Source organism: Glycine soja, chromosome 7 (genome assembly GCF_004193775.1).
Source record: "Glycine soja cultivar W05 chromosome 7, ASM419377v2, whole genome shotgun sequence".
Lineage (NCBI taxonomy): Eukaryota > Viridiplantae > Streptophyta > Magnoliopsida > Fabales > Fabaceae > Glycine > Glycine soja.
In genome coordinates, this window is record NC_041008.1 from 14,891,749 (window position 1) to 15,017,297 (window position 125,549).

The window sequence follows — 125,549 nt, forward strand, 5'->3', positions numbered from 1 at the left end:
TGTAATTACTAATAGACCTACTTTACTTAGGTTGATAGGCCTATCGACTTTTTTTTACTTAGGTTGATAGGCTTTCAAATAAGTTTTCAAGTCTGATCATATCTTAAAAAAGGCATGCAACAAATAATAAGTTAAACTTTAGCTTTATCTTAGTGAAGGCCAAAAAAGGCTTTATATGTTATCACCCCAAAAAATTACATAATAAAATTAGAAAAGTGAAAGATTTATCATTTTTTCTAATAATCATTTTCTATATTTAGAAGTATCGTGCAATAACAAATGATATTTTCTTATTTAAGTTAAATAAAAAATATATTAAGTTCATAAAATTAAAGTTACTTAAACTTTTGTCTAATAGAAAAAAGATTAATTAAGCTTTTATTCCTTAATTTTTTTTAAATTTTGATTTTTAATCCTTTAGTAAAAGTTTAACTAGATAAAGTTTCTGCATTTTTTTCTTTAAAATTTTTAGTAACTAAACTAAAGCTTGATCAAACTCTCTAAAGTTTTAAAAAATTCAATTTTTAGTCTCTGTTTGAATCATATTATTTTAATTTGTTTCAACTAAAATTTTAAAAAGTTTAAGAATTTTAACCCGTTAAATTTTTGTTCAACAACTAAAATCTTAACAAAAAAACGTTAAAAACTTTAACTAATCAAAATTTTATTGTAAGACTAAAAATCAAATTTCCAAAAGGTCTAGGAAGTAAAAATTAAGTTAACTTATAAAAAATTCTAAAAGAAGGTGAATTTAATTACTAAACCTTTTCTTTTTCACACACATACATGCACATCATTTGATAAAAGAGTATATATATTTCTATTATTAATCCTTATATAAAAAAAATCTTATTAAGTGCATGTCGTAGATAGGACCTAAAAGTCTAGTTTGCTGTAATGAAAGTAAATAAAAATGACTATTTTTCCATTTTTCCTCCTCTAGAGATCGTACGAAACAAAGCCAGAAGAGCTTATCCCTCTTGCTCCCTACACATGAGCTTGAATTCTCACTGTGTGGCACCATTGCCTATCTTTCATGCATATATAGCTGTAGCAGGTTAGGGCTCAGTTAGCCACCCATCATTCTCTGCCCCCTTTAAGGTCGACACTTGGTGGGACCCACCCCCATTTTTGATGTCATTTAGGCATGCAATCTAATTATATATGTTATGTTGCAGGTGTTGTAGAGCAAAGAGTACGTGATATATATATTCAATTCCAGACACAACATGCATTTCTTTAGCTCTACATATCTTATCAATGTTGTTTTCTTTTCTCTCTACATACATATATAACTCCCTTTCCATTTATTTATTTCCAAAAATATTTGTGATACGATAAGATTGAAACACTATATTAACATACTTATTTAAATAAGTTTTTTTTATATATATCTTGGACCTCTCTTTCTGATTTATATATGCAATAATTTCTTATCTAAGATACGGTTTCTGATAGGAAAAAAAAAATGTCAACTCGAGCTACTTATTAGTGCAATCTTATATGCAATCGCTTCATGTCGTTAGAAAAAGTAAGTCAAGCAATTAAAGGGCGATATATTTACTCCCAATGAATTGAATTTGAAAATGGAAAAGACACTTTAGGTCCACTAAACACCCCAAAATTAATATAAAAAAATAATAAATGGGAGACCAGATCCAATTCAATCGACAAGTGTTTTTGTTTTTCATATTATTTTTCCCGGCTCGCACGGACAATGGGAGCATTGACATATGTTTCATAAATGCATTTGTGTATAACTGAGGGTAGATATATTTGGAAATAAATGGGATTTTATTAGTTGGAGGGAGAGGAAGAATTGATCTTCTTTCTTATTATCTTTAATTTAAAAAGTAACTAGTTTGATACCGCGATGTATGATTTGCTTTCAAAATGAATGTAAAGATAAAAAATACTTGAGAATTAAAAATGTAAAAAAGAGAGTAAATTTTGTATTATTAATAATCAAATCTAAGAATAAGAAAAACTGTTCTGAATAAATATTTTATATATGAAAATGAATTCTCGGAAACTTCTTTAGACAACATTAATTGTAAAATTTTCAGACATGATCTCATGATTTTCTTTCAATTTTTTTTTATAACTATATAATAAAAAATAAAGTATTGTTTAACAATGTCATGTTTCCAAAAAATGTTCACAACGTATGCAGGTATAATCACTCAGTAGTTGATTTAGTCAATAGACTCAATACACATTTAATAAGATAAAAAAAAAATATATTATAAAAAGTAAAAGAACCGATTTAAATTTGAAACAAATTTAAAAGTATAAATTCACAAAGGTTTGCCTTTTGTAAACATTAGATTCGATATAGTGAAAAGAATATTTTTTAAAAATACGAAAATAAATCACTCGAACAATGAATGTCAAATTGTCTCATCACTAATTGTTAACTTATAAATAACTTGTCTGATCCAAATATGCATTATAATTACCTAATATACAAAATATGAAAAGTAATTAGAAAAAGTATAATGTGTATAATTTTTAAAAATATGAAGTTGATCGTAATATATTAGTTTAAAATTTATAATTGCGATTGCGTTAATAATAATAATTAATAATAATCAAATGAAAGATAAAAAAAAGGAGGAAAAATTGCACGAGAACATGACAAATATATTACAAGGTCTAGTCCTAAAAAGTTACAATGATATCTATTTGAAAAGAAATAATACATTTTTAAAGGAAAAAAAAGAAATAATATATCAGACCTTTCATAAATGTATTTACTATTATATTTATTGATAAATATATTATTTACATTGATTTCTAATTGATAAGATTTATTTTTCTGTGAATAGATAAAAAATGTATAATTTATTTGTTAATCATAACTTAATATTTTAATGTTGACTTAATTTTGCACATTAAGTTAACATTATATATGAATTGTGTTAATGTTTATATTAAAATATTTCATATTTTAAATAACTACCATATCAATCATAATAAAATACTTTTTATATGTTTATTTAATTTTATTTATTTTAAAATATTATATCCACAATTGATATATTATTGTTTTCCAATTTTTGTTTTTTTAAAATTGTATTTAATTTATCTTCATGTCTATATTACTTTTATGCAAATCATTATTTAGTATATTTTAAATACCTTTTTAATACCTTTGTAAATAATAATATATTACTAACAATTAATGTAAAAATATGTTCTTGGTTCTTCTATTTTCAGCTTGGCAAAATTTAGTTTTAGTATAAGTCTCTTTCCTTTAATACAAATGGTCTATTTTAATGATTAAATCCAGAAGTTTTACAAGTTGAGAATCAAAATGATTGACTTGCAAGTATAAGAACTAAAATCAAATTTGATGGAAAGTAGATAGACCAACAATACATTTCATCCGATTAGTAATATATTACCTGAATATACGTGATCAGTAATATATAGTTAGAAATATAACATTGTTATAAAACACCAAGCTTAGTCCTATTTTAGGCAGGAAATTTAATATACTTTAAAACCATTCTTTTATATATAAAGATAAATATAAGTCAATCTCTCTTTTTTTTTTCTTTTTTTGTTTGAGAGAAACGTTTTCTCTATATTTTGGAAATTAAAATCACCTAAAATATCTCATTGAATTATTTATAAAAAATTTCGTGCATGAATTAGATGTCTCAATAAAATCTTAAATATGCAATTACCTTAAATATTCTGAGTTTTATCATTTATAATTATTTTATATCATGCTCGAACATTATTATCTCCAACGGGAAGATTCTTATATCTAGAAAAAAAATATTCATGAAAATTATTGTTTCACATTCATTTTTTTACTATGGTTAATTATTTGTTTGCATTAAAAAAAATATTGTTTTATCTCCTAAAACTTATCGGTGCATAGCACATAATTTTTTCCTTCCGGTTTTTTTCTCCCATTTCATACCAATTTTCTATATCTTTTAATCTTTAATATTGATGTGAAAAAATATTTTTATATTTAAATCACAGTTTAAAATATATTTATGGAAATAATTCAATTTGAAAAAAAAAATCATCAAATAAAATAATATACAGATTGATTGATTAGTGATCAGTGATACTAGCAGTATATTAATATATGTATGAATTTGCAATAGATTTTGCAAATTATATCAAGACATGCAAACATGAAGAAAATAAGTTAAATATTTGGTACATTTAATTTTTGAAATCGCATGCATCAACTAATTGCTTTTATTTTCGGTGAATCCCTTTCTCTCTTAACTCAAAAAATGAACAATTCTATCAGAACTTTAATATTTTTATTTTTTTAGCATTCAGTAAAAAAAGAAGCAAAATTTCCCATGAATGAAAAAAATAAAACTTACCAAGAATTGAACAAAATGAGATCAAAATCATTTTAAAAAATTGATTTATTGTTAATTGCCAGATTTTTAAAATTTAAAATTAAAATGATTTATCTTTTTTTATTTTTTACTCTCCTTTAGTTTTGTTAAAGGAAAACTTTAAAGGAAAATCACATATCATATATTGATCACATCTCTCCTACTTTACGCAACATTTTAGCTGATGATGCAAGGAGTATGGCTTTTTGATGAGGTTCGCAGTGTTATAGCATTTTGTTTCTTTCCCTGTATATAAAAAAAATGATAAAGAGTAATTCACTAGATAATAAAAAAATGGTGTAGCATAAAATAATATAAATAAAAGTTAAAAATATTAAATCAATATAGAATAAAGGAAAATTCTAGCCCACCAAAAAAAAGGAAATGTTGAGTCAAATGTAATGTACCAGCAATCTTTAAAACGAAAAATAATAAAATTAAAAAAGCAAGTGTTACCAGAATATGAATAGGATATGAACGTTAATTGGATAGGATGAGATCACATTAGTTTTTACATGTTAACAAAAAAAATCATTAGATCTTACAATGCATCCAATAAAATGCAAGACATTTTTCTCTTTTTTCTAAAAAAAAGAAGCAAGTACAATTAAAGAAGAGAATAGGAACACATAAGAAAATCTATAAATTATACACACAAGGAAGAAATAAAAATGTGTAACAAAAAACAATTCAGTGTGCTTAAGGTTTGAATTCTCATCTAGACATCTATATTTATATTAAAAATTTGATGAAAATATATTTTATTAAGAGTAAAAAATATTTTTTATTTATTATTATAGTAAAAAATCAAAATAGTTAAGATTTAATGAAAAAATTAAATCAATGATTAAATCTGTATTTATTATTTACTAAATTTTAATATATTGATTTTGATGTAGATAAACATTTATATAATAATAATAACAATAATAATAATATGAGAATTTATATAAACAATAATAATAAATTAAATAATTAAACGTAATTAAAAATTTAGTATTTAGTGTTTAGTTTCTTTATACATAATTATCATAAATACACATTTAAATGTTGATACTATTTTTAATTAAATAAATGATATATATCGATATAATTTACATGATTTAAAATATTCTCATTCTTTTTTATTGTAATTTTAAACTATGAAAAAAAAACGTGAAATATCCTTTTATCAAAACGTGACCGTGTATAAACAAATATACTCAACAACTGTATTTTATATAATATATAGATATAGATGTGACAAAATATATATATATATATATATATATATATATATATATATATATATATATATAAAGATATTATTGAATGTTTGTGTAAATCAACATTGACGGTTAATCAAACTCATTAATTCTATATTTTTTTATCATTAATTCTATATCTTTTTAATTTGGAAGAAGCGAGAAAGTTATTTGCTAAAAGTGTTTCTTTATGTATTGTAAAAAAAGTAGCTAGGATCACAACAAGAAATTTATTAAATATAGATTAGAGATGAAAATATTTAGATATCAAATTGATTGATTTAGAGATTAATGATAGGGATAAATAATGTATGCCGAAAATCTAATACATATGTTATTAATTTTAATAAAAAATTATTCTTTATTTTATTATCATATTTATTATTTTATTAAATTATTAATCTGATAAGTCTTTAATTAAAACTAGAGGCTTGTTATCAATAGAAATTATAATAATGAGAAACAAGTTCTTTATAATTTTAATTTAAATTGTTTTAAGATTATTGTGAATATGACATCAATAATCCAGATAAATTTATATATTTGTAAGGGTCTTTATTGGATAAAGATTAATAGATCTCATTTATTAAATTGTATATATAGATAGATGATGCATTTGTGGATGTGATCATTGAATTGACTTAATGGAGAATTCCTAATAGTTAATATTATATTTAATATGATAGTTTCCTTTGACATGATATTATTATAGTAATTAATAAGTTATTTGTTATATTTTAATTTTGGATACCTAATGCCTTAGGGTACTAGTTGAATGAATATTGAATATGATTAAATATTTGTATAATTAATGATTAAATAAAAAGAAATCCATCAACTCTAAGTAATAATTTTGAGCTTTATGATAGAATTAAGACCTTGGTAAGAGTAATTGAATGAAAGAATAAAAAAGTTTTGTTAAGTCATTCATTGATTAAATGTGTTACTTTTGAGTTTCACAATAATATTATACTCTAGAGTTAACCTTGAGCGATAAATGATAGAAGAAAATATTACATTATTCTTCTATTGATTCTTGAGAGTAAAGAATATTACTTTATGCTATCCGGGACGTTAAGTGTTGTTAGATGCCTACCTTGATTAGTAAATTAATTATAATTAATTTACTACCAGTTTAGTATTGAATCTACGAGGTCATCCACAAATTACGTTTTCAATCTTTACAAAAGAAAATAATTTATTTGATAATTAAATTAGAGAATTTAATTTAATCAAATAAATATTTTAGTGAAATATTATTATATTTTTTGCTAGCACCAAGAATATAATTAATATAAAAAGAGTATTATTTTATAAATGTGGGAGTTGTCCATACAACAATAATAATATTCTATTGCTACATATCAGGATCAGATTATCTGATTAATTATCATAATTGGTGTTGTGATTAATTGTAAATTATCTTGTCTTATATTAGGAAGTTTCTTAAAAGAAAAAAAATATGAGATGACTTTTATTTTTACAAAGGGAGAGAGATCTTAAATTATTTTAAATAAAATCTTTCCTTTTTATTTAAAAAAAAAGTTCAAATCCATTTAATTTTAACATTATAGATAGAAATATCTACATGAGCCAAAATGCACTAGACACAACCTATAAAAGTTCAAATCTAGTTTTAGACCTGAAAGAATAGAAAAATAATTTGTTATTTAGAATTTCACTAATCAAAGAGTTGATGACAAATATTGATCTTGATGTGAAAATACACTAGAATTTTTATACTATTGAAGAAAATTTTTCTTGTTTCAAGAACACATATCCAAATACACAAACTTATTTTTTCTTTATTATTGTTATATATTTTTTAATACAAAATTGATGATAATTTTCCCGTATAAGTGTTAGGAATACTTGAGTGTAACTATCAACTAATATAGAAGCTGAAAAGTGTTTATCTCTAAATCAGTCTCTATTGTAAAAAAAGTTGAAATGTAATTAGAGACTAAAAATTTTGTGGCTAATGGTCATAAAAAAATTATTTATCTATTTAGAGACAATGTTTTAGTCTCTGGTTGAGATATAATTAAAAACTAATTTGTAAGTCACTATTAATCTATTTTAGAGATAAATGAAATGTAAGATATTATTCAAATAAAAGAATATTTTACGCTGAACTGCTAATCGTCATCGTATAAAACAGGTTCAGTGTTTTCAGTCAAAGAACATGAACCTGAGAGCGTTTTCTCTGGTGGGGATGCCTGTGGCGGTTGGGCTTGCGTTCTGGCTCGAGGTTGGTTTCTGTGGGCCCTGGCTGGGCCTGTTGTCGGCCCAGGTTTGTTGCGCGGGCCTAATGTTGTATATGATTGGGACCGCCGATTGGGAGTACCAGGCCTGTCGGGCCCAGTTACTCACGGCCCTTGATCAAGGATCCGACGGCCACAAACAACCGTTGCTAGCCGCTGTGGACAAGAACAACAACTCTTGATAAAAAAAATTTATGATGATTGTTGATTGACGGTGTAATATTCTTTTCTTTTTTATAATAATTCTTATATTTATTAAATGGAATTAATTTGTGAAATACAGTTATTGTTATTCTTCTTTTATTCACTGCTAATTTTTTTAACCAAATGAAATGGGAGCTGAGCTGGGTACAATTTATTTAAATTGTTATGGATAAGGAAATGATGATTCTGTCATTGTCAACATCTATTTATATACATACCCTTTATATTTTGTTTCTTATATCGTAAATGCAAATGCGTACTATGTATGTGTCTGCTGTGCTGAGACTAACGGATATATGGATCAATGCCTTATTAGCCAAACTGAGTGAAGCCTCCAACTGTTTGAAATATTGTAGTTCTTGTTTTATGGCTCTCTTTTTTTCTCTCAGAATAAATATCATATCTATCTATTTATTTATGCATCTGTTTTATTTTCATATCTATTTTCATATCTACCACTTTTTAAAATGTTATTTAGTACTATGAAATAAATTTGATTAAGACTATGCAATCATCAATAACAACAATAAAGGAGGTGTAGACATTTTGGAAGAGATAGAAGTAGAGGAGATATAAGTTATTGATGTGATTAAAGTTTAATGTGACAATAAGAGACATGAAAAAAAAATGGAGGGTGCTAATGGGGTATTGACATTATTGGAATGTCTAAATATTCTTATAAAAAATAAAAAATAATTCTTAAATATTTATATGTTATTTTACATTCATTAAGGTTAACAAACTTGAGAATTTACGTAAACTCATGAGAATTTTATAAACTCGACTCATGAACTCAACTTGTTAGAATCCACTTTATAGAAAAATAATAACAAAATATTTATAAATAATGCATCAATTAAATATTTCAACAATATAATAAAATAAAATAGTAAATCATAAATTTCATAATATTTAAATAACCAAGTCTAGTAATGCATCACTACGAGATAATAATTTACAAATGTTATGGTAGTTATAGAGCATTTCCATGGAGGGTTTGCTGTTATTAGAGGTGAAATTTTTTTTATTAAAGAACAACACACTAAATGGACATAAGTTAAATACTAAACAGAAAATAATCTAAAAGACTTATATTTTGATCTAATTTTGTTAAGTTACTGACTCTTTGACTTGATGGTGAACTTGAAAGTCTACTGAGTTTACTTAGATTTTATTGAGTCTACCTAGAGTTCACAAAAAAGAGAGTTTACAATGAGTCAACTCATAGGATACGTAGACTTGTAAACTGGTAAGAGTTAACCAGTTAATTCGAGAGTTTGATAATCATATTTATACTTACATAGAGAAAGAAATATCCTTTAAAAAAATGGAGTAATAGATTGCAGTGATAGAGATATAATAAATATTTATTGTGACATAAGAGAAAAATAGATAAAAATCATATATATCAATGGGATAAAAATATAAATTTAATCTTTATGCATGTAAAATAATTTTACATGATCATTTAATCATAAATTACAGTTTAAATTATTTTAAGATAATTATTTTAAAAGTTAACAAATATATGATACATGATGAATTATATTTGAATAATTGTGTAAAACTTTTTATATTATCATCACTTTTTTTTTCTAAAACTATTTGAGTGTCTAAAGGTCATTAACCTTTTAAAATTTGAAGAATTTAAGGCGTACGGGTGTTAAAAAATGCTGCCCAAACATACTACATTTTTTTTTCTCATTTTACCCTTATCTATTGTTGTAAGTGTACAGTACCCTTTCAAGAATGTTCATTTATTCTATCCTTTGCTATCCACTTATCATTAAGGGATTCATTAATGACACTTCTTTTAAACATAGGTTATTTTATTGAAATGCTGCCGAATACCCTATCTTATTATTAAAAAGTTCAATTAATTTTTTTAATTTTTAAAAATAATTCAATTAGGTTATTTTATTTTTATAAGTTTCAATCATATTCTTTATTTATTTATTTTAAAAAAATAGGTTCTATTTTATCTCGTTTTTCTTTCATATGCTCCAAAAAAATTAAACAATAAGATCAAATTTAATTTTAAATTGAATTCATTTTAAAAAGTAAATTATATAATTGAAACTTTTAATAACAAAAGGACACATTTTTAATAATAAGAGGATGAAATTCAACTTTAAAATTAAATGACCAAAATAGCCTTTATTATCGGACTTTTGAATTTCGTATGTGCTCTGTTTTTGTTACTGTTTACTTTAGTTATACTTTAATCTGTGTTGTACTCTTGAAGTGGGTGCAACTATGTATTGTTAATTTATTGATTCAGTATTGTGCATGGGCAATTAAGAGTGCTGCAATTACGCACATGTTGAATAGAAATTGTGAAAAATAAGGTTGTTGTTGGTAAATTTCATTTTGATAAAAAAAAGAGGGAAAAATGTTGCAGAGACAAGAAACTAGAGCAGAAGTATAGGAGGTTAAAATATCTCCAAAACAGAAAAACCCTGATCCTACCGGAAATGTGACATAAAAAGTTCAATAAGCTACTCAAGATTAATCTTGATTACGAGTTCAGATGCTACAAGTGTTGTAACAGTTTTAAATGTATCACATGAGGACCAAATAACTCACTGCGGTCACTTACTTTTAGATGTTTGTTTGACTCTTGCATTATTTTGTGTCTCTAAATGCAGTGAAGAACCACCTTCTAAGATGGCTAGGGAAGGTGATATTTCTGGGGCTAAGATAGCTGAGATAATGGAAGCAATGGATTATTATGGTGTGCGCAAGAGATCGAGATAGGTATGGTATGTGTATGATCAGTTTTAGTCTCCATAATATATTATATTACCAGTATGTCTGATTGTCTCTAGGATAAGTTGGATTTGAAAGATAAATTGGTTGTTCATCTTCATTTCAGATTGCGAAGTATATTTTATTTCATTTCTTTTATTTTTTCTACATAAGCAAAGATCACTCTCAAAGAAGTTGTTGGCTTTTATTTTTTCTTAGTCTCCTAATATATTTTGTTAGCAGTTTGTCAGTTCATAAGCAAAGACTACCCTGAAAGAAGTTTATAACATTTCTTTAATGCTTTTAAAAAGAGAGTAGATTACAAGTTTTGGTCTTCAGCAATGGAATGGACATCAGAGGAAATACATTTGGCGTTATGGTTTTGGAAGAAAATTGAAGATTTTTTATTCATGCTTATTACATTTTTTGCTCAGAGCTGTTTGTAAGGAGTTTCCATTTTTTATATGCAGGGCAGCTTTGTTGCATTCTGATTTTTCCCCCTTATTCCTTTTTTTTCCATGAATTTTTTGTTTTACTTTTACATGATAGGTTTTCACTAGTTTAATTCTGCACCTCTTTCCTTGCATGCTTTTGGTCTTTTATTTTCTTATACATTAATACATATAATTAGCCACGATGTAGAGTGGCTGTAGATGAAAGTGTAAAAAAATAAGCATTGAGTTGCAAGTTATGTAACTATCTTCTGCTTTAAATTTTAATGTAACTTACATGACACCTTTGAAATATTCTGGATCAAAGAATAAACTTGACCCTAAGTTAACACGGATGCTGGGTGATGCCACGCTTCACTATGCATGTGGCCGTTATGACCAGGTACATTATTCTGTCACGTGACAATCCTTAGCTTCTGGCACTGGAATTTGCTAGTAGTTACTGTCACAGTTCTCTACGTTGAGGAAAAAATGATGGTTAAATAAGTCATTTTACTATATTCATTTCTTTTATGAGGATTGTTTTCTGGTATTAAGTACCTTAGGAGATAGGATAAATGATAATGTTTCTTTGTTTAGGCTCTTTGTGTCTTGAGGATATGATCATCTGATGCAACCTGGGGTATTAAATGCATGTGTTTGTTTGACATACCTTTTTGGATGCTTTTTTCTAATCAACCCTGTTTTTTTGCTCAAAATCTTCCTATTTTCTGATAATTGTTAAGAAATCTAACTTCATCAAATTGATGAAGTATTCACCCTCACTCATGATATCGTTGCCACTTGCCACTAGCAGAAACTCATTAGGTGGAAGTTGCATTCCTGTTTATTGAAACGCTTTCTAACATTACCCCTTTCTAATTATCTCAACTATGCTAGACGGCATAAGAGCAGGTTTAATTTTTCTGATTCTGAATGTTTTTTTGCTTCTGTTTAAGCTTGATATGTATTATACATTTTGCCACTGTTTTAGGCTTTTCATATTAGTTATGGATTGCTTTGCTCTGTTGGCTTTTTGCAGGCTAAAGCTGTGTTGCATGAAGTTATTAGGCTGGCACCAAAATTGCATGAGTCGTATCGCATCCTTGGACTTGTCTATACTTCACTCCAGGATTATGAAAGAGCTATGGCTTTTTACTTGATCGCTGCTCATTTGAATCCAAAAGATTAGTCTCTTTGGAAAATGATTTTTACCTGGTCCACGTGAGATGGCTTTTCAGTTTTGTTGCCACTGTTACTTTTTGTGAAGTTTTTTTTTTTTTTGACTCGGCAAATGTTAATTGTTAGTTTGTTTTTGTGAAGATATTATTCTGGAATAATTTGGCTGCATGAATTTGTACTCCTACTCTAATTGTGAAAGAGCATCAAATTGCATCAAGTAATGTATCCTTGAAAAAAATGACCCATGTATGAAGCAGTGTATTAATGGAGAATATGGTTCACAATTAACTTCATATTCTATTCCAAAATACCTCTCCACTTTATTTTTCTTCCTCATTGTCCTTGGAGTTTGTTACTGTTTCTAATTTTACTAAGTTTATGCATGCATTAATTTTAAACAGTGCTGTAAGAAATAGTTTAGTTACCGAGTTGAGAATCTTTTTCAAATGCAGAGAACAAGGTTATGTTGATCAAGCCGGTTATTGTCTTATGAAAGCAATAAAAGCAGATCCCAAAGATGTTACTTTTAGAGGTCATCTTGCAAGGCTTTTTGCTGAACTTGGACATTATCAAAGAGCTGCACTGAAAGCAGCAGCTAAAGTTGGTGTTTTGCTTTGAGACACATGAACATGCATTTAATTTTCTATGAATTCAATCCTTTGCTATAATTTTTTTGTTAATGATTATTTTCTTATGAAGATAATGGTTTGCCTTGTGATGCTTTGTAATGCATTTATCTGCATCTGCTTGTATGTCATATGGCCTGTATCTATATATTGTCATTTGTCACTCTTATCCAGGGGAGCAAACATCTTTGGCATGGTAAAGGGGTGCATTTAAAATATGATGTTTGAGAGAGTAAAATTCAAATATTTTATTTTACCAAAATGATTTATATGCAAAAGTAGAAGGTTTGAGGAACTGATAATATTTTATTCTGATTTAATTAAATATTTTGTGGTTGACTTTCAATATTGAATTGAATTTATTCTGCTTTCTATTAGTTCTACAAAAAATGTGGTCAAGTTGAATACTCTGTTCGTATTCTTGAAGACTATATGAAGAGTCAACCTGATGGAGCAAATGCAAGTGTAGTTGATCTGCTGGGTACCATATTGATGGAAACTAAGGCACATGATAGAGCTCTGCAGCATATTGAGCAGGCTCAAGCAGTAAATGCGAGGAAAGAATTGCCTTTGAATTTGAAAATTAAGGCCGGAATTTGCCATGCTCATCTTGGAAACATGGAGATGGCTCAGGTGTGTTGCATGCATACTGATAATTGAATTAACTGTGTTTGCCTTAACAATGGCCACTTTTAATTTTGCTTGAACCTCAGATATGTTTATTGGCATTCAATGATTATGAGTATTGAGTTGAGACTTTCTTAGTTATCTTTCATTTTGCCTCTTTCATTTTGTATGTTCTTTCTTGCGTCCTCATCAATTTATGGGTAACAGACATTGTTACCTATCCATCATAATATCTCCATCCGTGTAATATATCCCTTTTGAATTTTGGGTTTTGAATGAGGTTTTTAAGTGACTTTTTGCTGATTTCCAATGTTAAAGAAATTTTTTGTTTGTCTCTCTTTTTTTCTCCTTAATAAAAAAATAATTTAAATATGTTTTTAAACCTTTAAATTTTTATAATTATTTGTTTTAATCCTTTGTTCTTCAAATTTTTTAGAAAGTTACTTTTAGTCTCTTATTTTTTTTAATGATATCATAATTTGTGACGATTTTATAGTCAGAAATGTTTTTTTTTTCTTTCTTAATTTAATTTATTTAAAATAATTTGTAATAGTTTAAAACCACCAAAACAGGTAAAAAATCACAATTTTACATTCATGTTTTTATTTTTCTTCTTTAAAATCATTAAAATATATAAAAAACGATCATCAAATCATACAAGTAAAATATTTTGGTGGTTTAAAATCATATTTAAAAAAAATAAATGAAAAAATAAGTTTTGATAGTTAAAAACCTACAAAGTGTGAAACTATAAACACAATGAATAAAGAGGGACTAAAAATAACTTTTTGAAAATTTGATGAACTAATGAAAATATTTATTTTCTGAAGGACTAAAAAATATAATTACCTAAATTTAAAGGACTAAAAACATATCTAAACCTAAAAAAATTAGACTTGTGGTCCTCTTTTATATCATCTTTTTTCCTTTCTAACAAAATACCTTATTTTCTTAAAAAAAAAAAAAGTTCAGGCTCTTGGTCTTTGTACTCTTGTACAACTCTCTTCCCCCACCTCTTTTCCGAAGCATAGTATATCATTATTTTTGGTAACATTTTCTGTGTTTCTTATTAGCTTGATTGAATACTATGTTGGAGTGCAAGCAGATGTGTCTAGGACCTGCAATGGCAGTGTATGAATCTTTCTTCTGACTTTATGTTCATTAATTTGTATGTATTACCTAACATTTTCATTTGATTACCAGGTTCTCTTTAATGATTTGAAACCAGAGAAAGCAAGCAAGCATGTTGACTTGGTTACTGAGGCTGCAGACTCATTAGTGGGTCTTGAACATTATAATCCTGCATTGAATTATTATTTGATGTTGGAAGGAAATATTGAAAAAGAAAATGTACGGTAACTCCTTCCAATTTATAGCAATTATCTGTTTAATTTTATACCAGTAATTTGCTTGAGTAGTTGACTTTTTTTTCTTCTTATAATCTGATGAGCTGTATTCTTATTGCCCCCATCTATTAGGCACAAATACAAAATGTGGGTATGATACAACATGGGCATGGAATACAACAAATTTTAAAACTATTGGACAACACAGCTGTATTATAAACTTAATCTAAAGTTAACTTTAAAATAAAAAGTTAAATTACAAAAGAGAATTCATGTTTTAAAAATGAGCACAAGTTATTATAAACACAAAAAAATGCAAAAATTATCTGATTATTGTGCTGACGTCTAATCACTATTGGTATAAAAGTTTTAAAAATAAAAGTATAAAAATTATAAAAGTGCAATTAAAAGTATTTAAAGTTTTTGTGCAGTATCCAACATGGATGTGTATCTGACACAAATACAACACGACACAGCCACTATTTAGGCCACTTGAGGGTTGGTTAGAAATATGTATAAAAAAAACCATTCATGTGTCTTTACCTAGCAGCTTAAGCTTTTGGTATTGTTGGTTTGTGGCAATTTCCATTCACTTCTCCTCTCTAGCTTAATTAACACTATGTATAACTAAAAATTAAGTTCAGATGTTCTCTCTAAAACAATAGAAATGATGTTATGCGATATTCACAACTTGAATTAATGATGTTGGTGCACTTGATCAGTTAAGGGTTTATGTTGAAAATTTCCTTGATTTTGCATTTCTGTGACATTTTCAGATTTATTGTTTCATTTCTCATTTAGATTCTCTCCAAGCTGTTGAATCTGTTCTAAATTGCATGAGTGGAAAATAGAATACCTTGTGCTAAGAGTGATCAGATGGAGCATTAACTCCCCTGCCCCTGCAAAAAGAGTAAATGAGTAGTACTATACCTTGACAGTTGAAACTTAACCATTTATTTATTTTTCTGAAAAGGAAGAAAAATGTAATTTCGGCAACCTCTGCCTGAGCTTCAATATGCTACTCTCTTCTTATCCGTTAGATAATTTTATTTGATTGTGTTAGTTGTTTGGATGCCACTGGAGTTTCATGACAGTGGATAATCCAAGAGTTGCAATGACACTGGTTTCTAGGTTAAGAAGTCACTAGTGGCAAGTGGGTCATGTGCAAAACTGGCTTCTTAGGAGACTTTCTGACTGCTTTGATTTGGCGCAAAACTCGATTTATTTGTTTGTGGGTTCTCATCAGGAAAGAACTGTTAGATTTAACAGGTTGCAGACTTCTGGGAGTTGTCTATATCAAGCACATTTTAGGGGGTTCTAAGTGTTAGTTGTCAAAGTTATGGCATAGATTGATCGAATGTGCTTTGTTTGTTTTGTTCTATGCTTCTTACAAGCTGAAAGCTTGTGTGCTCTGTGGCTCAAGAGATAATGATTTGAAGTATTTATGATATTATGAATGTTTTATAGGCTTTTTGTTAGGGAAATGTACAAGGATCATTTAGTCACTCACTCCTCACATAAAAAGAGTTGACGGTCAATGTTATGTTAACACAACTATTGAGATCTATTTTAATAAATTTGTTTTGCTTCTCATTATTTTCTTCTTTGGAATTCGTGAATATCATGCTTTTGCTGTCTGTCATTTTCTGTCTAAGGGCTTGAAGGAAATGTTAGAGGAAATGTATTGCTTATCTGAATCAATTATCAAATGTAAATGTTTACTGTTTGCAATTTTATTTTATTTTACTTTGGCTCTTTTTTGTTTCATGATACTATTTATCCAGTTTAGAAATATATTTTCAGTGTATGCCTTTCATCATCTTCACTATGTTATCAGGATAATCTGATATTGAACTTCTTTCTTGCAGGATTTTCTATGTCTGAAAATTGCTAGGTGTTATATATCCTTGAAAGAAAGGTCACAAGCAATTCTCTTTCATTCCAAAGGCAAGGTTTTATTTTTAATAAGAATGGTATTTAGGTAAAAATAGTACTTTGTGAAAACCACTTCCCCAGTTCCCCCTTTTTTTTCAGTACATGAAATATTTTATCCATCATTCCTTCTGGTGCTGAAGCTTCTGAAATGAATGTTTTTGACAAAAGCTCCAAGTTTGGTTCCACACTTTTTTCTTGGGGGAGTAGGAGTTCTCTTAAGTATCATAATCAAGTCTGCCGGCTACAGTTCTCGAATGTATTTTGGTTTGCTTTGCTGGAGTCTTGAGTGATATCTTGCTTATTTAAGTTTGTAAACTTTTTGTCCATCATAACATACCAGGAGATGTTGTGTAACACCTCAGTATTTGTTTTTCTATATTAAATAAATATATGATGTATTGCAAAAATGTTTTTAATAAATAAATAAATAAATAAATATTATTGTAAGTTATTATTGTGGGAAAAAATAAAATGGGTTTATGTTAAAAAAAAGTTTTATTGGCTTGTGTTTTGAGTTAAGTTTTGAGCTTTGTCTCATTTTCCATAAGTTTTTGCTCTAACCCTTGGTTAATGCGTTCAGTCATCACCAATAGAGAACAAAACAATTTTTTTTCCAAAAAGCTTGAACCCGTAACCTCTTTTCTTTCTTTGGACTTTGGTGCCACCGAGAGCCAATGCGAGGATCGTCGCACGAAATCCCGTCGGAGTTGTGAGTTAGGATCGAAATGATTACCTCTTCTATATGTTTTTTTCTTGAGAAGTGAGATTATCTGATTCATTGATATGACTATGGTTGGGGTAGCATGGTTGGCTCTAAACTCCAATTTGTTATATATGTTTTTGATTTATCCCTAGACCATATTTCAAATTCAATTTAAGTTGTTTTAACTAGTCATTTGGCTTACGGATAAATCAAAAACATATATTTTTCTCTATTGGTGATGATTGAACGTATTAACCAAGGGTTAGAGAAAAACTTATGTGTCATGAGACAAAATCCAAAACATAACTCATATAACACATGCTAATAAAACTCTTTTATTTATTTATTTTTAGCATAAACCTATTTTATATTTTTTCCACGATAATAACTTAAAATAATATTCATTTATTTATCAAAACCATTTTTACAATATATCATATATTTATTTAATATAAGAAAACAAATATTAAAGTGTTATTACTCTTTCCTGTTTTAAGAAATTTCATCCTCAAAATTTACCTGAAGGGGACAAGTCTGAATAAAACTTCCTCATAATTTTCCAACTCCTATGTAGCACTATTCTCAGTGGCTCCTCCCCAAATGACTTTGATCATAGGAATTTTCTTTCCTCTTAGTTGCTTTCCCTTTGATCCTCAATCCTCAACGGGAAAACCTCAAAGGTTATTTTTTCCTTTACTTGAATATTATCCGATTCAATCACATGTGAATGATCATAGATATATTTTGAGTTGGGAAACATGAAAGACACTATGGAGATTTGAAAGAGATTGTGGCAAGACAGTTCTATAGGCAACCTCGCTGAGTCTCTCTAGGATTTGGTAAGGACCAATGAACAAGGAGTAAGTTTTCGTGACTTCAACACCCGACCAACCTTAGTCCAAGGAATGCCTTTAAAAAATATATGATCACCTTCCTGAAACTTAAGATTTTTTCTCCTCTTATTATGATAACTTTTCTTCCTACTCTAAGCTACTCTCATCCTTTCTTTGATTAACTTGACCTTTTTTAGTAGTCTGTCACATTACTTCAAGCCTAAGACAAGACTCTCATAAGCTTCTAGCCAACACAAGGATGTCCTACATCTCTTCCTATATAATGCTTCAAAGGGTGTCATCTCAATGTTGGAATGAAAGCTATTGTTATAGGTAAACTCTATCAAAGGCAAGAAACTATCCCAACTACCCCCTTGCTCTAACACACAAGATCTAAGAAAATCCTCTAAGGATTTGATGACTCTCTTGATTTGTTTATCAGTTTGAGGATGATAAGCTGAACTCAACCTAAGCTTAATTCCCAAGGCTTTATAAAAGCATTCCCAAAATCTAGAGATAAACCTAATGTTTCTATAAGAGACTATGCTAGAGGGCACACTATACAACCTAACAATTTGATTGATATATAGGGTGGTAAACCTCTCTAGGGGGTACCTCATGTTTATTGGGATAAAGTGAGCAGACTTGGTTAACCTGCTTGCTATAACCTAAATTGAATCTAACCCTCTAGGGGTTTTAGGAAAACTCATCACGAAATCCATGGGTATACTATCCCACCTCCACACGAAAACACTTAAAGGTTGCAAAAAACTTGGAGACTTTTGATGTTCTATCTTAGCTTTTTGACACACTATACAAGAATACACAAACTTATCTACCTTTTTCTTCATACCAGGCCACCAAAACATCTTCTTAAGGTCCTAATACATCTTGGTGGCACCAGGGTAAATACTCAAGCTACTCATATGGCCTTCCTCTAGGATCATCTTCCTAAGCTCGAGAATGCTAGGCACATAAATTCTGTCTTGGAGTCTCAAAACTCCATTAGCTCTCAAAATAAAACTACTTTGCTTATCTAGAGTTATGAACTCTAAGTGCACTAATAGGAAAGTGTTAGACTTCTGATAATCTCTAATCTCTTCTACCAATCCACTGACTACTTTCAACATACCCAACCTCACACTCTTAGGGGTAACCTCACAAACTAAGCTCATATCTCTAAACTGCTCTAAGAGGTCTAACTCCCTAACCATAAATGCAGATATAGACAAATATTTCCTACTCAAGGCATTAACCACTACATTGGCTTTACCTAGGTGGTAGCTAAGCTCAAAGTCATAGTCCTTAAGGAACTCCAACCATTTCCTCTGCCTCATATTCAACTCCTTATGGTCTAATAGGTACCTAAGACTCTTATGATCACTGCAAACTTCAAACCTAGAACCATACAGGTAATGCCTCCAAAGCTTGAGGGCAAATACCACGACTGCCAACTCCAAATCATGAGTGGGGTAATTCCTCTCATGAGTCTTCAACTACCTAGAAGCATAGGCTATTACTTGGCCCTTTTGCATAAGCACTCCACCTAAACCCATTTTACACGTATCACAAAACACTACGAAAACCTCACTTGGGTTAGGCAACACTAACACCGATGTTGATGTTAACCTATTCTTAAGGTCTTGGAAGCTACTCGCACACTGACTATCCCACAGAAAGGCTTAACCCTTATGAGTCAACTTGGTCAAAGGCATGACTAACTTAGAAAAACCTCTTATAGCAACCTACTAAACCTAGGAAACTCCTAATCTTAGAAACTGATTCCCATCTTTCTTTATTACTAGCAAAATTAGGTCTCCCTAGGGTGACACACTAGGTCTTAAATTATTTCCCTAGCAAGTCCTGTAATTATTTCTTGAGTTTAGCTAACTGTAAAGGAGACATTCTATAAGGTGTTACAAATATGGATATGGAAAACTCAATCTCATGCTTAGGTGGTAGACTAGTAACATCTACTGGGAACACTTCAGGAAAATCTCTCACTATAGGCATATCCTCACTACTACCTCATTCTCAAGTTTATGACTATCTATCATCATGTATACTCGGGGGTTCTCTTTCAAGGACACCTTTACTTGGTTGTTGGTGATTAATCTTGGATCCTTACCCTCACATGACTCTCCAAACACAATAGACTTATCAAAATAGTTCAACAAGACATGGTTGGAAGATAACTAGTCCATACCAAGAATCACATCCAATTGACTAAGAGGTAAACATATCAAGCTAACTGCAAACTACATATTGGCATCACAAGAAAATTTAAACAAACATCGAAAGTAGTAACAAGACTGTTAGGACTTTGGCAAGTGCACCAAATCGTGACAAGTAGTAAAGCTCGGAAGTCCGAGTATCGTGTCCACAGGGATTTTATTGCACTTTTCAATACCTCTCAATTTGTAAGTGGGAGTAAAGTAGTAAAGTAGAAATGAAAGTAGGAATAGTAAAGAGTGCTATTACTAAAATAAATGAGTAAAGGGAAAACAATTGATAGAAATGCCAAGACCAGACAAACCCAATTGGCCTACGATGCATGTAAGTATGATATTCATTATCAATGAAATGGTGTTAGTTCTACCCACATCTGTTGACTACTTGCCCCTGATGCCTCACGTTGGCAAGCCTATTTTAATTACCTATCTCCCAAATGCCTTTGTGAAGACTCAATAATTCAAATGCATTAAGATCAAATTCTAGATGTTGCTTAAATGCATGGGCAGTGAGTTATCATTCTATGCCTAGCAATGCTAACCCAATGATTCTTTTCTTTAGATGTTCTATTAGGTGTTACCCTTTCCCAAGCGATTAACCCCTAAAACTGATGCATGCATTGAATCTTAAATATTATTGAGAATTACCCTCTCCCGAGCGATTAAAACCCAAAAAGAGATTTAAGAATGAATGCAAGAATAAAAGAAAAGGAATAGAACAGAAAAACCTGGAATAAATTCTTTTGCATTGATAACTCTTGAAGCTCAGTGTACATCGTTGGCTTTTTAGGCCTGCCAGGCCCTAGCTAGGGGTTTAGCCACTCATGGCCATTGAGGGCTTACAACTGGGGATGAAAGAAAGGCTAGGCTAACAAAACAAAACAAAGCATATAGAGAAGGAAGAAAACTCAGGCTTGAGGTACTGAGAGTGATGCTCTGAGATGGGATGAAATTTCCTTGGGACTGTCTCTCTATTTATAGTGGCTGAAGTGGGCTTATGGGCCTTCGTAGTTGCGCTCAGCGCCACACCTCGCGCTTAGCGCGTTCAGATCGCGCGCTGGGCGCGCCATGCACGCTGGGCCTGTGCTTCTGTTGGATCGGGCGCTGGGCGCCTGTGCGTCTGTTGGATCGGGCGCTGGGCGCCTGGCTGGCTTAGCGCGCGTAACGGTTTCCGCCACGCTCAGCGCCTCCAGTTAGTTGCTCGCTTAGCGCCTCCTGCGCGCTTTCTTCTTTTTTTCTTCCTTTTGTGCCACTTTTGCTAAATGCAACCTTATTTTTCGTATCTGCAACCAGAAATTCAATTTAAATTAATTTTCTCAATTTTAATTACAAATAACTGCTAAATAATTAATTTTAAGCCAGAATTTGACTATTTAACTCCTATAAATTCACAATTATTTAGCAGTTATCAAAATCCCCCAAATTAAACTTTGCTTGTCCCCAAGCAAACCAAAAACAAAAATAAATTTTCAAACAAGTTCTGAGTGTTTCAACACTGTCAATGGCCTTAGTTCCTCCTTCTTCCAATGGTCCTTTCCGCATCTGTCAACATCTCAAAATGAAAGCATAAAACACACAAGTGGTTAGTCAGTCCTTTGGAATCCTGATCAAATCTGGCTTGCCTTACTTTCCTCACAAGGCTGGTGTATTCCTCTGCTCACAAGTGTATGGTTTAGTGTCTGCAATTTTCTAACAACCTGCAAGTAAGATTCCAAAGTTTTGCATTTCCTCTCAAGTATAGTTATCTTTAGTTACCTTCAGGTGGATCACTAAGGACTTTATTGGCTTGTATTGGGCTTGGCTCACAAAAATCATGGTTTTTCTTGAAAATTCAAATTAGGATTAAGAGAGCAAAAATTTCTAATACTTCCGATGCATTCTTCTTAACCCTTTTATTCCCCCCCAACACTTTTCTCTTGACACCTCTCTGCTCTTTGTTTCTGCCCTTTATTTTACTCATGATTTTTTTTTTTTTTCGGGCTTCTAGTTTATAAGAGGTGTCTTACTACATGCTGTACCATTGTCTTAGCTACCTATTTTCCAAAATCCCCCAAATTAAGACCTTTATAACCCATTTTTGCTCTCTTATCATCCTAAAGGGTAGGACTTATCTTTTTTTATTGGCTTAAGGGTTAATTCAGAATAAAATATAGGCTCAATCATGGGTGCAAGGAAAAAAAAAATGATGTCGGGTTGGCTTTTTGGCTAAGTAGCTAGATATAACACACATGGCCTTGATCATTTCCACCTTAAGTAACTATTCTAACAATCCAAGAGTGATGCAAAACCAGGAACTTAAAAACAGGCGTTTTCTCTCACAATTAAGTTCACACTCTCACCGGAATCAAAGCAAGTATACGGCATACCAGTTATGACCTTGTTCCATCAGACTATCCTTCCCACCTTGTGCTATTCATGTTCCACTTCCTGACCTGACTCGTGCTTCCAGAACCAATGTTTCCAAGGACTAGTGGCATCTCAAGTGTTTCAACCTTTCAGAACAAGCTCAAAAATTATGACCGCTCAAGTTATCATGCAATTATTATTCAGAAAACAAATGCTAAATCTCTCATATTATTACTACTACTTCTTTTTAATACCTAAACAGACCATAAGAACAAAACACAAAACAAAACATAAAACATAAAAGAGAAAACATCAAGAAAAATCAACTGCCTCCGCCCAAGTCTGCCCATGGGCCCCAGTCAGCAGTGGCTAAGTCAGCAATGAGGTCCTCATCGACTGCAGGATCCTCAGCGGCTCCAGAAGGCGCTTCCCCCCTGTCAGTGGAGGGCTGGTCTCCTGGCCAGGCGACTCGCTGACGATAAGCCTCTGGAGTGGTGAGCGGAGGGTCCATCTGTAGATGTAGGGACAGCCTATGCATGTTCTCCATGATGAGCTGCTGTCCAACGTGAAGGGACCTCAGCATCTGCCCATGCATGTCCATGGATGCTGAGGTGGAAGCAGGTGGATGTCGCGGTCGCTGGGATGGCTGAGACTGGGACTGGGTAGGAAGAGGGGCCTCGGAAGCTGATGCTGAAGCTCTGGTACGTGTGCGGCGAGGCCCAGGGAAAGTGATCGATGGGTCGGCGGGGTTCCAGCAGTTCTTCTTCACATATGCTAGGTTGATCGCAGGGCTGAGTGACTCAAAGATCAGGGTATCAGAAACCACCCCCTGAATGTCACACAACGCTGTAATCAACGCCGGGAACCCGAGCCTCGAGGTGCTGGACTGGGCAATCTGGCTGATCTGCTGTGATATAAAACTGCCCACATCCATGTCCATGCGGCTCACCAAACCGTAGATCAAGCGGGCCCTGTCAAGATTAACATCAGAAGTGTGAGAAGTGGGCGCAAGATCGTAATAAGAAAGGACACTCCATGTCTGAGCAAGTGTCGTCATGTCCTTCCTCAGGAGCTTCCAGGGGAGACCATCAGCATTAAGGACAAAGCGCCCCCCTGGAGTGCACAGTGTGGCCGCGATGGTGTCAGGATCGGGGTGAGTGCTGAGGTATCTGGTGTATGCTGTATACTCCTCCCCGTCCTCTAAAATAACCGGGGTGTCGAGGAAGTCGTTAATGGTGTCAGCATCAAAACGAACGACCTGTCCTCGCACCCTGCAGAATCGTGGACTGTGGTCCTCTGGATCATAAAGGTTCGAATAGAACTCTTTCACCAGAGCCACGTCAATCCGCTTCTCCGGAAGGTGAGTCAGCACCTGGTCCCATCTGCGCCTCCTGAGTTCCTGGAGGAACTCGTCAAACATCCCAGGTCCCAGTTCAACATTCCTCTCCGGAAGGATGTTCCGGAGCTGAATGTTGTCTTGGTACCTGTGCCAGGCAATCTCAGATGTGAAGCGGGAAGTGTCCCAGTTGGACGCTTCCCCTGGTGTGGGCACGGCACGACGCTTGCGAGAAGTCATCTGAAAAAGACAAAAACCACAAAAAATAGCAAACAGACTGCAGTTAGGAATTAGTGGGAGTGCAAAAAGTAAACAAGTTAGGGGTGAAATTAGTAAAGAAGGGGGTGCAGAAAGTAGACGGAGGGGGGGTGAAGTTAGAAGGAAGGGGGTGTGAAAAGCAAAGCAGAAGGGCTGTTGGACCCCGAGGCCCAGCCCCGCGCTTGGCGCGCCTCCTTGCAGCCGGATGCACGCGCTTAGCGCAGCTAGCGCGCGCTTAGCGCGTTCGATGAAGTTCATGAGCGCGCTTAGCGCGGCTGTGCTGGCTAAGCGCGGCGTAGTGATTGCCCTTGCGTTTCGTGGCGGCTGAGCGCGCTCCTCCTTTTTGCTCTTCCCCTTATTCATTCCGGCTAAGCCTATGTGCAAGGCTTAGCGGGATGATACCTGCAAGGAATTCCAGCAACAGTCCACAGTCATTACTTACCCTGGTCTTGAGAATCCGCGTGAAAAGCACACGAAAAGCAGGTCGTTGCCGGTGGAGGAAGAGAGAATGCAGAGAAGAAAAGAGGGAATAGGTGCTGAGGGCGTAAAGAAAAAGAAAAGAAAATGTGGGCTCTGAAAATAAAAACCCCTGGGGGCAACTGAGGGGTTGGGGGAGTTTCGAAAACTCCCCAGAATTTATGACATTCGCGCTTAGCGCGCCAGAGGGCGCTAAGCGCACCAAGGGAAAACGTCCCTTGGTTGCCCTTCAGCTTAAAAATTCGAATTTTAAATACTTACCTGGGCGCTTAGCGCGAGGTCTCGCGCTAAGCGCGGCTATTCGTGCAGCCCACTTGATTCTGCTATTGGCACCCTTGATTTTTCTATCTGTACCTGTGGGCCTTTGCTTTTCGTACCCCTGTTTGCTATTCTCACCTGTTGGGCTTTTTTTTTTTTTTTTTGAACAGAAAAACAAAATACTACAACTTTACACTAAATGTTGGGTTGCCTCCCAACCAGCGCTTAGTTTATTGTCCTTAGCTAGACAGTAGGCTCTCTCAAGGATCATTTAAATAGATAATGGTCGTCAATCGCTCTAATTGTCCTCCGTTATACGGCTTTAAGCGCTGGCCATTGACGATCCATTTCTTCTCGAAGCTTCCTTCTCTAGGATCCACCAATTCCACTGCTCCATGAGGTCTAACTTCTTTTATGATAAACGGCCCAGACCACTTGGATTTCAGCTTACCTGGAAACAGCCTTAGTCTTGAGTTAAAGAGCAATACCTGCTGTCCTGGCTGGAATTCTCTCCTCTGCAGCTTCTTATCATGATATGCCTTTGTTCTTTCCTTGTAAATTCTGGACGATTCATAGGCATTCAGTCTCATCTCTTCTAACTCCTGAAGCTGCAATTTCCTCTTTTCTCCGCATGCATTTTTGTCAAAGTTAAGCAATCGGAGAGCCCAATATGCTTTGTGCTCCAGCTCCACTGGTAAATGGCATGACTTCCCATACACTAGCTGGAACGGTGACAAGCCGATGGGGGTCTTGAACGCTGTCCTATAGGCCCAGAGAGTATCATCGAGCTTCAAGGCCCAATCCTTTCTGGATGATGCAACTGTCTTCTCAAGGATTCGCTTGAGCTCCCTGTTAGAGATTTCTGCTTGGCCATTCGTCTGAGGATGATAAGGTGTGGCCACCTTATGTCTGACATTATAGTGCTCCAGGACTTTCTTCAACTGATTGTTGCAGAAATGCGTTCCTCCATCACTGATCAAGGCTCGTGGGACTCCGAAGCGGGAGAAAATGTTCTTCTTTAGAAACTTGATTACAACCCTGGCATCGTCCTTCGGCGTAGCTATAGCCTCCACCCACTTGGAGACATAGTCAACTGCTACCAAGATGTAAATATTCCCGTATGATGAAGGTAGGGGTCCCATGAAGTCTATGCCCCAACAGTCAAAGATTTCCACCTCCATGATGTTCTGCAACGGCATCTCATTTCTCCGTGATATCCCCCCTGTTCTCTGGCATCTATCACAACAACGCACAAACTCGTAAGCATCTTTAAAAAGAGAGGGCCAGAAAAAACCTGATTGTAACACTTTTGCTGCTGTTCTGTCCCCGCTATGATGTCCGCCATATGATGAACTGTGACAGTGCCAAAGAATGCTTCGTGCTTCTTCCTTTGTGACACATCTTCTCAATACATTATCTGCCCCTGCTTTGAACAAGTGGGGGTCATCCCAAACATAGAAGCGTGCGTCGTGTAAGAACTTCTTCCTCTGATTCCAAGTGTACTCCTCTGGGATGACTCCCGTGGCTTTGTAATTTGCCATGTCTGCAAACCAAGGTCTGGTGGTAACCTGCAAAAGAAACTCATCAGGAAATTCATCTCTTACCTCAGGCTCTTCCTTAGTGACTTCTTCATTCTTTAACCGAGATAAGTGATCGGCTACCACATTCTCGGATCCTCTCTTATCCTGGATGATGATGTCAAATTCCTGCAATAAGAGGACCCATCTAATCAACCTTGGCTTCGAATCGGTCTTGGCGAGCAGGTGCTTGATGGCAGCATGATCTGTGAAAATGGTGACCTTCGATCCTATCAAGTATGATCTGAACTTCTCCAAGGCAAAGACAACAGCTAGCATTTCCTTCTCCGTGGTGGCATAGTTCAACTGTGCTTCATTCAGGACCCTGCTAGCATAATAAATAGCATGAAATACCTTATCGTGTCTCTGTCCAAGGACTGCTCCTATGGCATAATCACTGGCATCGCACATCAGCTCAAAGTCTTTACTCCAGTCAGGTGCAATCATCACAGGTGCAGTAGTAAGCTTGTCTTTCAGTGTCTGAAATGCTGCTGAACATTCGTCATCAAACTTGAAGGCCACATCTTTATTCAGCAGGTTGCTTAGGGGTCTAGCAATCTTTGAAAAATCCTTAATGAATCTCCTGTAGAACCCTGCATGCCCCAAAAAGCTTCGGACACCTTTAATATTCAATGGTGGTGGCAGCTTCTCTATAACCTCTATCTTTGCCCGGTCAACTTCAATCCCTCTAGCTGAGATCTTATGACCCAGGACTATGCCTTCTCGGACCATGAAGTGACACTTCTCCCAATTCAGGACTAGATTAGTCTCTACGCACCTCTGAAGTACCATCTCTAGGTTCCTCAAGCAACTGTCGAATGAGGATCCGAAAACCGAGAAGTCATCCATGAACACTTCGATGCTTTTCTCCACCATATCTGAAAAAATGGCCAGCATGCACCTCTGAAATGTGGCTGGTGCATTACATAACCCGAATGGCATCCTTCGATAAGCAAAGACGCCAAAAGGGCATGTGAAGGCCGTCTTCTCCTGGTCTCTAGGGTCCACCGCAATCTGATTATATCCTGAGTATCCATCCAAGAAACAATAATACGCCTGCCCTGCAAGTCTCTCCAGCATCTGATCCATGAACGGTAGAGGGAAGTGGTCCTTTCGGGTGGCCTCATTCAGCTTGCGATAGTCGATGCACATTCGCCAGCCCGTGACAGTCCTTGTTGGTATCAGGTCATTCTTCTCATTCCGCACCACTGTCATTCCACCTTTCTTGGGAACCACCTGTACTGGGCTTACCCAAGCACTGTCAGAGATGGGGTATATGAGTCCCGCCTCCAAGAGCTTGAGTACCTCCTTTCTGACCTCTTCCTTCATTGTCGGATTTAGCCTTCTCTGGGGTTGCCGGATTGGCTTGTAATCCTCTTCCATCATTATCCTGTGCATGCAATAAGCAGGGCTGATTCCCTTGAGATCCGATATATGCCATCCAATAGCTTCCCTGTGTCTCTTGAGGATACCCACTAACCTATTTTCTTCTTCTATTGTGAGTGCATTGCTGATTATGACAGGCTTGTCTTCCTCCAAGAACACATACTTTAGGTGATCTGGCAATATCTTCAACTCTACCTTCTTCTTCTCGGACGGAACTTTCTCTTCTAGCTTCTCAAACTTGGCTTCTCCCTCCGGAATACTGTCTTGTCGATCCAAGTCTTCCAAGCAAGCCTTCAGATCTTCCTCTTCTTCACTGGTCAGACAGTCCAAAGCATTAACCATTACTTTCTCCAGTGAAGACTGTGGTGTCTCGAGAATACTGACATCCTCCTTATCAATCTCTTCTACTCTGAAACACTTCCAACCTTCCTGTGGATACTTCATTGCTTTGAAGAGGTCGAAGGTGATCTTCTGGTTGTCAATACTCAGCTCCAAGTTCCCATTCCCCATATCCACCACACAGTTAGCAGTCAGCATGAATGGTCTGCCTAAAATGAGGGGAATGTCTGCGTCTTCTTCGATATCCATGATCACAAAGTCCACCGGGAAAGTAAAGTGGCGGACCTTGACTAGGACATCTTCTACCACCCCGTAAGGTCGTGTAATCGAACGGTCTGCTAGCTGAAGCGTCATCTTGGTAGGATCGATCTTCAGATTCCCAATTCTTTTGCACATTGACAAGGGCATCAGATTGATGCTTGCTCCTAAGTCAATGAGGGCCTTATTCACCGTCTCCTTCCCTATGGTGCATGGGATGGTAACACTTCCGGGGTCCTTAAACTTCTTGGGTAGTTTCCTCTGTATTATCGCGCTGCAGTTACCCCCTACCACAATGTTCTCATTGTCTATGTACTTCCCCTTCTTGGTGAGGATGTCCTTCATAAATTTGGAGTAGAGGGGCATCTGCTGTAAGGCTTCCCCGAATGGCATAGTGATCTCCAGCCCTTTGAATATTTCCAAGAAACGCTTGAAGTAGCGTTCCTTGTTCTTCTTGGTGGGCACCACAGGATATGGGAGATCTTGTGGTAGGGCTGGTGGTTCTTCTTTCCTGGCTTCCCGTGCTTTCTGGCTCTTTGTCTTAGGTGGTGATGCCACCTTCTCTTCTACTTCTGTCCTGTCCTCCTGTGTCTCTGTCTTATCTTCCTCTGTCTGGTCTTCTTCTGTCTGGTCTTCTTCCTCAACCTTACCTTCCTCTTGTGCTTTCCTCTGCCCTCGAGTTAGCACGGCCTTGCATTCTTCCTTAGGATTCTTCTCTGTGTTAGCCCCGAAAGTTCTAGTGGGCCTTTCAGCTTTATCTTGTGCCAATTGGCCCATTTGAACTTCCAGATTCCGAATGGCTGCATCCGTGCTCTTCTGATGGGACCGTGTCTCCTGGATGAATTGCAGCAAGAGCTCTTCTATGTTGGTGGGCTTGTCTTGTTGATTGGGGCCCTGGCTAGGATGCTGGTATGGCGGTTGGTATGGTTGCTGATTTCTCTGCTCCTTATACTGGTTTCCCTGATTCCTCCACCCTGAACCTTGCGTGAAGTTCCTACCCTGATTGAATCCTGGTGGTCCATGATTGAATCCTGCTCCCCCTTGGTGGAATCCAGATGAGTTCCCCTGGTTGTAACCCTGGTATCCGCGATTTGGTACGCCCATATAGTTTACTTCTCGAGAAGTATCCTGTTGGCTTACACACTGTCCAGGCTCATGGGTTCCTCCGCATGTGGGGCATCCTTCTACCTGCAAAACAGAAGAGTGGGAAGAACTTACCGCTTGTAACTGTTGAGGTAGTTTGCTGAGGGTTTCGGTAAGGGCTTCAATCTGCCTCGTCAACAGCTTATTCTGTGCCAATGTCGCGTCTTGCGTGCCAAGTTCCAAAAGGCTTCTTTTTGTAGGCACATAGCTTCGATCACGAAGGATTGCTTGATCACTGGCCGCCATGTTCTCGATGAGCTCCATTGCTTCCTCCGGAGTCTTCAACTTGATTTTTCCCCCTGCGGACGCGTCTAGTAGTTGTTTCGAGTGGGGTCGCAAGCCATCGATGAATATATTCAGTTGTACCGGCTCGCTGTATCCGTGTGTCGGTGTCTTTCGTAACAGCCCGTGGAAACGGTCTAGTGCTTCGCTGAGGGACTCATCCGGAAATTGGTGGAAGGAGGAAATCTCCATTTTCCCTTCGGCGGTCTTCGACTCTGGGAAGTATTTCTTTAAAAACTTTTCTACTACTTCTTCCCAGGTTCTTAAGCCGTTGCCTTTGAAGGAGTGCAACCATCGTTTTGCCTCTCCTGCTAGAGAAAAAGAGAAGAGGTTAAGGCGTACCGCATCTTCTGGAACTCCAGCGATCTTTACAGTGTTGCATATTTCAATGTATGAGGCAAGGTGAGCATATGGATTTTCGCTTGGAAGACCATGGAAGAGATTCCCTTGAATAAGCTGAATAAGGGAATGCGGGTAGGAGATATTTGCGGCTTGCACCTCCGGTCTTGCAATACTTGTGAAGAACTGAGGAGTGGCTGTGTTGGAGAAGTCTTCTAAGGTGACTCTTCGTGCCTGTTCCCCGTCCATTTCAGAGTGATGTGGAGAGAGAGGAGGTGATGTGTGACTGCTTCCTTCGGTGTCCTGTTCCCTTCTTCTTCTTGCAGCGTTGTTACGCCGACAAGTGGCTTCGATTTCCAAGTTGATAGGGACCACGTCTCCAGATGCAGTCCTAAGTCGCATAAAAACAAGAAGGCACTACCCGTGCAATTACAGAAGAAAGAAAGAAAGAATATAATAGAAGTAAAGAGAAAATACTGATAAAGTAAGCCAAGAAAAAGAAGAGTTGGGCTTACAAACTGATAAAGTATTAAGTGCGAAAACAAAATCCTCGGCAACGGCGCCAAAAACTTGTTAGGACTTTGGCAAGTGCACCAAATCGTGACAAGTAGTAAAGCTCGGAAGTCCGAGTATCGTGTCCACAGGGATTTTATTGCACTTTTCAATACCTCTCAATTTGTAAGTGGGAGTAAAGTAGTAAAGTAGAAATGAAAGTAGGAATAGTAAAGAGTGCTATTACTAAAATAAATGAGTAAAGGGAAAACAATTGATAGAAATGCCAAGATCAGACAAACCCAATTGGCCTACGATGCATGTAAGTATGATATTCATTATCAATGAAATGGTGTTAGTTCTACCCACATCTGTTGACTACTTGCCCCTGATGCCTCACGTTGGCAAGCCTATTTTAATTACCTATCTCCCAAATGCCTTTGTGAAGACTCAATAATTCAAATGCATTAAGATCAAATTCTAGATGTTGCTTAAATGCATGGGCAGTGAGTTATCATTCTATGCCTAGCAATGCTAACCCAATGATTCTTTTCTTTAGATGTTCTATTAGGTGTTACCCTTTCCCAAGCGATTAACCCCTAAAACTGATGCATGCATTGAATCTTAAATATTATTGAGAATTACCCTCTCCCGAGCGATTAAAACCCAAAAAGAGATTTAAGAATGAATGCAAGAATAAAAGAAAAGGAATAGAACAGAAAAACCTGGAATAAATTCTTTTGCATTGATAACTCTTGAAGCTCAGTGTACATCGTTGGCTTTTTAGGCCTGCCAGGCCCTAGCTAGGGGTTTAGCCACTCATGGCCATTGAGGGCTTACAACTGGGGATGAAAGAAAGGCTAGGCTAACAAAACAAAACAAAGCATATAGAGAAGGAAGAAAACTCAGGCTTGAGGTACTGAGAGTGATGCTCTGAGATGGGATGAAATTTCCTTGGGACTGCCTCTCTATTTATAGTGGCTGAAGTGGGCTTATGGGCCTTCGTAGTTGCGCTCAGCGCCACACCTCGCGCTTAGCGCGTTCAGATCGCGCGCTGGGCGCGCCATGCACGCTGGGCCTGTGCTTCTGTTGGATCGGGCGCTGGGCGCCTGTGCGTCTGTTGGATCGGGCGCTGGGCGCCTGGCTGGCTTAGCGCGCGTAACGGTTTCCGCCACGCTCAGCGCCTCCAGTTAGTTGCTCGCTTAGCGCCTCCTGCGCGCTGAGCGCCCCTATTGGATTGGGCCTGCTTCAGAATTTCTTCTTTTTTTCTTCCTTTTGTGCCACTTTTGCTAAATGCAACCTTATTTTTCGTATCTGCAACCAGAAATTCAATTTAAATTAATTTTCTCAATTTTAATTACAAATAACTGCTAAATAATTAATTTTAAGCCAGAATTTGACTATTTAACTCCTATAAATTCACAATTATTTAGCAGTTATCAAAGACCATTAGTTGGTGTGTCAACAACCAAATCAAACTTTAAAGAAGACACAAAAAAGTTCAACTTTTTAACACATGCATACGACACAAAAGAATGAGTTGCATTAGAATCAAAAAGCACAACCAAAAGAGTTCCACCTATGGAACATGTACCTTGGATTAGTTCATCGGACTCTGAGGCTTCATCACTACTAAGAGCAAAGACTCTTCCAATGACTTTTGGTTGATGGTCTGGGAACTGTGTCCTTCACTCCTCATCTCCTTCTTAGGACCAGGATAATCTCTTTCAATGTGCCCTTATTTTCCACACTGTCACCACTAGTAGGTTGATTGGTGGTGGTTTTCTGACTCTTGTAACTATGATTAGGCTGGTTGACGATAGTTGAATATGACTTTATACGGTTGAGAACACCAAACTTCTTATCCTTCATTAGATCCACATTCTTATAATGTGTAGTTCTTGACCTGCTATTCTCATCATAAATCCTACATTTATTCACCAGTGTGGAAAAACGTTGAATCTCCTAGTAGTTAATGGCTTGCTTGATCTCAATCAAGACCTAGTTAAGGTCTTGCACCATGCACAACTAACAATGACCGTTGGATCTCTAAACTAGAGGTAGTCCATAGCACGTGATATTTTTTCATAGTAAAATAAAAAAAAATAAACCGGTACAGCTTTTTCTAGTGCGCGGCGGAATGACAACAACTGCCTTTTATGATTTTCTATTGAATTTTAATTACAAAGTAAAAGATTAAATTATTTGTTTGTTTAATATAATTACTTTCAGAGAAAAAGATTATGCACATAGATATTAAATTGTTATTGTTTATTATTGACAACAATCTTGCCCATGACAATAAACAATTGGACTCTGTGCCTATTTTATGCACGCGTGAGAATAAAAATATTTTATTTTGTAATAACTTAAATTCTATTTATATAATTTAATTATTTTATTGTTATAATAATAATTTATTATTATATATTTCTTATATTTATTTTTAAAATATTACTTTTCATAATAATAATTTAGGTTACGATCAAGAAATATTTTTTAATTCTATTTACCATTATTTGATATAGTTTAATAATATATTTGGTTCATTAAATTTAAATTATGACATTTTTGAGTATAAATTCTATCATTTTGAAATTAGGTACTCAATAATATCATAACTTAAATTTAATTATGATTAAATTTAAATTTTTAGCATTTTCTTATAAGAAACATCATAATTTAAATTAGTCTTAATTTTTTTTATCATAAACACTCCAAGTATCATTTATGGGAGACAATCATAATATGATATTATTATGGTGAACCATAATGGATTTTTTAATAGTTAACACAACTTTAAAACAGGAAGGAGTCATTTTAAAAACATTTGTTAAGTAAGTTTCAAAAAATATTATAAACAATTTTAAAAATTGTTTATCAAATAGTTAAATAATTTTTTTGACTTTTGTTTCTATTTTTTTTTTAGCATATGATAGAGTTTTCTCATTTTTCCTTTTATTATATATGATATAGGTAGTGACGTATAATAAATCTATTATTATTATTATTATTATTATTATTATTATTATTATTATTATTATTGTTATTATTATTATTATTATTTGAATACCTTATAAATAAAAAATTACAAGTGTTTTAGATTAATTAAAATCTAAAATTATAAATGCTCCAAAATATATTTTTATCAATAAAATCAAATTGAAATTTGCATATAAATATTACATAAATATGTTTATTTTATATTTTATATTTTTTAGTTAGTTAAATAATAGATCATTTTATCAAATACAAGTTACTAACTAACTTTTCAGTTAACTTTTTAACTTACAGACTTTTGAATTTTTGTCTAACTTTCCAAGTAGTTTTGCAAAACATAAACTTGAAGTAACTTTTTCTTCTTCTTAATTTTATCTTCACTAATTTATTTGAAATTTCTTCTTATCATTTTATTCAATTTAAAACTTTGCTTATTTTAACATTCTTACAAATACTAAATGACATATTTATTTTCTTAGTTATTATGAAACTTATAATTCTACTTTCTATCATTATTTTGTTTAATGTTGAACTATTTATTTTATTATTTAAAATATTTATTCACGGGACAAAAGTTGATAAAAAATTATAAAGAATTTTTCTTAATTTATTAATTAATTTTATCAAACACTTTAGTTTATAAATTTTTAACTTTTCAACTTTTAGCTTATAAATTTTTAAGTAACCTATTCGCTAGTTTTATCAAACAGAGACATTTTCAACAAGTTTATAAGTTTTTAACAATTTATCAATTAGTTTTACCAAACATAAAATTATGAGCTTATTTAGGATACAAACTTATTTTAGTAGCTTATAGGTTATTTTCTTAAGCTTTTTTAAGTGTTTATAAGCTACTAGGTTTTCTTCTTCTTTTCAATTTTAATATCACTAATTTATTTCAAAAAACCTTTTTACTCTTTTATTCAATTAAATTTTTTTTACCTCTTTTAAAATTTTTATGAAACATTTAATATTTTTTTCATTAGCTACCGTTATCAAATATCCTAAGTATTTGTGGATAATACTCTTGGGACTTTAATATATTCACATCATCCTTAACAACTTAATAATTATTAATAAGAACATAATTAATATTCTCTTTGGCATTTGAACTGTATAAAAAAATAATTAATTTCACACTCTCTTTGGCATTTGAACTGTATAAAAAAATAATTAATTTCACACTGATTAAAAAAAATTAATTAATATTATTTAATTTTACTAATATCAAATAAAAAATAAAAAAACAAATTACTGTAATATTCCCAAGATTTTCACTAATTACACAGTTCTTCTTTTTATTTTTTTTTCACTCTACTGAAAACTCCCTATCTTGTGTTATGATTCCAATGACACCCCCTTAGTCCTTAACGTCATTAACAGATGGTACAAGTGACTAGTACATGGTATTTTAATAATTTTTTGTTCCCAAAATGTCCTTGTCCCCTTCCTTTGAGTGATTTCATCTTTCCGAACTCAGAAAGAGCTTAAGCTTGTTTGTGAATTTGCACAAATCCATAACATTGGAAAAATAACCGAATGAAACATGACAAGAGTACAACACAAAAGATAGATTCTTCCTTGTCGGCTTATAGTTATAGAGGCCCCAAACCAAAACGCAACTCCCTTGCAGATTGGGTCTCAACGAAAATCGCACTCTCTCAATCTTCTTCCTCCTACAGCAAACAACCCAAAAACCAAGCAAAAAAATTGAGACCTAACATCGAAAGCCCCTAAAACAGAAAACGCGATTCATATTTTTCATTGTCGACAAAGCAAAAGAGGCTGGTTTTCTTTCTTCATTGTCGGCAAAGTAGAAGAGCTTGGGGGATTCGAATTTGAATCTGAAGTCAGAACCGCGATTCGGGGATTGTGGACATCAACTATGAATTTGAACCCGTTGCCGTTGGAATCAAATAAGGATTCGAGATTTATACGTGGTTGAGGGGTGGTTGCAACCATTATTGATGGCATTGAAAGAATAGATCTATGTGAAAATGAGATGAAGGGAAACGGTGACAGGATGGAAAAAAACAAAACATTTGTCATCCTCAAACAGAAAACTTGCAGTATACTGTACCCTTAAAATCTTCCTTTTCATTTCTTACTTTTGCATGTGTGGGAGAGGTCGACGCCGACACCGATTTGCAGCGGACACAGGCGGTGAGGGTGGGGTGGAAGTACAACGATGCTTTTTTGTTTTAAATTTTTTTATCCTTGTATTGTTTTTTTTTTAAAAAAAAAAGGGACCAAGACATGCATGTAATTCACTTCAAAATATTTAAAGCTGCTAGAGTAGGGGGAGTGAAAGATATGTCTGAAAAAGAAGAGGATGTATGTGTAATTAGTAGAAATTTTAGGAATGTTGCTGTAATTTATTTAAATAAAATTATTTTTAAAATATTTTTTATTATCATGAATAAAAAAGAGTTGGTAATTTTTTGTTGATCACAATCTAAAATGAATTGCAGCAAGTAATATTATAAAAATAAATATAAAAAAACTGTTATTATAACAATGAACATAATTAAATATTTTATAAAATAAAATTTAAATTACTTACAAAAAAAAATTATTTACTCCAAACAAAAAGTCTAGTTATTTTTTATCATTAAATTAAAATTCTAGTTATTTATTGTTATGGGAAAGATGATTGTCAATAGTAAACATAAAATAATTAGATTAACAAACAAATGAAATAGTTTCCCTTCCAAAAAGTATAGTTTCATCTTACTTTGTACAAAGAAAAATCATACTTATAATATTTAATTTAAAAATAATAATTAATTTAATTTATAATAATAAATTTATGTTAAATTAATTTTTTTTAAATTATCATTATTATTAATATTTATTTTTCTTCTAATTCTAATTATTTGTCAATATATTTTTTTTATTTAAATAAAAAATATTTCTAGTCTAATAATATTTAATACAGACAATATTATACATTAAATTTTATAAAAAACAACAAATATCATTTTAAAAATTTAGATTTTATAAATAAATAAGAACCAAGAAAATAAAAGAAAAGACAATCTGTCAAAGTTGTCATGTTACAACGCATCAACAAAGGATACACACGACGATGAACCTGACTAGCTGTCCCCTGTGCTATCTCTTAAAAACCACACACTTCTAAAATTGAATCACAAAATTAAATTTAGTCAAGATATCAGAACAAATCTTAAGAAATTCACCGTGACAATTAAAGCTTCTCCGATGACAAAAAATAAATAAAATTAAGGAATCGTTTCTTAGAAAGTTTCTTATTCTAAGAAACACACCAAACATTTTAGTTGGGACCCTCAACCTCAAGTATCTTTCTTTAGAGGACACATCGCTCCAGAAAAGTAATCAGTAATGGGTGGGAGACAGATGGATATAGATTTCACTGTTGAGGCATTAGTGTTACTTTTCCTTTTTCTTTTTCTTTTTTCCTTGAGTTTGGAGAAATACACAATTTTGACTTTCCGCTGCTCTTACTTCTCAACCTTTTTATTGCTTTTCCTCTTTTTAGGAAACCACTATTAGTTTTAGTCTATATTTGGTTGATAGTTTTTGTTTTATTCTCTGAACGCCAACTAATCAAATCAAATAACTTTATTATAAATCACTTGTTAAAATTAAATTCAGGCTTTATTTCTTCTATCCTAATCCTGCTTTTGCCTCCAACTAAACACTATGATAAAATCTTAAGTTTAAAGAATAAATAATAACATGTACTGATAAATATAAATCTTTAATGCATAATAATTTTTTTACTTCTATACACTATATTTTTTTTAGAAAAAGATTGTATATTAACAACATAAATTTTTTTACACAATAATTATGTTAAAATAATTCAAAGTAAATAATAATGTAAAAATGTTTTATAGTATCAGTACATAGATATTAATCTCTATTTTTTTTTACTTTTATAACAGTTATATTAAAAATACTGTAAAAAATAGTTATATATTAAAAGTATATCATGGATAATTTCTCATTGTTTATAAGTGTAAAAGCTTTTATACAAATAATAATACCTATTAAACTCAATTTTTAAATTGTGTGAATAAAATGAATTATAAGAATCTATTGCATAAATAAGTTTATTTTTGTTAATTCTTTTGTCAAAAAATATATAATAATTTTTAATGAAGAGAGATGGAGATGTGTTATGTGGTAAAGCTTTTTTTTTTGTGTGTGTGTGTGCTATGTGGGAAACCTTATTTCACTTTTTTCATGGATTTTATATAGGATAACTTTATGTAATCCTTTTTTTTTTCTCCTTTTCCAATGAATAAAAAGAGTTTAAGAAGAATTTCAAATACAAACATTATCCTAATATTAAAATCTAATTGATAACATCATTGACAAGAATAATATTCTTATCTTTATTTAAATAATTAGTCTTTATACTCATGCAACACAGATGGAATTTTTTATTTTAGACATAAATTATAGTTATTATTTAAATTACACGGTTAAAATATCTATTTTATTTTTAGTTATGTATTATTTTATGTAATTAACTCTTAGGTGGGAAGGTGACATCATTATATGACTATCACATTTTTGTAATTTTGTTGGTCTGGACACACCTTGTGACAATATTTGTGGTTAATAAATTTGTTTAGTCTTTTATAAAAATATTTTATTTTTGTTAAAAAATTATAATTCCTCCATTGAATTATTTTTATGATATATAATACTATTTTTTTTATTTTATAAATATTAATTTGAAACAATTTATTATATAAAAATTATTTTATATCATATAATAAATGAATGTATAATAAATAAAATCAAATATTTATTAATGATACAATTAAGATTCATTGTCCTTCCCCTCCAATTATATATATTTAATAATAAATGTGTATTTAACATTTACTAATGAATACTAATATATATATTCATAAGTTTAAAATATAATGGAGGACTCTGTCCCATAATAATTATTATGTAAGGAGATAAATTATTCTAAAATAATTATTATTTTAATTTTTCAATGTAATATTAATTATTTTTTTTCACTCATATCCTTTATAATATTAATTAACATGAGCTAAAAAAATAAATAATGAATTGATGATGATAAAATTAATTTTATAAAATTAATATTTTTTCATTTATTTATTGATTTTTTTTAATCTGTCTAAAATAAAGTAAGACAACAATTATAATAGAATCGAGGAAATATATCATATAATAAATGAATGTATAATAATCAACTAATGATACAGTCTTGCAATACATAATAATAAATGTGCATTTAAAATCTATTTTCTTTCAAACGATTCACTAAATAATATTATTTATTAAATTAATTAAATAAAATTAAAATAATTAAAAAGAAACTGTCTAAAGTGTTTTCTCATTATAGGTGGTAAAAATTGCGTCAAAACTATTACACTTTATAAAAGGCATCCTAAAATTTGAAAAATAACAAAAAAAATTAAGAAGTAAATTATTCAAATTTAAATTACAGGCATATATTTTAAACAAATTTGACTCATCTTGAGTTAATTACAGCTCAAAGTGACTCTCAAATACTGAATGTTTTAAAAAAAGTAATAATAAAATAGTTAATAAAATACTAAATTAATAGAAAGCCTACTTTTAAGAAGTAAGAACTACAACGGAGTTCTATTGCTTTCTTTTCTGGAATCTGATTCCATCAAAGGTAGAGGTAGGCTACCTTTCTCTCTGATTATTACTTTACCACAGTCCTATTGTTAACTGTAGCATTTTCTTACTTTATATTATTATATATCATTTATATGAAACCAACCTACTAAGTTAACTCATAGTATTTATTATTAAATTTCATGAACTTTCTTTGTTCCCTCCCTGCATGTTCCATGGGCTCGTTTTTTGTCATGTAACGCAGATTTTCACGAGGGCTTGACAGAGTCTTTCTTCGGTTTCATTTCTCTTGTTTTGTCTTCCTTTCACACCCTTTATAGGAATTGGGCCAATAAAATTACATAGTAACTTACTAAGTATATGTCTCTCATTCACATTGACACTGTTTGCTTTTCTTTTTATTTCATTTCTTATTATTTTGGAGGGTCTCAAACAATTGCATACTTTAACGCCCCACGTTTCACCATATTTTTAGGTTGTTGCTCTAATTCTTGCAGTGAGGCTATGGGGAGAGCCACTAGGTGGGTGAAGAGTTTGTTTGGAATAAGAAAAGAGAAAGAGAAGAAACAAAACTTCAAGTGTGGAGAGGCTAAAAGCATGGAATTCTGTTGTTCTGAGAGTACTAGTAATTCAAGAGTTTTGTGTCACAATCCAGGGACTATAACCCCCAACCTTTCTCAAGCTGAGGCTGCTTGGTTACAATCCTTCTACACAGAGAAGGACCAAAACAAGCACGCCATCGCCGTTGCTGCTGCCACGGCAGCAGCAGCTGATGCTGCCATGGCAGCAGCACAGGCTGCAGTGGCGGTTGTTAGGCTCACCAGCCAAGGAAGGGGTGGCACCATGTTTGGGGTTGGACCTGAGATGTGGGCTGCCATCAAGATTCAAACAGTGTTTAGAGGATACCTGGTGAGTTTCTAACTTTTAACTTTGTTTATTTATGTCAAAAAATTATAGACATTTTGGCTTCAATAGTAAGGGGGTATATTTGATTTGTAATGTTGCTCTCTCTCTATTTGTTTTTTTTTGGTGTGCACTGTGGAGTGTGGAATTTTAAAAATTGACATGTGTTTTGAACAGGCAAGGAAGGCACTGAGGGCATTAAAAGGATTGGTGAAGTTGCAGGCACTTGTCAGAGGGTATTTAGTGAGGAAGCAAGCAACAGCAACCTTGCATAGTATGCAGGCTCTTGTTAGAGCTCAAGCTACTATTCGGTCCCACAAATCTCGCAGGCTCATGACCACAAAGAATGAAGCATATAGATCTCAAATTAGAGCAAGAAGATCCATGGTATTGGCACAAATCTTGAATTGTAGCTACATTTCTCATTATATGAACTATGGTTATATATTCTAAGTAGATATAAGGTGGTTTGGATGGTTAAGGAAAAAGGAAAGAGCGGAAAGATCACGGTTTTGATCTTTTATGCTAACAAAATTAACATTTGCCAATAAAAAAATGGTTATATATTCTAAGCTAATTGGTGTGGAAATTTTTTCAGGAGAGGTTTGATGACACTAAGAGTGAGTATGCAGTTCCAATCCACAGTAGAAGGGTATCATCTTATTTTGATGCTACAATTAACAACAACAGTGTTGATGGGATCCCCAAAATAGTGGAAGTGGACACTTTCACGCCTAAGTCAAGGAATAGAAGGACAGTATCAGATTTTGGTGATGAACCATCACTTCAAGCACTTTCAAACAGAACCCCTACGCGTTTGTCCATACCAGACCAAAGGAATTTTCAGGACTCTGAATGGGGGTTAACAGGAGAAGAGTGCAGATTCTCCTCTACAGCACAAAGCACTCCACGCTTCACAAATTCTTGTAGCTGTGGCTCAGTTGCAGTACCTATGACACCAAAGAGTGTGTGCACTGATAACTTGTTCTTCCTAAGGCAGTATGGGAATTTTCCAAACTACATGGCTAGTACTCAGTCTTTTAAGGCCAAATTGAGGTCTCATAGTGCTCCAAAGCAACGGCCAGAGCCTGGTCCAAGGAAGAGGATTTCCCTCAATGAAATGATGGAGTCTAGGAGTAGCTTGAGTGGGGTTAGAATGCAGAGGTCTTGTTCACAGGTTCAAGAAGTCATTAGTTTCAAGAATGCTGTGATGGGGAAGCTTCAGAAATCCACATAATCTGTTAGGGAGACAAACAGATTCATAAAGATATCTATCTCTCTTTGTTTTTTGCACTGTAAAAACTATATATTTGTGCCCCCAAGATTGGCAATTTGCAGATACATAGGTGATGGGTCTGGGAATATGAAGACAAAATAGAAGGCAGAGAGAGAGAGAGAGAGAAGCTGCCCATTGTTTTGAGAAAACTTTGGTCATGGAATTTTCATATATTGTCACTATAAGTCTATAATCAAATGCAAGAATCGCAATTTTCCTAGTGTAAACTACTTGTGTGCTGCTTTTTTTTTCTTCTCTTTTTCTTAAAGTAGGAGTCTGTTTTGTTGGTGATAATGAAATCTCAACAAAATTGTTGTAGGCTTGTAGATGACAAAAACCATTTCTAGTTAAACAAGATTCAAAGTGAAGAAAAAATATTGGAGGACTAAACAAATAATTTTCCCATATGAAAAAGAGGAGGATACGGAATATATTTTATATATAACGGATGTCACATGTCTAAAATATACTGTTGTTGTTCAATAATTTGTAAAAAGAAAATGTTTTTTACTTTTCTTTTTAGATGTTCGAACCAAGGTTTATTACTTCTCTTTTATGACCAAGGTTTGGTATAATTGAAAGGGTTAATTTCAAAAAAATACTTCTCTTTTAGGAGCATAAGGATGTTTAATTCATTTGATTATACTCGAGGAGCAATGCTATTCTTACTATTGTTTTACAATATTTTTTTAACAAAATGAACTAATTAAAATATAATCATTATTTAAATATATTTTTTCCTTATAATTTAATATATATATATTTTTTATTTTTATTCCTATAAAATTATTTTTTTGTTTTGATCCTTATAAAATATGTTATTTATTTTTGTCATTAAAACGTTTTAGATAAAAAAATTATATTATTTAAAATATTTTTATACTATTCAAAATATCATCTAAAATGATTTAAAGACAAAAAATAAAATAATATATTTTGTAAAGATTAAAATATTTTTTTACAGAAACAAAAATAAAAGAAAAACTAAATTATCAATATATATATATATATATATATATATATATATATATATATATATATATATATATATATATATATATATATATATAAAAGCCTATAACCATTCATATGTGTAAACAACAAAGGTACCAACATTCCCCTAAAAGTGAAGCAACATCATGCTACGTAAGACTTTTTGAGTTATCCGAAATTTTTTCTGTCAAATCATTGATGGCATGATTGACTTAAGGCCAAGCTACATTGGAGTCACACAAAATCAGCTATTAGAGTTCTACCTTTTCAACAATTAGCAACTAATGATAGGAGATTTGCATTACCCAAAATTAAAAATATTGATTGCATATTTCATTGTTATTGTGAAGGAATATTTAATGTCAAAGGACACTGTTGACTTCTGGTTCATGCATCGACTGCCATAAGATATTTTTACTGCTATGAACAGTTTTAAATTGTTTTGAATTTTGAATGGGAATGGAATGGTAGAACAAGTTGTGTATTTTTAATTGCTTCTTGTGTTGATGCTTGGCCTTTGGTGGTTTCAAAACTTTTGTTGCTGTTTGTATCTTTTATCTATTTTAACCTCTTCACCATTAAATTTCTCTACACTTTGGCAATGTTAACTATTGATCAACTGTATATAGGTTGTAGCTTAGGGACTAATCAAATTTGATTAGGTTGCACTGTTAACTATTGATTAACTGTAGGTTGTAGAAAAAAGACAAATGTATTCGTATAGAGCATGTAGGACACTTCATCAGTCTTTTTGTTCATAAAGTGTGAATTTACAGACTGTCAAAGAGGTAATATTTTATATATGATTATTTACTTTAACAGAGATTTGAAACTTTTCTGAGAAATTTATGTTTTGGAAAATAATTATTCTTTTCAAAAAATTTTAAGGGAGTTGATTAAAAAATGATTATGTTTCTAAAATAAGTGAAACTGAAAAGTTATGAACCGCTGTACATAAACGTTTGTATCGTCTTCGAAGAAAGAAAAGATTATGCGTAGAGGAAGAAAAAAGAAGTTTGATAACCGGCGGGAAAAAAAAAGTCAAAGAAAGTCTTGAAAAATCTCAACAATTTAGGTGGAATTGTTTGATGGGTGAATTCTATCAAAAAGTCATATGAAATTTATCAACATTCATCTTAACAATATAATTCATTAAAATCTGCATACTTGCTTTTAAGTATAAAAAAATTATCTTTAACTTTACTTTTAAGTCTTTCTCATTGTTGAGTTAGCCTTGAATCAGGTTACATGAATTTTTTTTCTTATTTATAAATGTACATCCACTATTAGTATCCATTAATAGATAGTATGATTCTACAAAATTCTAGGTTACTATTTGACGTGAATCAGTATATCTAAAGATATAAATAACTATGTTTTAATAAAGTGCATTTTAGGTGCTTGAAAAATTTAGTCATGTATTGAGAAAACATGAAAAATTCATGACATATCTCAACATTTTCATTTATAAGTCTTGGTTAATGCAACAATTTGAAGATAAATATGGAGAAATGGTTGAAAATTTTCAACTATGGGAGGATAGAGGATGGATGAATTCAGTCTTTGTATGAAGAACATGAGCACTGGATTTCTATGTACATGAAAGATACATTTTTTGTTGGCATATCAACAACTCAAAGATTAGAGAGCATCAACTCTTTCTTTGACAAATATTTAAGAAAACTTCATTAAAAAAATTTGTTGAAAAAATATAAACTTGTTTTACATGATAGAGAGGAGGCAAAAATGTAAATTGATTTCAATACATGGCATATTAAGACCCCATCTCCTTTTGAGAAACAAATGTCAAGTGTTTATACACATGAAGTTTTTAAAAAATTTCAAATTGAAGTGTTAGGATTACCTTGTCATACAAAAAAGAAAGAAGATGGTCAAGTTACCTCTTTTAGAATCAAAGATTTTCAAAAAATGAAGACTTTGTTGTAGAGTAAGATGCATTAAGGGAAGAAATTTCTTACATATGTGGTTTATTTGAGTATAATGGGTATCTTTGTAAACACTTACTAGTGGCACTCCAAGTTATTGGTTTCTTTGTTATTTCATCATGCTATATAATGAGAAGATGGACCAAAGACATTAGAAGCAAGCATCATAAATGAAATAGAAACAAAGATGTTTTCTCTAATAAAGAGAAATATGATCTCTTATATAAAAAGACTGTTGAATTGCTTGAGGAAGGATCGTTATCTAATGAGAGTTGTCAAATTGCACGTTATGCATTGGAAGAGACCGTAAAACGATGCACAAGCATTAAACGGTCTTTGAAAATTGACAAAGAAAATATTGAAAAGAATGTTTTACTTAAGAAGCCACTTCTAGATCCTCCGCTGTCAAAAACAAAAGGGGCGCTAAAATGAATAAGGGGTGGGATTGAGAAAGGCCATAAGAGAACTTACAATGGAAGAGTGAAAAATGTTTGACGTCATTAATTATTTTATTATGATTTTCATATTATCAACTTTTTGACCATATAACTTTAATGTGATTTTTCATTATTATGTTTTTTTTTTTGTGATTGAAGTCTGGACTTGTTCAAGAGGAATCAAGCAATACATTTGATGTTCTTAATAATGAAATGTTGACTATATCAACAAGAATGGTATGAGAAGATATCTCTATTTATTTCAAGATGACTTATTATTTAATTTTCTTTGCTCATTTTTTGTATGGAGGCAAAGCAATAGAGTTTGAGGAGCTAAGACAAATCAGACAAGGTGTTTTTAAAACTTTGTGGGATTTTTGTTTCTAAAACTTTTGTTTATGTTAGGTTATTAAGAAACGTTTGAACTGGATCTTTATAAAGAGTAGATGATTTGATTGTTTATTTGTTTCTTTTAGTATTTTCATATTGTTGCTTGATTTTTATTATGCCTATGGTGCAAAACCATTACAGAACAGAAAAAGTTAAAGAGATGTTATATAACAAAGAGTTGTTACATCCTTGAGTCATGCTATATTTGGTCATTCTCAATAATACAAGTTTGATTGATTGCACAACTATTTTATTTTACAAAAAGTCAAAATTTAACATTTGTAATGTGAGAAATGCAACATCAATCTTCATTCTGGTTAAAATATATATCCATAAAGTGCTAGCAATATCTATATTGTTCACAAGTATCTAACTCTCTAAGTAGTACAACAAGATTCACACAATTTTCCATACAAAAGAAAAAAAGAAAGAGAAAGCATGATGATAGGGAGTTGTTAAATAATAATCACTTGGAATTGAACTAGGAACTAATAATCTTTATTCAATTTTTGTCATTACATTAACTAACCTTTATACAACTTTATGTAACATCCCAAAGATAATAATAATATTTATTATAAAAAGATATATATTTGACATGACAAAAGATACATATTTATAATTTAAATAAGACAAAATAGAGTAATTGTTTTATCTTCTAATTTTTGAACATATTAGTTTGTCTTATATTTATATATAAGATAAATAAAATAATATAATATATTGGATTTATTTTATATTTATTTACAATATAAGATAACAAATTTATTTTATATTTATATATAAGATAAGATGCAATCAATAGTAAATAATTAAATTGCTAGAAATTAGTATAAATAGATATTAGAAGAATCACGGGACATCAACTAGAGAGAAGTAGAAACAAAGAAGAAAGTGAGATAAAAACAATTGAAAAAACGGGAACCTCTGGAGACTATAAGATACATTGTGGGAAATTTAGTCTAGAGGCTTAAGAAGATCTTCAAGAGATGAGTAAAATACATTTTTTTCCTTTAAAACTACCATGGTATATTCTTTGAAGATTATTTTTATAAAAAGAATTTGGGATATTCTGAGTTGTTGAGATGGACCATGGTTGTGAGGTGTGTGTTTATAATTGATTGAATTGTGATAAGTTCTTGGCTGATTTAATTAATTGGGATATGTTTGATATCATGCGTCTATATATGATTGTTTGATAGTATAAGATTGAGCTGACGCTCCACATTACAAAAGATTGAGGTAACTTTTTTGAAGAATGAGTATATCTCCACATGAGATTGAGCTAGAGCTCCACATTAGAGATTGAGGCAACTTCTTTGAGGAATGATTATATCTCCACATGAGATTGAGTTAGTGTTTCACATAATTGAGATTGAGGTAATTTCTTCGAGAAAAAAAATATACCTTCATATGAGATTGAGCTGGTGCTCCACATTATAGAGAATGAGATAATTTCTTCAAGGAAGAAATATATATTCACATGAGATTGAGCTAGTGCTCCACATGATTGAGATTGACCTAACTTCTTTAAGAAAGGAATATATCTCCACATAACACATCAATGTAAATAGATTTTATTGTTTTTTTTTTTATCTAGGATTGTTAGTAGTCAATGACTATTGGATTTCATGATTTAGTTTATAGACAAATGGATTATGTTGAATATTTTCATATCCATGTGATTTCCAACCTTTTTGGCTTTGGAAATTTATTCTTTAACAAATTTATATATTATTTATTATTGTAAGGAAGGACATTACACTTTATAAATCAGAAACATACATTGTATTCATTAGCCTTTAGATGACTTTACAGATAAAAAAAAATATAAAATTATATTCACCAGCGTATTATAGGTGGTTTTACACACTAGAAGCAAACATCTTAAACAAAGACAAACTTTCACTATTTGGTTTTACTTCAAGCTACCGCTCCACAAGACCAATTTCTTTTATTGCCTTCCCCACCACCAATTTTGTCCCTTGCTGGAATTGAATTTTGTCATCATTAAACAACTATTTCCTAGTTATAAAAAATTGAGGTTCCATTGTCTTTTCTTTGAAACTATATAGGAGGAGAGTAAAGCACTTTCGTGTACATATCAACATTGATTGTCACACATATCTCTTGAACAGAATACGATAACAATATTTGTTAAGTATATAATAGCCTACACTGACTATATCGAATTGTTAGAGAGCTATTTTTATTGTAGTTCCCATACCTCTCTAATCGTTCTGTTTCTTGTAACTTCGTTCTTGATTGGAGTAGATGGACGAATTTCATTGAACAAAGAAAATTAGTGTGATTTATTCAATAAATAAATAATATTGTGATGATATTATTTATTTTATACCTATTGTCCAATCCCAAATAACACCTGAATTATTTAAAAGGTAATCGATTTTTCATGTTAATAAAATATTCAGGGATAGAAAAAAGATTGAAGATTTATATATAATTTCTATCTTACACTAACAATATTATCAAATTGACCAGATTTTCATAAGAAAAATTCAACAAGAAAAGAAAATTGACTAATTAGTCAAATAAGCAATAAGTTAATTAAAATATTTTACCATACACATTTTAAAATGTGAAATTGACACAATTAAATTTAACTATCGAAAAATAAAATTATTTCCATATTATTTAAAAAAAAAAATCGAAGAGAAGGCTACACTCTTTACTATCTTTTTGTCTTTGGAACAGAGCAACTGCAAAAAAAGATAAAGCACAACAAGACCCGAACACTATGGTTTGGTGATGGAGAGAAGAGACTAGGCTCTTATAATGGACCTATGAAAAGGGCCGAGCGAGAAACATTTGAAGCCCAAATTTCCAGAGATTGATAGGTTCCCTAAGAGGTTAACAAAATCATGACAGAGAATACTGACACTTTTTTTTTATTATTGATAGAGAATACTGACCCTGAAAACAGAACCATGAATAAGTTTATATTATTTTCTTTGTAAGAAAGAACTATAAATAAGTGACTGTGTCATTACTTTTGCAGTTTAAATAGGCCATATGTTTTTTTAATCCAAAAACAGAGTAAGTCCATACGTATTTTTTTATCAATAAGAATGAAAAACATACTTATATCAATTCAACACAGTTATATACTAAAAGTTTAAATTTGAAGGAACTAATTAAGTTAAAATATTCTTGTATTAATTAATTTATGCATTTTGCAGTGACCAAATGTCTGAGCTTCGAGCTAAAAAAATAAAAACTGCATCATGACGCCAAAACCACCCAAAAATAAAACCCGTTGGTGTACAAGTTCTATGAGCAGAGTTGATTGTTGAGAATTGGAAGTTGTTTAAAAAATTAAGTGAAATCTAGTGACTCATTAAGACAAAAAGTCGTGAAGAGAGTCCATGTTATACCTTTTTCAGCCTTTTGGTTAATTAAAATAAAGTGTAGTACCCATGAAACTATTTCTGATAAATTACTTGTACTGTACCGGAGGTAAAATGCCATCAATTAATATGAATTTTCAGAAAATACTGATCTTTTATATTAACGATACTATGCATTAACGGATTTCATGTTGATTTCTTTTCTGCACTTGTAAGGCATTTGTCTTTCTCTATTTATTTTTTCAAGTCTTTTATCTAATGGTAAATTATAAATCAAGTTCAAGTAGGATTATTATTGCCATTTGGAACTACTATACAAATAGGAATTGCCCAACATATAAATGGATATGAATATATATAGTTCTAAGGCAGCTGAAATTCGTGGAGCAGTTAATATCTGTCAAGTAAAATGAATTAGTATAACTCTAATTCATGGACCTGAAATTGAGGATTCATATGGCACTATCAAATTATAAATATGTGATATATAATTTATACATCAAAGTGATTTCTCCAGAGAAAATCAATATTTTTTTTTAAAAAAATATTGTGTATGGATTAAACTACACTTTGATCCATTCGGTTCCATCAACAAAGCTAAGTGAAAGAAAAGGTGTAGCTTCCTCGTCAGTAAGCTCTCTCGACCATGGTACTCTCCCTGCAAAGCTTGCTCCAAGTCCTGTGCATTTGTACTGCCCGTAGAATACAGTCCTGGACATAATACAAAAAATTAACACATGGACTTTAATTTCTAGATATTATTCGCATAAAAGTTTTTCTATTGTAAATAGATTTATCATACTTAATAATTTTGATGTAATTTTCTGATAATATAAAACTTTTTTTTTTGGTAACGTTAATTCTTTCTCCTAAAAATGACTGTAGTTTTAGACTTTTAGTTTTTGAAAAAAAAAAATCAAATTTACTGATGTTCTCATTTTTAATAAAATATTAAAACATCTATATATTCAAATTTTGTCATGTAATAAATAAGGTTATCTTATAAGACATAATAATATATTTAATTAAATTGAGAGAAAATAATGATATTTTAATAAAATTATTCTCTTCTATATGTTAATTATCATGAAATACTTATTTTCTTGATTTATATGAAAAACTTTAAAAATCAGTTATTTTGGGAGCGAAGGATGTATATACTAATTTTTCATTAAACTATAAACCCACTCACATGCGCATGCCAATATGTTTTTTTGGTACATAGCTGTATACAAAATAACATTACAATAATAGTATGTGAAGGCTCTTTTCAGACACTATATGCCTTTATCTATATTGCACATACAGACATGAAGTTCGGTGGTAAGAATCCACCGGGTTTAGTATTTAGTATATACTTATCACTTTCCCTAAAATTGCTATGAATTTTCTTATTCTTCATAAAGTTCCTAGTCTTTTCTTTTCTTTTAATTTTTTTTATTGGAGGGTTCATAACATAACACGTAGACTTGCACCATGCATACTTATACTTACGGATATATAATATAGTCAGGGAAATTGGACACTGATATAAGGCTAGCTAGGCCTATTTTCTTGGTCTCACACTAGATATGGAGATACCACCCAATATTTATTATTCCCTTCTTGTTCTATCACAAGAATAGACTCGTTCATATTTCTTAATAGTTTGATGGAAACCGGTTTGGTTATCTTGCTGGAGGGATATTTTTGTCATTTAAGGATACGGCTAGTGCGAATGGCTGAAGGGTGCTTGTGACTTGTTAAGTGGGGAACTCTAGATAAAGAGAAAGATGACAAAAAAACCCTTCACACCCATACTGCACTGTAAGAAAGTGAGTGGCACCGCCCCATTTACGTCTAATAGTCCTGAAGGGGTTAAAGATATGTTGAGAACCCAACAAAAATTCATTCATGTGTAGATGTAGATAGGAACTAGGAAGAGTGTTTTCTTTCTTTTGAAGTCAAGGTCTCTTTATGTGGAGATTCAGAGACTAATTTTTTGAGATAGGAAAAGATTAACTTAAAAATATCTCTCAAGTCTCAACAAATATTATTCCATACGGATAAGTTGAAAAAAATATTTGACTATGTGTTTAAGAGACATAATTTTTTACCATGGCCCATCTTATTGATATAGGAGGAGTTTTTCAATATATACTTTATGGGGGTGTCAAACATCGCTTCTGGTGGTAATTTTTTAAGAGTAACTCATTGTCCTTTCCATTAGTGAGATGACACTAAGTGCATCACCATGTTGAGAGGTAAAATACTCTTAACAAGGTGCCAAGAGTTCATGGCAGATAAAATGAACGAAAAAAAAAATGACCTTTAGGCTTTGTAAAATTGTTGACTTAAATGGGTGGAGAAAAGAGAGGTTTAATTAATTAAATGAAGACAGGGACGGATTATGAGAGTAATTTTCTCCACAAAGTAAAATTCTTGAATGTATTAAATAATTAGTGTTTTTCTCTCACACAAAAATAGGCGTTGCCTCCATAAAATATTTTAAAAAAAAAGAATATACAAAAATATAAAAGATAAAAAAAATTGATACTAATTTTATTCACTTTAGTATTTTAAATTTATAAACATTTAGATTTTTTTTATCATGTTGTAAAAATTTATAATATTTTTTTGTCTATAAAATTATTATAGACTCTTTCTTTGCTCTCACTAAAGAAATCTTATAGATCTGCAAAATGGAGATGTTTCACTTACACCTAAAATATATGCATGGTTAAAGAAAGAGGCAAAGAGAGGTTGTCAGTAAAAGTACCAAAATCCTTAAATTTCCAAAGATATCACATAATTTCTCTGTTTGTAATTATTAGAGCATGATATTAATGAAAGTAATTCTCATTTTACTTTTTGATATTATTATATTCATCTATTAATTTAGTATTTGAGTTTACTAAAATGAATGAATTTCTCTGTGGTAGAAGAAGAGAGAAAGAGCATACATTTCACGGTTAGGATCACCCCAGTTATACCAGCCTTTGGGAATGATGATGTTTTCCATATATGTGTAGGCAAAGACCACGCGAGAAAAGGGTCCCCAAGCCCTTCCAAGGTATAGTGCCCCTGATCCCGTGACCTTGCAGTTCACAAATGAGAACCCCGTGTCCTCTAACATACTACTCCTTCCTTGAGCTGTTACGGCCCCTGTATTCTGTGCTATGGCATGCACGTGACATCCCTATATATAGTATAGTGTCATCAACAAACATTATTAATCAACAATCAGAAATCATAGTAAATATGATTTTTAAGATAAAGTAAAGATCAATACATTTGTGATTGATTTAGACAATTAGTGCATACTTACTCATACACTAATAATTTGCAAATAAGTAAAGAACTCATTTATTGCTCACAATTGTTAAATAATGAATGCAATACAAAATTGGTTATGGTTAGGTTATGCTGATGTGGCGTGAATTAAAACTGGGATATTCCAATGTTTCAGATTAATTGAAAGCAATGATCGCAGATTAGAGGTATCAATTAATAATTATTATGGAAAGAAAATCTAACCTCAAACAGTGAGAGAGAGTTGCCAAATATGAAATCAACAGAGCCTTCGATGTAACAATCCTTATAGAAATGTCTGCCCAAATGATCATAAAGTGTGTCTTGTGCTCCTAAGAATTTGCAGCCTACAAATGCTGCTGTGTCTGCTGAAATCCTTAATGCAACCGCTTGCTTTCCAACTGCTCCTGGTGCAGGAACAGGAGTTGTGTTCTGCATTCACCATATATATATATATATATATTGTTATGCTTGTAAAAAAAACTCATACACATATATAGACAAAGCTAAATTGGGATTGAAATAGAGGGAGATAATTTTTAATTTACTTACTTGGAATGTGATGTTCTTGGCAAGGAAATAAGGTGAATTCACAGCAAAAGTTGCTGAACCATAGGTTCCTAGTGGCCTCCCATTTGAGCCAGGTGTTTGAGCAGTGTCACCCCATTTAACAATGGTTTTATCTGCACCAGCTCCTTCTATTGTTATGTAGGATTTCAAAGGAGGAATGTTAACTTTCTCCCTGGACATATACACAAAAAAATGCAAGGGGAAAATCAGAGGCTTCCATTCAAATGCAATTCAAAATTTCACCACATTCTAGAAAATTTGCATAATGTAACATGATGGGGGGGTAAAAGGAAAAGGAAAGAGCTGAAAGGCTATATTAGTTGCAAAATCTTCTTCAGACAAAGACCAACTCTCTGAGAGTTTGAATGATTGAATCAGAAGGAAAAGGACATCATTGGAAGAAACAAAAGTTGTAACCTGTAAACGCTAAATAGAACAACACAATTCTGAATGCAGACAGACAGAAAAATCCACGTCTTACAATAACAAACCGCGATTTTGAGAAGGGCACAAAGTAAAATGAGCAGAATGTGGCAGAATTCAATTGAAGTACAAGAAAATGTAGTACTACTACTCACGTGTAGACCCCTGCATGGACTTTAATGACCACTCTCACAAGATTGATGAATGGAAGGGAATCAATGGCTTCTTGAATTGAGGTAAAATCTCCAGCATTAGGATTCTTATCAACGTGCAAAGTGTAAGAAGCCACAAGCTTATTTTTAGCTGACTTAAAAACTGAGTGTTTGAGGGAACCAACAAAATTCACCCATTTCATGAATTGCTGTTCAGAATAATGCACTCTAGTCATGTTGGTCGATAACACTTTACCTGCAGAACGTCTTGGTCTAATTCCCTTGGTATGGCAATGTATTCTGCTGGAATTTTGCAGAAGAAGAACAAGAACTGCTAACAAGATGAACATGCAATGCAAGTTTGACATTGTAAGAGATACAACAAAGAGAGACAGAAAGAACTGTGGAATAAGATTGTTGATGTGACAAAGAGATGGAGGAAAAAAAATTATGTTAGTAAAAATAATGTAACAATAACTCTAATGGGGAATGGTCTTTGGAATTTGAAGTGACCTAGAAATTGGTTATTGCTATGGCTTATATACTAGTTATGCCAATTAGTTTAGGTGTAAAGTAACACAACTTTAAGTTAGTTGGAATGAAACCAGTTTTGATTTTTTTAAAAATAAAATCTTAAGTTCGAATCTCATCATTAAAAATAATTAAAATTAATTACCAACAAACTGGATGAATACTTCCAACTTAAAACATGATAACTTAAAAAAAGTTTAGGCGTAAAGTGAAAAATAATGACAGTGAAGGATAGCTCATGGGTGCTTCTTCTACTGACATCCATGTAGAAAAGAGAAGGAGAGAGAAACAATCTCAACCACAGGACAGGTTGCACTTTTTTGCGTATAAAAAACATTGTCTCAGAGAAAAATATTTGGTCATTAATTATTAGTCATCTTCCATTTGTTGTTATTGTTTGTTTGGTGTTGCCCGTGAGCCTATTTCTGTTTTGCATGATCGTGGAATTATTCTTATTGAGATAATATAATGGGTTGAATTGTACTTTTATGTGCATCAAATAGCGTTTCATGTGAAAAAAAATATACATTTTGAGGCCAACTTTTCTGCTTGTGCATGCTGAATATTGGTAACACCTACTCCTGAATCATGGACGTCCAATATTTGGACCTTCGTTAATGTAATTAGATTCTTCTTGTTGTTTAGCTGATTACAGTTATTTGACCACTTGGTAATGGTTCAGATTTCTCAATTCTAAATTCAGTGTAGTTGGTGAATCAGAGAAACACTGGGCCCCCAAAAAGAAAGGACTAGGCACTTTGGCTAAAGCAACATTGGTGAGGCCAAAGTCATAACTCTAGTGATGTGAAAGAAATGCATCGAGACAAAACTACAATTTGGTTCAATCTCCGCTCTTGTTCCCTTTTTATGCTTTTGTCATGTGGATTGTGGAGGTACTAATTTTCTTTTTGGTAGATTCTGTGCATTGTTAGTTCATCCATAAGTGGTTTTTCTCATGTTTGATAATTTTCGGCTCCCTTTTGAAAAATAAGAAAAATCACGCTTTATTTTTTTCATTTTTTAAATCTACATCAGTTTTATATAGATTTAAAATTTGGCCTTCTACATGTATTATCTCTAGTTGGAAAATGTTTCCCTTAAATTCATCAAAGATTCAGAAAAATCACAATGGTTATAATTGATTGGCAATGGGAAATCCTATGTAACTAATAATTTCCTTTGCTAAGAAAGTATTGACAGAGTAGTAAATAATATAATTATCAAACTCTTGAGTTAACTGGTTAATTTTTATGAGTTTACGAATTCACTTATTCTCTACTAGTTGACTCGTGTGCAAACTCTTTTCTTAGTAGACTCTAGGTAAACTCATTAGATTCTATGCAAACTCAATAGACTCTTGTTTACGATTGAGTTAGTGAGTCAACAAGTTTAAAAATTAGATCAACCACATGTTATTTTGGATTGTTTTCTATATGTTTAGTGATGTGATTCTTACTAGGAGCGGATCGCTTGATACAGGTCACAGAGTTTGGATGACGCCACATCCAAAGAGAGAAGATAAGTCAGGGTAGATGTCATAAAGATTACCTTGATAAGTCTGAGATTGGTTCAACAAGGAACCCAGAGAGAAGCTCTCACAAAATATTCGCAAAATGTCAAAAGTTTCTTCTATTAAAAACAAAATCAATACATATAGTGTATCTGAATAAAAAAAAAATAGAAATAGGCATAGGCCTCCAAATCAGTTTGGGTCAAAATGACTGAAAAAAATAGAAATATAAAAAAGAACATATTTGGCATGTGCCTTCAAATTAGTCTGGACCTTCAGCAACAATTAATATTCTTAGTAGTGCATTTGCCTTTGGGCCTTCATCCTTCTCCAGTTAGGTCTTGTTAAGTATGTTTGCTACCATTTGTTGGAGGGTATCCACTGATTGTTTGGTCTTACTACTAGTCATAGATTCTTGTATTTGGGCAGTTTTAGAATTCTCATCATTCCCTCCTTCTTGGAAAACATTTGTCTTCAAATCTTCAGAATCATCACCTACCACAAAGGAAGTCAAATCAACAACATTAAATGAAGAACTTACTCCATACTCACCTGGAATATCGATCTTGTAAGCATTGTCATTGATCCTCTCTAGTACTTGGAAATGTCTGTCTCTTCTAGGTTGAAGTTTGGACTTCCTTTGTTTAGGGAACCTTTTCTTCCTCATGTGTACCCAAACCCAATCATTCTTCTTTGCAATTTGTGTGACACCCTCTACCCCTCACATATATACTAATAAAGGAATAAAAATTTAAATATTAATTAAAAGTATTTTTGAAACATTTTTAGAAACAAGTATTTCAAAGGGGAAAAAGGCTCACATTCACTTTCTTCTACGTCATATTCAAACTTGTTCAAATAAATAATAAAGTCATCTCAGCTCAAATAAGGTCGTTTAAGACTTCATACAATTAATATAAAATCCTATACCCCAATGTCACATCCTATCAGAGTGTTGTGTCTCGACGTCCTTCAACACCAGGTTCCTTAAAGCAATTTACCTAGTCAGCTGCTCTTCCGAACACAAAGTTCAAGATCATCACAGGATCCAAACACAAACAACACATAGAGAGCGAGTTATCACATTCCTAACTAATAGAGAAACAAGACAACTAAATATACATATTAGATAAATGAGATACCACTTGCTTAAACATAACTCACGTAATTTCATCATTTTATCATTTCAAATTCACTTTTCAATCATCAATCACATTACATATGAATCACATAATCCGATCATGATATAATAACGCATCAATTTCATAATGAACAATTAGCAGACGTTATGCCACAGTTATGCTAAGACTCAAGCCTATATGCAATGTGGTACCATGTCAGTGAAAAACCACCCTGGAACGTTTAGGAGTACATAACAAGAGGCACCACACAATGGGTATGTCAGGTCACTCTCACTAAGTAAAATCATAAGGAGACCAGTCAGGGTCATAGTGTTTTGCGAGAATGCTCCAATTATATGGGATCAACATAGGCTTAAAGGAGCACTCAAACCGGGTGACCCCCAAGGCCTACACTTCGAAGAGTTTGTCAGGGCCTCTCCCTCCTAGTTTAGGCCCAACCCCTAAAATCATTTTTGCATACAGACACTGCTTATGAATTATACAATATTCACGACCTCACACTCGTGTTTTAAACACGTTTAACACAATTGCACTACAATTTAACACGGGTTCCTGAATAGGAAACCTACATTTTCTCTTTAACACTGGTTCCTAAATAGGAAACCTACACTTTCTCTTTAACACTGCACATCAACATTGGTCGGGTTATTGTACAATTCACAGCTTACAACACAAGTAATGTCTCATTAAGTGTTAACCACACACTTATTCACAGCCAAAACTCATTCACAATTTCACATCTCATAGTGTCACAATCCACCAATACATGTTTACACGTATCTCACAAATTAACACATGTTTAACTTTACACTTATAATTAATCTCAATAACAATATCATAATCTCAAGACAACATGTTATTCCATAATTCATCACATATTTCATTTATAAGCACTGCTCATGAATTATACAATACCCACGACCTCACACTCGTGTTTCAAACACGCTTAACACATTACGCTACAATTTAACATTGGTTCCTAAATAGGAAACCTACACTTTTTGTTTAACACAACGCATCAACACTAGTCGGGTTATTGTATAATTCACACCTCACAATACAATTATTGTCATATCAAGTGCTAAACACACTTCATGAATCACATACACTTTACCTATGAATCATGCAATACACATAACTACTCAATTATTTTCAAAATCATTTTAACTGTCGAGTTCCCACAATGGATCCTATCACAATACTCGTCGCCCTTAAATGGTCTTACAATTGTGTGATTGCACAGTCCATAGCTCACATCTCAATACACATTCACCATCAATCACAGGTTCAAATTATCACAACATGGGGAGTAAAACCCCTCAAATAATTTTACACAATTATATCAAAATCATGGGTCAAAACACAAAAACATCAAGAGCACTCAAGCTTATCAATCAATTCTTATCAGAACATCACTTGGTACATAAAACACAATAATATTGTATTTATAGCCATAAAGAAAAAAATTATAAGTGAATAAAACATCAATTTAATCCTCTAAGGATCCCTACACATATTCATTCTAACCCCCAATTGCGATAAACTTATCTCTTACCTCTAAGCGGACTCACGTGTCTTCTGACAGTGATAACGACACCTCTAGGAAGTTCCTACGATTCCTTAATTTTTTCCTCTGGTTGCTCTCATAGGGTTCCCAAACGTTAGAGAGAATGAGAAGGGATTGAAGCCTCCGTTTGTACTGTCTTCATGAGATTCCTTTTTCTCCCTCCACGAATATTATCTCAAAAATCCCAACGATGAAGGTGTGCGCAGTTGAATTTCTAACAACATATAAAAATTTAGTGAAAATCCAACGGTTAAAGAATTCGGGATCATAGTTTTACCGAGACAGCTCTGGGTTTCTGCGGGAAAAGAAAAAGTCACGATGCGAACAATATTTCTCTCATATCCGACATTTTTTCGTAATTCCCAACAGTGAGAATGCTCGGAATTGAGTTTCTAATCTTTTTCTTAAATTTCACGACAATTCAACGATGAATGAGTTCGAGATCGTCATTTTACTGAGACAAATTTGGTGGTCTGCAGAAAAAAGAGAGGGCTTTGGGAGGAGAAAAGAGAAAAACGAGAATGAGAATAAGAGGAGGCATCAAAATTGACGTAATCGCTATTTATATCTAGGGTACTCACAACTTATTATTTACTCTATTCATTTATTTTTATTTTATTATTTTATAAAAGGAACTGTATTTTATTCTCTATCAAATGAATAAATAAAATACTTTTTATTTTATTTTCTCTGAACCATTATTTTATTATAACTATTTTTCTTTATTTATCTAATTATAAAAACTTCTTCATTCTCTAAAATTTTATTTATGAAAAAATGGGATGTTACAATTTGAGAGCCTTCACCTGCTCATGCAATCTTTTCACATACTCAACTTTAGCCTATGCATCCTTATGCAGAGTCTCTTGGGGATTTCTTTTGTAAGCTGACCTGTTAGGCAATGAAGCTCCCGAAAGGAGGTCAATTTGATGTTCTATGCCTCTTGAAGGTGGCAGTCCATGAGGAATCTCCTTAGGAAATACATCTTTAAATTCCTGCAAAAAGAGTTAAACACTAGGAGAATCAGAAATAGTTAACTCATTAAAATTATCAGCATAAACTTTACTGTCTTTGTAGTATAATAGATAGAGCGGCTCACGAGCAAGTAACACTTCAGTCGCCTTTGTTAAACAATTAAATTTTCGCTCATGTGTATCACTCTTTCCCTCACGTGTTTCACTCTTTACCTCATGTGTATCACTCTTTTTTTTTCTTATTCCTCTTTGGTGTTTCACTCTTTTCTTTCTCTTGTTCTCTCTTTTCTCTTATTCTGATTTGGTCATCACACACTTCTCTAGGGGATAGAGGTTTAAGAATAATCTTCTGGTCATGGTGCTGGAAAGAAATCTTGTTGGTGAAACCATCATGCACTTAATTGTACATCTGGTGTGGAAAATATTTTCTTTTTGGGTGTCGTCCAGGGGCTGCATCTGACTTCCCAAGAGCCTTCTCACCATTAGCATATCACCCTGCATAACTTCCTCCTCAAGCTTTTCTTCCACTTCTTCTTCTTCACTAATTTCAGATTCACTAGTGATTTCTCTATCTGCCTTCATAATCATGGTCCTCTTGGTTGGACATTCAGAAGCAATATGTCTTCTACCTAAGCATTTGAAGCATTTTATGTTTCTGGTATCGGTGTTGGATGATGAGGCATAATTATGTTTAGTTCTAGCACTGGGCACTGTTGACTTTCCATGTGGAGACTGTGTTGATGGACATGCAATCAATGGACTTAATCTTGTGGCAGTAACTAAGCCTTCAATCTTTGCAGCAGGCCTGTCGAATTTCTAAACCTTCCTTCCATGGGAGGATAACTTCAATTCAGGATGTTTCTAAAAAAAATTTAAATTATTTTAACAATAATAACAAATACTTATTAAAATATAATTTATTTAAAAATATAAATATCTCTCCATTCCAAACAATGACTGCAACATGATCATCATAGCCAATCAAAATTGATGTGTCGTGCGGCCCGCCTGGAAAACCCTCGGCAACAACAACTTCATCATCAACAGCGTCTTCTTTAGGTTGTTCATGGACCTCGTTAGTTGCATGATCCACGTGACGAACATCCTCAGGGGCATCTTCGTGTCGCCTACATGCAAATGTCGTGGGCCTTTGCTGGGAAGCTTCATCTGAATCACGATTATTTTTTCTCCTTAAAGCTCTTCCTATAACTCTGCCCAAAGCATGACCCAAACCTCTAGCTCTAACCATAATCGGTCAAATTGAACATACACAAAATTTTAAGTCAAAATTCAAACATTACTTCAATAACTAATTAAAAAAAATGAAAATAATATATTTATAAATCAAAAATAGATTAATATATTTAAGAACAAAAATCAAAATAATATATTTATAAATCAAAACTATAAATATATTAATATATTAAAAAAATCAAATACATTAATATATTTATAATTTTAAAAAATCAAAATAATATATTTATAAATAAAAATTATAAATATATTAATATATTTTAAAAAATCAAATATATTAATATATTTATAATTTTAAAAAATTTGAAACAACTAATTAAAAACAAAAATCAAAATAATATATTTATAAATCAAAACTATAAATATATTAATATATTTAAAAAATCAAATAGATTATTATATTTATAATTTTTAAAAAATTAAAACAATAACTATTTAAAAACAAAAATCAAAATAATATATTTATATATAAAAATTATAAATATATTAATATATTTTAAAAAAATCAAATATGTTAATATATATATATATATATATAATTTAAAAAAATTAAAACAATAACTATTAGAAAACAAAAATTAAAAATTCATGCAAATTACTCAATTCATAAAATTTATACGAATTCCAGGTGACACAGAACAACACCAAAAAAAACTTATCTCGATGGTAGAAAAAGAACAATGGTGGTGGAGATAGCCTCAACGACGACAATGCAAGATGACGATGACGATGGCACGGAGGGAAGGAGGAGGAAGAATCGTGGCGTCGTACGAAAATGAAATCACGAGAGGGAAAGAACTTTTTAAATTTTAAGTAAAAGACATTTTTGTCATTTCACTTAAAATACTGGGTGCACAAACAATATTACTCGGTGCACCTAGCATGAGCCCAAAACTTGACTGTAACATGAATGAGGAAAAGACGGGAGAAAAAAAATGAAAGGTAAGATATTTGATGTTTCAGTATTTATTACTTAAAGAGGAAGAAGCTGTTTAACTAACAAGTAGGTTGTCATCTTAATAATTCCAAATAACATTTTAAGCCACCTTTACTTGTTACTTCACTTAGGAGGCTGACATACAACTACTTACAGATCAAAACAAATTTTGGCAGACACAAAATCCAAGATGAGAGAAATTAACGTTGGTGTTATCAATTGTTATATGAAATTATTAATGGCAACTAATTAAATGGAACCACAAGACTCAAACATCATAAGAGAAATCCCTCAAACGATTGACACCTTCAAATAAAACTGAGGTCTATCTAAAAATATCAAAATCGCAACTTTTTCCTGGAAAATGTTGGTACATAATATTATCAATATCACATAAACGTATTCAATTGTTAGACGAAATCTGCTTGTTAAGTATACACTATACAGACATAATCTCACCAACTGCTTGTTCCATTAACACTCAAGGGCTAAATTAAAAAGATCATGTCAACGAAACTACCAATAATTCCCCTGTTCATAATACCTGCTGGTACAGATCAGGTGTACACAAAAATGGAAAAGTATCAGAGAGAAATAGGGAGGGGGCTCTAATGACTACCTGGTGGGTTAGTACCTATAACTTAATTTATGTACAATTTTAACAATACTAGGATTTGACACTAATTATGTACAAAAATACCCAAAAATGAACTATAGAAGTTTACTTCCAAACCTTGATTGCCCCATCTCTACCACTTGAAAGTAAAAGTCTCTGGTTTAACTTGATAGAAGCCAAAGAAACAATAGAATCCCTATGGCAACCAGCAGAATCAGTGGCAGCAGCTGCAAGAATTGCCTTTGCTGTCAGCTTGATTGTAAGAGGACGTCTTTTGGTCTCCTGTTTATAAGAGTAAAAGATAAAATTTTAGCTGCCTATATTTCTAAACAAGTCGAAAAGTTCACGGAGATGGAAGCCATATCCAACAGCATTTAGAAGGCAACATGAATTTAACCCATAAAACATTCACAGGGATAACAGAGATTTAGCCATTACAAAGCACAGAATTTATTGAAGAATGTAAAGCTTCCCATCACCCATGCTTTAATCTGTCATCCTATCAAATGTTCATTCCCTTCTGCAGCCTATTATTTATTTTCCCTTGTTCCTTCATCAACATTGTTTCAAAATAAATAAATAACTTCTACAAGGGACACATGAATCACTCACACCAATATTTTCTCAAAGTTTCTAATTCTATAGGTAGAAAACTGTGAAGAAATAACTTCGAACAAGAAAAAAAAATCATGAAAACTTTCATAGAAGGATAGTTGAGTATGTCTAATTTCTTGATTCACTAGGAAGAGGAGTCATTAGCTGATCCCTTGAAGTTGGGACAGAAAACATAGAGAAGAAAAAAAGAAGGATGGTTGAGCTGAACCGATCAATAGTAAACTACCCAGGTCATCATCTCAAGGATAGTTAAAGTACCTACATTGATATTTTATTCAGCCGTTCAAACCATAACCCAGCTTCTGGACCTATGCTGATTGAGAACCTCCTTCCTCAAACAATATCCATGCACAAAATAAATATGAAGTTGATTACACAATCTAATGAAACGTAAATTACCTGTACAACTTGCACCCCAAAACTAGATTTTGTTTCATAAAAATCATCATTTCCTATTCCTTTTAAGTTTGGTCCACAAATACAGTAACTTCTGTCAGGACTGCAACAAAGAACACAGATTAATTCAATCAGACCATTCTTGCAAGAAAAACAAGTAAACAAAATTGGAAGTCCAATACAATACCTGTAATGATCCCATCGACGTATCTTTAAATCAGTACCTCCAGTCAATAAATCACCCCCAGGCAAGGGAAGTAATGAACGAATACCAGGAAGACGAGGAGGAGGTTCATTTAGCTCATCAACTCCATACTTACGATTACCATTTCGTCTTAGATCTGATTGAGAAGTTGGCTTACTAGAAGGTCTGGCCAAGGCCCAAGGCAGATCAGACATTTCGGCATCGCTGTCATAATTGGTCATCCTTAGGACCTGCGAGAAGATATGTTAATTGTACAAGACAATAATCAGAATATTATAAATATTAAATATTACATATGATTCAACAAGGTTGCATGTGATTAAACATGGTTATAGTAATCTGGGTACAGGTTCATGCAATAAGCCTTATGGAACCATCTCATCATAAATTTAAGTTACACAACAGGCCAACAACTAGAGATAAAAACAAAAGATGGAAAACTTCATTAGAAAACCATATTTCTCAGGATAACTTGAACTTAACTGGAATATTTGTTGGTACTGCATTTTGTTCTAGCACATATTGCTTTTATTATCTATAAACAAATAATAAACAGTAACCTCATACCTGGTGGCAGCTAGCATTCTCTGCATTCCAAAGAGAAATTTCATTGCAACCAGCAGCCACATAAACAAGGGGCCTAGCAGCTGAAGAGACAGAAGCATTTGAAGGGGGCAGAAAGAGGCACATCTTTTCTATAGGGCAAGCAAGAGAATACTGCCAAGAATTCACAGGTATAAGAAACCTCAGGTCCCAAAGTGTAATAACCCCCCGGGATGACCCCGATACAAACCAATTACCACAAGGCCCTGATGCCAGAGAAGAAGCATAGCCCTCCTTAGGAGTAGCTTGAAGAGTCCAGGTATTGGAATTGGACCTAGTATCCCACAGATGAATGCCACAGTTCTGGGTGCTATACATGATGGTATAATTATCCACAGGACAATTCAAAAGGTTGAGTATGGCACCTTCCTTGATATCCTTCTTTGTGATATCAGCAATACCAGAATATTTCTCAACAACATTTCCTAGACCTCTAGAGATATGATCAACAGAAAACATATGAATAAATCCATCAGATGCTCCAATTATAACTTGTGCAGAACCTGGAAGCATTGTTGCACACAACACACGGCTTCCCTCCATGTGATAAGTTAGCTTTGACCTGAATGAAATGTCCTTTTCCAGCTTTCTGGAATCCCAAATCTTGACTGTAGAATCATCAGATGCACTCACAAAGAAGCTATGATCAGCAGATATAGCTATGTCATTGACAGCTGAACGGTGCTCCTGGAGGTGTGCAACCAACACCCCACGGGGCCTCCAACCAGAGTCAGGAATGGAAGCTCGAGCAAATGATGGAAATCCAGATAGATCCGTTTGGGCAGTTGCATCTTCCAATGCAATTGAAGTACCTTTAATATTAGCAGATAATCCCACATCTTGAAATGTGTTATTAACATAGGCTGTCTCATTTTCCCTGGCATCTGGTTCATGTACCACTCGATGGAACTGTTTAGAACCATTGCTGATACTATAAGAACCTGAAAAGAGCTTCGGTGCTGGAACTGAATTAGCCAAATTAAAGGACTTACTAAGTGGATTAACCCAAGGCATTGCAGATGAACTAACACCCAGAGAATTCATTGGCAGTGGAGGATCAGATGCTGCAGAAGGGATTCCCATTCCTCGCCTGTCCACACTGAAGGAGTACAAAGGTATGCCTTCTGATGGCTTTTCATACGTCAAACTATTCATACCACTAAAATGTGGTGACATAAATCCTGAAAACTGCAACTTCTCTGAGCATTGGGTATCACGATGTCCTACAGTATTGCTATCATTATGCATAAAGGCCCCCATATCTCTCAATTTTGCCTCAGCTTTGTCACAATCAGTTATCCCTGGCTGTTGGAAGGCAGTGCCAACTGTTTGTTGAACCCCAGGACCTTGTTGCTTGTCAGTCCAGTTCTTTAATGAATCCAACTCATCAATTCCTTTTTTCAGTAAATCCATTTCCCATAGTTTAGATTGGGAAGAACTATACCATATTTTTCTTTGTCTTTCTAGCATGTCCGAACTCCTGGAGTTCTCCAAGACTTCATAAAAAACCTGTCTTGAGACAGGAGGTTTTAAACATGAGAGCAGAGCCTTCTCTGAAGCAAGAGACACAGGTTGCGTTCGGAGGAAAGGCCGTATAACAGGAGCGAGGAAAACATAAGAATCTACTGCACCCAAGTTCTCACTGCTAGCAGCAATAAAAGAGACAACTGATCTCCGCACCCATTCACTAGGATAACACAATAAAGGAAAGGCACGCTCTATCATTTGAAGCAATATCCTCTTCCTGAAGAACCCGCTTTTGCATAGAATAGTCATACATTCTACAGCTTTAACAATGACAGCTTCTGTCACATCACTTAAAGCTTGCTCAATATAAGGTAATAAATATTCTTCTACACTTCTTTGGCCCACAAAAAAGCAGACATAAACTATCTTTTCGTAGAATACTGTCCTTAATTGCTCATCCCGATCATTTAAGAAAGCAGGAAGGATAGGTAAGAGAGAGTCATTACTCTGTCTCACACCAAAGAAGCAGCACAGTTTACCAATATCCTGAAGAAGTGCTCTCCTTATATTTGGGGTTTGCTTAGGACCCATAACAAGTTCTTGGACAACCTCTGCAATGGATTTCCTCAGCTGCAGAAGTTGGGCATCGCCATTTATCCTCTTCATCCTTCCAGAAGTCTGAGTGGATGATGTCAATGGTTTCTGTGGCAAACTCAATTCATCAAGGACACCTGCCTCACTCAAGCTTATTGAGCGTATCAGGAATCCATAAGCAGTCAGTGCCAGCTTAGCTATATTGCTGGCATAGCATATCCTCACACTTTCTTCTGGATCATCAGGAAGCATTGAAAGCATTGGAAGAATATACTCTGGAAATATTTTTGCATCACTGGGAGGAAAATCCCGCACTAAGGGAAGAATGTCACATAAAGTCTCCAAAGCAGCGCAACGCACAATTGCTGCTGAATCAGAGAGCATCACAATCACATAAGGGATAACACGCTGCAAACGATCTTCATCATCAATATATAGGGCAGAAGCCTTCAACAAGAGTACGGCTGCCCTCCTCAAGTGAGGCAACTTGACATTGCGTATGCAAGAGCAGAGCAAAGAAGTTATCAAAACCATGCCTTCACATCTCATACTATCCTTTGGTAACGGTAGAAAAGGCATTCCAAACGTATCTGATTGACTATCATACTCAGACATCAATGAATTTAAATCATTCATAGTAATACTTTTCAGAAAGGGATGGTCATTTCCTCGAAATGCATTGGAGATAGTTTGAAGCAGTTTACCAGTTTGCAAATTTTTCAGATTTTCAGGAAAAGTAGAATTATGTGCATTTTCTGCTACATGTGATGGATTATTTTTTTTTTTAGCATCCCTCAGTAGGCTATTAATATCACCTAGAAGTTCATAGTGATCATGGACTAAGCCTTTGCCTATGTCCTCTCTCTTCATCAGTGAATCCTTCATGAAACTCGCACTTTCTTTAGCAACCATCTCTTCCAAAAGTTCAGCGGAATTAACACCTGCATCATCAGATGACTTATTGTTCATCATTTGTTTAAGTATCTCCGGAAAAGCACTTTGGCATAGTAAAACCTACATACATAGATTGGTCAAAGCAGTCAGGTAAAATAAGTATGTGTTACTGAAAGCATCAAATCATTAATGATATAAAATATTTCAGCAAAGCCATATACCCTCATATCAGAATGAAGAGGACTCCAGCATCGGTAAAAATCATGCAGAAATGGTGAAAAATAGATTGGAAATACAACTGCAGCATATTCCTTCAGATATCTTTCAGCAGATAATCGAAACTCTGGTTCTAACTGAATCATGTGTAATATCATCTTACGGATTCCAAGATCTGGTATCTGCATCCCATAGAGAATACAATATTTAAAAATATTAAAAACTGAGTCCTGAACATGGGTGGAGGTTATCCCTACTGATGGGACTACGAGATTACCAAACAAGACTAATGCACACACAAAAAAAAAAAAAAATACTTTTTCAAGATGTTGACTTGGATCATATTGTCCTCTGCGATAAGCAAGAAGTTGAGACAGTTCAAATAGTGGCTGCCCCTCAAGGAAAAGTTCAGCAATTACACACCTGAAGATGTAAAATGATATTTGCAACTTAGAAAATAAAGAAGAAAAGCAAAACAAAAAAAGTATTTAAGAACGTGATATAACTACAACACTGCATCAGTTACTGCCTCAACAAAATATATCCTAGAGAATTCAGGTTCAACATAAATTTATACAAAAATCAAATCAATAGCAGACTAAAACATCACTGCCTCACCATAAATACAGTAGTATAATGCCTTGCAGATCAATTCTTTTGTCCATCGCTTAGTCAGTTAGTTAAATTACATGCACATAAATATTCCTATATGCAGCCTGAAACATGGATGGTTTAAGAGACTAAAACACCTTCTTCAAGATTAAGAATCTTGCAGAAAAAAATGCTCACCCGACAGCGAATATATCCATATAGGGTTTTAAGGGGGTATCTTGTGCCACCTGCATCTCCCCTCCATGTTCATAAAATCTCTGACATACCACAGCCCCAAACAAAAAATGAATGAAAGAAAGAAAGAGAGGAAGTTAGTAACATTTGAAATAAGAAATACCACAAAACAAATAAAATAGACATATAAGAAGGAAAGAGAACAAACCTCAGGTGCAAGATAACAGAGTCTTCGTCCACCAGTGTCAAAGAAAAAAGAGAAATCAGAGGGGTCATCATATGGAATGTAAGTGGGTTTGAAAGATGCAAAGTCAGCAAGGTAAACCCAATTGGTGGAAGTAATCAGCACATTCTCACACTTGATATCACCTTGAACAACAACAAAAATGCAAATAATTTATAACATCAATGCAAAAAATGCATTTCAAGGGTTGGATTTCAGTTAAAACAAGACTTACCATGACACACTCCGTTCTCGTGGCACTGTTTTACAGCTACAAGCAACTGCAGCATATTATTATTACCCGAAACCAATAATTAATTAACACGAGACGATAAAAAAAGAATATCCAAAAAAAAAAAACATCAGAAAAAAACAAGAATTAGAATACCTGAAAAGCCAACCATTTCTTCTCAATGAGACTAAGAAAAGGGCGCGTGCTTAACCTATCATGCAGATTATGGAAGAAATACTGCCTCAAAAGGTATGCTGCTTTATCTGTTTCTTGCCAAAACTGAAACACGAGACTCACACTCAGTTTTCTCAAATGAATTTAGTAAATATTGTTCCAAATCAACTCGGATACGGGAACAAATATGAAAATGAAACATGAAATAAAGATTAAAAAGAAGGAATTAAATATGGACCTGAAAGGGCCAGACGTGAGGGTGATCGATGGAGGTGAAGATGTGTTTGATCTGAGAGAGACGGCGCTCGTAATCGGAGAGATCGAGGAAATCGCCGCGCTTGAAATAGACCTTGACGAGGACCAAACCCTCGTCGTGTTTGCACTGAATCGACTTGAAGAAGCGCCCGCGACCTAAAACCTCCTTCAGAACCAGATTGTACGTCGACGGCAGCTCGTGCAGGTAGTACTCCGACGCCGATACTTGCGTCGTGCGCGCGATTTTGTTCCCCATCCAACCGCACCGCTTTCACTCCAAACTTACCATTCTTATTCTCATTCTCAGCTCAATAAATAAATACGTTTCGGATTATTAGTGGGACTGTTTGTTTGGAACTCTTCAATTCCAAACTCGCTTTCGCAACGCTCTTTGTCTCGGAATCAGATCATTCTTCTCGATAACCGCTCCGGTACCTTCTTTTGGAGTGCAACCAAGTAAATTTATGTTTTGCCAGTGGTTTGAAAATGTTTTTTTATCATGTAAGTTAGTTTTTTTATTCATTTTTATCCATGTAAGTTTATTTTTCTGATTTTTGTTTATGTAAGTTTGAGTTTTTTTAAAATTTTGTGTGTTTTTTTTTAATTTCTTATTTTTTAATTTTTTTTAAGTTTGTGTTTTTCAAATTTTAGTTTATATAAGCATTAATTTATGAAAATTAAAATCCTAAAGGAACTAAAATTAAAAAATATAAATTTATAAGAACTAAAAATGAATAAAAAAATCTTTACACAAACCAAAATTAAAAAAACCCCAACTTATAGGGATTAAAACTAGAAAAATAAACTTACAGTCGTCAAAAATAAAAAAATATATACTTACAAGAGAAGAAAAAAAAAGGTATTTAAGTCCTTTGATATTTTAATTTTAGAATCAATTTGTAATAAAATTTAGTTTATATTTTTTTTCAACAGGAAAACTATTTAAAAATATTTTAACTCAAACTAATTCTAATATTAATTTGATAGATAACTAATATTAATACTAAGGCTATGGTAAATTAATAAAACTAGACAAAGAAGGAACTAAAAAGAAAATAATTCTAAAAATTCATTTCTTGTTTGAATATATATATATATTAATTATGTTTGACAAGATATTTTAACTAGATTTTAATTCTTTTTAGAGTTATTCATTTGATTGTTTGATAAAGGAGCTTCTTTTAGTAATTTTTAACATTTTTAAAAAATATTATTTGGAGTAACGTTTTTTTAAAACACTAACTTCTAAATTTTATATTTTCTTTTTTTTATCCTTAATATATTTATTAAATTTATTGTTTACCCTTTTAAAATAAATTATAATTTTATTATTTTTCAATTATTTTATACTTTTCAATTATTTTATCGATTAATTCTATCAAACACTTACAATTTAATAAACTAATTTTTCAGATATTTGCTTGCCGACTTTTAGCTGGTCGTAATGCATAATCTTACGTTAAATAGATATTTACAAAAAATAGCTGCCATCTAAGTAGTATCATCCTAGCTTAGGCAATCAAATTATAATAATATTAAAATATAAATAATATTCTAACATGTTAAAACCATCCTATAAAATTATTGAACCACTTAAATTTTTTTTGTCTCCTTAGGCTCATTCTATCATACACCGAGGCACCCTATATTATCAAAACATTATTATTAAGATTTCAAATTACAATCACGATTTTCGTCAAAAACCCTTGATATTAAGGAAAATTGTGGTCAAATGTGGTTGCAATTTTGATTACGACACAAACATGTTGATTCTAAAGACTTTGATGTTACAGCCGCAAATCACTTTTTAGAACTTTAATTAGTATCTTGATAACCTCAAATGTACCTTTTGGAATTTTTTTAACAAATATTCATTCACCAAACAAGATTATTCCAGCTTGTATGTTCCTCTAAATTTCAAAGTGGTGATATAAATGTTGCTTTATCCGCAATTTGAATGGAGTGATATGGAAGCACCAAAACCCAAAGCAATTGATGGAAAAACAAACCATGTGCCAAAATTGAACATGAGTAGCTAGCAAACCAATAATGTTGATTTATTTGCTTTGAAGATTAAGAAAAGCATAGTAACAGATGAGTCGCAATAATGTTGATTTATTAGCGCTTTTACATCCAACGTAAATAGATAATGATATTTGATAATCAGGTACTACATCCGCTAATTTTTATATTTGGCATGACATTGGCTGCTAATATTTTGTTTGTATCACTTTGATGCTTTGTTTGATTGAGTGGAAAAAGATGGAGGAAGTGGAATAGAGCAGAAATAAAAAAAACGTGGGATCCACATTGAAATTTAAAAAAATTCCCAACATTCTACACAACCAAACACATGCACACTACACTTCCACAACAAGGTGTTATTCTTTTAAAATTCTTAGCACTTAACGTAATAATACCATCAACAAAATCATTGCAACAAAATCATGGGTCGACCTAGTGATAAGAGTTTGGATAATTTGTTTTAATCTTGTTGCCGATTTTGTAATAATAACACCACCATTAACTTCATCAGTAAACAATGTCGGGTTTCATAAAATTCAAGTTTAGTATTATTTAATTTCTATCTAAATGGATTTTTGTTTTTCTACATTGTGCAACAAAAACTAGGGGCACGTTTTGTTACTCTTTTTTCCAGAAAATATTTAGTTTTTAAAATTAAAAAACCTGTTTGAGAAATGAGTATTTCATTCTCTTACAACTCACTTCCACATTTCCACCTCATTTTTCTCTATCTTTTTCTATCTTCACATCACATATCATTTATCATTTTCTCTCTCCACTTTTTCATTTTCTTTCTATCTCTCTCCTCCCTCCACCCAAAATGGGATGGACGTTTATAATTTTCTAAAAGAAAATTAAGTTGAAAAAACATCTACCTGTTTTTTGTTTTCAAAACACTTTGCAAACAATTACCAAAGCTTAATCAATTTTAAAATAGAAATTGACAGCTGAACAGTAGAAAATAGTTTTACAAAATAGTTTTTTCTAATAATAATAAAAAAAAAAAAAAGAAACAAACAGTCCCTAAGTTTTACAATTTTTTTTAAGGAGGTGAAAAGGAGGGGGAGGGTTGAGCAAAATTGAAGAGGCTAATATACAAAGAATCAGTAGAAATTCATCAACAGTGGCCAATGGCAATTTTTCTGCCTTGTAATTGACCAAACAGTAGCATATGCATTTCCCAGAATTGGATCATCAATTAAACTCACGCATCTGCCAGTTTTAAGCGGGGAACAATATTCATTGATTGGAGTTCCTGAAAATTGAGAATCAAAACAAATTGATTAAAAAAATGGTAGATAAAATCAATAAAAGAAAATAAATATTGCATGGCATAAACAAATTTTGTAAATGTCCAGACCACACTGGCAACTAAAACAAAGATTTCCTACGGTACTATTAAGATGTTGTATTATCCTAAAATAGGTTATAGGATTGCTCATAATTGATTCTATAATAATATACAAGATTTCCTACGGTAATTATCTAAGATATTCTAACACATAATACCTGAATCATGAGTTTGCATGCATATGGCAGCTTCATGGTAGAAATATTGTCTCCATTCTTACAAGATGAACAAATACCAGTTTTCAGCTTATGGTTGTAATATCCCAGCAACCCACATGCTGTACATACCTGTGTAAAAACGAAACAATCATCGGTCACTTTGATTTTAAAGAAGATAACAAGACTACATAGCATGCTGCCTCTAATTTTTTCACTAAGGCGGCAATCACATTGAGGTAAATTGTCACTTTTTAAGAGAGAGAAGATCCAATCTGTAGACATTAAGACTAGTTTTGTCAATTCAAATGATTAATCAGAGCACATTTTTCACCAAATCTTTGAGATCCCTGGATTAATTATCTTCGTAACAAGTATGGCTCATATGATTATGACCTACATGCGATGGTGAGTGTTAGAAACATGTATGACTATGTCTAGCTTCAGTATATCCTGTAAACAGTTATTGGGAATATTTTCTTATATTCAACGAAAGTTTTATTCCACTAGCGATCAGCTACGTGGATCACACGATGCCACTAACTAGGCACAGTTAAAGACCAAATCCTCGAGACATTATTCACCATAAACTCCTTAACAACTTCCTCTAATGTGTTTCTCGGTCTACCTCTTTCCCTTTTCACAGGACTAAAAAGTAAAACCATGTAATTTACATTCTTCATTTGGTGCTTCCATTGGCCTTCTTAGTACATGTTCAAACCACCTTAGCCAATTTTCTATCATCTTTTCTTCAATCGGTGCCACGCCAATATCTCCCCGTAAACAATCAATTTTGCCTCCTGTCCTTTCCTATGAGACCACACCTCCATCTTAACATTATCATTTCTTCTATTCTCACCTTTTTCTCTTGTTGTCCAAAACCAATGACTTGAAACCTACCTCCTCCTTAACATCTCCGCTCTCTTTCCTTCCTGACCCCACTCCAAAGAACATTGTCTCCACCTCTACCAAATGGTAATCTATAATGAAACCAATAATAGGCCTTTCAAATTTGGATGAAAGGCTTAGCAGAGTGCATTTTCAGATTGTTACATTAACAAATTACAAGCAAGAACCACAGTCTAATCCTTCAAGAAGGCCCCATTTTCAGCACTGAAACAGAGTTCAGAAGCTTCAAAATAAAGGCAAATGTTGAGCACGGGCTTTAATTTAAACAGAAAACATGGGCTTTTAGTTTTAATTATTATTCATTAACATTTTCTGTTAAATCCTTATTCATGGGAAGTGCTAAGTGACAGCATATGCAAAAAAGAGGATGAACATAATATGGAACCCAGTTGTCTACAAAAAATTTCTTCTGTTAATATTGTAAACCATTCAATAATGGGTTTTTCGAAATCAAACTAGGACACTGTTGAAATGCAATGAAGAATGCAGACATGTGGTATTAACATAAAAGTCCAGATTATTGCCTGAACTTCAAAAGGATCACTAGACAACATGAGTCGCTCATAAATTAACATACTAGCACCATATGCAATCAAGCAATCACGTTCCATTTCTCCAACACGAAGACCTGAAAATAATAAGAAAAAGATTGATGCCAAGCTCTACATACAATAACTAATAAATATATAAGGGTGTGTTTGGTTTGGATTTTCATTTTCTGTTTTCATTTTCTGAAAACTGTTTTCATTTTCAAAAGATTAGAATTCTGAAAACATGTTTGGTTTGACTTCTTGTTTTCTGCTTTCAAGAAATAAAAACACTGAAAATGCGTTTTCAAAAGGAAATGTATTTTTAGATTTGCTTAAAATTACATTCCTTGTCACCGCGTTTTCATTTTACCCAAAATGAGGTTCCTGGTTTCAATTGAAAACACTGAAAACGAGATTTTATTGTTTCCAGTTTTTGGTTCGTTTGGAAAAATATTTTCACTGAAAATGAAAACAAAAATCCAACCAAACAGATTTCCATTACCATTTTCTATTTCCAGTGAAAATGAAAACAGAAAACAACCAAACCAAACACCCCCTAAAATACCATGTAGATTAAAGCCACAAGATAGAATTTTAATTTCAAAATTGTTTAAACCTGGAAATGAACAGAATAGCAGAAAATAAAAATTAAGTTAACCAAAAACCATTCTAGTAAGGCAGGGGAACAGGAGCAGTAATCTCAGTAACAACTTTCAATAACATGTAATATATTCTAAAACTCATCAATAAAGTATAAATTAAAAACCTCCATTTCTAGCTCTCCCTTCTGTAGGCTGTCTGGTTAACATGACACGAGGGCCACTACCACGTGCATGCATCTTATCAAGCACCTGATCAACACCACACCACAGCTTTTACGTGTGAACATATACACGGCAAGTTACAACTGATAAAGAAAAAAGATTACTTTCCCAAGCAATTCTATAGGTTAAATTAAAAATCAGGTCTTTATAATTGACACTTTCAATTTTGTCCCGCAAGCATGAAAAAATGTAACAAATCAATCCCTACTGTTATAACAATGTTGGGAAAATGTTTCCTTGTCAAACTTTTCCTTTGTGGCATTTGAGTCCTCGCATGTGGAGGGTCCATCCACTTCACGAAGGCAAACAGTAGAGATTGACTCGTTAGCATGTATCATGTAGGTTCCAAAATGTAAGTTTCTTGGTGCAAAGACCAAACTGAAAAATGGTGTCAAGTGTGGGGACACATTTTTAATTTAACCTATTGTCATATTAACAACCAAAAACAAAAATAGCAATATTTTACCACACTAATTCACACTAGGAATAGAAAGATTCTAATTGTTTAAAAATAATTGTACCTGAATATTTAGATGGTATTGAATTTGAGGTATTGTGGGAAATATTTGGTATAATTAGGGAAATATTATCCATTTATGTAATTAGGAAAATTCTGCTCATTTTCCTTTATTCCTAATCCTTGATTTAATCCCTAAATTTATGGGATTGATTCTCAGTATCGTATGTTGTTGAGTAAACTGAGAGAAAGGAAGAGAGAAAACTAAAGAAACGTGAAGGTAATTTTTATTGATCTGAAAAGTTAGTTAGAGTTAGTTACAATAGAGGTATATATAGATCTCTTAACTGCTGAACTAACACTAACAGATTCTAACTAACACTAACAGAATCAAACTCCCTGATCCTAGTGAGGTGCAGTTAGTGAAAGCTAAACAACCCTTACAATTACTTTATTGCTATCTAACACTAGATGGGTGTTGTTAGCAAAAGCTAACAGCCCTTACAATCATTTTGCAAAACTGATTTCACAGTTATACATTTACATACTCCAATACCCCCCTCAAACTCAAGGGGAAGAGTTTTCAGAAGAAAAACTCTTCACATTGAGTTTGCCTTTAAGAGCTTCAAATCTTGATGTAGAGAGAGGCTTAGTCAGAATATCGGCCCACTGATCCAGAGCTAGAATATGGACAATAGAGAGCTGCTTGACCAGAATCTTCTCCCTTACAAAAAACACATCAATTTCCATGTGTTTTGTACGACCGTGAAATACTGGATTGTGTGCAATAGGGACAACACTCTGATTATCACAAAAGATTACAGGAGTGGTGAATGGAACTTGTAATTCTGTCAACAGAGTATGAATCCAAGTCAATTCAGTGGAAGTCTAAGCTATGCTGTGATATTCGATTTTTGTACTGGACCTGGCAGTAACTTTTTGTTTGCGAGACCACCAATAGGGACAACACTCTGATTATCACAAAAGATTACAGGAGTGGTGAATGGAACTTGTAATTCTGTCAACAGAGTATGAATCCAAGTCAATTCAGTGGAAGTCTAAGCTATGCTGTGATATTCGGCTTTTGTACTGGACCTGGCAGTAACTTTTTGTTTGCGAGACCACCAAGATATTAAATTTGGACAAAAAAAATAGTAGTCCCTGAGGTAGAGCGCCTGTCATCCACATCAGCTGCCCAGTCAGCATCACAGAATGCTCGAATAACCAAGGGCTTTGTAACAGATGTGGGTTGAAGAAGTAGACCATGAAACAAGGTGCCTTTGAGATACCTTAAGATTCTTTTCACCACTATCCAATGAGAATCTAGAGGGGCAGCCATAAATTGACAAACTTTGTTGACAACAAAACTGATTTCAGGTCTAGTAAGGGTAGCAAATTGTAATGCACCAACTACATATCCGTATAGAGTTGGATCATGAAAAGCATCAGCACCATGTCTAGACAGCTTGCAGTTGGAGACCTTTGGAGAAGAAATAGAGTGAGCTTTAGCCACGTTAGTTTTGTGAAGTAAATCTCGAATGTATTTGCTCTGAGTCATGAAGATAGAATTGTTGGACAGATACTTGATTTCCAGACCCAAGAAATTATCTAGATGGCCAAGCTGCTTGAGTGAAAATGCAGTGTTTAGTTTGGATGTAAGCTGCTGAATCGGAGAGGTTGAGCTACCTGTTAGAATTATATCATCCACATAGACTAAAAGGTAAACAATATGCATTTGTTGCCGATAGATGAATAGGGATGAATCACTTTTACTCCCAACAAAACCAAACTGCAGCAGAGTAGACTTTAGCCTATCAAACCATTGTCTTGGTGCCTGTTTCAAGCCATAGATAGCTTTGTTGAGTTTGCAGACTAGTGACTTATCTGCAGCTTCAAAACCAGGAGGTTGTATCATAAAAACAAATTCTTCAAGAGACCCATTCAGAAAAGCATTGTTTACATCAAGTTGAAATAATTTCCACCCATTAGATAGAGCAAGAGTAAGAATAATCAGAATAGTAACAGGCTTGATCACAGGAGAAAAGGTTTCATGAAAATCAAAACCATGAACTTGATGAAATCCCTTAGCTACCAATCGTGCTTTTAACATGTTAATGGAACCATCAACATTTTCCTTTACCCTGAAAACCCATTTACAACCAGTGACCTATCTATTAGGAAGTAATGGTACTAAGCTAAGTCCCAAGTATTATTCTTCAGCAAGGCATCATATTCTTGTTGCATAGCAGTAAGTCAGTCTGTATTTGTCAAACCTTGTTTTACAGTTTTATGGTGGGTAAGAAAAAGAGAAGGATGTAGTCTAGGATTGTGAATTTTAGATTTAGACCTTGTTTGCATAGGGAGAGTATTTACTGGTACAAAATTGGGTACAGAAACAGAGTCTGAAAAGGATGTAGCAAGGGTAGTAGACTCTGAAATTTGAGGCTGAACAGAGACAGGTGCAGAGGAAGTAGATGGTTGAGGTACAGAAATAGTGGTGAGGGGGGAATGAACAGGTAAAGGAGAAAACCCAGGAGGAACAAGAGGAACAGAAGCTGAGTTAGCAGTTGACATTTGAGATGTCTGAGGGACAGGGTTGACAGAAGGTGGAAAAAGGTTAGGATTGAGACTAAAGTAGGAATCAAAATTGGTAGTGGAGTTAGTGGAAAAGGGAAACAAATCAGAATAGGGAAACCTTAATTCATTAAACAAAACATCTTTGGAAATGTACACTCTACCAGATAAGGATAAGCATTTGTAACCCTTGTGGGAAGAGGAATAACCCAGAAATAAACATTCTTGAGATCGAAAATTCAGTTTGTGTATGGTATGGTCTAAATAAAGGAAAACAGACACATCCAAATGTTTTAAGAAAATGATAATTAGGATCCTTATTAAACAAGGTAACAAAAGGAATAACAAACTTGAGGGAAGTGGTGGGAAGCCTGTTAATTAGATAGACAGTTGTAGTAAAGGCATATCCCAAAACTGCATGGGTAAATATGCATGATGCAACAATGTAAGACCTAAATCAACTATATGTCTGTGTTTTCTTTCAACCACACCATTTTGGTGACGAGTGTGGAGACAGATTAGTCTATGAAAGATGCCAAAGGAAGCTAGAGAAAGGTTTGTATTCACCTCCCCAATCAGACTGAATACTCTTAATTTTGGTGTTAAGCTGCAGTTCAACCATAGATTTGAAAGCTTGGAAAACAGAAATGGTTTCAACCTTGGACTTTATAGGAAATATCCAGGTGTACCTAGAGAAAGCATCAATAAAGGAGACATAATATTTATAACCAGCATGAGGTAACATGAGAAGGTCCCCACAAATTTGTGAAAATAAGCTCTAAAGGAGAGTAAACAGAAGCAGAGCTATGAGAAGGTAATCTATGAGATTTGCATACAGCAAGAGGAACAAAATCCAGTGGAATTTTTATTCAATGGAGAAATATTACAAAGAGTCAGAATAATTTTCATTACATGATCATTAGGATACCCTAACCTAGCATGCCAAAGATTAGCAACACTGAACAAGAAACAACAGAGTTAGACACTATAGTAGAGCTATTATTATTAACAGCAGTAGCTGAACTAGGGAAGTCAGCATTTGAAACAGGAGTAGATGTAGACATCAGCAAGGAAGGACTGTCTTGAAGCTTGAGATTATGAAAGGAGTAAAGTCCATCAGCACCAACAACTCCTTTAAGAAGGATCTTATTGGTCTCCTGAGATTTCACAAGACTCAAATGAGGATGAAATTCAAAGAAAACAGAGTTATTTTTGACAAATTTACTTACACTTAAACAAATTTTTCGAAATTGAAGGAACATGTAATAATTTGTGAAGTTTAAAAGTTATGTCATCATTAGGGGACACAAATGACGAACCAGTATTAGAAATATTTAAACCTTCACCATTGCCTATGAATATCTGATCTGGTCCATCAAAGTGAGTAAATATTTTAATATTCTATGAGTCACCAGTCACATGAAAATTGGCTCCAGAATCTGGAATCCAGGTGGTACCAGCTTGACCATTCCATGAAAGGATGAATTAGTGAGCATTGCATTGGGTTGGTTGTGACCTGGAACAGGAGTCTTGGAATTCGGATTGACCCAGGTGCTAGAGGTTCTGGCTGAACCAATGGAGTAGGGGATGGGTTGAAGTGTGGTAGGATTAAATAAGGTTAAAGAATAATGGGGCTGAAAGTTCACATCAGACCTAAAATGGCAAACATTGGCAGTGTGCCCAAATTTAAGACAAATTTGACATTAGAAGTTTGAAAATTGTCCACCGTCGTGTCCTCTGCCGGAGCCACCACCACTGTGTCTCATAAAGTTTGAGAGAGAAAAGAAGAAAGCTGGAAGATATTATTGTTCATTTAGAATTGAAAGGTTAGTTACAAACTGATTCTGTTTCTCTATTTATAGAGAGAACAAATATGATTACACATAACCTAACTAAGGAAGTTAACTAACCCAAGTTAGTTACTGCTCTAACAGAAATAACAGCTTATAACAAACTAAGAAATAACAAACCACAGCTGTCCTAACTGAATCATAACTGTTCTAACAGTTGTCCTAACTGAATCACAAAGTAAAACTTACTTAATACACTAACAGCGTCCAGCACCTCGGTCAGAAAAGGCACCGCGACCATACAAACCTCAAGAACCACCAGAATCACCAGTTTTATAAGCATTTGGATGCGAATAGCCTTGAGTGTAGTTTAACGAAGCAGAACTTATCACCTGTGCATCTCTGTTGTAGCGAGTAAGTCAAGTTTCATGGCCATAGAGCAAAGCTTCAATCTCTGCGATGGATGGAGTGAGCTTTTTACTTTCGATAACAGAGATCACCGGCGCGTTATCAGACAGTAGTCCTTCGAGGATTGCATCAACATATTCCTCGTGACGAATAGGAACGCCGACGCCGATAGCAAAGCTGTCGCACATGGGATTTCGTATGAAGGCTAAAGTACTCGTGAATTTTAACCCAAACTTGATAGGAATGATTGGAGCCAAAAACGCGCGATAATACCGATTTTGAAATAGTAGATTGCAGCCAAATAAGGAGTGTTTGGTCTTGAACCTCCCAAGCTTCATAGTTAGGGTTTACGCAATCAGCAATTCGATCGTCCTCTATGAGATAACGATGAGGAACAACTGGATTGACGACGAAACATTGCAACCTGTGTGATTTGATAACTGGTTCAACGTGTTGACACCAGTGAAGATAATTTGAGTCATCAAGTTTTTCGGCAATGGAGTTGGGAAACGATTGAGAAACTGAGTTCGAAGGAGCGGAAGCCATGAATGCAGTAATCTGGACCTTGCAAAGGAACCACGATTACGAAAAAATGGCTCTAGATACCATGTTGAGTAAACTGAGAGAGAAAGGAAGAGAAAAAATGAAGAAATGTGAAACTGATTTTTATTGATCTGAAAAGTTAGTTAGAGTTAGTTACTACAGAGGTATATATAGACCTTTTAACTGCTGAACTAACAATAACAGATTCTAACTAACACTAACAGAATCGAACTCCCTGATCCTAGTGAAGTGTAGTTAGTGAAAGCTAACAACCCTTACAATCACTTTACTGCTAACACTAGATGGGTGTTGTTAGCAAAAGCTAACAGCCTTTACAATCATTTTGCAAAACTTTTCCGCAGTTATACATTTACATACTCCAATATATGTAAATATGGTACTGTTATAATGGAATAAACATCATTTTTACTCAACACGGTATCAGAGTGATATCATCCTTCATCTGAGGGTTACAATTTTATGTTCCTAAAAATATGGAACAATATGTTTTTGTCTCTAGTTTGCTCTATGACACTTATGTGTCCCATGGACTTTTGGTTATGCCCTTTGTTTTTGGCTTTGCTTTGTTATTGTTTGGCTGTTGTACTTGGTTTGTTGCTCCCCTCTTCTTGTTTGGCAGCTGCACTTGGTTTGTTGTGCCCTTCTTGTTTGGTTGAAATTCATGTAAGTCCCATTAGTTTGGACATGGGACCCACCAAATGGGGAAGGATACACATATATTTAGAGGATTTGTTGGAACGATACAAATAGTGTATTGCTAGCATTTTTCTTGGTATAATTAGGGAAATATATGTCCATTTATGAAATTAGGGAAATTAAGCTCTTTCCATTATTACTATAAGGTAGATTGATTCTAAATCCTTAAATTTATGAGAGAAATTGTCTCAGCCTTGTATATAGATAGGGTGCGGTTATCACGAAATTAGCATCATTTTTTTCATTTCAACAGATAGTGAAAAAAGTAGAAATAACTTCATGCTTTAATGAAACAAGCCGGTAAGTTCATCGTTTCCTAAATGGTCAAAGGAGAACTACATAGTAATATAGAGAAATAAACTAGACACATATCTTGAGTATTTATGGGATTCCCACCACCCTCATCTGCAAACTGGAACATGGTATATTGGTATTTTGTGGTTGGTACTTAAGAAAAAAAAATTTCTGAAAGGAGTTCACTAACCATATGTTTTAATTTCTGGTAGTAAATTGGACCCATGAAAATATATGCTTGCAGAGGGCATCCTGTAATACCTGAAAAGGAAAAGGCGAATTAGCACACCTCTTAGATTGATAAATAGAAAAAGGTAAATAAGATTGCTTGTATATAACTTAAGTATCTATTTGTCAATGCAAAACAAGAGAACTGAAACAAGCAATAGGTGACAGATCTAGCAGTAAAGAGGTATCCTTGAGAACAATGGCATTTCCCTCCAGGAATACACACCAAATAACCACATAAAGTATGTACTAGAATAAAGACCTCCCGTCCTTATTCTTGTCAAAATCTATAAAACATTGTCAATTTACTTATCATAAGTAACTGTGAAGTATATTGCTCTAAGAAATAAATTGTTCATATTTTATGTGCAATTTCAAACTCTCACCACAAGCAATGCCAAAAGTCCAATTCATAATTGTTAGATTATATGTAATTTTTATATTATTGTATATTGTGTCTTCTATACCTGATGTAGTCATCTTTCATAGAGAGATAGCTTGTATTTTAACTCTTATACTTCAGCTCTGTGTGAGACACTCGAGTATTATTATCAAATATTAGTCTCAACTTGGTATCAGAGCGGGTTGGTCCTGCTCTGGCTGTGTCCGCTGCTATCCGGCGACCGTCGTCGTCGTCGTTGTCACCGCCGCTGTCCACCACCTCCAGCTGCCATCATATTTTCCAGTGATCACTGGATTTGGTGCCCCTCACCAAGCGCAACCCAACTCAGAAGGTTTTGAGGTCCGAAACTTCACCGCGCGCTCTCAAGTGCTACCTTTATCTGTGTCTCCGCCACACGTGTGCTGTACATGCGCCGATCTCTGGTCACTGGAACTCAGGCACAATGCCATGGTTAGGTTCGTCAGCCTCTTCCAGTCCTGGTTCAGTCATTAGTTCATCGTTTTCAAGTCCTCTTGTTGGTGTTTGGATATGTTAGGCAACACGCTTGTCCTCTTTCGTCCTGGTTCAGTCATCATCTTGTCCTCCTGCTGCTGTTTGGATAGATCATTTGTACACAATGAGTAGAGGAGACCATACTGAATGCACATTTTGCAAGAGAACAGGGCATACCTGGAAAACATGCTTCAATTTATTTGGTTTCCCTAACAAGACAGCATCCAAATTCAAGAGAGTTGAACCTAAATTCTCTGATGAAGAGTATAAGGAATATCTAAGGTTAAAAGCCAGTAGACAAGCTCAACCTCATTTAACCGCTAGTAGTCCAATTGCATGCATTTCTCAATCTATGGACATTCAAGGTCCATGGGTGATTGACTCATGTGCTTCTGATCATATTTCTAGTAATGCACATCTTTATTTACCGCCATGTCTTCCCAAAAGTTTGCTCATCCTATAACCTTAGCAAATGGATCCAAGGTGGCTTCTAAAGGAGTTGGTCACATCTCTATCTCCTTCCTTCATATTAAAATCTGTCCTTTTTGTTCCTAATTGACCTTTTAATTTCTCTAGGTCAATTAACCAAGTCTCTAAATTGTTTTGTAACATTCTGTGATGATTCCTTTATCATTTTTTTTTTGTAACATGGCACGAGTCGTACAATTGGAGTAAGATGTGAGTCAAGAGGACTCTACTATCTGGAAGCAAGTTCTTCTATGTCCCGTGTTGCTGCTCCATCTCCTAAACTTCTTCATGATCGCTTAGGTCGTCTGAATTTGTCAAAGTTAAAGCAAACGGTTCTTAGTCTTAGTAATTACAAGTGTTAGAGTGTGAACCATGTCAATTAGGTAAACATACTAGGTCTTCCTTTCCAAAACAAACTGAACCAAGATGTAACATCCATTTTTCTATCATTCATTCAGACATTTGGGATCCTAGTCGTATTACATCTTTTGGGTTTAGATATTTCGTTACATTCATCGATGAATACTCTCGTTGTACTTGGATATATTTGATGACAGATTGATCTGAACTTTTGCCTAATTTTATATCTTTCTTCAATGAAATCAAGAATCGGTTTGACAAAGTCATTCAAATTCTTTGAAGTGACAATGCTAAAGAATATTTTTCTTTGTCAAAGTTAAAGCAAACGGTTCTTAGTCTTAGTAATTACAAGTGTTAGAGTGTGAACCATGTCAATTAGGTAAACATACTAGGTCTTCCTTTCCAAAACAAACTGAACCAAGATGTAACATCCATTTTTCTATCATTCATTCAGACATTTGGGATCCTAGTCGTATTACATCTTTTGGGTTTAGATATTTCGTTACATTCATCGATGAATACTCTCGTTGTACTTGGATATATTTGATGACAGATTGATCTGAACTTTTGCCTAATTTTATATCTTTCTTCAATGAAATCAAGAATCGGTTTGACAAAGTCATTCAAATTCTTTGAAGTGACAATGCTAAAGAATATTTTTCTTCTACTCTTTCTTCCTTTTTATCCTCACAGGACATCTTACATCAATCCACTTGTCCTCATAAACCACAACAAATGAAATATTAGAAAGGAAGAATAGACATTTGGTTGAGACAGCACACACCTTATTGTTTAATGTGAATGTCCCTATTCACCATTGGGGTGATGTTATTCTCACTGCTTGTTTTCTAATAAATAGAATGCCCTCTTCAACACTTGATAATAAAATTCCTATTTCCATTATCTATCCAAGTGAAGTCTTATATCATGTTCCTCCTCGTATCTTTGGTTGCACTTGTTTTGTCCATTATGTTTCCACGGGTCTTGACAAGCACTCTACAAGGGCAATCAAATGTGTTTTTCTTAGGTACTCTTGTGTCTTCAGAAATGGTATCGGCGTTATTCTCTAGAAACTAGGAGGTACTATATGTTTGTTGATGTTACCTTCTTTGAAGAAACTCCTTTCTTCTCATCTTCCCAGCAAGATATCAACTCAACACAACAGGTCCTACCTATCTCAACTTTCAGCCCAATGATATCCCCTGTCTATGAGAACTCCAACCAAGAGGAAAATCAGTCTCACCCTCCAACCAATAGTCCAGTCATGTTATCTTCACCACCTCCTATGATATCCCAACACAAGACACAAGGAACTAGTCCAACATTACAAGAGTCTTCGGGTTTATGTCCTTCTCCATTGGCCTCCCTTATGACGGATCCGTCGTGTTCATCATCAGCTCCTCATGATGATGACTCACGCTGGCCCATTGTTCTTAGGAAAGGTATTCAATCTACTTGAAATCCTCATCCTATTTATCAGTTATCATTGTTTAGCTTCTTCACATTTCTCTTTTGTTTCCTCTTTATCTTCTCTTGCTATTCCCAAAAATGTTCATGAAGCACTTGATCATCCTAGATAACGACATGCCATGATTGTTGAACTTGAGCACAATGGTACTTAGGAGTTAGTTCCTCTTCTTCCTCTTAGGAAGAAGGTGGTTGGTTGTAGATGAGTATATGCCATTAAAGTTGTCCCTAATGGTGAAGTTGATTGTCTTAAGGCCTGATTAGTGGCTAAAGGTTACACCCAAATATATGGTCTTGACTATGGTGATACTTTTTCTCCGGTGGCCGAAATCACTACTATTTGGCTCTTCTTTGCCATGGCTGTTATTGGTCATTGCCTCATTGGTCCCTACATCAGGTAGATATTAAAAATGCATTCCTTCAAGGTGAGCTAGATGAGGAGATTTACATGGAGCAACCTCCTGGGTTTGTTGCTCAGGGAGAATCTAGTTTGGTTTGTAAGTTATGTCAGTCCCTTTATTGGCTCAAACAATCTCCACGACCCTGGTTTGGTAAATTCAGTCATGTTCAGAGTTTTGGGCTGAAACGAAGTGAGGCAGATCATTCAGTTTTTTATTGCCATACACCTTTTGGGAAATGTGCCTATCTTGCTGTCTATGTGGATGACATAGTTATCATAGGAAATGATAGTGCTAAGTTTTCTCAACCGAAAGAGTTCTTGTCCAGGCATTTTCAGACCAAAGACCTTGGGAGTCTTAAATACTTCCTTGGCGATTGATGTAGCACAATCTAATGAAGGCATTGTAGTCTCCCAAAGAAAGTATGCTCTTGATATTTTAGAAAAAACAGGCATGACTACTTGTAGACCCGTTGATAGTCCTATGGATCCGAATCAAAAGTTAATGGCAAACCAAGGTGAGCCATACTCAGATCCAGAAAGGTATAGAAAACTGGTTGGAAAGCTTACTTATCTTACAATTACAAGACCTAACATCTCTTTTGTTGTTGGTGTGGTTAGTCAATTCATGCAGGCTCCTCTTGTTGATCACTAGAAGGCTGTGATTTCCATTCTCGGGTACATTAAAAAGGCTCTAGGACAAGGATTGTTATATGAGGACAAAGGAAATACCCAAATCTCTAGGTATTGTGATGTTGATTGGGCTGGATGCCCCATAGACAGAAGGTCCACTACTGGATGTCGTGTATCCATTGGAGGCAATATTATCTCTTGGAAGAGCAAGAAACAAAACACTATTGCTCGGTCTAATGCAGAAGCATAATATAGAGCTATGGCCACAACCATTTGTGAGTTAGTTTGGACCAAACAACCTCTTCAAGAGTTGAAGTTTTGCGAAGTTAAACAAATGAAGTTGTGTTGTCACAACTAGGCAGCTCTTCACATTGCTTCCAATCCAGTATTTCATGAAAAAATCAAACATATAGAGATTGACTGCCACTTTGTTAGGGAAAAACTGTTGCCCAATGAGATTAGTACTGAATTTGTCAGCTCCAATGATCAGCTTGCAGATATTTTGACCAAATCTTTGAGAGGACCTCGGATCCAGTTCATATGCTCCAAGCTTGGAGCATACAAATGCTCCAGCTAGAGGGGGAATGTTAGATTATATGTAGTTTTTTATATTATTGTATATTGTGTCTTCTATACCTACTATAGTCATCTGTCATAGAGAAACAGCTTGTATTTTAACTCTTAATATCTAAATATACTTCAAATGCATGTGAGTGTGTGAGACACTCAAGTATTATTATCAAATATTAGTCTCAACTATAATCATTGTACATTCAACTTCTTATATAAAATATACCTTGACGGGCCTAACCAAACATTTGGCCATATATTACATACAATTCCCAATAGTAACATGAACTTCTCGATTTCAAAGAATTTTACAAAGTCTCCACAACCTAAAATGATAACTAAAAGAAAATAAAAACCTGAATAAATGAAATCTTTCCCACTGTAGTTGAAGCCTTTACTCACAAGAGTTTCACTGCAAGAGCATGAAAACTATTTAAATACAAATATGGATAAATCATGGAATGAATGTCATACAAAAGACAATCAAGATACCTTATGGTTTCAACCTTGTCAGCATGACCACTTCTCTCCCCAAAAGCACTGCCATAATGAAACCTACCACATGAAACCCCTGCTTTCCCTCCAAGAAGCTCTATCATCTTTCCAACAGTCATTCGACTGATACCATTAACAAAAATATGTTCCCATATAGAAACTTGTTATATTATATATTTATTCATTTAAAAATAAAATTGCTTGTAGGCAATAGGCATATGAAAGAAATCATAGCTTTAGTTGACTAATAGTCTGACCTGTTCTATAGGCTATCAAATCTAGACAAGTATTCCGACAACAGCCTTGCATTCCATAAAGGTCACAATTTTATTTATATGATGGAAGATAACAATAATTTTTAAGTCCAGAATTCAGATCTGATTGGTTATTCACAGCAATTTGAGTTTATTATTTTCTTATAAGAAATTTGTGGCCTCAAAATATATTAACTGTTGTGTTGCATAATTAGCTGACAATTTGTTTCCTTTTATTTTGCACAGATTTGTTTCCCTAATTCCTTGCAATTGGTACAGTTATGACTGTACACATTTTATTTGCCAGCAACTGTTGCACCATTGACTTATTATAAATAATATTCACTTTCCAATTTTCCAATTCTTCCACAAATGCAAACTTTTCCTATCTATCCAGCTATGGAGTAGCTTTAGAACTTTGGGTTAGAATCATGTCATTGAGGGAACAGAGAAGAATCCAAAATTATCACAAATAAATTGTTTTTGTTATTTAACTAAAGTTATCATAAATAAATTGTTTTAGTTATTTAACTAAAGTAAAGAGGTTCCCTGGATAGATAGGTTCCCCACCTATATCATGAGGACATATGACACGTAAATGAGTTATATTACCTTGGGAAACCATGAGGATTCATAATCAGATCAGGACAAATGCCTTTCTCAGAAAATGGAAAGTCTTCTTGCGGGACAATAGTTCCACAAACACCTTTTTGCCCATGCCTGCTGCTAAACTTATCACCAAGCTTATGCAACAAATTCAGACTAGAAATTAATACACTGCTTCAAACCAATAGCACTAACTCATAATAAACCAAAAAGACTTTACCTCAGGCCTACGAGTGTGACGAATTAGAAATTTGATACACATGTTATTATCCTTATCAGAGCATAGAACCACCCTATCAACTACTTCTCCTCCATTACCCTTGAATGATTGTGCATTGGACCGATATGCACTGTTTAAAAGAAAAACATTAGAAAAAATGTGAACCAGCATATATTCAACAATAACCTTCCTACATTTGAACCAAAATTTTAAAAAAAAAATACAAACCTATCGGGCAAATTTGCTGCAGATCCTGTTTTTGGAGTACGTGTATCAATCGGTGATTGTTTATTGATATAGATGTCATATGGCCTAAGAATTTCCCCTGGAGCAGCAATACCATCATCATCAAGTATCTACAGGAAGCAAGAAAACATCCAATGGCATAAGAAACAATTTTATTTCCCCTAGAGCAACAATACCGTCATCTCAAATATGGTAAATCTGTATTTTAGGGATTAATTGTAGAAATTTATCCCGCTAATTATAGCCTTGCAGATTTCTCTCTAGTATTGGGATAGAATTTAATTTTCTTTCCTTTTTTTAAGGATCCTAATTAATGTACCCAATTGATTCATGGAATGAAATCACCTTTTTCCCAAATATTTCACAGATCATGTATAAAAAAATTTACATAATTGAGACATCTGTAGATATGCAATTCAATAGTTCAATAGGAGCTATTTACTTATGTTTTAAACAGCATATTGTATGTTAAAGTAAAGTGATGTAATAAGACATCGATCTTTAAATTGTATGCAATTTTGTAAACTTGACATACTTTATAAAACTTTAAATTTAACAATTAAATTTATAAAATTTACTTTTAGAAGGACAGTTACCCCTTGTTTGGTTGTGAGGAAAGTAAGGGAGAGATGGAAGTGAATAGGTGAGAAAAGAAAAGAAGATAAATAGGTGAGAAATAGGGTGGAAATAGAGGTTGTTTGGTTGAAGAGTAATAGACTGTAATAGAAGGAAAATATTTGAATTAAAGATGTTTGTGTTGGGAAAGCCACCTTAATTGTGGACACCCCTTAGCCCGTCTTAGTTGTGGCCTCTTTGGGGGTTGCCTGAAGTGCAACCTTGAGGGCAGTGGTTTAGTGGTTTAGTCCCACATCAACTAGTGAGATGGCCAAAATAGTGTATATAAGTGGAGAGAGCAATCCCCACCTTACAAGTTGTAGGGGATTGAGTTAGGCCCATAACCCACATCCTAAGAATTTGTTAGGTAAAAATTGGAAAAGAGAGAGAAATTAATATTGAGTAAAAATACATTTTATTATTATTATTATTATTATTTTTTATTTTCATAGATTCTTATTATTTATTTTATTGTTATTATTATTATTATTATAAAAGAAACTGGAGGGGATAATAGAAAAACTTCACCGGGACCCACTGCTTTTGTATATAATCTTTAGCTTTTCTAATAATGTTGAATAAGGAACGAACAATTTGTTAATCGACACAGCTGGACACATTTCCGTGCAATTCTTCTCTTCTATGCGCAGAAATATTTTTTGGTGGGATCCACTGCTTTTTAAAAAAAGAAAAAATCACTCCACTTCTATTCTACCAAACAACTCAATTTTCTCACTGTCACTCTCTCTTCCTTCCTCTCCCCCTCCATTTCTACTATACCAAACACACCATTAGTAAAGTGTCACTTTACAGAGTTCAATACCTAATGTCACTTTAACCAACAGGTTATAAGATAAAGTAAACCTAAATCTTAAGCAAATAACTATAGTAAAATGAATTAATAATTAATTTCTATGAACTATGAAGACATTACCTGCATACGTCCTGCAGTGTCAGCAGTTCTATTAGGCCTAAGTATTCGGTCTGACGTGTCATTCGAGTGCTTCTGAATGATGGCATTATACCTATACAGCAGGGAAGATCAAGACCAGAAATGCTACCTTAAAAAGCTTAGACAATAAAATATGCAGCAACCAAAAGCATAAAATCACCAAATAAAATTGCATACTTTTTCATAACTATACAACGACCAAACCCACGATCAAGAGATGCCTTGTTCATGACAATGGCATCTTCTATATCATAACCACTATAGCTCATTACAGCTACCGTGGCATTTTGACCGGCTCCAAGCTTATCATATCCAACCTAAAATGAAATAGATTAACCAAAGCCCTTCAATCATCAAGAAATTAAACAACAAAATTATACTAACCAGCTCAATTGTCTTTGTTGTAAGCAAAGGTCGTTGAGGATAAACTAGTAGGTAAAGCAAGCTGTCCATCCGGCGCAGCTACAACAAGACCAAATAAGTTCATCAATTATGTACTCAGTATGAAATTTTCTTTACCCTGCTCTACTAAAAAGGTTGAGTGAAGCAATATAGTTACTCAACAAACGATATGCAAACAGAAGAAACAGTACCAAGCCACAGAAACAAAACATTTGAAACTAGACTTATTTTCGGCAGAGAAAAGGTGCTATAAAAGTCTCTAAATCAGCCATGTCCATGCTATGGACCAATGGGCTAACATCTTCACAAAAGCTCTATCTTCACTACAATTTGGAGAACTTCATGAGAAACTCTTTTTTTTAGTTCTCTTTGATCAACACCTCCAGAGTTTGAGGGGGTATATTAGAGTAATCCCTGGATCACTGCAGCTCTCTACTATTGATATTGGTCTGGGAGTTACTATACTGTTATGAAGTTAGTTTGCCTACAGTTCTTACAGTTGGGTACCATTAGCTTATGTCAATTGTACAGTGGTGTACAGCTGTTATTATTTTAGGAAAGTAATTATGTTTCTTTGAGTGTATAATTTAGTGCCTCTGAACAGTTTCAAATTATCAAATAATAGAAAAGGGCTACTCAATGTACAAGGCTCCCATCAAGAGGAGTCAGGGAAGGGTAGATGTACACAGCCTTACCTTTATCACAAGACAGCAACTTTACTGTTGCGAAAAGGCTCGCCCTTTTAAAACTATAAAAAATATCTAAGACTTCATTTCTACAATTTTCTCAAGTACTCAGATCCTGTAGTTACCTCAGGCACCAACATGAGGACATGCAGTATTTGTAAGCCTGGAACAAATAGTTTTTTATATGGATTATATAGAAAAGTAAGATAAAATCCATTTCTGGAATTTTAATTTGATAGCTTCAGCTTTTGGATATATAGTTACATGATAACAATCAAGTTCAGAATCCAAAAGTAACTCAATCATAATTCTTACTGTATATCCTTCCTAAAAGAGCCTGTGATTAAAACTTATAGAGATCTGAAATAGTCACTCTTCAACAAACATAAAATACAAGGGAAAATATATGATTTATACACATGTGATATATAGGCATATATTAAAGGCAATATTCTCCATGTCTTCGATTGTTAGAATGTGAGTTTAGACCTAACTCAACCCCAAAAGCTAGCTTAAGGGGTGAGGGTTGCCCCTCACTTATATACTCTAACTTGACTTTATCTTTAGCCGATGTGGGACTTGGGTTTTTCCCAATACACCCCCTCACGCCCAACACTTCTTGGGTTTGGTACGTGGATAACATGGTGGGTGACCCTTTGAACGATTCTTGGATATGCTTTGATACCATCTTATATTCTTAGAATGTGAGTTTAGGGTTAACTCAACCCCAAAAGCTAGCTCAAGGGGTGAGGGTTGTCCCTCACTTATATAATTTAACTTGACTTTATCTTTAGCCGATGTGGGACTTGGGTTTTTCCTAATACATCCCCTCACACCCAACACTTTTGGGCTTGGTGTGTAGATAACATGGTGGGTGGCCCTTTGAATGATTATTGGATATGCTCTAATATCATCTTAGATTCTTAGAATGTGAATTTAGGTCTAACTCCATGCATGCATTACGGTGAAATTAGTGAAAATTGATCCATTCAAAACAAAAATTTATACTTGGTGATTTTAAAAAATGGGAATATAATTTCATGGAGTCTAAAACATCATGCAATTGTTGAACTCAAGTCATATAACCAAGAAAACTTTACTTACCTGGTTAAATGCTATATTTCCCATAGCTTGCTTACCCATTGCACACTACAGTGAGCAAAACAATAGTAATTTCAGGTTGGAAGAGGAACTCACTTTATTCATAGAAGTGTCATATCTCAGGTAGTTATACATAGAGGGGGGAACCTGATACGTGTTTCTAGGTGACTGATTATGATGAGGATATGGAATTAACCCTGCAATAACTCCCAAGATGGTAAAAGGCTCAATCTCAATATGAGTAGTTTCTGATGTGGCATCTCCTTCATATAAAGCAATCTATAGAGAAAAAAGGCAACTAAGATTATCAGTTGTCACAAATAAGATAAGATTTCATAGATGAAAGAAGCTAAATGTAATTAGATCAGAACAAACCAAAGCGTTGTTTTCTTCATTAACATCAAGATACTCAAGCAAGCCATCTCGTAAAAAATCATCAAACGTGCGTACTCCATCCTGAAAAGGTATAAAATTGAATTTTCACAAGCTACTTTCTTTGTTTCCAGGATGAAAGTATATGATACACTTACCATTAACTCTTTCATATGATGCTGTTTGATTCTTGATATTCCCTTGTCAGCAATGACCAGGGGACGGCAAACTCTACCACCATCAGAAGCTAAGTAGACACAATGCTGTAGACATGTTTTTTTTCCATTAAGACCAGCATCCATTCACACATTTGCAACATTCAAATAGTAGTTGAAGTACAATAACTAAATGGAAATAATAAATATTATGATTTAGAGCAAACAAATACCTCCTAAAAAAGTAAAAGAATACACTAGAACCAAATAGTATTCTCTTGAACTAAACAAAAACTTATCAACCACAAACAAAATAATTGAAGCATAAAACAGGAAAATAACAGAAACAAAGGGGGTGGGGAAAAAACATGAACAGAATTATTTACCTGCTTTTCATTGACATAGACAGACACAAACTCACCAATTTTACCAGCTCTCCGCAACTTTCTAATTGCAGTAGCAAAACGCTTGAATAAAAAACAATGTTAAGGTTAACAATAAATAAGAAAACAATCATGAATGCATATTTTTTTTACAAATTATACATTTGATGAAAGAGAGACAAATACCAGTGGCCTCCTATGCTTGCCAAGGATTAAACCATTAAAAATGACAAGAAAGGAATCTGGTGTATGAAGCTCCTCTGCAGAGAGATCTTTCATGTCTTCAACGCCCAAAGACTCGCACTGTCACAGAAACAGAAACAGTGAAACACTATAAAATGCTATACATCTACAGCAAATAATGAACTATATGGAAATCTCCTGTATTTTACATCTATATCAAACAATACACATTGAAATAGCAACAATGACTATTTCAACCATTTTTTATAAGAAAAAATTTTCCAGATAAAAGGGAGAAAAAAAAAATTGGAAAGGACAAGGTATTTCCCAAACCAAGGGGAGGTGTGGGATACTGAATCTTCAGCTTAAGCCCAATAATTGAGCTGAATAGGATAAGGATATGTTAAGAGAATTATAATAAAGGGCTTTAGAAGTTAGTTGTATGTACATTTATAATTTTTTTTTTCACAATCTTTTCTTTATCAAAAATTGAGTGTGATCTTTTCATTCTAAATGACAGCATTACTGGAATATTATTAATATTTTTTTTGGAAAATAGATTTTGAAAAACTTATATGGGCTTGGCCCACATGCCTTTATGTACATAACCTAGTAATATAAATATGAGAGTCACTACACATTGGAGTGGAGTGGATCCCATTATAGTTTATTGACACACCTCTTTATCTTTTTCTCTCTCTACTCTACATGGTATCAAGAGCCAGGTAGGGTTTGGTGCCATCTTCAGCAGCCTTTCTCCACAACCCTAAAAAACTGCCAAAGGAGGCCAACCAAGACTGTAGAGGGGGGGAAACTGTTTTTGGCAGCCAAAACATGATGAATGCTGTGGAAGAGGGAGATCATATGTTTTTTTTTTTTTTTGGGGGGGGGGGGGGCACAACCCTGAACGCTCATGTTTGGCAGGTGGGTTTCATTCTGGGGACTAAGTAGGTCAATTTCAAGTTCTTAACAAAGCCTAGTGGATTCTGTGGCTGTGGTGGTTTGGTGCCATTCTGAGGTGTTACAATGTGACCTAATGCGTTTTTAGAGTCAAAATTGTTTCTCGCTGATTGGATGGTGGATAATAATGTCTAACAGTAAAGGCAGCTCTAAATGGCATATTACTGTGATCATTACTACTTCCTCCAAACTAACCGATATTAGATGGTGAGAACTATGAAGCGGAAATATCTGGTTGAGGTTAGTCTTGGAGGGATGGGTAAGGAAGATCACTTCACGGAAATATGTTCAGATGAGTTGAATGCAGCAGTGGTATGGAATATGGAGGACAAATGGATCCTAACCTTACTCGTCAATTCTATGTGAGCGGTGGAAAGGAAGACAATGGTTCAGCATTGATCAGTGGTGGAGGAGGAATTTGATCGGAAGCCATGGAAGCTTGGGTCTAGGGATCGAACAGGGCTCTTGATACCATAAGAGAAAAACTAAAGAGAATGAAGAAAACTAAAACTGTTATGAAATCTGTTATTGTATTAATGAATCAGTCAGTTACAACAGAATTACACAATGGTTTAAATAGAGCATTCTAACTGCAGAAGCAGTTAGATAAACTAACTAACTCTTATGCTGAGTCAGCAATGACTCAGCTGTATCTACTATATACTATTAAAGCAGAACAAGCCATTTATAGCTGATTTGTTTGTACAGTAAAGAACCAACTACCTACTGAGAGCTGATTACAGAGTACAGCTGTCAAACTAACTGGATTTAAAAAACACATTACAACAACTACACGGACTACTGGAGTAAAACAATACTCTAAAATAATATCCAATCCTCCCTTCTTATGTTAGCTTTTAATTTAAAGAATAGGGACTCCAACTAGGCTACAGCTTACCAATGAACTATCTAAACTATTTTTGCTAAGAACATAATGAATGGTGATAAGCTGGCTATGGAATAGGGATCAATAACTGTCATATTTGCATACAAACATTTTACACTAATAATTAGGCAAAAACAAATGATTGTTCTTTGTCAGCCTTCTCCTAACAACTTATATTTTTAGTTCCAATTAAATTAGTTATCGATTTAGTATCAAAGCCCTTATGACCAACTGCTCAAGAGATCAATGATCTATGTGTGGTCATAATTAAATTGAATTTTAGCCTCAACAGAAATTTTGAAGATGCCATAAATCCCACTACCTGTATAAATAGTTTACAATAGTCACAATGATAAGTAGTAAAGGAAAATTTCATCAACCTACAATATCATAAAACATACCAGAGAAATCAAGGGCTTCTCCTCTTCATCAGTGGTAACATGAGTCATCAAAGCCAAGTTCTTTACTAGTCCACAAGACTCACCTTCAGGGGTATCACAAGGACAAAGCATGCCCCACTATCAAATGGAAGAGATCAGAAAAGAAGGTATGAGTTCATAAGGAGATAAAATTTTACAAGTTCCAGTAAAAAGAGTACAAGAAAAACTAAGTAAAATAAGAATACAACAACAAGAGTCTTTTCCCACCAAGCAAGGTCAGTTACAAGGATAAAAAAATCCCAGCATTTCTATCCAAAACTCATAAAACATGAGAATGATCCATCAAAATAGCTACAAAGTGAACTGCATCTCACCTGGCTAGGCTGCAAAGCTCTAGGTCCACTTACTTTCCTGGACTTCTCAAACTGTGGTGAAACTCTTGTCATGTGACCCAAAGCACCAATAAATGATAACCTTTGTAACACCTGTAAAAAGAGAAACTTCATCAGAGGATATATGTCGTATGTGTTAGATAATTCCAGGCCCCGTACATGGGTCCCTAGGTACCTGAGCAAGAGCAGGTGACTTTGTCATAGTAAGTATCAAGAGAAAGGAAGGAGATATTTGAAAGGGAAACAAAATACAACCTGTGTCATTCCTTTCCTTTCCATTCTGAACCTTTTAATTTCAAAATTACCAGTGGAGAGAGTCCTTTCCAGACCTAGAGTGATGATACTCCGAGTCCGAGTAAGAAGCTATGAACATTCCCAAAGAAAAAAAGTAAATAGAAAATCAGGCATGCTAAGATCAGGTTGAAAGAACAAAGCAATAAACAACAATTGTGAACAAACATGATAAAATGATAAAAGCAGCACAATTTATAGATTTTACATTGATAACACGTTAATAAATAAAGTTTCAGCTACATTTCAACTTTGAGATTCCCCACAAACCATCACTCTGTCAAGATCAGAAACAAGCCAAAAAATCACACTTGTTCTGACGTTAACTGCTTGTCAACTTCATATGTTAAAACAATGAGAAATTGCTCCTTCTTTTGTCTCAAATAACAATATGTATGCACCAAACAGAGATTGTAATAGGTTGACAATCAAAATTATAGCCAAGATTTACTTGGACTAACAAGCCAAAAATTAAGATAAAAATCAGATGGAAAGAAAACTGTATAAAAGCAACTCTTTAATGTGACAAACCAGAGGATTCAGGACAGCTTTAGCAAGATTAAATTTGATTCAGGAATGTTTAATTTCATTCACATGATGCTTGATTCTACATATTAAAGAGTGCTTACAGTACATATGTCAAAATTCTTAGCCTTGTCCGGCTTTTCTAACATTTTGTCTGTCAAGTTCTTAACTTCAGTTGTCATTGACTTAAAGAGATCCTACGCCAGAAAGAAGAATATCAATTAATACAATTAAAAATGTACAAAGGATATCTGCAAAGGCAAGGTGCGTGTCAAATTAAACATGATAGTACCTCAAAAAGCAAAGATATTAACTGGCCAGATAACTCCAACCGCTTGTTTCCCACATAATCCTACAAGTTCAAAGAAGCACTTAGTAGATGATGCTAACACTTCTCCTTCAAGTAAAAATCAAAAGAAAATTAAAAGATTATCAATAACTCTTCTCCTTCATTGTGAATATCGAAAGCTAATAGCAAGCCATATGGTGTAAACACCTATGTTAGAGATATCAAGTTATGTTGTTATGTGTACTGGAATACAGTGCACAACACTGTATCATATACAAGCTAGTTGGTTCTCTTTTACTACCAGTTACAATCAGATAGAGTTAGTTATAGACTTATAGTTAAGATTCTGTTGTAACCTCTTTTGTACAGAGTAATTGTGTTCTCCAGCTCAATATATACCTTGTATTAGTTTCAGTTTCAATCATGAAAAACAATATAGTCTCAGATTTTTAAGAGGGTGTCTTTCTAAGATCAACAGAGCTCCGCTGCATGTTTTTCTTTATCTTAATTATTTGGTTAGTCCTTGAGAATTTCTTATCATCTTGCATTTGTATAGTTTTCTTCTATATTAATAATAAATTCTTTGTTTATCAAAAAAAGAAAGAATGAGAGAAATAGATGCTACCCTGTCATCCATTGCATCTTTATTGAAAATTGGATCCTGCTTATGATCTTTTCAGGGGGTGTCTTTGTTAGATCAACAGAGTTTTGTTGCATGTTTTTCTTTATCTTAGTTTTTTTATTAGTTCTTGAGACTTTCTTATCATCTTGAATTTGTATCTTTTTCTTGTATATATAAATAATAAATTATTTGTTAATAAAAAAAATAAGAAAGAAAGGAAGAGAGAAATAGATAGTACCTTGTCATCCATTGCATCTTTATTTAAAATTGCATCCATTATGCGTCTCATCATAACAGCAACATATATACATTTTGGCCGAAAATTATCTTGATCCACCTATTGATAACAGAAGAAGCAACTCAGAGCAAACCAAACACAACTAAGGCAAATTACATGTATACTGATGTTGGAAAAGATTCAGAATAATGCCCGTTGAATAGAAGTAGAGTAGTTTCAATGTGCATTGAGGAAATAGAGTTGACCTTAATTATTCATATTGTAAATTAAATTAAAAATTTATTAGACCTCAGTGTTTATAAATATGACATTCCGCAGAGTCATCAATTAGCTCAAGCATATTCACAATCATTTCTGCGTCATATTTCTTTTGTACTTTCTCTTAAGTTGGTATAAAATTGGGTTCAGCCCACTCTAAGTCACAGACTCACAGTTGCTAGTTAGTTTTTCAGGCCACCATCTGGCTTCCATCAGTCGGCTTTCTGGCCACTGTCCATCACCGATCTGAGTTTTTAAGTTTGACAAACTCCATTTTTGGTGTCACTCATTATCGGTCATCCCCTGAAATCACACTACCTATCTCTCATTCACACACCGCCAATAGTTTCTGCCTTTAGCCGAGCGTGTAAGTCATACATCACTTTGAAACAAAAGACATGGGTCGATCAAGATTTGAGATACTTTCTTGGGATTGTTGCTGGATCAAAATCTGGTATCATCATGTCTCAAAAGAAAGTATCTTCTTGATATTCTTAAAGAAACTAGCATGCAACATTGTAAACCAGTAGGATAGTCCCTAGGACCCAAATGTAAAGTTTTTTTCCAAATCAAGGAGAACTTGTCTCAAACCCAAGCAAATATTGAAGGTTGGTAGAAAAGAAAAGCTGAATTATGTAACTGTTACCAGACCAAATATTTCTTTTGCTATAAGTGTGATGAGAAAATTTCTTAATTCTCCTCATTGATCACTGCAATGTTGTCATAATTTTGAGATTTATTAAAGGACTAGGAGCACTTGGAAAAGAATTAGTGTATGAAAATAGAGAGGCAAAGGGCACAAAAATATTGTTGCCTACATCAATGCAGAAAGGGTTGGATCTCCTTGTGAAAGGAGATCTGCCTCCAGATATTGCTTTTTATTTGGTGGCAATCTTATCTCATGGAAGAGCAAGAAACAAAATGTGGTTGCAAGGTCAAATGCTTAAGCAGAGTATCAAGAAACTGCTCTAACTACTTGTGAACTAATTTGGTTGAAACAAATTATCAAAGAGTTTAAGTTTTGTGACATTGGAACTATGACACTAAGCTATGATAATCAGGCAACTCTTCATATTTCTTCCAACCCAGTCTTCAATGAGCGAACCAAAAATAGAGAAATTGATTGTCATTTTATTCACGAGAAGATTGCTTGTGGAGAAATTTGTACCTCCTTTATAAAATCAAATGATCAATTGGCAGATTTGTTCACCAAAGTTCTCCAAGGACCAAGGATATCTTGTATCAACAACAAGCTGGAAGACTACGGTAATCTTCTCATGATGAGAGAGAGAGGGAGACACAGTTCTAGTGAGAGGGAGACGAAGAGAGGAAGAAAGGGGGAGAGGGAGAGAGAGGCGGATAGGAAGGGGAGAGAAGGAGGACGCGCGAAAGATTACCAACTCCATAAACAGAGTCATGTGGAGTATAGTAGATTTGATACTAGTATCGGAGATAGAGGTGGATACCACGCCACTGGTCGAGACTATAGTCACGCTGATGAAGGAAACTGGACTAAGGTGGTCACAAGGAGGGAAAAAAGGAAACTGAAGAGGATATCTGGAGATGGGAGACAATCACTGAAGCATGCGACACGGGGCAAGACTACACAGAACCATATCAACTGGAGGAACAAGGAGGACATAACATCCTACTACTTCACTCATTTCCCAGATGAAGCTAATGAAGAGATGCTTTGGAAAACGTTCAAACAATGGGGTGAAGTGCGAGAGGTGTACATTGCTAAATGCTGCAACAGGGAAGGTAGAAGATACGGCTTTGTGAGGTTCAAAGGAGTCACAGACGCTAAAAGATTGGAGGTGAAGTTGGATAGCATTTTCATCAAAGGTCATAAGTTGTTCGTCAACTTACCTAGGTTCGCAAGGTCATCTCGGACCTCAACTTTACAACAAAAAGCCATTGACGTTTGAGAGTCCGGTAAGGCATCAAGCAGACCTCGAAAAGATCCTAGCAGACCAGCATTGAGGTCCTACGCGGAAGTGGTGATCAAGGGTGACCTCCAAGGGGACAAGATGACAGGCGAGGTCCTAACACCTACCATCCCAATAACAACACAAGATGGTAGCAGGCACTGGTGCGACGGAGCTTGGGTTGGGAAGCTTAAAAAAGCTATGGCGGTGGAGAGAATGGAGGATCGAATAGCTTGGGAGTTAGGGTACAACGTATGCACCAAATTTTTAGGAGACGATATTTTTTTTTTTGGAAGGCAGAAAATATATAATATTATTAATATGAAACATTAGTACCAGAAGTACTAAATAACAATACAACAGCAGCTATGCTGCCAGCCTCCCAAAAAACATGGATAAACCCATCACAAAACCCCACCAACAGCTAAAGACCCAAGTTAACCAAAGGCCTCCATAAGGTTGGAAGACCAATGGTTAAAAGGAATATTAAAATCTTTATCCCTAGCTTTGTACCAGGACCAGGCTAAGAATAAGGCATCATCCATCACCTTGGAAGATACAAAAGGAATACCCTGAAAAATCAGTAAGTTCCTATGCTTCCAAATAGCAAAAGTTAGTGCAATCCACCACCCACACCTAGTGTGGTTTCTCCCTACAACAAAACCATCACAAAATAAATAACCTGAAATGACTTGCTGGAGAAATAGGGAAAGCTCCAATAGCCTGAATCCATCTCAAGGTTTCCCACCACAGAGCAATAGTTTGGGTGCAGTGAAAGAAAAGATGGTCTGCCTCCTCCTGCTCCTCATGGCAAAGAGGGCAAATAGATTCCTGCAGACCCACGTTTCTTCTTTGAAGATTAACTCTAGTAGGGAGCCTATCCTTAATAAGCCTCCAAGTGAAAATGGCAGCCTTTGGGGGAATTTTTAAACTCCAAATAATCTGAAAGTTCCTCCCATCTGAGACAGATGTATTCTAATTTGATAGGAGTCTATAAGCTGACCTAGTAGAGTATAATCCAGTAGGTTCAGCTTTGTCGGATGAAAAGGTGCAGGAGATCATCACGATGGAGACCACCACCGGAAATACTCTCTTCTACTCCCTGGAGAAGTGGAGACCGGGATGTCGGACTAAAAATCGAACTGTTTGGCTCCAAGTGTGGGGCTTTCCGATAGAGGCGTGGGAGTTGAAGCACCTTAAGACCGTTGTCTCCATGGTCGGCGACGTCATTGAACCCAATGATGACACTGAAGAGCCGACGTCTTGACAGAGCTCGTCTGTTGATTCGAACTCCCCTCCCGCCGGCGATTCGGAAGGAGGTTAATGTCTGTGTGGATGGCATCATGCATAAGGTGTGGATGGTGGAGGAAGTTGGGGGTGAAGGCGGTTCGAACCCGAGAAGACCCTCGTTGTCCGACGCTTGGTCGGAGGAGGTAACGTCGGAGGAAGGCGAACCGAAGGATGATGCAGATGACGACAGTGACTCGCGCTTCTCCTTTTCGCCGGAGTTGACGTCGGGGAAGCCAATCCCAGGCTCGAACCACTAGTCAGACGACAAAACCAGTGGTCACGGCAGTGTCACCGCACCCCAGCTCACACCGCTGGGTATTAACCACCCTGATTATGCATGCATAGACGGACCAGAGGATATACCCAACAGTCCACAAAGCCCCAAATCAGCAAAGGTTGACCCTATAACCAGAAGGGAAGAAAAGGCAAAGGGAAGTTGTTGCACAAAAGGGGTAGTATTGGTCAACAAGAAAGCTGCTTCTCGGGAGCATGAAGACGATTTTGTAGGAACTAATTTGAATCGCGATGCAAGAGGTTCAGAGGTTCAGGTTACTTATGGGGAAATTTCGGGAGACATAAGGCACACTCAATTTCCTCCAAGTTTGCTTCCCCCGCAGAACCAAAGCTGCATTGGGCCAACCAGCAGCTTGGGCCCATTTCGGGAGCAACTTGAGAGCAAAAAGGCTGGACTTCTACCCATAGTCCATATAGCTAAAGTAAACTCTGATATGCATCCCAAAGTATACGTTAGACAAAAGTTTTCCAAAGTTAAAGCCCAGCTTCTTGAACCTGTTGAAGAGGAGCCACAGTTATCTAAAGGAGATAGTGGAGTGGAAACCATGCTTACAACTCAAGACAAAGGCCCACAACAGAGCAAGTTTGATCCAGGGAGGGGTATATAAAGCAAAACTCAGTGTAATTCAGATGTGTTGGACGAAGCACATCAGCAATGGAATCTCGGGACAACTCTAGGCCTTGAGGCTGCCACAGATCAATTTATCCATGTCCAAAACTTTGTCAACATGGAAGTCCGCAATAGGGAGGAAGCAATGAAGATGGGTAATAGAAAAACTGTTGATGAATATCCTCTCTTATAATATTAGAGGGATGGGTAGAGGTATCAAATGGGCCTCTATTAGGAACCTAGTGGGTAGGTTTAAGGTTGATCTTCTCTGCCTGCAAGAGACAAAGAGGGAGCTATTCGATAGGGCATCTTGCCAAGCTTTGTGGGGTGATTCTGACCTTGCCTGGGAGTGCCAGCCTGCTGTGAATGCTACTGGGGGACTGCTATGTGTTTGGAATAATTGTAATTTTCAGGTTGACCTTAGAGTTTCTGAAAAGGGTTTCATTATGCTGGGAGGGGTTTGGCTTCCTAATATGCAAAGGATAGTTGTGGTCAATATTTATGCTCCCTGTGATATCGCGGGTAAAAGGCAGCTATGGCAGGAATTGAACAGTAGGAAGTTGCAATCCCAAGACCTGTGTTGGTGTCTAGTTGGGGATTTTAATTGCATCAGAGCTTAATATTATATCTGAATTCAATGATTGGCTCGTTGCTATGGAGGTTGAGGATATTCCTTGTGCGGGTAAGCCCTTCACTTGGGTTAGGCCTAATGGGTCATGCAAAAGCAAACTGGACAGAGTTGTAGTCTTTGATGGCTGGACTTCTAAATGGCCAGACAGCTCTCAACATAACCTCGAAAGGAATTATTCTGATCATTGCCCTATCATCATGAAATCTAAGAGTATTGATTGGGGCCCTAAACCTTTTAAGGTTTTTGATGGTTGGCTTAATAACAAGGATTATCACAAGGTGGTGAAGGAATGCTGGATTCAGAATCAGCCTCTTGGGTGGGGGGGATTTGCTTTAAAATGTAAGCTAAAGATTCTCAAACAAAGGCTGAAGAGTTGGAGCAAAGACAATGTAGGTGACTTGTGTCTTAAGGTTAATCAGCTTCAACAGCAGATGAATGAGCTGGAGAATTCCCTGCCTCATCAACCTTCTGACCAGCAAGTCCTACAGCTGAAGAAAATTCAAGCTGAGTTATGGGAAAAAGCTAACTTGCAGGAATCTTTTGTCAGGCAGAAATCTAGAAGTAAATGGATTAAGGAGGGGGATAACAACAGCTCCTATTTCCATAAAATCATCAACTTCAGCAGGAGGAGAAACACCTTGAGGGGCTTGATGTTGGAGGGTACTTGGGTAGAAAATCCTGAATTGATCAAGGCTGAAGTTCTGCAGCACTTCCAGAACAGATTCGGTGAACCTCACCCAAACAGACCCAATTTGGATGGAGTTCACTTTAATGTTCTGTCTCCTACCCAGAGGGACATGTTGGTCCAGCCTTTTAATGAAGAAGAGATTAAATGTGCTGTGTGGGAATGTGGAAGTGATAAAAGCCCGGGTCCAGATGAGTTTAACTTCAGATTTATCAAACACTTTTGGAAGGTGTTAAAACCTGATTTCTTAAGGTTTATTTCAGAATTCTATGTGAATGCCTCATTCCCCAAGGGCAGTAATTCTTCTTTCATTGCACTCATCCCTAAGCTAATGGACCCACAGTCTATTAGTGACTTTAAACCTATCTCCCTCATAGGTGTCGTGTCTACAAAATCATAGCTAAACTGCTAGCCAATAGGATGAGAAAGGTCTTATCCCACCTCATTGATGAAAGGCAGTCAGCCTTTGTAAAAGATAGACAGCTACTGCATGGGGTTCTGGTTGCTAACGAGGTAGTGGAGGAGGCAAGGAGGTCCAACAGGCCTTGTATGGTCTTTAAAGTAGACTTTGAAAAGGCCTATGATTCTGTGTCATGGCCTTTCCTTTTCTATATGTTGAGAAGAATGGGCTTTCACAAGAAATGGATTAGTTGGATTAAGGGATGCATCACCTCAACTTCTGTGTCAATCCTTGTGATTGGTAGCCCAACCCCTGAGTTTAAGCCTCAAAGAGGTTTGAGACAAGGGGATCCTTTGGCCCCGCTTCTATTTGATGTGGTTGCTGAAGGGCTGACAGGTCTCATGAGGGAAGCAATTAGCAAAAACTGCTTCCAAAGCTTTCTGGTGGGAGAAAATAAAGTGCCTGTCAACATTCTCCAATATGCAGATGACACCATTTTTTTTGGAGAAGCCTCTATGGACAATGTCAAAACTGTGAAGACCATGCTCAGATGTTTCGAGATGGTTTCTGGTCTGCGCATCAACTTTGCTAAAAGTCAATTTGGAGCTATAGGGAAATCTGAGGACTGGTGCATCTCTGCTGCTGCCTTCTTAAACTGTGCTATGCTCAGTTTCCCTTTCTGCTATCTAGGGATTCCAATTGGAGTCAATCCGAGAAGAGTGGTGGTGTGGGAACCAATTATCAGAAAATTTGAGGCTAGACTCAGTAAATGGAAACAGAGAAGCATCTCTATGGCTGGCAGAATTACCCTAATAAATGTTGTTTTAACAGCACTGCCTATGTTCTATTTGTCTTTTTTCAGGGCCCCTACAGCAATGATCAATAGGTTTTTTTTTTGGTCAGCAAAAATAATATATATTGATATATGAAAAAGTACCAGAGGTACTATAGATACAAGAGTATGTAAGTAAAGCTAGTAAATCCTCATATCAGGCTGAGTACAGACTGATAGGAGATTACTAGCCTACTATAAAGCTACAACGATTACAGAACCACAGCTGGTGTCATCCTAGTTTACTGAAAACCAGCTGGAAGATTGCTTGACCAAAAGTTGAAATGTATTGTAAAGTTTTCCTCCATTGCTCTGAACCATGTCCATGCCACAAATAGTGCATCTTCCAACAGCTTACTACCATTGAATGGGGCGTTCATAAAAATAACCTTATTCCTCTGCTGCCAGATGGACCAATTTAGAGCAACCCACCAGCACTTCCACCTCTTGTATATCTTCCCACCTTTCATCCCAATGTTGTGCTGCAAAAAATGGTGCCTAGGATTTATAGGGTATGCCCCCGAAGTCCCTATCCATGATTGGGATTCCCACCACAGATGTTGTATTTTGCTGCATTCAAAAAAGAGATGAGATGCAGTTTCGTCCTTAATACTGCAGAAAGGACATAGGCTGTCACTTATATCTATTTGCCTTCTCCGTAGATTAGACTTAGTCGGCAATCGATCTCGAATTAACCTCCACGCAAAGATCGTGGCTTTAGTCGGTATCTTCAGCTTCCATAAGTCCTTGAATATATCATCCATGCTTGCCACATCTGAAATCCCTTGTAGCAGTCTGTAGGCACTCCTAGAAGAATAATAACCATTGGACTCATGTTTCCATGTCCAACTATCTGCTTCGTGTTGCTGTAATGTGATGTGAGATATGTCTTCTAAAAACCCAACAGCCGATGCTACCTCGTTGTCAAATAGGGGCCTTCTCCACAAAAGATTCCATTCCCAGGCTGACTGTATGAAGGTCCCCATTTGCAGAATTAACTTTTGTTGCTGACTGGATATCTGATATAGCCTGGGATATTTCAGCATTAGTGGTTGCCCACTGCCAGTCCAGCGATCCTCCCATAAACGGATTTTGTCCCCACACCCCACCCTCCACATTGTTCCCTCGTTAAGTATATTATTGAATTGTTGGTCATGGGTCACTGCCAACAAATCCTGCCACCACACTGACTCGTTGCTGACTCTTTTAGCATCAACCAATGATCTCCATCCGCCATATTTAGAAGCAAGTATTCTGGCCCACAGCTCCTTATGTTGATGAAACAAATCCCATCTCCACTTTCCAAGAAGAGCTTTGTTGAAGGTTCTTATGTCTTTTATGCCCAGGCCCCCATTTTGTTTTGAGAGGCAAACAGTTTCCCACTTAACCCAAGCTATTTTCTTTTGCTCCGATCCCCCTCCCCATAAAAACCTGCGCTGGATTCCAATGAGTTTATCTGCTACTTTTGCTGGTAACTTGAAAAAAGAGAGAAAATAAATGGGGATCGAAGAAAGGGTAGACTGAATTAGGGTCACTCTCCCCCCAAAGGATAAATGGCGTTGTTTCCATCTAGCTAACTTCCTCTCGCACTTCCGAAGTATCGGATCCCACAGCTCACTCCGCCTTGGGTTTGCCCCAATGGGGATTCCCAAATATTTGAAAGGCATGGGGAGGATTCTGCAGTTCAACAGTTCAGCAGCCTCTCTAGTCCATTGTTCAGTTTTTCCCACTGCACCAAAACAGCTTTTCGCGAAATTGATTTTAAGACCAGACGCCAACTCGAATCCCCTCAGAATGGATTTGATGGTGACAACATTTTGCATAGTTGCCTCGCCAACAAAGATGGTGTCATCAGCATATTGAAGAATGCTAACTGGGACGCTGTCTTTTCCTACTAGAACTTCAGAGAAATGATTCTTATTAACTGCTTCTCTCATGAGTCCGGTTAGGCCTTCCGCTGTGATATTAAACAGCAAAGGAGCTAGAGGGTCGCCTTGTCGTAGGCCTCTTTGCGGAGAAAATTCAGAGGTAGGACTTCCGTTTACCAAAACCGAAATAGAAGCAGACTTGAGACAGCCATGAATCCATTGGATCCACTTACTGCAGAAGCCCATTCTGCGCAGCATATGTAGTAGGTAATCCCACGAAACGGAGTCATAAGCCCTTTCGAAATCAACTTTGAACACCAAACATGGTTTGCGACCCCTTTTTGCCTCCTCTACCACTTCATTAACAGTAATCACACTATGCAGCAGCTGCCTACCTTGTATGAAAGCAGACTGCCTTTCATCTATGATACTTGGCATTACTTTCTTCAGCCTGTTTGACAGCAACTTAGCCACAATCTTAATAGGTTAACTGCAATTCAAAGGAAATTTCTTTGGGGTGGCAGCTGTGAAGGAAAAAAGATAGCATGGATACCCTGGAGTAAAGTGTGTGCTCCTAGAGCTAAGGGAGGCTTGGGAATTAAAGATATTAAGGCACTTAATAATGCTTTGCTAATTAAATGGAAATGGCTGATGTTTCACCAATCAGACCAGCTTTGGAGTAGGATCCTGTTTTCTAAGTATAATGGATGGAGAGGTTTGGATCAGCGACCATCAAAGAAATACTTCTCTCAATGGTGGTCTGATTTAAGGATTGTTAATCAGCATCCGGTCATGGAGGATGTCTCCAAGCAGTTCTCTTGGAAGGTGGGTAGGGGAGACCAAGCTCTTTTTTGGGAAGACCCTTGGGCTGATGGTGGGGTACCTTTTAAAGAGCAATTTCCAGAACTATACCAAATTTCTTCTCAAAGACTACACTCTGTCGAAGACATGGGGTACTTTTCTGAGCATGGGTGGGAATGGAATTTCTCTTGGAGACGCAATCTATTTGATAGTGAGATGGGGGTAGCTTCAACTTTCCTAGAGACTATTGCAGCTATCAGAATTAGTGGTAACCTGAAAGACACCTAGCTGTGGGGAGCTGAACCTAATGGCATCTTCTCTACTAAATCAGCCTATAACCTTATTAAAGCAGAGCATCTCTTTGAAGATCAAGATTCAGGTTTTCATCAGCTTTGGGATCTTAAAGTCTCCCCTAAGGTTCTGTCTTTTGCTTGGAGGCTGCTTTGGGATAAACTCCCTACTAAGGATAATCTCTCTAGGAGACAAATTCAGCTTGACAATGACCTATGCCCTCTATGTCAAACTCAACCTGAAATTGCATCCCACTTGTTCTTCACTTGCGACAAAGTGCTGCCACTGTGGTGGGAATTCTTCACTTGGGTTAAGGAAGACACAGTTCTCCATAATAGTCCCATGGTTAATTTTCTTCAGCACTCACCTACAACTGGAGGAAAGGATATTAATAGAAGAAGGAAGATTTGATGGTTGGCTGCTACCAAGTCAATTTGGCAATCCATAAATGACTTGGTGTTTCACAATCTGGCGTTTGATACTTATAAGTTGGTAGATAACTCTATTTTCCTCACTTGGACTTGGCTCAAGGGGTGGGAAAAGGATTTCTGTGCTCCTTTTCACCAATGGTCTTCAGCAATGTCCTTAGCTTTTGTTTAAGTTTGCTTTGTAGGGAGGGGTATGTGGGGTTCCTCATGAGGGGATTATGTATTTTGTATCCTTTCAGGAGATATTTCTCCTGTGTTACCTGTAGTACCCCTGGTACTCCTATCTATTAATATATAAATATTCTTGGCGGTTCAAAAAAAAAAAAAAAAAACAAGCAGCTGGATGCATTTGATCTCTATACTCCAGCTTGAACAGGGGTGGAGTGTTGGAGAAGTAGATTCAGAATTAGTGTTCACTTTAGAATCAATGCTGATTCACTTCATTGTATAGAATTACAGTAGTTTCAATAAACCTTAGGAGATAGAGTTAGCCTTCATTATCCATCTTGTAAATTGCATTTAAAATGTTAGCCTTGTAAACTTGATGTGTATAAATATGACATTCTTCTGAGTGCTCAGTAAACTCAACACATTCAGAATCATTTGTCTCATTTATTTGGTGCTTTCTCTTAAGTACTAAATAGAATAAAATCAAGTTGTCCCAAAGAAATTCACCCACAAAATTCAAGAGTTGCTTAAGATAAGAAATCTTACAGGAACATTTGCAAGAAATACATCTCTTAGGGCAGAAAATGCTGCTCCTTCCTATATAAAAGGTTCAAATGACAAACAAAAAATAGAAGAAGAAAAACAGATTAATATATTATTTTATCCAAAGCATGATAATGTATAAAAATCAAACTCGCAAGAGAGATAGAGAAATGAAACCTTTTCAGCTGCATTATTTGAATACGTGGGACGTTTTACCTGGTGAGTACACAGTTAATAAATACCAGAAAAAAATTTGTGTATGTATCTAAAATTGGAAAAGTTGAAAAACGTGTATAAATCAAAATCAGAAACTGTCAGTAAATTGTCATTTTTATTATATCACTTAACAAGTATCTGCATGAGTTGAAGAGTATTTAACAGCTTTTAACTACTTTTTCATAACAGACAATTCACTATAAGAAGGAAATCCATAGAATAAGTCATTCTTGAGAACAAGAAAATAAGCAGAAAACATTAGTTCGAACGATATCTCCAGTTTCCTTACAAATATGTTGGAACCAACAATCCCTGCCCTGGGAAGGTACCCACACCACATATATCTTGAACTTCTTTAAGAAAATACGGAGACTAGCCCCCTGTCACAAAGATAAACCTCCAGGAATCCTCATAATAGAAAAAGAAAAAATACCAAAGGTCATTCAAGAGACCAGAACCCATCCACCCCCCAAAAACAAGAAGAAAAAAAACCCTAACTCAGAGTTACTTTCACTTCTTGATGAATGCGCACCGCAGAAATAACTATATTAAAGGGGTCAGAGTTGATGGGGCTTGGTGTGATGAACCGCAGAAGGTGAAGGAGGAAGTTAAGAATTTTTTCTTCCAAAGATTTCAAGAATCAGATTTCAGCAGACCCACTCCGGACGGTATTCCTTTTCAAACTATTAGTCAGCACCAAAGCAATAATCTGGTGGCACCCTTTCAGGAGGAGGAAATTAAGGAAGCAATTTGGGACTGTGGGAGTCAAAGAAGCCCTGGCCCGGATGGATTTAATTTCAACTTTATTAAGCAATACTGGGAGCTAATCAAGCCTGATGTGCTTCGCTTCTTGGATGAGTTTCATGCAAATGGAGTGTTCCCTAGGGGTTCAAACGCGTCTTTCCTAGCGTTAATCCCAAAGGTGCCTGACCCTCAAATCCTAAATGATTACAGACCCATATCTCTTATTGGGTGCATGTATAAGATAGTTGCCAAATTGTTGGCCAAGAGATTGAAGAAGGTGATGCCCTCCATCATTAATGAGTCTCAATCTGCCTTCATTGAAGGGAGACAGCTCCTCCATAGTGTTATCACAGCTAATGAGGTCATTGATGAAGCTAAGAGAAGCAATCGATCTTGCCTGGTGTTCAAAGTTGACTTTGAAAAGGCTTATGATTCGGTATCTTGGAGTTTTCTGTTCTATATGTTGAAGAGGATTGGTTTTAGTCCGCAATGGGTCAAGTGGATTGAAGGATGTGTTAAATCAGCTTCTATTTCTATTTTGGTGAATGGAAGCCCGACTTCGGAATTTGTACCTCAAAGGGGCCTGAGGCAAGGGGATCCCTTAGCTCCCTTTCTTTTTAATATTGTTGCAGAAGGTTTGAATGGGTTGATGAGGAGGGCTGTGGAGGAAAACATGTACAAAGGTTATTTGGTGGGCGCTAACAAGGTGCCTATCAGCATATTGCAGTATGCGGATGATACCATCTTTTTTGGTGAAGCTTGTATGGAGAATGTTGAGGCTATTAAGGTTATGCTTAGGTCTTTTGAGTTGGTATCAGGATTGAAGATTAATTTTGCTAAGAGTTCTTTTGGAGCCTTTGGAGTATCAGATCATTGGAGGCATCTTGCGGCCAAGTATTTGAATTGTAGTTTGATGGCTTTTCCTTTTGTTTACCTGGGCATTCCCATTGGGGCTAATCCGAGGCGGGGTAGGATGTGGGATTCTATCCTTCACAAATGTGAGAGAAAACTCTCAAGATGGAAGCAAAGGCATATCACATTCGGGGGGAGAGTGACTTTGATTCAATCTGTGCTAACATCAATTCCTATATATTTCTTGTCTTTTTTCAGGATACCTCAAGCAGTGGTTGCCAAATTAGTCAAGATCCAGCGGAGATTCCTTTGGGGAGGTGGCCTTGATCAAAAGAAGATTGCTTGGATAAGATGGGAAAAAGTTTGCTTACCCAAGGAAAGAGGTGGGCTTGGTATTAAGGATGTCAAAACTTTTAATATTGCCTTGTTAGGCAAATGGAAGTGGCATCTCTTAAATCATCATCAGGAGCTTTGGATTAAAGTAGTGGAATCTAAATATGGGGGGTGGAGGGGATTGGAGGAAGGGGATAGGGCTGCTAGCCAGTCAATTTGGTGGAGGGACATAAAAAGGGTGGTTAGTCAAACTCACCAAGGAAGGAGCTTTCAAGAAGGTTTCAGTCGGAAGGTTGGTGCTGGTCATAGTATTAATTTTTGGGAGGATAGATGGATCAACCAGGATGTATCCTTGGCAGAGAAGTACCCCAGGCTTTACCTCATTTCTCTGCAGAAACATAACACTATAAGTCAGATGGGTCAACACAAAGAGCATGGGTGGGAGTGGCATTTTACTTGGAGGAGAAATTTGTTTGATAATGAAGTTCCTTTGGCTGTCAACTTTCTTGGAGAGGTAGAAGGAAAGATCATCCAGCAGCATGGAGAAGATGGTTGGGCTTGGACTGGGCATCCTTCAGGTATCTATTCAGTCCAGTCTGCTTATCACTTGTTAAGGGAAGGGGGTTCAGCCGTGACTAAGGAACAAGTCTATGTGGAATTATGGAAATTGAAGATCCCAAGTAAAATAGCTATTTTTGCTTGGAAATTATTTCAAGACAGGTTGCCAACAAAAAGCAATCTGCAGAGAAGGCAAGTGCAGATTGTGGATGCTTCATGTCCTTTCTGTGGAGGAATGGAGGAGGAGGTTTCCCACCTATTTTTCCTCTGCTCAAAGATTTGGCCTGTATGGTGGGAGACTTTGTCTTGGCTGAATATTTCTTGGGTGTTCCCCTCTAATCCAATCCAGCATTTTCTTCAGCACCCTTTTGTGCAAGTGGAAGGGCTTAGAAGAGGAAGGTGGCAAACTTGGTGGATGGCTGTTGTTTGGTCTATATGGAAGATGAGAAACAGAATTCTTTTCTCCAATGATTCCTTTAATGGCAGCAAGCTTGTTGATGATGCAGTTTTTTTAGTGTGGTCTTGGCTCTCAAATTTGGATAAGGATTTTAAGCTCCCTTTTAATTTTTGGTCATCTCACATTAGAGAAGGTTTTTTGGGCTAGGCCTCAGTGGCTCCCAGTAGGAGCTGCAGCAGATCTTTAGTTTAATTTTTGTAGCCATTCTATGGTTCCTCTTCAAACTGGTGTAGTTTTTATTGGAACCATGAGCATGGAACTCTCTCTGTATTTTTTCAGTACCTCTGGTACTTTTATAAATATATTATTTTTGCTGATCAAAAAAAAAAAAAAAAAACTCTTGGAAAAATGTAAATGTTGTAAATAGGCAAACCAAATCATGTGACTATGATAATTAGGATACTTGTGTTTTTTATTTTCTATAATAAGTTTATATGATACATCCTTCATTGTGTAGTTCTAACACAGGGATTTCCTCATGTCTCTCGTTTTCCCTTCCTCTTAAAAAGAACTTAGAATTACACAAAATAAATTGCAACAGATACCTCTATTTGGTAGTTTGGAGTTCCCTCTAGCAATTTCATAGATAAAATAAGCATTTAAAAATAAGGTTAAAAAGCAAAGTATAAAAAACAGCACGTTTGGCTAGTGTGGACAGATATCTGGCTGCAATATCTTTTTAACAATCAAATGATGTATTAAAAGTTTAAAAGAAATTGTCCAAGCAAAAGGAGACTACAGAAAATAAATATTTCGTCCAATGGAAAAGCAATCTCTAACAGTAAAATTAACATCTAATAAAGATTAAGTATTACAGCAAGATGCTCCCTCACACTATTAATTTCCAAGACAGCACAGAACAAAACTGGTATAACGAAAAATAGAGGAAGAATATCTACATATTTACTTAAGGAAGATCAACTCCACAAATATGCATTCAGATCAGGGAACCATCACAAAAAGGGTAAAGGGGTGTATGAAAACTGGATATTTAAGGAATTTATGTCTATTCTTAGTTCAAATAAAATATAATACAAAAGACACAGACATTGTGATGTAGAATAAAACTCAAATGATACATTTGTCCAACTCACCAGCTTATCAAGGTACTCCAATGCTTGCTCTCGTGTATATACCTTACATTTTGTACATTCCTGATTATGGGGCAAAAGATATTTCACAATTCATTGATAGCATAAATAACAACATAATTTATTGTGCATAAGCTAAGAATGAACAGAGAAGCATGTAAAGTATTGTACAAGTCCCTTGTTTCTCCAATCTCTTATAATTTATTGTGGATAGAAGCATCATAGAATTTGACATAACAAGTATGGACATTAATTACCTCAATAGAGGGCAACAGTAGAAAACTATAACGAGGATCTCTTCCAACCATCTGTGTAACTTCTTGATCACTCTCCATCCCCATAGCTTTCATAACTACCATAAGAGGAACCTATAAAATAATTTTAATGGAAAGAGAGAGCTAATTTTAATGGAAAGAGAGAGCCAAATAAAGGTAAATAAGTAATCTTTAAAATGTACAAAAAAGAAAACCTTCTTTGGAAATTTATTCAATTGCAACCAGAGCTTCTCTTTTTCCATCACAACAACAGTTTTTGTTTTTATTTTCTCCGTGCTGCTTGTAACAGATGCAGTAATGCTGAAAGCCAAAATATGAACCAAAATTTACTTTAAAACAACAAAAAACAAATTCATTGATAATTTATATAGAGGGCATGAATGTACTACCAAATCAGAAGTAATGAATAATATACAGCTAAGAGAAGAATAAGATAACCTCCAAAAACAACCAAGCCTTATGACCTGACCCCATGAAAAAAAACCAGTTTCTATCTAGAAACAAGAATATAAATTGTTTATGACTCCCATAAAATGCAATTAACAGAGCACATGAACAAGTTTCCAGAAGCCTTGTCAAACCTATGCCTCTATTTTGGTGATAAAAGGAGAGAATTCGTAGAGATAGGATGGATCACAGAGCACAAAAAAGAAGTTACAAGCAATCGACCAAGAAGAAAAAATACAGGAAGAGAACATTAGCCCAAAAGAGATCTCCATGAAGAAACTCGATGCTTTTACTATAATATTTTTGTAAAGAAAAGCTTCATACTTTCATTTGATTCATGTATATAAAGCACACAATATGATTAATCATATTCACACTTACGAACCAGTAGAGGGTTTTCATGCAAAAATCATTTTTATAATTCCTCACACCTTGCTTAAAGAGAGCTACTTCACTTCTTGAAAAACCCCTTTGGAATCTGAAGCTCCCTCTAAGGACTGTCTTTTATATGGACAATGATGCTTAATAGAATTAATATTAGTGACCTGTTTTCATCAAAATAGAAATACTAACAACATAGTCTCGGATCTTGAATAAAATCAGAGACATAATCTAAGATTTTGAATAAGAGATTAAAGTTAACCCATTCTATATTTCATTATTTTCTAACTGGCAGCTGGATGTTCTCCCAGAACCTATCGAACTGAACTCAGTTAAAAGGAAGGGGAGAATACCAGAGGAACGAACCTACATGAAAATAACATGGAAACTGTTTACAGCTAAATTGCTTGAAAGATGGGTCTTAGTAGATGTATATTTTTATACATCAACAAATACAGTCATATCCTTTGATTAGAGGGATTACAACTAACTGAATTAAAATCCAAATTATCTGCATACAGAAGTGTCTAACTTTAGGAGGCTAATGATAGTTAAACAACATTCACCAAACCTCATTATCACTTTGGCAACACTAAATTACCTTAAACATATCAACTAAGAGCATTTGTAAAATAGGTACCAAGTAGGATAAAAATGAGGAGGGAGATAGTCAAAATGCATGACATGTGCACATGCTTGTATTTATATGAAAAGGCAAATAATAAGGCACTATTGTATCAATAATGATTACTTACTTTCCTTTCTTGTCAGTGTCTATAATTATTCTATTCTTTGACAGTTGTTCTTGTATCAAAATCACCTGAAATTGATTGGTAAAATCATAATTTGAAAAGGATAAAAGGAAAAGTGTATTGATAATATTATATTAAAAAAATGAAAGTTACTGTCATGGATCCAGAATTAAAACAACTGAACAAGTTTGATATGTCAATTTAAAATGCTTATTCATTTATCTATGTAACTAATAACTATATCAAGCTTCATTTTATTTATCACACTTTCTCTTTAATGACTCAACAATTAACTCTCAATTTAACGTTTTTGCCAATGTCAGCTGTTCACAGATTAAATGACAGGCAAGGTCTCTAACTTGGAGAAACAAGATAATAAAGTCAGAATATCACCTTCTCAGTCCCTTTGATTACAAAATATCCTCCGGGATCAAGGGGGCACTCACCTAATGAGAAAAAGCAGGTAAGATTTTTTATATAAAAAAAAAACCAGAATAATGAGAAAAATAATATATATATATATATATATATATATATATATATATATATATATATATAAAACCATATGTATTTCAAATTCATTCAAACCAAGTTTAGCAAGTTCAGCTTCATCTCTCCCATGCAAGACACAACAACAACTCCGCAACATAATAGGCATTCTTCCAATTTCAACTTTGAGCTGTGAAGAAAAACAAAGCCAAAGTTAATAATACAGATCTTTGTCAAATTCAGATTACAGTAGTGTTCAAATACCTTTCTCTTGATGTCTGGTTTATCGTGACTTCCTAGCGTGTACTCAACATCAGCACATATTGGAGCCGCATACCTTTTTATTAGACAAATAAAAAGGAAGCATAGTCTGTAAGAAGTTCCCACAACAAAAAAAAAATGTGTGACATTTGGTCTAACTATAACTTTCAACCATTAAATACACTAAAAGCCTGCAATTTCATTGAACTTAACAAGTGATTTAAGAGAATATATTTGCATAATGATTAAAATTCTATCAATAGCTGAGCAATATCCAATTAAAACATTAGATCATGTTTTTGAGAGTAATGAATCTCACGTCAGGTCACTCAAGCGGCACGTTTGTGGAGTAAGGTCCTCAGTAACCTCATCAATCATTATTGATGGTTTACCAATTCCGACATTTAAAAACCTGCCATTGTATATCCACTCATCAGTAAAACAACCAAAAGCAGCTGAAGCTTTGAAAGACCAAAGAAATAGAATATAAGTTTCAAATTAACCACCATGATTAACAAGAATTAAGACAACCAGAGGTGTCATCCGTAAGCTTAAAAGTTGACTCCATTCCTCAATTCCCCCCCCCCCCCCCCCACCCCAATTTAGAATACTTTAATTCGTAGCATATTACAGAATACCCAAATCAAAGGGACAAGGTATAAGTAAATCACCATCTGTACCTTAGATATATGTGCGGGTACCTACTCGCCACGATAAGATCGTTAGCACGAACAATTTTCTTTATATCTGTCCTCACAAAATAGTTAAAGGAATCCAAATGTTGCTTCACCAATCCCCTAACCTACCAAATTCCAAAATGCCAACAAATTATCGAAAATCAATCACTCTTGGCTATATTATTATCTCACAAACCATCACGTAATTGCAATTCATACTACACAACAAGTTAGTTACCTTGAGGAACTCGGGAAGAAGCTGGAACTTGTCAACAGCAGATTTTATGGGAGCAGTTAGGACCCTTTGGTCAAAACCAGAATCACCACAATGGTCACCAGGTAACTTGTTGCCCCCATTGAATCTTATTTCACAAAAACCAGCATTAGCACATACAAAATGGGGAAAGATTAAACAAAAAAAAAAAAAAGAGTTTAAAATTATACAAGTTTAAAAACTTCAAAAATTGTGATTGGATGACAGTTTAAAATATAGTGCATACACTATTTTTTTCTCAAAAATAAAACTCAACCCTTCATATAGTTTTGGGCAGAAACATAAAAAAGAGTTGAAATAACAGAACAACGCAATTTTCATTTTCCAACGGATGTGTGAAAGAAAGGAATATGTGAGGTGAGGAATAGAGAAAGAAAAGAAGAAAGAACTCAAAAGAAGTACTCACTGATTGGGGGGGTTTTGCAAAGGATCGTGCTTGAGACCCATTATGGGAATGGGTCAGTTAGTTGAAGGGTTATTGTTAAAAAAATTCGTAACAGGAGGAGTAGGGTTTGCACTTGGCGGTGAGTGAGAATGTGAGCGTGCTCTGTTTCTGCTCTGCTTCTTGATGCTTCAAGGAGAAGGGCGCCGTTTTTTTGGTGAAGTGTAGAGGAAGAAAGAAACCAATAGGAACACAAAAACGCACCGTTTTCTTTAAATTTCTTTTCTTCGTTTTTAAAATTTTGCTTACAAAAACTTCTCAAACGGGCCTGGGTCACCAAAACCGATCAATTAAAGTGAATTAACAAAATTATTTTTCACTTAAAATTGAAATCCACTATCCCCTCCCATGTGTTTCCTATGTTACGGCGCCAAGAGTCTCCCCTCTTTTATTCCTCCATTCATCTTCATCATTGTTGTTGATGGTGTCTTCTCTTGTCATAGTCGTCATCATAACTATGAATACTCCTCTTTCCCTATAAAGTTTAATTTTTAATACGGTATGGAATCTACATGACGATAAGGATTGGGTGATCCGTATGAATCATACTTTATATGGAATCTGTAATTTTATTTATTTTATTATTTAATAAATTACTAATTTGTTTATTTAAAAATTAATTTTAAATTTTTGTTGTTATTTAATTATTTTGTAAATAACTATTGTTGTTTATATTAAATATTTATTTATTTATTTAACTATATTTGTTTGTTTAAGTCATTTTTTAATAATTCTTTTATTTAATAAATAATTTATTTACATATTTTATTATTTAAAAATTAATGTATAAAGTCTTTTATTTAATTATTTTAAAAATAATTATTTTAATTCAATTTTATATTTTAAATATTTATTTATAAAAAAATTAAATAACAAAAATTTCAAATTTCTATAATGTATATATTTCAGAATTTAGTTGAACAAGAAAAGGTAATATTGTATATGAGAAATGTTATTTATTAATATACTTGTATAAATATTATTACATTAATGCTATTAAATATTTATATAAGTAGTGTTTGGAAGTACAAAAAATAAAAATAAATGAATTTCTTCATTTATTTATAAATATTTAAAAGTATTAAAATAGTTATTTATAAAATAATGAAGTAGTCATTTATTAGAAATAAAAAATAAAATTATAGTTTGATTTTGATTATATATTTTAGTTTGTTAGAATTAGTGATGTGAAGTATAAAAATTTTAAAAATTAATTTCTACATTGATTTAAGAATATATAAAAGTATTAAAATAGTTATTTATAAATAATTAAATATATATTTATGAATTATTAAATAGTAATTTATAAAATATTTTAAATTAAATTGTAGTTTTATTTTGATGATATATTTTAGTTTGTTAGATTAATCATTTAATGTTAATTTAAATTTTTTTTATTACCTTTCTTAAAATCTACCATATTTAATAATACAATAGGGTTTTAGAAGATTTATTAGTGAAATTGTTAATTAGTTTTTTATTAATAGAATGACAAAAATTTTGTTATGAAATATGAATCTAAAATATTGTTTGAAAGATGACATTAATTGTTATTACTGTTTAAATTTGTAGATTATGATTAGAATCAGAGGATTGCGTCGGACTTTAGGTAAAGTTTTAGGAAGAGCCTTAGGGAAACAAGTTAGTGGTGATGCGGAAGAAGCCCCTCAGTGTCGAAGGCTAACAACATCTACATGTAGACAATGGACAACTGCAACTGTTGCTGAGGATGTTAACCATGTGGATCATGTTGCTGACGAGGTTCATGAGCAGCCTCAAGAGCTAGTTACAGATCATGTCGGTGTTGATACAAAGGGTTTTCCAGACGAATCTCATGATACATCAGTGTTAACGTCATATGTTGATCATGTGGCAGCCAAAGTTTGGGCATGAGAGGTAGTTATTTGTTCGATTATATAATAATTGAATAACTATTTATCATTTTACTTGAACTAATCAATTTTAATTTTTTTTCAAGAATGTACTGAGTTGAAGTTGGCCTCTCATGGGAGAAAGGTATAGAAATTTGAAAGGTCTGCACTTAAGATTGAAGGCATAGTGACTGCTATAGGATTACGTTCTTTGATTATATGTTCGTTGGAGATTCGTGATAGGGGACTTTTATCTGCTTTTGCAGAGAGGTAACACAAGGAAACTAGTAGTTTCCATCTACCGATAGGAGAGTTGACTATAACCCTTGATGATGTGGCATCCTTATTGCATCTATCCATTACAGGTGTCTTCCAACCTTCGTTTTATTGATGTAGATGAAGCGATGGACTTGTTAGTTGAGTTGCTTGAAGTCAGTACGCAAGAAGCAAAAGATGAGACTGAGCAATGCAGAGGAGCATATGTATGCCTAGCTTGGCTACGAGACATTTATCGTAGCAAATATAATGCAAGACAGTGGACCCTAGTAGCTCAAGCATATTTATTGCATCTAGTAGGTTGCACACTTTTTGCTAACAAGAGTGTCACACACATTAGTGTCGTATTCTTGGACGCATTTCATGACCTCAGTCAATCTGGAGGCTATTCATGGGAAGCAGTTGCACTGGTCCATATGTATGACAATCTGAATGTTACGTCTAAGCATACGACAAAACATCTTGCAAGATACATCACTCTATTACATGTAATTATAATTATTTTACCTCTAATTATTAATTTGATATTTTACATGTACTATTGAGTAATATAATTTTTTTTGTATTTTTTAATATGTGCAGCGTTGGATCTATGATCATTTCCCTATAATTGCTTCCATTATTGTTGATGAGGATTACCATGAGAGAAAACCATGTGTTTGTCGCTAGAAGTTTAGGAGGGCACTACCAATGATGACATATCGTAAGCGCTTGGATAAATTGACATCAGATGTTGTGTGTTGGATACCTTATGATGAGCTAATGTGATCCTTACTAGGAGTGAATCGCTTGATACAAGTTACAGAGTTTTGGATGACGCCACTTCCAGAGAGGGAAGATAAGTCAGGGTAAACGCCACAAGGATTACCTTGATAAGTCCAAGATTGGTTCAGCGAGGAACCCAGAGAGAAGTTCTCACAAAAATTTATCAAATGCCAAAAGTCCCTTTATTGAAAATGAGTTCAATACATATAGTATATCTGAGGTGCAGCTGGAAAGACACCAATTTTATTTAATTTAAAATAAAAAATGAAAATTAGAAAAGAAATGGCATGGGCCTTTAAATCAATTTGGGCCAAAATGACAACAAAAAATAAAAATAAAAAGAAACATATTTGGCATAGGCTTTCAAATTAGTGTGTGCCTTCAACGACAATTAAAATTCTTGGTAGTGTTTCTGTCTCTGAGCCTTCATCCTTCTCCACTTAGGCCTTACTAAGTATGTCTGATACCATTTTTTGGAGGGTATCCACTGACTGCTTGGTCCTACTCCTGGTCATAGGTCCCTGTATTTGGGCAATTTAAGGATTCTCATTATGAGCATTGACCATTCAGAGAATTTGAGCTCATTTCATTATATTTTGGACATATCAGATGGGGATCATATATAGTTAGACACCAACCAAAGAGGGTAGTGCGACAATTTGGTTATGTTCAGAACATTCTTCCACTCCCTATTGCTCCATCCTTATCCATAGAGGAGATTGATGATAGATGACTTCAATTTTCATACTATCTTGCACCAGATGGATAGATTTGTGGTACTCCTAGTCAGTGTGCACCTGACTACATGGAATAGTTCTATAAGATATCTCACCCCTTCATGAGTCTGACACAGCTTGGGGACCCTCATAGACATCCATCAGTGATGCATGATGATACATTTATTGTACCAGATTCTCCTCAGGAGCCCATCCACACAATAACTATGCCACAACAACCTGTACTACAACTGCCGATGTAGACATGCCTCAACATGCAACAGTATAATATATTTTTGCAATTAACTATTAGTGATTTTTTGTGTCATGTTTCTAACAATTATTTTATACTTTGTTGTCAATGTCGTATAGGACACTTGCCAAAAGATAATAGAAAGTTTGGAATACATGATCAACATGAGGATGGTCACTGTTGAAATTGAAGCTAAAACTCTGACTAAGCACTACCTAAGATTAGCCAAGGATGTCATTGAGCAACAAAATGTTTATGTGTGGTCAAGATGAAAGAGGGATACACAAGACACATGAGGATAATTTAGGGTTATTTGTATGCAATATGACTGAGCAATGTTTAATATTTTTATTACTTGACTAACTATGTATATTATGACAATGGCTTTAATTTGTGTTTATGTAGTCTCTGTCTGTTATGTTCTTCGGCCTAACCCATAATATATGTTAACCCTAAACCCTTAATATATCAACCTTTTAACCCTAAATTACCTAAACCATTAACACTTTACAAACTAACCCTAAACACTAAACATGAACCCTGACATGAGTAAACCCTTAACCCTATAATAACTAAACACTAAACCCTACTAGACCCTATCCTCTAATATATGTAAACCCTAAACCCTTATTATATCAACCTTTATTAAGCCTAAAATAGCTAAGAACTTAACACTTATAAGAGCTAAACCTTAACCCTAACATAAGTAAACCCTAAACAAAAAATAATCATATAAATGTCCATTCAAAGACACATTAATTACAACATTACATGCATTATCCTTGTTGTCACAAATATGTAAATTAAAAACATTGTCCAAACAATAACAAAAGGTTCAATCTTCTCCTAAATCAACATATTGTGTGGTCAATCTCGTCAAGTTGGTATACTGGTGCATTCTACTAATATAAGGAGTAGACCATTGTTTTGCATGATAAAAACAATGTGTTGACCATAACAAAGTTGTTGGCAGCAAGGGACAACCATCCCTTAGAAATACATGTTACATAGACAAATACACATAGAAATGGTCATAACACATGTTATAATAAAAAACAACAAAGAACATGATCATTGTTATATCTGAACAAAATGATTGTCATACATATGAACAATACATATAATGTGATGTACACAACTATCTCTCAGTGGTTGACTTCTAAGAGAAAAAAATGTCATGCTTTGTTGGAGAGAAAGAGAAACAAGGATGATGTTATACCTTGATGCAATCACATAATCCATGTTGGTTATATTCATTCACTTATCCATGGTAACATGCATGTGACAATTTCAAGTAGTATTATTTACAAAATTTTTATCAATTAATACTTAACACAAAACTTAGATACCATGGATAATCCATCAACAAGTAGCAACCGATTTAACTCCTCATATTTGTCTATGCTACCACGCAGGTGCATATATGTCTAAGATTGATAATTTATATGAACCTTATGAATTGTCAATCTGTATGGTTCTTACGGATTGTCAATCCGTATGATTTTTACAGATTGCCAATGCATGTCTTTATTAGCACCGATCCAAAGTATAAAAAACTAACCTTTATCGTTACATTGCAACACCAACAATGATGACAACCATGAACTACCAATGAACAACTGCAACAATGCACCTCAGCCAAACCAGCCACAACAACAAAGGAGGAGTTCGGCCACGACTCACGAAAATGAGTGGTGTATGAAAAAAAGAATGAACGAACACAAGAAGAAGAAGAAGAAGTTAATAGGGTTATTTTTGGAATTTTAATAAAAGTGTTGGGTGTAGAAGAAATTCTTCTGATATAGGAAGAAAATCCCCTGTTTTTTTTTTTGACAAAACCAACCGAATCACACCAGATCAAAACGATGCACTCTAATTAGTGTATCAATTCCTAGTCAAACCAATCTCATCAATTGGTTCGGTCTGATTTTGACAACACTATTCTTAATTTATCCTATTTTAAAGTTTAATTTGGCTTGTAAGTTCATTTAAAGGTTTCTTTCATATTAAAAAAATTATATAAAGTTATATCATATACACATGTTAGATAAATTCACAATAGGATTAGCTTGGTGGCAATGGAGATGAAACCTAAGACCTCATATATACTACTCAACCCCGCCACTAGACAAGGTCGACCCCCTAGCCTATCCAAAGGTATGATAGCACAAGGCCCATAGCTAAAAGGGATCCAAAATGTTTTTAAAAATATACCGTCATATAATATTTTTATATTATTTGTTATTTTTATAATTAAATTAAAATTATTATTTTATTTCATGTCTCTTTTTGCTCGGATTAAGATATGTCATGTGATTTAAAAGTATTACTATGTTGGTTATTAGTTTCTTTTTTTTATGTATTACCTTCATAAGTTCATATTGAATGAATTTTTAGTTCATCATATCATATCGACATATAATTGATCTATGACAATAGACTTAAAATATATTTTTTTAACAAAATAAGAAACATGAACAAAAATTTAAATTATAAATAAATAAAACTAAATATTATCATATTAATAAAGAACAAAAATATATGGAATATTTTATATGAAATAATATTTTGTTGATGATAGACAATAATGACCAAACTAAAACATTTTTTTCGAGAGATAAAATAAAATAATAAAAAGATGTGACAGATTTCTCATAGGTTCACACAAATATGTAAAATCCAAGTGAGATGAAGAAGGATTTAAAAACCAAATCTACCTTTTTAAGTAAGAACCTATCTTGTCTTCTACATGGATGATGATAAAAAGAGTAAAACTTATCAATGACTTGTCACGTTATCATGATTATCTTATGTATAGATACTTATGTTATGTAATTATTTTTTAAATAAATTGAATGATAGATAATAACATAAGAGTAAGTTGAATAAAAAAATAAGATATATAATTTTGAGATTTATTAAAATTATATTATTTATTTAATGTAAAAAAATATGTAATTTTTAATGAATTATATGCCTATTTTTATATAATATATATTTATATTTTGAATACTTAAATATAAAATGACCAAATTTAATTTTGCCTCATGACGCATCAAATCTGAGGAACCGTCGTGCCACTAAAGTAATCCCAGTTAATTTATTTAACATTATGTGTAAACTTATTTTAATGTTTAACTTGACATTAATGATAATTTATTCAAAAGTCTACTTTTAAATACAATAAGGTCTCTAAATAGGCCTTCTCAATTTATTTTTTATCTAAATAGGCTTCACTGAAGTCAACATGCTTAATAAGTAAAAAAATTAAATAAATGTATAATTTTAGTATATTATAATAAATTTACTACCATAATAATAATGCTATCAAAAAAATATTATTTATATTTACTTCAATAGATCAATCTATTAAGTCTAAGATACTTTTTAATAGCCTAAAATCTTATTAATTAAATAAATTTGTATAAAAGTGTAGAACTTATTTATTTTCTAAAAATCTCTTGTCTAACTTGGTGTCAGAATACTGTAGACTAAAACATAGCCAAAGGGTTTTTTTAAGGCTAAATATTTGTTTTACGTTTATGGAGTTGCAAAAATTTCTTACCTAGCACATGCTTGCATAGTTTGGTGTTAACCGGTGTGGTGAATCAAATGTCAGGAACTAGGGGGGCTTGTGTACCAAAATGGTGCAATTTTTTTAATTAATTACTAAAATGGATAAGAAAAATTAAAATTACAAAAATAGGTAAATTATCCTTTGAAAGACAATTTTAGATATGAAGAAATTATATTTCAAAATACGATTTCATTTTTTCAACATTTTTAAAAATAAACAAAAATTGACGATTTTTAACTACCACAAAATGCTTTTTAAGCCGCAACAAAATGAAAGATTTGTTTGTTTTTTTACAAATAAAGTAATTTCTAACTATTTATAAATATTTTGTGACAATTTTTAACCACCATAAATATTTTTTAAAAAAGTTATAAAGGTAAAAATCATGTTTTGAAACACTATTTCTTTATATCTAAAATTGTCCTTCAAAGGATGACTTATCCATTTTTGTAATTAATTAAAAAAATTACACCATTTTAGTACAAAAGCTTACCAAAATGCCAAACTACGGGCTACTTTTTTTTAACAAGTAGAACTATTTCATTTAATTAGAGATAAGATTGGAAATACAACATGAAATATAATCAAATTCTTGGATGCAATTATGAAACCGTGAACTAGAAGCCTTTCCAAGAGAATGGGATACTTGGTTTCATTGCCTCCCATTAAAATTCACCAATGAGTTTGGGATTATATTCAACAACTTTCTACATCTATAAACTATATTGTGAAATTCAGAGAAACCTTGTTAATTCGAGTGTAGACTATCAACAAAGACCTTGCAATCTGATTCAAACACAACATGCGTTGCATTTATCTGTCTTGCCAAAATTATAGCTTGTAAAAGTCCCCAACCTTAGCTTCTCTAGGGTTTGGCTCAGAACTATGGGATACTTAGATCAAGCATTATCCTATATTGTTTATCTATTTCAAAATAATTTTTTATCATATAAAGTTTAAAATATTAATTTTGAATAACTTTTTTAAGTTATAGAAAGAAAAAATAATCCATAACAGAAAATTAAATTATTTAAAATAAATCCATCTTTATTTTAAATTAAGGTCTTATTATTCCCTATCCTAAAAACACTTGTTAAGGAGAAAAAATTTATTTTGAAAATAAAAAAGAACGCAAAAAATATCAAGAAG

At 34.3% G+C, this 125,549-nt stretch overlaps 5 protein-coding genes and 1 long non-coding RNA gene across 11 annotated transcripts; 3 read left to right on the forward strand and 3 right to left on the reverse strand.

Moving 5' to 3' along the window:
• The first annotated feature begins 11,565 nt into the window (after positions 1 to 11,565).
• LOC114420403 (general transcription factor 3C polypeptide 3-like) lies at positions 11,566 to 16,932 on the forward strand. The gene is made up of 6 exons (XM_028386310.1): positions 11,566 to 11,670; positions 12,310 to 12,458; positions 12,851 to 13,049; positions 13,454 to 13,708; positions 14,906 to 15,057; positions 16,917 to 16,932. The coding sequence occupies exons 1-6, from the start codon at positions 11,566 to 11,568 to the stop codon at positions 16,930 to 16,932; spliced, it is 876 nt and encodes a 291-aa protein (XP_028242111.1).
• A 23,131-nt stretch (positions 16,933 to 40,063) lies between these two features.
• Positions 40,064 to 42,284, forward strand: LOC114418868 (protein IQ-DOMAIN 14-like). Of its 2 annotated transcripts, XM_028384406.1 has the most exons (4): positions 40,064 to 40,234; positions 40,354 to 40,787; positions 40,959 to 41,168; positions 41,380 to 42,284. In XM_028384406.1, the coding sequence occupies exons 2-4, from the start codon at positions 40,383 to 40,385 to the stop codon at positions 42,016 to 42,018; spliced, it is 1,254 nt and encodes a 417-aa protein (XP_028240207.1). In that variant the 5' UTR covers positions 40,064 to 40,234; positions 40,354 to 40,382; the 3' UTR covers positions 42,019 to 42,284. The 2 variants fall into 2 exon arrangements, with proteins under 2 accessions (XP_028240207.1, XP_028240206.1); XM_028384405.1 differs by having other exon boundaries at positions 40,064 to 40,787.
• A 7,294-nt stretch (positions 42,285 to 49,578) lies between these two features.
• LOC114419138 (probable pectinesterase 53) lies at positions 49,579 to 54,142 on the reverse strand. The gene is made up of 5 exons (XM_028384756.1): positions 53,631 to 54,142; positions 53,035 to 53,224; positions 52,708 to 52,914; positions 52,134 to 52,369; positions 49,579 to 49,902 (listed from the first exon to the last, which is right to left on the reverse strand). The coding sequence occupies exons 1-5, from the start codon at positions 53,993 to 53,995 to the stop codon at positions 49,755 to 49,757; spliced, it is 1,146 nt and encodes a 381-aa protein (XP_028240557.1). The 5' UTR covers positions 53,996 to 54,142; the 3' UTR covers positions 49,579 to 49,754.
• LOC114419139 lies at positions 51,863 to 55,125 on the forward strand. Of its 3 annotated transcripts, none has more exons than XR_003668175.1 (3): positions 51,863 to 52,022; positions 52,113 to 52,243; positions 54,862 to 55,125. It is a non-coding gene; the product is annotated as an uncharacterized LOC114419139 (long non-coding RNA). The 3 variants fall into 3 exon arrangements; XR_003668176.1 differs by having other exon boundaries at positions 54,879 to 55,125; XR_003668177.1 differs by having other exon boundaries at positions 52,116 to 52,243.
• A 6,753-nt stretch (positions 55,126 to 61,878) lies between these two features.
• Positions 61,879 to 69,283, reverse strand: LOC114418869 (serine/threonine-protein kinase VPS15-like). Its single transcript, XM_028384407.1, has 11 exons — positions 68,802 to 69,283; positions 68,546 to 68,668; positions 68,393 to 68,438; positions 68,143 to 68,303; positions 67,938 to 68,017; positions 67,466 to 67,571; positions 67,154 to 67,330; positions 63,942 to 67,052; positions 63,357 to 63,604; positions 63,173 to 63,272; positions 61,879 to 62,440 (listed from the first exon to the last, which is right to left on the reverse strand). The coding sequence occupies exons 1-11, from the start codon at positions 69,072 to 69,074 to the stop codon at positions 62,264 to 62,266; spliced, it is 4,602 nt and encodes a 1,533-aa protein (XP_028240208.1). The 5' UTR covers positions 69,075 to 69,283; the 3' UTR covers positions 61,879 to 62,263.
• Positions 69,284 to 71,751: 2,468 nt separating this feature from the next.
• LOC114418870 (DNA-directed RNA polymerase III subunit 2-like) lies at positions 71,752 to 117,132 on the reverse strand. Of its 3 annotated transcripts, XM_028384409.1 has the most exons (38): positions 116,907 to 117,131; positions 116,465 to 116,588; positions 116,230 to 116,351; positions 115,869 to 115,961; positions 115,553 to 115,625; positions 115,388 to 115,478; positions 115,193 to 115,245; positions 114,803 to 114,867; positions 113,414 to 113,519; positions 113,202 to 113,312; positions 112,948 to 113,007; positions 108,871 to 108,909; positions 108,697 to 108,747; positions 97,667 to 97,765; positions 96,810 to 96,869; positions 96,622 to 96,714; positions 95,957 to 96,064; positions 95,684 to 95,794; positions 95,331 to 95,447; positions 93,087 to 93,203; positions 92,904 to 92,984; positions 92,521 to 92,625; positions 92,366 to 92,446; positions 92,138 to 92,269; positions 91,994 to 92,038; positions 90,186 to 90,263; positions 89,979 to 90,118; positions 89,784 to 89,874; positions 88,217 to 88,344; positions 87,989 to 88,118; positions 87,775 to 87,905; positions 86,906 to 87,031; positions 86,770 to 86,825; positions 81,586 to 81,656; positions 74,555 to 74,639; positions 73,783 to 73,886; positions 72,353 to 72,481; positions 71,752 to 72,098 (listed from the first exon to the last, which is right to left on the reverse strand). In XM_028384409.1, the coding sequence occupies exons 1-38, from the start codon at positions 116,945 to 116,947 to the stop codon at positions 72,048 to 72,050; spliced, it is 3,498 nt and encodes a 1,165-aa protein (XP_028240210.1). In that variant the 5' UTR covers positions 116,948 to 117,131; the 3' UTR covers positions 71,752 to 72,047. The 3 variants fall into 3 exon arrangements, with proteins under 3 accessions (XP_028240210.1, XP_028240211.1, XP_028240212.1); XM_028384410.1 differs by lacking the exons at positions 71,752 to 72,098; positions 72,353 to 72,481; positions 73,783 to 73,886; positions 74,555 to 74,639 and adding an exon at positions 75,154 to 76,959; XM_028384411.1 differs by lacking the exons at positions 71,752 to 72,098; positions 72,353 to 72,481; positions 73,783 to 73,886; ... (2 more) ...; positions 86,770 to 86,825; positions 86,906 to 87,031 and adding an exon at positions 87,156 to 87,210 and having other exon boundaries at positions 116,907 to 117,132.
• Between the last annotated feature and the right edge of the window lie 8,417 nt (positions 117,133 to 125,549).

What these genes read in the sequence shown, in the direction of transcription:
- LOC114418869 (XM_028384407.1), bottom strand. Translation starts at nt 69,074, where the DNA reads ATGGGGAACAAAATCGCGCGCACGACGCAAGTATCGGCGTCGGAGTAC. An exon ending in ATGGATATATTCGCTGTCGG is followed by an intron (nt 67,572 to 67,937) that starts GTGAGCATTTTT and finishes TTACATCTTCAG; the next exon opens with GTGTGTAATTGCTGAACTTT. An exon ending in AGAATGCTAGCTGCCACCAG is followed by an intron (nt 63,605 to 63,941) that starts GTATGAGGTTAC and finishes ATCTTCTCGCAG; the next exon opens with GTCCTAAGGATGACCAATTA.
- LOC114418870 (XM_028384409.1), bottom strand. Translation starts at nt 116,947, where the DNA reads ATGGGTCTCAAGCACGATCCTTTGCAAAACCCCCCCAATCA. An exon ending in TGCCGCTTGAGTGACCTGAC is followed by an intron (nt 115,626 to 115,868) that starts GTGAGATTCATT and finishes TCTAATAAAAAG; the next exon opens with GTATGCGGCTCCAATATGTG. An exon ending in AGCTGAACTTGCTAAACTTG is followed by an intron (nt 115,246 to 115,387) that starts GTTTGAATGAAT and finishes TTTTCTCATTAG; the next exon opens with GTGAGTGCCCCCTTGATCCC.
- LOC114419138 (XM_028384756.1), bottom strand. Translation starts at nt 53,995, where the DNA reads ATGTCAAACTTGCATTGCATGTTCATCTTGTTAGCAGTTCTTGTTCTT. An exon ending in GTCCATGCAGGGGTCTACAC is followed by an intron (nt 53,225 to 53,630) that starts GTGAGTAGTAGT and finishes GTATATGTCCAG; the next exon opens with GGAGAAAGTTAACATTCCTC. An exon ending in CCAAGAACATCACATTCCAA is followed by an intron (nt 52,915 to 53,034) that starts GTAAGTAAATTA and finishes TGGTGAATGCAG; the next exon opens with AACACAACTCCTGTTCCTGC.
- LOC114418868 (XM_028384405.1), top strand. Translation starts at nt 40,239, where the DNA reads ATGTCTCTCATTCACATTGACACTGTTTGCTTTTCTTTTTATTTCATT. An exon ending in CAGTGTTTAGAGGATACCTG is followed by an intron (nt 40,788 to 40,958) that starts GTGAGTTTCTAA and finishes TGTTTTGAACAG; the next exon opens with GCAAGGAAGGCACTGAGGGC. An exon ending in TTAGAGCAAGAAGATCCATG is followed by an intron (nt 41,169 to 41,379) that starts GTATTGGCACAA and finishes AAATTTTTTCAG; the next exon opens with GAGAGGTTTGATGACACTAA.
- LOC114420403 (XM_028386310.1), top strand. Translation starts at nt 11,566, where the DNA reads ATGACACCTTTGAAATATTCTGGATCAAAGAATAAACTTGACCCTAAG. An exon ending in CATGTGGCCGTTATGACCAG is followed by an intron (nt 11,671 to 12,309) that starts GTACATTATTCT and finishes GGCTTTTTGCAG; the next exon opens with GCTAAAGCTGTGTTGCATGA. An exon ending in GAAACATGGAGATGGCTCAG is followed by an intron (nt 13,709 to 14,905) that starts GTGTGTTGCATG and finishes TTTGATTACCAG; the next exon opens with GTTCTCTTTAATGATTTGAA.